Source organism: Rhamphochromis longiceps, linkage group LG23 (genome assembly GCF_057381845.1).
Source record: "Rhamphochromis longiceps isolate RC_006_pf linkage group LG23, R_longiceps_female_GT1.1, whole genome shotgun sequence".
NCBI classification, from domain to species: Eukaryota; Metazoa; Chordata; class Actinopteri; order Cichliformes; family Cichlidae; genus Rhamphochromis; species Rhamphochromis longiceps.
The window spans coordinates 3,057,656-3,169,222 of NC_140578.1; the positions used below are offsets into that span (position 1 = coordinate 3,057,656).

General features: G+C 40.5%; 2 protein-coding genes across 3 annotated transcripts; both read left to right on the top strand.

Moving 5' to 3' along the window:
• Positions 1 to 3,444: 3,444 nt before the first annotated feature.
• lpxn (leupaxin) lies at positions 3,445 to 9,942 on the top strand. The gene is made up of 9 exons (XM_085397184.1): positions 3,445 to 3,568; positions 4,564 to 4,649; positions 4,815 to 4,882; positions 5,248 to 5,344; positions 5,666 to 5,908; positions 6,038 to 6,211; positions 6,756 to 6,837; positions 6,919 to 7,067; positions 8,634 to 9,942. The coding sequence occupies exons 1-9, from the start codon at positions 3,535 to 3,537 to the stop codon at positions 8,898 to 8,900; spliced, it is 1,200 nt and encodes a 399-aa protein (XP_085253310.1). The 5' UTR covers positions 3,445 to 3,534; the 3' UTR covers positions 8,901 to 9,942.
• A 14,648-nt stretch (positions 9,943 to 24,590) lies between these two features.
• Positions 24,591 to 102,064, top strand: trabd2b (TraB domain containing 2B). Of its 2 annotated transcripts, XM_085398778.1 has the most exons (7): positions 24,592 to 25,061; positions 27,631 to 28,200; positions 74,013 to 74,159; positions 79,713 to 79,887; positions 98,416 to 98,512; positions 100,624 to 100,908; positions 101,193 to 102,064. In XM_085398778.1, the coding sequence occupies exons 1-7, from the start codon at positions 24,948 to 24,950 to the stop codon at positions 101,416 to 101,418; spliced, it is 1,614 nt and encodes a 537-aa protein (XP_085254904.1). In that variant the 5' UTR covers positions 24,592 to 24,947; the 3' UTR covers positions 101,419 to 102,064. The 2 variants fall into 2 exon arrangements, with proteins under 2 accessions (XP_085254905.1, XP_085254904.1); XM_085398779.1 differs by lacking the exon at positions 74,013 to 74,159 and having other exon boundaries at positions 24,591 to 25,061.
• The last annotated feature ends 9,503 nt before the right edge of the window (positions 102,065 to 111,567 follow it).

The window sequence follows — 111,567 nt, forward strand, 5'->3', positions numbered from 1 at the left end:
CTTATTCCTTAGTTATATATATATTTGTTAGGTTTTTTGCACTGATGTAACCGGAGCTTCGTCACTGGACATAGCGGAGATGACAATAAAGTTTACTTTGACTAAAAAGCTGTCAAAGCATAGTTTCATAGTTCATTCCGGTTTCATTCCGGCAGCTGTGGCTACAACTGTAGCTGCCTCCACCAGTGTGTGAATGTAAGAGTGAATGAATAGTGGAATTGTAAAAGCGCTTTGAGGGTTTCGAAAAGCGCTATATAAATGCAATCCATTATTATTATTATTATTATTATTATTATTATTATTATTATTATTATTATTATTATTATTATTATATGCATAATATACAAGACTCCCAAACACAGCAAGGTTAAATAAAATAAACCATATAAACACTACCAGTTCACGTAAAGCCATCATGGGATGGTAAATATAAAAATTTGCATCCCAAACTTTATTTCTATGTTAGTGGGGTTCTTAAAAATATATATATTTCTGATATGCTTTACATTGCTTGTTAATTAAAACTGCTTCCATCTTTACCACCACCACCACTACTGGATTTTTGGAATTAATACTAAAGGCTGCAGGGTTGTGTTGTGGTTACCAATGTCACCTTACAGCAAGAAAGTGTTGGTTTCAAATGTTCTCCCTGGGTCCTCTGGCTCCCCTAAGCAATCCGAAAACATGTATGCATATGAGAGAGTGAACTGTTGTCTGTCCCTCTGACAGACTGGTGACCTGTCCAGGCTGTATCCTGTCTCTCATCCTATGTCAGCTGGCATATGATCTAGCCTCACCATGACAGCAAATTGCACAAGTCAAAGTGGAGGTGTGAAGTAACAAAGTACAAATATTTTGTTACTGTAAGTATGTAGCCTTTGCAGATATATGTACTTTACATAAGTATTATTTTTTTTCTAACAACTTCTTACTTTTATTACCTATATTTTTAACCAAATGTCTGTACTTTCTACTCCTTACACTTTCAAAACAGACTCGGTACTTTTGGTTTAAGACATTTGAGGGGAGTTCTTTTTTTTCTTCATGTCAGTGCGCATCTTCAAACATCAAACTTTCAAAATTTGAGCCTCAACAGCAACACATGAAAGGCAATCTTACTCGTGTATTATTCACAACGATATGTCACATAAAAAGAGACGAAAGAGACCATAATCAGGGGTTAAAATGCCAAAAGGTGATTGCCTGCCAAAAACTGATTTCCGGTATTTGCTAAAAAAGTGATTGCCTGTATTTAAATTGCCATAAATAACTTGTTGGCTTATAATATCTAAAACATATGTCAAATGTATCCCTCATGAACGATATCAAGTCATCTTGAGCCACAAACAACATTCCTATCTCAACGTAGAAGCCGCAATCAATTTTTGGCAAAGTGACTTTTATATATCCTTTATTTATCCAGTTAAAAAGTCTAATTCACATTAACAAATGCCTTTTTAGGAGTAATCTGGCCAAGAAGGCAGCAGGAATTGCAACAAATATAACAATAATTCTATAAAGATACTTCCAAAATGGACTGGATTGGTTACAATGTAGATACAGTAACCCAGAGTCATAAAGATACTTGAAAAACATGTATTTTTTTAATTCTATAAATAACCCCTTTGTAGATCCTTTGTAAATCCTGTTCACTAAAGTCTATTGACCAATATTTACTTATAAAGACATGACACATAAAAAAATACCACATCGAAACATTGGAAATCAATTTTTGGCAGATAACCACTTTTCGGCACAACACAGGAATGGGTGCACATGTCCGTAAGTTGCAGTTGCTGTACTTCAGCATCTAGTTAGCACTACAGAAGAGGACCAAGAGAAGCATAAAAGGAGTGATATTTTTTTAAGTAGCAGGTAATTTCAAATGCAACGTTTTTGTCACCTCAAGAAATGTCAGTAAACACACAAACTGTTTGTGTGTGCAGTTTGTCACACTGTGTGTCTGCTAGCTAAAGAAAGGTAGAGCTGCTGTGAAGATGTTAATTTTACTCAGAGATGGAGAGCGATAAAGACAGGGCAGGAGAGGAAGAAGAGAGGTTATATTTAACCTCTGCTCGGTGGTGTTTGATAAACTGGAAATTTGAATATCAGGTTTGTACATATTATGTTATTTTTTTCATGTTGTAAAATGTGCTGGGAAAAAAACCTGACACAGACTAACCGTGTTATTTAAAGGTTGCATGAAAATATGGAGTTTAGTGCAGGATAAGCTGGTTCGCTTGCAGTAATGTGATGGAATTTAAATAAAGCGTTGTGTTAGATTGGTGCAAAGTGGCTGTGGTCTTCAGAGTTAGGTTACATTAAGTATTGCAAAGATGAATTTGAAGGTAAGCTGATTATACTTGGATTCATTCACTGAATTCCACCTTCATACTGTTTAGTATAACGACAGCATAAACTGTGTCAGTGTAGAGGATGGAACAGGACAACTCATGAAACACCTGCTCACATCTTGTTAAATTCAGTTGTGTTAATCCACAAAGTGCAGTAAACCTCAGAGCAGCAGCAGCCCAGATCATCTGATCACAGCCTGTACACAAAAGAAGATCTACAAGAGCTCAGAATAGAAATTGCGATTCTTTTCCCCACGCTGAGCCACTATAACTGATTTTAGGGTTCCACCACGTGCTGAATCCCGCTTTAACCCTGGGCTATACTCATCTTCTGTTTAGAGGCAAAATCGCCCTCTACAATGTAGGCGACAGAAAATAGATCTCTTTTTAAAAAAAATGTTCCTTCTTTTGCGCATTTTAAAAATCACACATATTCTTTATGAGTATAAATACAGAGTGCAAAGTTACATTAAAAAGTTTATTTAGGAACTTTCCAGCAATGTGTTTCACAAGTTTAAAGTGAGGTTAACTTAAGGTGAAGACCTCACTTGACTCTCCCCTGCTACATGTGATGCTTGCACTGCTGAGAGAACTGTGAACAGTGGAGTCAGAGCAAACTCTGCTGGGCAAACACTGTCATGACACAGCTTCAAAATGATCTTTTCTGTCCTATTTTCTGTATCTGTGAACCAAAATGTCAGTCTGACTCTGTGTTAGTAACACGAGGATGTTGAGTTTTATCAGCGCCATGTTAATCAGTAATTAAGAGAAGCTGATTTTTTCTACCACTTGCAGTGGAGGTAGTGTTACAACATAACACACACTTTGTTTGAAGAAATATGCAATAAATATTTAACAAAAGCACAACTCTGTTGGTATCACACTTGCACTGCTTTAAAACTCTCACTGTTTTCATCTTCAGGAAATAGTCAAACCTCCTCCTAGCTACTGACAATTCTTCACACAGCAGCAACCGAAAACACACCTTCCTCACAGGAAGCGACGGTTTTGATCAGATCAGAAATGAGTTCAGTTGCCTTAGCAACTAACCAGCAGAGACACACACACACACACACACACACACACACACACACACACACACACACACACACACACACACACACACACACACACACACAAAGAAAAGGAAAAAAAAGCCACCCACTCACATTCAAGTTTTATGCTGTCAGAAGGAACCAAAATGGATGAGCTCGGTAAGAACTTTCTGTCATGTTTTACCTTCATGAATGTCCTCAAACTAATCGATGGTACAATTTAAACTGAGGTCGAAACTGTTAGCAAAATCAGGAGTTGGTGTGTTGACACCATGACATCAAGCACAGCCAGTGCTTATGGAGTATTACCACAGTCTTGTGTGTTCTCAGACTGATTTATACAGCAGACTCTAAGTACAATATGTAATGTACTCAATGATCCAGCTCATTAGAAGGAATTTTTATACCACTGTTCTTGTGTTTTACCTCTGATTCTAGGGCTCTACATGTAGCGATTCACTACAAATCAAATACAATGTAACATTTAGAATACAGTAGAATTTTACAAGTCTTAACGAAGTCGTTTAATTCGCATACTGGAAATGAAATAAGGGTGACGGTCAAAAGGTAAGACAAAAAAGAAAAATTCTTTTAATTTCACAATGTCAAAAAATATTTTTCTGAGGTGCGATGATGTTTGAAGATGATGATCTTTACTGACTTACTGACATTGAAAGTTAAAGTCATGTCTTTAACTTTTTAAAATGAACCTTTGTCTTTTTTGCTACTTCTGCTACTTCTATGTAAAATACTTACTCATACAAAGCTTCCCATTTCCCTAGATGTGTGGTTTGCCCTGTGTGAAGGAGTGTTGTATTTGTTGTAACAAATGTCACCAGATTCTTGCAACATTATCACAAGTTTCACTTCTGCAATGTGGTATGCCCTCACTTCCTGAGGAACGCAAGTTGCATGAGCAACCTTAGTCTGCTAGCATCTTGATCTGTGTATTGAAATCCACTGTAACTTACTTCATAGAAAATATTTCACTATACATAAATTATATGCATACAGTCTAACAGTTAACACCCACAAAGGACAATAAGTGTGAAAGAGCAATGTGTGCCGTACAAACGTTATGTAATATGAATATTTGGTTGCATGAGTATTTTTTCTGAGGTTTAAAGATTTATTGTGTGTGTTTCCTGCCGCAGATTTGCTGTTAGAGGAGCTGGCCCTGAATCCAGCGGGTTCAGACAGCGTCCCTGAGAAAAAGAGCAATGATGCAACAAAAAGAGAAGTAAAAAGACAAAACTCATTAATCATGAGCTTATCCTGTTTCTGCTTTATCCCCCATTTCATTTGTAGATGAACCTGGAATTCTAAAGAAAACAACTTAAAACCTAACATGTAATTTAATTTCTTTAAGTACAGAAACTTCAGTATATGTTGGTTGTGTTCGCAGGTGCCAAGTGAAGTTTGTGTTGGAACTACCAAAAATGGAAAAGTCTCAAACTCCTCAAATGTGTACAGGTGAAGTTCAAAGTTGAACCCGATTCATAGTGGTGCTGCATGAAGATCATTAGCTTAATAATTTAAATAATACATTTTAATTAATTTATGTATTTCTTTTTAACATTTTAATGCTAAGGTTTTTCTTTCATTCAGACCACACCCAAAAAGAGGAGAGCAAATACAATGAAAATGAAAGCATTGTTCTTCAGCATATTCTGGCCTTTATGTAGATGTGCTTTATTTTCTTAAGGTCTAAAAGGTTAAGAATTTCCAGTTATATTTTTGCTATGGTTCAGAAATGCAACCATTTCAATTATTAATGATGTTACAGGATGTCAGTTTTGCATTTTAAAACATTCGTGTTTTTCCTCTCTGGGATTTAGTGATGTTCCAACTCCTGTGCCAGCTTTTGTGGAACCTGACTCACCGACTCAGGAGCTGGACTCAATCTTGCAAGACCTGATGGGTCTAGCTGAAGGGGTTAGTACTACCCCAGTGCGGAAATACATATTTTATAAATATTGAAAGTAATCTGTGTTGCCCCTTTGAGCTTATTTATTTAAGTGTGAAGCCTGAAAAACTATGTCTATCTATTTTCAAACATTAGTAAAATGACATGGTTAACAACAGAGGGCAGCATTGTACTTATATCAGACTCAAGCTCTTGGACCAATAAGCATTTTGTTCTTAAACATTAAAAATACTCTGATTAAATATAAAATAAATATAATAGACAGCTAATATATTTTGAGGAAATATGTACATAAAACTGTTATTCCTACATTTTGTACCATAATTTAGGATCTAGAACCTCCAACTGACCCACCATCACTTACACAAAAAAAGCTAACAGAAGGTGGAAAACAGGCGAGCAGCAGCAGCAACACTCCAGCGGCTTCAGATGGAAAAGCCACAACGCAAAGAAAGAAAACGGATATGATAGATGACCTGCTGGGAGGGTTGAGCACTGACTTGGAGAAGATCGGTGTACGGACCACAGCCAAGGGCCACTGTGCTTCCTGCAACAAATGCATTGTAGGAAAGGTACAATCTGGACCTACAGGACACAAAGAAGAGAATTTGTCACACTGGTACCAAATTGTGGAAATTCAAACAAGATGAAAGAGATCAAAACCTCTTGTTCCCTCTTTCACTGACATTTCCTTTCTCCAGATGATCACAGCACTGGGTGAAGTGTGGCACCCCGAACACTTTGTGTGTACGGTGTGTAAGATGGAGCTGAGCACCACAGGCTTCTTTGAGAGAGACGGACGGCCGTACTGTGACAAAGACTACCATCAGCTCTTCTCACCACGCTGTGCCTATTGCAAGGGGCCTATTATGCAGGTGAGGACAACTGTATTCATATATAACCCTGCCTCTGCATAGAAAGTAAGATTAAAATAAAAATAGGTGTTAATATGATCTCCACTAAAGGATGAAATTTCATGTTTTAATGAATTCACTTTGGTGGAAAATGCACATAGAAAATGACCAAAATACCAATCTGGAACTCTCTGGTATCTAAATGTCACTCAAATTCAGCTGCGCTGTTGTTTGATTTAAGCTATAATTTGTTCTGTCATATAGTACATCAATTTATTTACACAATAATCTTTTGAAGATTGGATGATGACATACAGTAGTATGTAATCAATTTTTCTCAACATATCCCACATGTCATTCTAATAGAGAAAACACAAAACCATACTGGGATTCTGCTGCAGACCAAAGTCATTAATCAGAAACTAATGCAGCTTCTTCTATGTTCCACTTTGTGTGTTTCACAATTCACATTTTTGTGTTCCCTGACATTTGAACATGTGAGATGAGACAAACCTTACTAATCCTCAAAGGAAGTAAATTTATGATATATTTTGGGCTGCTTTAGAACATCGTGACAGCTCTGGACCAGACCTGGCACCCAGAGCACTTCTTCTGCGCACACTGCGGAGGCTTGTTTGGAACGGAAGGTGAGAGATTTGTGGATTATTTCTCTCCAATTGAAACCACAACTTTAGCAAATAACTCACTGCATCTTATGCCTATCCTAGGTTTCCTAGAGAAGGATGGGAAGCCATATTGTTGTAAGGACTTCTACTACCTCTTTGCTCCAAAGTGCTCAGGCTGTGGGGAGTCGGTGCGGGAGAATTACCTGACTGCAGCCAATGGCACCTGGCATCCAGAGTGCTTCGTCTGCGCAGTGAGCCTCTTACCTCAGACCACACACACAGCTCTGGCTTGCATACGAGCCTGAGAATAAATGAGAAAAGATACCCGCACGTTAGCTTTATTTGCAACATTTTGACCTCAACGCTGATGAAAACCATATGCCTGATGAATACTCCGCTGTTAGAAATGATGCAGATAAATCAAGGAAGTGTATTCCTCAGTGTGGGTATCTTTTACATTCTCTTCAAATCTATTTCTGTATGTAGCATCTGGTCAAAAATGGTTCAATGTGCAGCTCTGCTTTACTTAACATGTGCAAGTGTAAAACATAAAATGCCATCAGTAGTAAGAGACAAGCAGGAGCAACTGTAATATTAAGAATGTATTCATTGTTTTTCTGGCAGGTACTGAAATATGAGGTCCATAAACCTGACCATAAAACATATAAAGGGCATTTTATTTCTTAATACCTATCACTTAAAATTATAATTAACATATCTTAGTTAATCATTAATCACAAACACCAACTACAACTACTTATTTTATACAAACCAGTCATTATCAATAAGGTCAGTTGTACCTGCTACCTAATAACCTAAAACTAATTCCAGCAGGCTGAAGGTCAGACACTCCATAAAAAAGGATGACGTGGACACTCAAAGGTGGAGACTTTTTAATCAGCCTACTGATAAAAATAAATAAAACAGGTCATACAATTTAGGACCCTTGAACTTCCCCGCCACTTTTTCTGTTTCACAGCAACAGTAGAAACGTTTCCATACCATGAGTCATTTGCGTCCTGTAAGCCCCAGATGAAATTCCCCTGAAAGAGCAGTCATTAACACGGCTGTCACAGTGTTATTCTCATCACACATTTGCTAGTCATTAATTGCTTTATTTTGACTGTAATCTGTATGAAATCAGGCTAAAACTGTGACGCAACATCTATTGTTTTAGTCTGTTTTGTCACCAACACTGAGCAAACCAGCCCTTTGATGGACACAGATAACTCAGGTGTTCCAAGGCTTTGGAGCTGCTCATGCTGGTGCATAATAAATGGAACAGTGCCACTGGTGATGTTAAGAGTTACACCTGTGCTTTTACTGCTACGGTATGACAAGTCAAAGTGTCGGCCAAGAGAAACGACCATAATCAAATTCAGTGCTGTACATGTAGGTTCCAATTATGCTTTAGCGGTTATTAACAGATTGTTAAAAGAAACACAGTTGTAACACTCCTTTAGTTTTCATATTAAAGGTGCATGCCATGTGATTTTGTGGCGCCGTCACTTCATTATCTGGCTGTAACAGTCAACCATTTTCCAGGCGCTTGGTTTCCCTTCACATCGTAGACATTTAAAATGAATGATGGATTTAAAGTCTTTTACTTTCTCTCTAAAAGTTATCACTCTGCTGTATGTTAAGCAGTGTTGGGTATGACGTGTGGGTTGGGTTTGGCATCACTGTGTCTAATTGAAACTGTTATAGAAAAATCAAGAAAGTTTAACTGTTGGAAGTTTAAACTTCTTCCTCCATAACACCATGCCTAATTTTACATAACGTTCTATCCTCCCTACTGCCCCTCTTCCTCTACGCAGGACTGCCTGAAGCCCTTCACTGATGGAATTTTCATGGAGCTCAATGGTCGTCCCCTCTGCTCGCTTCACTTTCACTCCAGGCAAGGCACTGTGTGCGGTGGCTGCGGAAAGCCCATCATCGGCCGCTGCATCTCTGCGATGGATCGCAAGTTTCACCCCGAGCACTTTGTGTGTGCCTTTTGTCTGCGGCAGCTCAGCCAGGGCATCTTCAAGGAGCAGAAAGGGAAACCATACTGCTCAGCTTGCTTTGACAAACTCTTTGTCTGAGATTTGCACATGAGTAAGATGTAAATAATACAAAACAACAACAAAAACAACAAAACATTCAAATGCTACATTACTATCTTTGTTGAGTTTAGACTGTCTCGTCTGTGTATGAATGACAAAATAAAATGAAGCAATTGTACAGTCTCTACATTACAATTCATTGTTCTATTTGTATATACAAATTCTCAGTAGATCATATTTAAAAACCATTACGGTGAATTACATGATAAATAGCATGTAACCGTAAGAAAAACATACATTGATCATGGATTAAATGAAGGGAACATGCTAACATTGTTACATAATTAATTAGATGGTTATGAAAAATACAAATTTTCCCCATTATAACAATAAATGTGAGGACTGAATGGTTCTAAAAGGTGTATTGCTTGATGTAAAATTTATGGGATTTCATATATCATGATGACAAAATTTATAGGTGGAGTAAGAATAACACATGTGTGCTGTTTTAGTCCACGCTTTCCATTAAGCTACCCTTAGTTTGCCGTAAGACTTGGCAGTCCAGATATGCTCTCTCGCAGTATGGAACCATTTGTCAAGGTGTTTGTCTATGTGGCCTGATAGCTTGTATTGGCAGTAACTGGCACTGAATCGGCATGCCAGCCCGAGTTTCCCCTTACCCTGACTGACCACTTGGCCTCTGGCGTGCACTGAATTCAGACAACCTCTTCATTTTCCACACAGGCTCTTTTATAGCTGTGCACGGAAGATTAATAGAGGTGGTGAGGTTAACAAAGGTGGTTTGAGAAAGAGCTCCTTCACATCACTGCATCTCTTTAGAAACTCATTTTGACTGCTGAGGGATGACAAAACCACAAAGTGTTTTAATGCTTTTTAGGCTGTCGATGTATTTGAGCTCATTTTGTTATTGGCAGATGGTGCGGATGATACGTGACAGCGAAGCATTTGCAGCCCAGTTGGGATGTACTGTTGTTCTAATAGAAGACAGATTTCTTTCGTGTGAATATTGTAATCAGTTCTGCAGAATCACATCATGAGAAAGTTTGGACTAAGCTTTTGAATTCTCTATCACAACTTATGTATTTAAATATATTCACTTCTTCTTTGTCTGATTATTTTTTAGCCAAATTGCTTTTATCTGATATCAAAATTTTGCTGAATTTTTGACTGACGAATCAGTTAGCTAAATAAATTGAAGACTAGTTTCTTCTAGTATGATGTATTACCAAACTTGCCAAAAATGTTTTCACTGTTATTATCCCTAAAATAATGAGTTCAGTGTTATTGTCAGTGCCAAACTGTGTCTTATCTTATCAGTGATCTTCAGATGAACACTGGCTACTTTTCTAAGCTTTCTTAAGTTTTGCTTAAGCAAGCCACTTGTGCTTGCATGTGATGTTAGTGTGTGAGCGGGAATGGAGGTGTGCATTAATCATGCTGTCATCACTTTCAGACCAGGTCCCTTATGGCCTCTACAGAATATAGACCTTGCATCATGGAAGAACTGTGACTGTGTTATGTTCAGTCAAAATCCACAATTGTAAGTGTTTAGTAGTCCAACATTCCTCTGCCCAGATTGCTACCAAGGACTTACTATAATGATTTTTAGAAATGCAAGAAGATGCCTGACACATTTGCTGCTGTGTTTCCAGCATGAGTCATGCACAGAACATCATCTTGGGATATGATCTGATTGAAGACCTTGGCATGTAAACTGTAAAATTTCACCCTGTCATATGATAGTATTACACATATCTCTTTCTGGATGAAGCACTTTTACAAATGATTGCTATTATTTGTGGACCTAACACTCACAAAACTGTGTTATGAATGGAAAAAACCCATAATTTAATGCTATATTTCCACTAATGGCTTCAAAGAACTAAATGTAAACTAACAGTTTAAATTAAGATTTGCAAAAAACACGTGAGCATTACTCACAGCTATCCAGTCTCAAAGCAGTGACTAAATAAAATCTGACATTCACAGAAATATATAGGCGTTATCGTATGCCTTCTACAATATTTTATGGAGGATAGGGAGGAAAAGTGCCCTTTGGCACGTTTTAAAAAAAAGAGAAAACATGAAATGCAAGCAGGGGTCTTTTTTAAATGGTGGCTGAATAAAGCACACTCTGTGAAAAGAAGAGAGAGTGTAAGGCAGGTGACATTTACAGCAGTGAAACAGAGTACGGACGGTCTGGGAGCGCACTGGGCCATGAGATGGCAGCTAGAGCTCAATGGGGGACGGAAAAGGAGTGGGGAGTATATCGGGACATAATGGATACTGGTGCTGAGGGACACAGGGTGAGGAGGGCAGGGGTTGAGGAGTGTAGTTGTAAGAGTTTCCCTTGTGTGACACTGAAACTCAACACTCGCCTCCTCTCCTGTAAAATGACTGTGTCCGCTTGGCCACCCCTGATGGGGATGGAGGGGAGTCTTGTCCAGATCCATACAGCCCCACTGCAGGTCACACTTGGCTTGTCCTGCCATACCTAGTAAACCGAGAAACTTTGAACTCATAACTGTCAAACAGGACTTTGGCTCAGACCAGCACATTAATCAAGACATTTGCTTCTAGACACATCCATGAAAAACACCATCTTGAAACACCTCCGTTGCAGCTTTGTCCTGACATGGTGAAATTACAGCTTCAGTCCGAGCAGTAAAACGCAGACGGTTCAGGTTACTGCAACATCATTACCGGTACTGTCAATGCACAGCATATTTCTAATAAATGTAAACAAGTGATTGGATGTGTTAGGTATCTAGTTAATGAAGATAACACAAAGCAAATGACATCTAATTTAAAGTAACAAAACTTAAACTGAATGAATTTGTTACATCTTTGTTGGGATAATAGATAATTAGCATCAGTTTTACACTGCTAGCATTCTAGAACATATACAATTTGAGATATACACAGGTGAGATGGCAAAATTCAGTCAGGCCACAACTTTTCAAAACTTCTCTCTATTGCTGGCCATTCCAAAATATATTCTCTCAGTAAACGAGAGCTTCATGTCTCTTTCTTATCATGCAAGAAATGCTCATTCATACATTATAGAACAGGAAAGCCTCCTGTTATTCTGATATAAAGACGTGTCATTAACCATCTACGTATACTGAGGATAATGCACGTCTCAAAAAACATTAGCGCCTGTTACCCTATGAAATGAAAGGGTTTCTGTGTAAGAGATTTACATGAATCCATTTTCAACAGCAGAGGAAAAGTGACAACTTCAACACCTCGGTAATTACTTCCACACAGAGAGAAGTTTAGCTGGAGTGCGGCTCTACTTTGGGTGTGTTTGTTTTGGCCTTCTGCTAACACAGGGTCACAGGTATCGCACCTGATTCATGACTGCCTCCTCTGTCCAAAGGGAACTTCTTGTTGTCCTTGGCTGAACACTGAGTTCCCCTCACTATCTCACACTCCCTCACACACCAGCAGACGTATAAATGCACACACACAAACCTCACAAACTTGTAAATACTATTTGGGGATTTTCTGTTCGTGCCATCTTGGATTTGGTTTACATAATCACATACACAGACATGCACAAAAACAACACATGAGTGGAAAAGGCTTTGGCCACATATTAGGAATAATTTAAAAAAAAACTAAAAAACAACTTATGCACGCTCCCAAATCAGTTCAAACATGTGCGGACTCTTTGGGTTTGGTCAACGCACAGATGCAAAACACATACACATGCATAAATATATAAATGGCTTTTATTAGTTTGGTGTCTGTCTCTCAGTCTCTCTCTGCACAGCCTTCTTTTTTTTGGTGACACAAAGCGTATCTGTGCGAACATCACTGCCCTCCCTGTGTGCTTGTAGATCCTTAACCAAGATAACTTTAGGTCTCCAGTTTTATGGATTAAATGGAGCCAGCTCCAGAGGTGGACTTAATGGGTGGTTCCCAAGACAACTTCACCTTCTTCTCCTGTTGCTTTGCTACACATCTTTGTCTCATCTCCCTCACATCTTCTGCCAAGTGTCTCAGCTGGACCTCCATGCTCAACAAGGAAGAGCTTGGAGAAAGAGAATGAGAAAGACAGCATGGTGCATTTTATCTGGATCCTAATAACTCCATGGATCAAACTGGCTGGGGTTATGAAAAAGATTTATAAGACAGTCAGTTCCTTCTGTATGCTAGACTTTAGTATCAAGAAGATAGATGGTTTCATTATGCTTGCTCATTGTGTCCATGTGTGGATTTACTGCACAGTGTGCCAGAACTTTACACTCTGTGATATTTTCAGGGAAACCTCTCTTGCAATCGATGGATCACTTAATTAAAGCCTTCTCGTAACTGTTAGAACATGCTTTGAATGGTGGTAAACCTGCAGTGATTTAGTTTAGTCTCACATGTCACTGTTTTTCCAAATATGGTCCAAAGGTAAAAATTAGGTAACACATCTCAGTCTCTGTTGGAGCTCCACAGGTGCCCTCTGTTGTTTGTATGAAAGATGCTTGATAGTTAGGGCCGGAGCTTTGGTTCTTTAAGTTGCAAGGGTAAGGCTTGAACCAGAGGTCAGACATTGAGCATAACAGTGGCTCTGATCCAAATCCGCCGCCTTTGTAGCAGCCACAGCATGGATCATTATAAGATTTGTTTTAAAGAGTGATGGTTAACCGCAATGCAGCCCTGTTGCCTAAGAGTTGAATGGTCTCCTGGGTTTAGACAAACTTGGAAACGTTTGTTTAGGGCTGGGAAGCCCCACCAGTGGAAGATCAGGGTTGGCTTGTTGATAAATCACAGCCGCTGTAGTAAGAGCCCAAAAGGCCAGCTTCTAGTCAAACTTCACACTAGCCCGCTTTGAAAATCAATCTGAAACTTTGTGGGAGCAAATACCATTTTAACCCTGGAAACACCAATAGGAGTTTACCACAAAATCATTAGCAGGTGTCTATTTTACAGCACCTCTGGTAAGTTTGACTGCATGTTAATTTAATTTGCACTGAGAGGATTTCGGTTTGCCCAGGTGACGGATAAATTAGCAGCTCACTCAAAAACTTTGGGCTGGTGGAGACATTTTTGTAACTGCTAATCCCCCAATGCTTTCTGTGACACCTTGTTCCCACTAAACCCATTAAGACGCAATCATAAGCCCTCATCTGAACCCAGGCTTAACCAACAGCTATGTGTTGATGGAGCTGGGGTTACGTTACTCCTTAGCATAAAAATGATTTAGTGCACAGTAATTCTAAACCACTGCATTGCTTTCACCAATAAAGATTTCTTCTCTCTGAGGGTATTCTGCACGTTTTAAAAATGGAATATTTAATTTTCAAAGAGCCGTTCTTTTTAAATGTGTTCATTGTTTAAACAAAATGCTGAAATCACTGAAACTAAAGAAATGCACAAGTGATTCAAATTCTTTTTGAAAAGAAAAACACTCTTCATTAGGTGTAAGTGTATGTTTTTGTGTTTTTTCTGTTTTTGTTTGAAAGTAAGTTATATTGTTAGGGGGAAAAATGTTGTTTACCCCTTTTAACTGTAGTATGTTATGTTTGACATCACAGTATATGAGAAGATGCACTAATGTTTCCTTTTTATTGAAAAAAAGTTTCTTTCTTTCCTTTATCAGATACTTACTCTCTCTCTCCCTCTCAGACTTTTTTTTTCTTTTGCATACTTCATAATCACATAGCAACCAACAAAGCCAAGACAAACAGGAACACACGGATTATTCAGTCATTTTTATCAACATCTTGTTCACTTTCCTTCCCCGAATGATGTCTGGCTTTGTAAATATTTCCACTAAACAGTTGAGTCTCCATCAGGGCTTACAGTGGGATTAGAGCTCAAATTACTGACTCTGTGGCTCATTTACTCTCCGAATCCACGGTTTTCAGAACAAAGTTGCATGTGGACATGTCCAGTGATATGATAATAGCATGAAATGAGAAACACATTTCTCTTTCCAGTGCCGCAGAAAGGCTTTTATGTGTAATGTTTGATGTTACAAGTTGTAACACATAGAGGATGTGAAAGGCAAGCGCAAGGACAAAAGTAAAGGTTTTCTGTGCTACGATATGAAACTGAGAGAAATCTAGGAAAAACAACAATTATTCGAGTCAAAATTTGTAATTAGCGTTCATAGTTTAGCTGTAACAAAATGTGCACAGCAGAAGTAGCAGTAGACCAACTTGGCATACTTTTCTTTAATTATCCTCCTGTTATCGTTACAGTTATGACTGCACTGTTTACCCAGCAATGACTCATCTTGCATCAGGTTCATGTCTTGTCAAAAAAGTGGTTAATTTACTGTGGCGACAACATCAGTTCGAACCACAAACAACACCAGGCTTTTTTTGGTCACTGGTGTTGTAAAATGTTCTTGGCAGTGTTAATGAATAACTTAAACCTGCATCATTCTGTTATTGTTATCTTCCTGTTCTCTCTGCAAAGAGGAATGGATGGCAACAAGCCATGCCTCATTTATCTTCTGCGATATTATCACTGAATGCTGCTGCATACACACTGCTGTCGGACCATTCAAACACAGTGTTCCACAATCTTACTCAGGAAACGAGGGCGAGTAGCAAGATCATTTGTGTGATCATGCGGTTGCAATGTGGCATTACAGCATGAAGTTAAACCAAACCACAAACCATGTCAAACACGATTTCAAAGATGCAGTTATTTGCTCTAGTGGCAAAACCAGTATAAGCATTAATATAATAATGGTTTTATTTTCTACTTTATTTTTTAAAATGGTCTGAAATGTGAATGGGACATTTAGCAGGTAATAATTCATGACGCTTTGCTTGCCTTCACTTTCAGAGACCTCCCACTTCTGTTTCTATTTTCTGTTTCATGTCAGAGCCAGTTTGGCTGCTCTGTGAAGGTAATACAGGAGTCTATGGGAATATTCAAAATTCATTTTCCATCTTTTTTTGAACCAACTTCATCCATGTAATAGCTCTATTTTTGACCAAGAAGTTCTTTTGATTTTTGACCATTTTGAGCCAAATGTTTGACGCCATCGATGACTCAACTAGGTAAATGTAATTGTTCTTTTATTAGCACAGCAATTTTCAGCAAGACACAATTGAATGGGAGGTTCTCTATAGATTAACCAGCCTTTTAACATGATAAAATTACATTAGATAACACAGCTTGCAACTGAAATATGGAAATGATTGGCTAATCCAATTTAGTGTAATAGGAGGATGGAGTCCCTTCGTGTCCCTCCGGTGGGTGAGAGACCGGTTTCACCCTGGACAGGATGCAATCGATTGCGGGGCCAACACAGAACGATCAATTATCAGTTAACCTAACATGAAAATGGACTTGCACATTGAGAACATGAACGACCCCAACCAGCAGATTTGAACCTGCTGTAAGATGAATGTGCTGACCAGTGCACCACCTAATTTATTAAACCATCTGTTTTCAATTTCAAGTTACTTTTTAAGTAAATGCGTGAAATATATCCAAAAACAAAGAAGATTTCTCAGTGACCTCATATTGATCTTGTTGTCTGTTTACTAGTCAGACAAGGCTTCTGTCTTTAGAAGGTCATGCAAGAGGCAATAAAGATAAATACAGGAAGCTAGATTACCTCAATTTTTGTGCATCATTTGATTTGGCTGTAAGAGTTCAGAGCAACAAATTCAATATGACTACCAACATGTGACTGGTGGGCTATGACAGTATAAGGGAGCGACGGAATAAGGGAGCAAGACAGAATAGCAGCAAATATAAAAAAGAAGGAAAAGAAAGGGAGACTTATGAGCAACAGAATCCAAAAGCCTCTTCACCAGACCAGAGGACCACTGTTTCCTGTGTGCTCGAATTACTTTGTAAATGTTACCCTGTCAACCTCATTTTAAGAGCCTCCGATATCAAAACAGAACTCAGCCATCTCTGGGCATGTGCAGTGTGGTGACTGAGAGGGCAGCACATTGGTTTAGATGTGACTTTCAATCATGGTGATGTGCTTCAGCCCAGCAGTCTATGCTAGGCTCAACTCTGGCTCATAAATCAATCTCGCTTCGACTGCACAGCTCAGAGCTCCCCAGAGTGTTACGCACGTTTTTTAACTCTCTGCAGTCAGCTGCTATTGTCAGGCATCTTCATAGTCACTGGTTCATCACTTCAGTCTCCCTTTGTCATGAATCACACAGCTTATGTCTGCACTGTACTGTATATGTACAGTGCAGACATATTATAGATGAATGGCCAGCAAATTTTACTAGAAAGGGATCAAGTTAAATATCAAAGGTAATGAGTGTGAAAATGCTTATAAATTGAACGTTTTATTGTTTTATTGCTCCAGAGATAGCAGCAGACTAGACTGAACAGCTCAATACCCGATCGAATTACTGTGTCCTTTTGGACCAACATTAACGGTGCCCTAAGGATGAATAATACTTACTTTGTTAAACTGGTGAGGTTTTCTGGGGGCATGTGCAGGTCAAAAATGGGCCTGTCGCAGAGACAAAGGCCTTGCATATTACAGTTACTCCTAACTTTTCATAGCAAATTTAATTTGAATGATCTAGTTATGACCATTACAAAACATCGTCTTCACCATCAACTTGTGATACTTTATGTTACAAATTGTTTGTAAATGTTACTAGCTAATATGCTAAGCTGTCGATGATGATAATACTGTCACGATACCAACCAAACATCGGCCTGATTGTACCAGGTCTGGGCTCACTGGCCAATCACAACAATGTTAGCTGATACATTTAACATATGAGATCAACCCCGTTCGGCTTAAAAAAGCAGAATATCGCATTTTTCTCCATACATATCTGCACTTGTCTAGAGAGATTATTTATAAAGTTGGTCCTATTTTTGAAACTAAATACTTCTGTAGAATGAAATACTGCAACAACAGATCCACTGAATTGTGTTCACTTACAGAGAAAGTGCTGGGAAACGCTTACACGTCGACTGATACAGTTTGTATTTCACTTACTGTATTATTGACTTCCCTGTTGGGGCATTAAGGCTCAAACTTTGCCCCCCCTGGGACCTGAGCATTGGGGCTCAGTCAGATTCAGAGTATAATTCATCTTCTGTGAGACCAGGTGGAGACTGGAAGCTGTCATCGCAACGTTATTGATGTGTTGCATTTAAGGCATATTCTTGGCTCAGACTGCTACTAAGGAAGTAAAAATAGTCTTTGCTCAATACAGTGATATTACAAAAAAATATGAAGCTTGCTTAGAGTCCAAATCTAAGACAATGCTTAATAATTATAGGCCCACCGTCATTTCTACCAAGGTAAGTGGTTAATGATATTATTATACACATCACAGCATAACAGACTCACATCCCCTGGAAGCCCAAACAGAGCTCCAGGCAAGACCATAAATAAATCTAGACATGAAAGCAGGGGCGAAGCTGGTGTATTTTCCTTTTTCAGTCTCATACTGTAGATTACAGTATAAACCGTGACACATGTTCAGGATCAGCTGAAGAAGCAGAAAATTACCTCTCTGGATTTTTCCTGAGAGAACTATTTGTGTATTTGTCTGTGCCTGCGTGCCTGTGTGTTTGTGTATTTAGTCATAAGGGTCATGCTGTTTAATGTGTTTCGGTTCTTTGTGTGTGTTCAATTCAGTCATACGCACAGTACTGCTTAATATGTTCCCTCTGACCTAGTGCGTGTGTTTGTGTGTATTTTGTCATAGAAGCCATGCTGTTTGACATATTTCAAAAGCATGTGCATGTATGGATCTGTGTTTATATCGGCGGCTGTGTGGGTGAATGTGTGTGTGTGTAGCTTAGTAGCGCAGTCTGCTTCTCAACAGGCTCTGGGCCTGTTGACAGCTCCACCGCTCCCTGTCAACCACAAGAACAGCTCTATGTGTGAGTGAAGAGTAGCAGTAGGAACATTGCCCAGAAAGAAGTCTGGGGTTTGTGTGTGTGTGCATCTATGTGTGCGTACCTGTATCAGTGTCTATGCATGTCTGAGTCTGTGTGTTTATCTGAGCCAGGTTGTTATTATGGAGACAGATCTTGAAAATGCCCTCCTACTTCTCATCCTCCACTGCTCTCGTTCCACAAACCATTAATTTTAGGCATTTGAAATATGGCCTTTAAGGCAATAAATTATGTCTGTGTTGTATCAATACAGAGCCATCAGTCAGACCTAATCATCTCCCTCTGTAGCATTCCTGTGACTCTTCACTTCAATTGCTTTCCATCAACACCTTTTCTTTTTGTGTTTCTTTTTCCTTTCTTCTTCCACCTTGTGCACTGGTGCACCCTCCTTCTTTCAGTGTCTCATGTTTAGATGAATGGGTATGTATATCTGCACCGATACATGAACTTGAGTTTGGGGGGGTTGAATTTGATGGGCCAAGTGTTACAGAAGCGCACACTGATTTTGAAAATATACAGAGCTGGAAACCAAAGGATATGTCGGGGTGGGAAAAAAGATGCCGAAAAGAACAGATGATAGAAAGAAAGCATGAAATGTCATATTGCGTTACCGCTTTCGCATCATTCAGCCCCTCCCTACCCCCAACCTTGCACTGGTTCTGAACTCATAGCTGAAGTCCAGTTTTATCAGTCACAGGGATCAAAGAGCTTTTTTCTGGAATCACACAGTTCTCAACGTAGCTGAGTCAAGATGTTATCGTTCTGAGCCTGTTTCTTTGTCTCCGACCCAAAGGAACCCAAACTGCAGATCCGGCCACTGAATTGTTTTTATACTTTCAAACACATGTTCAAACCACATGTCTGTCCAAAGCACCCAGGTACACACTATGTAGTATTTTGGACACCTAGCTTCACAGATGTGGGTAAACAAAGCTCAAGACAGTCTATGACTAAGACTACCCCCTCAAACACAGCAGCTGGCGTACAGTACGACCACAGAGAGAGATGTGCAAGAGACCAAATAAACCTTGGATAAATACAGGATAAACACACAGCGTTTCATTGACACCAAACTAAACTCCCTGCCAAAGGCTGACTCAGGCATAAGGCCAGGCTTTGCTTTCTGTAGTCAGTGTAAAATCACAGAAACTAGGGAAAGCTGTGTGTGGAAAAACAACACGATCAGACAGCGGCTGAACCAATGCTTCCTGTTCTCTATTGATCTTAAAGCATAATTTATTTTTTAACCTTTCATGCCACAAATTTACTATACGTGCGGCAATAAAGCATCTTCGGACAATATGATAATCTTCAAAAGACCTTATTAGTGCAGATGACCATCTTCAAAAGACGGTCAAGTTCAAACCCAGATTTCTGTCGACTTAGAGAAGAGCTCATCTGATCCCTGCACACCAGTGCAGACCAGAGGCTTTGATTTAATGATATCATAACACATGCTGTTTGTGCTCCCCAGTCAATGAAAAATTCCTTATATGGCGTTGGTGGCCTTCTTTGAACCCTGCTTGAATAAACCCCAAACAGGACACCGACAATGAACAACAACAGTATAATAGAGATTAACACTGGCAAAATATATATTGTATTACCATAATATTGTGATATTAATGGCATCCATTGTCCAGCTCTGAGATTTGGAGCAGAACCAGTATGTATGCTTAAATGACAAGAAGGGAAACATCATTATTTGTCCATACTTTATTTTTTTTTACCATTCAAATAGCCAAAAGACAGATCTTCTTAACAGCAGGACGAGCCTTTTCACTCCTCCAACTCTTCAGCTTTGGCTTTCAGGGGTAAATGGGGGAGAAGAGGGAAGATAGCAGGGGGTGCTCCAGATATGGGTAATACAATTACTAACAATGCCAGTGATCAGTGGGAGAGAGTGCAGTGCATCATGGGGTGACTTTGCCAGCCAAGCCTTTGATGTAAGAGAATTATAGGCTCTAGAAAACAAACACAAGATATGGCTCTCTGTGAAAGCGTCAGTATGTGTGCACATATACAAAATGACCACAAAAAAAAAATACAAATTATGATCAAAACTGCTGCTTTACCAAAATCTCAGCATAGAAACCATTTCCACAATGACCTTAGAAGGACATTGTTGCTAATAAGATGAGTCTCCTTCATCATTAAATGGAAAGTGATCAACAGCTGGCACGCATATTAAGGGAAATTTCAACATGAAGCATATTAGTAAGGTGTGTGGTCACCGCACGCTGTCAAAACAGCTCTAGTTTGTGGAAATGTACCAAAAGCATCAACTCCATTCATCCAAAAATACTCCCTTATTAGGCGTCTTGATGATGATGGCGGAGAGCGTCCGCCGGTCCCAAAATCACCCATATGATGATTCAAATCATTTTCAGACAATCAAACAATTCAGTGACCCCAAGTAGAAATTGGAATTATTGTACATTTGCTTTGTTTTCCCACTCTTTCAGTCAGGCTTTTTCCTTTGAAGAAGCAGTTCAACATTTTTGGAAATGTACTAATCTGCCTGCTCGTTGAGAGCTTGATGAGGAGACGACTGTAACTCACATGTCTGCACAGTGAATGTGAAGCGAGAGCCAGCAACCACTTAACACAAATAACTGGAAACAGGGTGGCTGTGTGCTTTCATTCATTCATTCAGCATCTCAAGAAACTGTGAAAGTGTGAATTTTCTTTCCATGACTTAATTGTAACTATTATACAGCATGACAAAAGAACCTAAAAGGTATATTTTGAAATATTAATACATCCTAAATGCAAATCTTGATCTCATTTAACTAAACTGAACTATTTCTCTCCGACTCAGACTCATGTCTCTTCTTCTTTACTTCCCCCCAAAATAATGACAGATGTTTAAAAAAAAATCTATATGAGACAATACTCCTGAAAAAACAACCCTTGCCATGACCTCAGTCATTGTATCTCTTCCTCTCATCTTTCCCCTTCTGCTTTTGCTCATTCTGGATGAAGATAGACGTGTGGCCGTCAATTGCATGTGTTGACCTGCAACAAGAGACATCACTGCAACTACTAGGAAAAACTATTTAACCCAAATGTGCTGTCACCAAACAAATCAGTGTCTGCATGACCCAACAATGGCAGCAGAAATTCTTGGAGACTAACCAAAAATAGCCGTTACACGTTAGACTTGGTTGAACTCCTTTCCTCCTTTTTATCTCTGCTTTACTCATCTAGGGTAAACAGATACATTTTGGGCCCACTCCTTGGATTCTTTGATATATTTCACCACATAAAATTGTCCTTCTTCTCTACCACCTCCTAACCTTTACATTTTACCCCCCGTTTTTCCCAGGACATCCGGAAAAGGGAACCACAATAACCTTTCACCAGAGACTCTGTCAATATTATTACTCGACGTCTTCAAAGGAGGACAGAGGATATTAGACCCTGAGCAAGAAATGGGTGGAGGTAGTGAAGGGAATGCGTGTTTAGTCCAGCTGAGACACCAGAAAGAGACAGAAAGAGGGAGTGTCCAGTGGGGCCTTCGAGCTTGACAGTCAGACTCTGAGGTATGGAAGCCTGAAGCTATAAGCCACTCCTTCAGATTTATCATACTCAGTTTCTTTGAAGCGCAATTTTTATGCCCTCATGGTACCCATCCCACCTTGTTCTTCTTACTTTTGTCCACAATGTGCACATGCTTAATTCTTCTTCACACCACTAGGGGTCCCTGTGTACATAATAAACAAAATAGTTTGCATGCATTTCCAGCCTCAGTTACAGTTACACATCTCTGTACAGTTCACTGGATATAAATGGATGTTCTCTTTTCATGTGGTGTAGAGCACCGGTGGTGTTTATGAAGGAAATAATACTTCTTGCATTACATAACAAAAGACAAGTAATGACTCTGAGGCAAAGGTGCAGAGTTAAAATTGGGGTTTTGTGCCAGGACTTCTGCACAATATCAGACATGTGGACGGCCACAAGGACAAGCAGACAGCAGATCTTTTGAACTGAAGGGCTACAGACATTAACAGGGTGCCTTCAATCTCATATTTACTCTTTCCCTATCTGTATGCTTTCTTCTGGATGTAATTGACATATTAAAGAAAAATATGCAAAGCCAGTAAAAGTGTGGACAGGCCTATTGGCAGGATTCAGCTGCAGACTTGTTTAACATGTCAAAAATACTTTTGCAGCCGAGTCAACTCTCTTTCTCTCCCTTTCCTGCCTCCTTCTCTCTCCAACACCTCCCCAGATGTGTGCTCTATAAGTGGACGTTGCCGCGATCTGCTAACAGAACATTAACTTTAAAGTCTTCTTTCGTCCCCAGCTATATACGTGCACCATGCTGTAAGTGCTGGCCCCAGTCCAGGAACATCCTGCAGCCAGCCGCTCATAAGCCCTCTTCTAACCAGCCAAGAATGTGGAAAGCTCCTTCAAAGAGAAGCCTTCTACGAGGCGTGGTTAAAGCATGTACCTGGGTCTACAGGTGGCCACATTAGACTAGATGAAACCGTTAACTGAAGTCCCACACCTGTCTCAGAGCAAGAGCCACAAAAGGGAGAAACCGAGTAGTGAGGATGCAGAGATTAGATCTGTTTAGCATGGTTTTCTTGAGTTGTTCCTTCTGTTTCAAGTATGTGAAAATATGAGGTGGCATTCAAGTGGACCATTGTGCAAATCCATAAAGCAAAAACATGCTAACTTTTCTACCTGTCAGACTCTCAAATCTTGATAAATGACTCCCAGCGAAAGTAGTCAGAGTCAAGAGTCAAAGAGCAGAAGTGTCACAGTTTTACAACGTGAAACTTGGTTAAAAGACAACTTGATCAAAGGCACTCAACACAAACAGCCAATCTGAATGGAAAATACAATAAGGGTGCAGACGGACCGAGCTGCCCAGTAACAGAAGTGAACATGGAGTGGTGAGAAGAGGAGTGGAGAGGAGGGGAGAACATGAAAGAGGACAAAGAGCTGCTTGTCTGAGGTCTGTCTGCCCAGCCTGCCGGGAGGGGCTCGGTGCCACTTGTTTGAGGGGTCCCCATGATAAATTTCCACTACTTGACTCTGTCACGCTGTCTGCCACTTGGACAATAACTGAGGTCACAGTAGAGTAGTGGAGCGTTGACATCGGTGCCTGCACAGAGGGGCCACTATCTCTCAACACATGCGCTGATTTCAGAATGCCTGCTCCTCATCATGACTAATACATCTTAAGAAGAGTGGTGGAATGAAGATAAATAAAAGACTTCTCACAGTTGTCTTTTCTTAGACCTGTTTATTTGCATCCATTAATCATGCATATAAGGTCCAAGATTATCCATACAGTTCAAATGCAGCCTATTGCTGCAGGCATGTCAAACAGAGAAGGACAGAGATGAATGGGATCCTACTGGTGAGGAAGCACATGACAGCATTTGAAATAGTGTTCATTTACATCTTTGAAATGACTCTGCCGAAAACCAAACCAAACAAACCTCTGGACTGCTAGTACTGTGAGCCCTCTGGGCTCTTGGTTAGTGGTGACAGCCCCCCTCATAATAATGAGGTACATATACCCAATCATAGCGCATGGCTGTGGTATATAAACCACTATAGCAAATATTTCATTTAAGATCATTGGGATCAATTTAAAAAAACGAGTTCCTGAGTTCGGGTTATTAGAAAAATATCAGGAACATCGAAATGGAAACTAAATTAACTTAATAAGCAGCTAATGAGAAGATTAATTCCAATCTGCACTGTTTTGGGGGTCTGCGTGGCTAGAGCTGCTTCACTCGCGGAAACCTGTCATTTCTCTATGAACCTGTGCTCCCTCCTCTTAAAAGAACCTGGGCTGTGTGTATTATGGGTGGGGTGGGGTACTCACTCAGACCGTCCCACCTCCCTCTTTCCCAGTCAAGACGCTCCAAGTTCGTGGAGCGCAAACTCTCCAAAGAGTTTATAGCTCCTGCTTCAGGACTGCACCGGGTTGGAAGGAGCCAAGAAAAATTTAGAGCAGAAACAGATACTTTCACAAGTGGAGTGCGTCGGGAATGGCGAAGAGGCGGAATGGTCCTCTCGCCGACCTGCACATGTGAGCCCAGAGGCCACCGGTAACTTTTTTTTTTTTGTACTTCAAAGGAGACGGGAAACCGGGCAATAACAGAGAAGACAGAGTGGGGAGAAAAGAGAGAAAAGTCCGCTTTGAGCTGACTCCTACAAGTGTCCAATAACATCGACGGGATGGTCGTTCTGCCTGGAATCAGCTGGGTCTTCCTGAGCGCGCTGCTGCACGCTGTGGCACCCTGGGGCGCAGACCGACCGGGCAGACCGAGACAGTGCGACGCTCCAAAGTCGGTGAGTCGTGTTGGGAGGGCTTTCTTAAGTCAGTGACTCTCCGTGTGCACCGGGATGGACGCGTATTTGAAAGTTAATAATAATCTAGGCTACTCCAAGCAAAGATTTGGCCCCGACAAGGTCGTTATTTAGCCCACATAACTGAATGGTGCTAATAACAACCCTACGGCTTTGTGACACTTGTTGTCTGTTCATCCTAAACACCCCTTTCTCTCTAATAACTTCTTTTTGAATTATATGGCGAAACTCCACTGAAGCATTGGGTCACTTTGGAGGGAGATTCTACGACGGGGGGCGCAGAGTCTAGTTTGTCATTAGGCTGTTTTTCTGACTTAGACACTTGTCTATAACAAGCGCAAAGGCTGATATGACTTTAAAGAAAACAGCCTACAATTTCTTATTACTTATGCTTAAATTTATAGTAACAATAACTTAAAGTTATAATAATAATAATAATAATAATAATAATAATAATAATAATAATAATAATAATAATAATAATAACTTTTTGTGCGTTATGTTTATGTAAATGTTCAGGTATATATGAAAGACCCTTATACTGCAGTAAAACTGTGGAGTGGGGACTTAACGTGAAGGAGACTGCCAAGAGAAACTGTTACCGTTTGCCAACTTTATGGCTGTTTATGTGACAAACGCAAGTGGGAACACCCACGGGTGACTTACTTCATTTGGGAAAGTTTCATTGACCTTTCAGAAGTGATCGTGTTTCAGTACTGTGGCGGCTTATTAAAACACTTATCGGGCATATTGGTAAAATTATGGACGTGGCTTGAACTCGCAGACCGTGAGGAAGTGCCGGAGTGCAGCCCGGACATATTCCAGCTCGGTTAATGTGCTTGCCCAGCCGGCTGTCTGACTTCCACTTCTTGCATTTTCGACATAAAGAGCGGGGGGAAAGTTAATGGCCATCGTGACTTCAAGAATCATATCCAACACTCTTTTCTGTTGGAAAAAAAATACAGCACATGAAAACTGCCCAAGAGCCCAGAAACAGTCCAAAACAAAAACAAAACGCTTGGCACTTGAGTGTGCAGAAGATATTATTAAGGAGTTGTTTACAGATCACAGACTTTGTTGTATTAGGTTGTCCTATAATAGTACTGTTGTCAGATATGGCTGAAGGCTTGCTCCATGTGATTTCTAATGCATCAGTACAGTGGTCTCTGTTTTCTGTTAAGTGTAATTACCCCCATAAAAAGGAACCCCGTGCGTCAAGGCTCGCCAGAAAAGTCAAAGCTGCCTTAGTAGAGAGGCTCTCGCCTCTTTTCAGGTCTTACACGAACACCGTCTCACTTTCCACGTCAAAACGTCTTCGTTTACGGTTAGGCCCAAGTACACGTCGTTAACGGTGGACGTGCAAAATGCTTTATTAGTTTCCGCCCTTCCAAAATATGATATGAATCCCTTCCAAACCTTTCCCGTTACTCTTCGCAGACGAGTGGCCTTGGCCAGAGTGAAAATGAGGTTAGAAACACAGAAACAAACGCAGTGTGTCTGCAAAAAATTTTGCCCTGAAATCAAATATGGTCATTTTGATTTATTTTGTCTAGCACAAGTTGGTGCCAGTAATTACGGTATGTAAATTGCAATTAATTATGATGATTATAGAAACATACCACAAGAGCACCGCTATTTGAAAAGTTGAAATGACAAAGGCAGCATTGGCAGTATGCAGTGGAGCACAGCTGAAGAAAATCTTGATTAAATTTTAGAAATAAACATTTTCTAAGAAAAACTTTATTTTACAGTAATGGGTTTCATCCCTCAAATGCCTGATTGCACTGTGTCTCAGCGGCCAGAAGTTTGATATTGTTTATAAAAGCTATTTTTTGTCATATTTAAATAATGCCAACATCAAAGTCATAGCACATGCAAAGCACATTTGCAGAGCAGCTAATAAGAAACATGTTTTAAATGCAGTAGAGCCTTATATTCATTTAGAACAACTGTGATTATTTAATTTCAATTTTGACATTTCTTTCTATTAAAGACAACCACAACAGTAAAAAGCTGTAACACAAACTTTGGAGACAAAATCAGTGCTGTACTTGAGACTGTCAGCATTTCGTCCTCATGCCCGATGTCAAAAAAAGAAAGTAAAATCCCAAATATAAGTATCATAGTGAGGTCAGAATTGAGTGCAGGTTTCTTTCATGGTTTTTATGAGCTCCAGTGTAGTATATTTGCACCACAGCCCTGAAAATGCTTCCCAGGCCTAAAGAGGCTTTGGCAACCGAGGTATGCACCTCAACAATACACGGGGGTCTGTTTACAGCCCAGAAGGCCCCTCTATAAACTCCCTGACTGCAAGTGCTCGCAGCACAGCCCCAGGCTGACTAGACTTCATACTTCCTGCGGTGTAATTTTAAAATAGTATTTCAAATTTTTAACTTGTTGACCTGAGCCCATGAGCCAGTAAACCACAACAGAGGAAAAATCTGTCACTTTCAGTTTTAATGCGAGCTCTAACATGATGGTTTTGGTGTTTTTGTTTCTGTTTACTGTTAAAATCGTTTTCCTCTTCTTCTTTTTTGTGTGTTTTTTATAGCAAAGTGACATGAACTCTTTCCTTTGGAGAGTAAAGCGGGCACCTCCTCACCCACCTTCTTACTTATTTGGTACCATCCACGTGCCCTACACCCGAGTCTGGGACTTCATTCCCAACAGCTCCAAGCAGGCTTTCCATGACAGCAATAATGTTTACTTTGAGCTGGACCTGACTGATCCCCTGACCATCTCCAAACTGACCAGCTGCCAGTTACTGCCCCACGGAGAAAACCTGCAGACCCTGCTACCTCGAGATCTGTACCGCCGACTCAAACGCCATCTTGATTACGTCAAACACATGATGCCTTATTGGATGACAGCTGACCAGCGAGGCCGAGGCCTGTATGCTGACTACCTGTTCAATGCTATTGCAGGGAACTGGGAGAGGAAGAGGCCTGTGTGGGTAATGCTGATGGTAAACTCACTCACAGAATGGGACGTCCGGTCCAGGGGGACACCAGTGCTCGACCTGTTTCTAGCTCAAGAGGCAGAGCGAATGGGAAAGACTACAGGGGCAGTTGAGCAAGTGGAGGAGCAGTGTCATCCCCTCAATGGACTCAACTTCTCTCAGGTAAGAGGATGAAATGACTGTCTTTGCCTTTATTTTTCCTGTGTGTACACAGCCAGAATAGCCGAAGAAATGACAAGAACAATTTGGTGAAGTTGGAGCATCGTTTATCCTCCTGAATACATGAAAATATATACACATATACTGCATGCAACTAAGAATGTGGGAGAAGACAACATAAGGAGAAAGAAGTGATTAAAACATGTCTGCTGTAGACAGCTTTATGGTTATGAACGTCCCTCCACCTCACTACACAAACATATTTAACTGCTGAATCTGGAAAAAGGGTGTGAGAGAGTACACAATAACACACTGAAGAAGGTGAGAAGAGAGGAGCGCTCTCTCTCATTTATTAATGCAGACTGTGTGTCAAGCTCTCTGCAGTAATCCTAAACTCATACTGCAATTTGAGAGGAGTGTAATTACCAAATTACTTGATCAGCAAAACACAGGGTGCATATGCATTTTTAATTGATTGTATCATGTAAAAAGCAATGGAAATATGTTTCTATTTAAAGAATTAGTCAGCAGCTTACTTAAAATAGAGGCTGTAAAACATTTTTCAGGGCATGTGAGTTCCCAGACAAAACTCTATTGAGCCTCAAAAGAAGGAGTAAGATGATCTAATAGTTTTTATTCCCTAATGCAGCCTTTTGACAAAATTTGAAATGAGAAATCTGCATGTGTGTTCACAAAGTATTCATAATCAAACACGTTTGCGTGGACTGCCTACACACAAAGGCACGCTCTACATGTAAAAGGTTCATACATCCATGTTGACTGAGTAATGCAAGAGAATCTGTGAGGGCCTGAACCTCCATGCGAGAGGACGGAGGGCTCGGGAGCTAATTTGAGACGCAGCGGGCTTCCTGCCTCTCCTCTTTCATCAGCACCTCCTAACTACGCTGTCAAAGTCGCGTTGCATGCCCTGCACATGCCTGAGAGCTTTACTAACCCTAGAAATAAGCTAGGGCAGGCACACTATGTTTCTCGGGAGAATATTGCCACTGCCTTTGGGAGTTTTTTTCAGTGTTTATGTCTATTATGTGCCGTACAGGTGTCGTTTTCTTATTACCTTAAGGGTAATAATATGTTTCCTGTTTTTAGTGTATTTAATGTTGATCTGCATTTAGTGCGACAGTCACTGCCCCTAAAAACAACACTGCTTAAATTACACCCAAACATGGTTGAGAAGCAGCACACGTCCAGTTTTAGAAAATAGCGTTTATATTTCTAAAGAACCTTGACTTGACTTTAATCTTTGAGATGTGTTTTTGCATGAAAAGGCTTTAAACAAAATCATATGACGATCTTTCAAATTCAGATAAGCACATTAAATAGAACTTTTATCACAAATAATTTGAATTTCACCCAACCTGTACATAGGCACCACCGACTCCAGAGCTTCCAACCCCCTTTGCTTCCAGACATGTATGAGAACAATCCAGAGCTGAACTGAAACTGACATGGAAACCATTATTCTCAATTATAATAATTTGTGATTTAATCTGAACACTATGGTTGATTGGATCCCTCTACGCTTGACTATAACAGCGATGAGGTCAGAAGGATGGATACACCAAAAGTTGAACAGAAAATGCGTGGGTGGGAATCAGGGGAAAGAGAAGTGAAACACCAGAGAGAGAAAGTCAGAGATACATTGACTAAGGAGGAAGAAACAGGGGAAAGACGGCGGAGGAGCTGCATGGAGAGTGACCGGCATCTTGTTGCTGCTAATGCTAATCTGAAACATAAGCAAAGGGAGAGCTAAAATGGGAGTTACTCTAAACCTGGCTGGCTCACAGATAATTTGGTCCCAATAAAAAGTACATTTTTAACACCATCCCATAACTCTGACTTTACAGAGAGGCTCTTAAAAACGTGTTCACTGATCATTTATCACCTATCACACTGTAGGTATCTCAGTGGAGGGCCCGGTCCCACTGTTACAGTACCAGTACAGTGGACTCCTGGGAGATGGGTGGTCTCGAAGCACTGCTTTGTGACTCATGAATTTAGAGGAAGCAGTTTTTGGCTGAAAAGTGGTACGGCAAATATATCATCCTCTCTGGAATAGGAGGAGGAGGCATGTTTAAAGCAGTAATCTTCTGTTTAGTGGTGGTGTTTGTGGTAGCGTGGGAGGGTCAGAGAGATATCAAGTATAGCAGAACCCTCTTTAGACAATTGTGGTCTAACAAGAGTGCAGTTTGTCTGAGACCTCTCTCTGGTCTTTTTAGATGACAGAGAGGTGTGGATGTCTCTGTGAGAGGCAGTTTAAGGCTGTGGAAACAAAGGCAGGCAGGGTGCATGGTTCTTCTCCAGTCCTTTGAAGGCCGATGTAGGTTGACAGCTGGGCGGTACCAAGTGCTTTCAGCGCAGATTGGAAAAGGCTGGAGACAGTGCAGTCAGCAGAGAGAGTGTACACTCCATAACCAACACTCTTTGTATGTCTTTTGTTCCCTCAAGGGTAGATACATATATTACATAATGACTTATCAAGTAAATGCCACTATCACCATAATAATAGCAACTGTACCATGTGTTATTAATGCACAACATCAAACTCCACTGGCTTATTTGCACCTAGAGTCTGTTCATTTTTGGAGTTGGGACATGGAAGAAAAATTGATTTAGTCCAACACTTCTTTTGGGAAATTTGGTGGTGGCGCTGGCCTGTGATAAGCAACAATATTTACTTTGCCTGGGTCACTTGGCAGCTGAGACCACTGGACCACGTCAAAGGGAAATTGCATCGTATCGGTGGCGCCTTTCTCCTGGGCGGGGGTCATGGGTCATGGTGGGAGGTGGTAGCGGAGCCACAAGCAGCAGAGCAGTAAGGAGACTGGCAGTCTGCTGAGGTCAGCCTGGGCACTGCTGAGCAGGCAGACAGAGACCAGTCTGATGGAGTCCCTTGTTCAACCTCTGACCATTAGTTTCCATCAGCTCAAGCTACTTACTTGCGCAAATAGAGAGCGAGAGATAGATGACCGGTGACAGATTCGAGTGCCGTCACCTTAGGCTTGAAAGGAGATTGGGTAATGTTATTACGAGACGGGAGGGTGGTTGGTGAATCCAGTTTCCTCTGAGTAAGAAGGCGTTCTCCTCCCGATTAGGAGGCGCCCTGTTTACAGATGCAGTGACAGTCTGATGTGTCTATTTCAATCAGTGCAGCTCCTGTGGCATTCCTCTGCTAGAGCAGACATCAGCCTGAGGCTTTCTGCTGTGCTGACGCTGCAGCCTCACACATGCTGTGGTCACAGTGGGGCACTTTCAGGCCTGGGGAGATGGCCAAAGTATCACAACAATGTATTTCTTTATGGTAAAATAATGTGCAAAGTGATGACATTAAGATTTTCCAACATGTGCTTGCAAACATATAATAAAAAATACACGATAGCAACCGCTGAGTTTACACACAGCGACCATAAAGTGAAACTTTTGTCTGTCTGGGAAAAAAAGACATTCCTTTTAACAGTGTTTAGACTTTTCCCATAAGTCACTACTACTTTATATGATATTAAATATGATTTGTGTTTGGTTTTCCAATTCAGACTGATACAAATCAGCAATTTTGAAGATGATTTAAAAGCAGTGAAATGGTAAAAATAAAATACAGCCTTTCGACGGCGAATGACTTTTTCTGTGGGGATACTGAGGTTTTTGGCTGTGCGTGGCACTTAGATGATGAGCATTTATAGGCGGTGAATGTAATATTGAGAACCCAGGGTAATGAATGGCTCCAAAAGCTGGGCGAGGTTTACAGAAATGAAATCAAAATAAGATTCTCATGCGTCATATTAAATGATGAATGATACTTTGATTTGTGTTCCTTGGACCGTGTTCACCTAAACAGCACATCTTTAAAGGGTGGAATTAAGCAACCAACCTTAGCCATATCCAAATATTTACATTGTAAGTTTGGGTTTAAAGAAATTGTGTTGGCCACAGAGGATGACTGTCTGCACTATACTCTAACTTCCTCTGACCTCCTCACTCTATTTGGGTCTCTGTTGCCTTCTTCTTCATTCCGTATCCTTTTCTCTGACATGTCCCGAGGCTCTGGTTGTCCCGCTTCTCACCTATTGCTCATCCGCACACACAAATCCAAACGCATAGGCTGAGTGGAAAAAGGAGAGAAGGAGGAGGAGGAAAAGCAGAGATGGAGATTGTCTTTAAAGCATGCTGGTGATGTGCATTCCCTCTTTAAGCGTGACATCTGAGGGTGGTTTACATTGAAGCTATAATTACCTGCGCGAATCTGTTGAAAAACTGCAAGGCAACACATATCAGGCTGATCATCTGGTCCTGTCGGCAGGCAGAAGGCAGTCCCTCTGCTGCACTAATGACTTAATAGGCCCCTAAATGACCAAATCGCCCACTGCCATCTAGAAGCACTTAGACAATTATGTACAGGCCAGAACTCTGTAGGCTGAGGGAGGTACAGAAGCAGGATGTGGACAATGTGAAAACAGGAGCGGCGTGCTTGACAACAGAATAGATCACAGTTCTTGTACGTGGTTCGTATTTTTACAGTCATTTTGCGAGACAAAATGTTTCTTCTGTGGTGTTCAATAGCAGGCTGCAATCAAGAAGTAATGGGAGAATATTGCTACAAAAATCAATCCACTGAACTTAAGTGCCGCAATTTCAGTGTTTCTTTTAAGTTGAGAAAGTTAAGCAAACTCTCGTTACTAAATAAATAAGAATACCCCAAAGCGCATGTGTTTCCAGGTTTGATTTTTTTCCTTGGATCTGTAAAACTTGGACTTATGAACAAGATTCATTAATCAACAGTGTACTGTTAACTTCAGTCTAACCAAAAAAACCTGTAAACCCATGTGCTCGTCTATTAACTCGGTGCAGTATCTCTATTCGTTGCTTCCAACAGAGTTCACGTCCCTTCTCCCTCTGAGTACCTGAGAGACCTGAGGTAATGATTCCACCACATTGTCGCTAAGCCGAGGCAGTGAGTTAAGCACGGCAGGTTGAAGCGCTCTTCCATACTTTTGAATTTATTTTGCCAAAAGCCTTCCCTCCTTCCTTCGCCCACATTCTCCCTTTGGTGGAGAAATGAGGGTTTCTGTCAGGGTAAATTGTAGAGACCTCTTGTCATACTGTGAATTCATCTAAACTCCACACTCTTCTTCACTCAGAACAATGCTGCTGATCACACACACACACACACACACACACACACACACACACACACACACACACACACACACACACACACACACACACACACACACACACACACACACACACACTATAGCCAGCTTCTCTATAATTATTTTGTCATCCTAACTGTGGAAATTGCAGTAAATCTTCAGGTACACTCAAAGAAACATTCTTCACTTCTTCACTCAGAACAATGCTGCTGATCACACACACACACACACACACACACACACACACACACACACACACACACACACACACACACACACACACACACACACACACACACACACACACACACACTATAGCCAGCTTCTCTATAATTATTTTGTCATCCTAACTGTGGAAATTGCAGTAAATCTTCAGGTACACTCAAAGAAACATTCACAAGCACACATATTAAACTTTGATATTTTCTCACCACAATAAGGGAAAATTGATTTTCATAAGGCTGGAGGTTGCTTTCTATGGGGAGGGCAGGTAGTTTCCAGGGTGGCTGAAGTCAATCTCAGGTTGTCTGGGCCAGAGGCTGATTGATCACAGACAGGAATGTGACCGACTGATTTCCTCAGAGACCCACTTGGCCCCTCTGGAATGTTGTTGTCTTTTGGGACATTGTTGTTTTATAACCTTTGTTTAACCAGGTTAACCCTGCTAGATCTAAGGATCAGGGTGTGAGCAGCGCAAAAAGCTACACTTTCGTTGTAGAAATTTCTCTCATAATTCTGTTCTTTCCTGATGCATATCTTTAATCTTCATGCCTAGATGGGATAAAACAGAAAACAAAATAGATTTGCTAGTTGTATAAGGTTCAGACAATATTTTATAATGATTTTTATCATAACTCAAGGATTTTATGGGTGTTGGGCAACCACCTGCTCTAAAGGTACCTTTAGTGTGCCACAAACAATTCTCTTAAAAGAGATTTCCTGGTGTTTTGAACATGGTGGTGCAAATCCCCCATAAATATTTAACTGGGAGGAGATCTGGGAACTGTGAAAGGAATAACATATGACTCTTATCATTTGTTTTTATAGCCATCAGCCTTTTCTTTGACCCTCATATGCCTTCAGCTATGAACAGTGCCATCCTTAAAGAGACCACTTCCTAATTTTAATGCCCATCTAGGAATTGGCATTGCAAATTAGGTTAGGCAAATAATCCTGTGTTCTGCGGCATGGTTCGTGTCACATGTGTGTCTACACAAATAAATTAATGTTTCAGTTTAGTAAAAAAGTTAACAAAAAAACCAAAAAGCAATCTTCAAAACAGAATCCCTCACAGAAGAAAGGGGGGCCACAGAGGGCTTAAATCTAATTAGACATAAAAAATATCTTGCGTACACATGCAAAGCGTAAAACAGTAGTGCCTGACAACTAACTAACCGGACATTGTGGCATGTCAGTATCAGCCTGAAGAGGTGAACATGGAAAAATAGATTGCCAGCGTGCCATGGCATGCAACTTTCCATGTCAGATACTTGGTGGTCCAAGATGAATTCAGCTTCTCAGTCAGCCTGTGACATCAGCCACACATACCTCACACACCTCTCACACACACTGGTGGCCAACAATCATAAATAGGTGCCAGTAGGGAGCAACTGTGTGTATGAGTGTGTGTTGTGTGATGCAGGCTTGTCAGGATTAGGTAGCATTAGCGGAGCCCTCTCACTGAACTCAGTTTTAATGTGATTCCTCCTTTCTACCCCCAACGCCCTGTCCCCATTATACACAACCCAGTGGAGCACTTCAGCTCTGCTTGTACCCTGCCCCTCTAACGCTCACCTCTCTATACCCCCCTTCAGAAAAACATGTTCAAGCTCATTTTCACTCTCACACCCTTTACCTGCATTATCCTGTAAGTCAAATAATATTTTTGTAGTCCCGCTTTTTATGTGTTTTTGCAGTCAGACTTGTGGGGCACATGTACGTCATTTTTTTTGGCAATACTGCGCGTCACACATGGCACATATTCACACTTGGCTCTGTGGAGTGTAAAACAGATTTCCTTCTGCTAGAAGTCTCATATAGAAAGCAGTCATTTGTATGCAGCAAAAATACAATTTTCATACTCCAACTTTCTGGTTCAAGGGGAGTAGGTGACCTGTGAGAGTTAAGATTACCTCCATTCAATAATGTAGATGTAAGATGGCAGGTGAGCGGCTTTCTTTGACAACAGTGGCATTTTTGTAAACTAAGCAGAACAATATAATGCATCAAATGATCCTGTCTGTGAAAAGTCAGCTAGTCAAGCTCTCTGATTAGCATTATGGAGGCAGGGGACATGATTACAGTTCAATTCTGTGAATTCAAAAGACATTTACCTGCACTGTTCTAACATGAGAACATCTCACAGACTTTGTACCACAGAGCTGTCAGAGTAAAGACTGTGTATTTTCTGAGACCCTTGTTACATTCACATCAGTCAGGTTTTGTGTAGAAAAGTTCAGGGTTGTAGTGAATAAAAATTATAAAATTATAATGTATGTAATGTTTTTGTCAGAAAAAACAAAAACAAATAACAGAACAATTTCATTCTAATGCTATTTTTTTTCTGTCTCTGACTGAGAATGTCTCTCAGCCAAGGTGAAACGACCAGTTGGCTCTCTTGAAGCAAGGCTCCACTCATAAACTTTATTAGGGAGCACATAAATCCTATAGTCCTATCATCCCTTGAACAGTTGGATACAGTTACTCCCTTTGCACACCTCTAGAGGAGTACCTGTGAGCTGAAGCAAAACCAGCAGAGAGAAAAGCATGCAAGAAGTAAGTTAGCGGTAAGGACCAGAGGGTAAATAAACAGACAAGACAGAAAGCAGATAATCAGAAAGGCAAGCAGGCAGGAAAGAAAGAAAGACAAGAAGCAGGCGAGCAGGAGAAAGGATCCAGTACCATTAACAACACTGCAGATGCTCTGGTCTGCAGTGTTGTTAACAACATTTTGCAGGGATAGATTACCCCAGAGATAAGCGAAAGCACAAACATTGAGCTCCAAAGGTCAAACTAAGCTTAGCCACTAATTTGAAAAATGCTACCTCCTGCCCAAACTTTCTTCTCGCCATTGCAAATCTGTTCTCAGCCACTCACAGTGCTGTTGCCAGGTTCCTTTCTGTTACACATAACAAAAGTATCTAGACTATATGCGTCTGTCTTTGCTAACCACCTTTTTGAGTTGTATTTTTATAACACACCTGGGTATAGGGTTCTGAAGGTTGATGCACAGCTACTATGTAATTAGACTAAAAACTGTATTGAGTGTAATGTGAACCCATGTATACAGTTAGGTGAAATTTTTGGATGCTGACTCAGATTTCACAGTTTCTTACACCACTGTCAGTTTGAAATGATGCAATTGGAAATTAATCCCTAAAAAAGAGGGAACTGTGTACAAAGTAGCAGCAATACCTGTGAAATAGCTGTAAAACAGCATTTAGAGGGTTTATTTGCACCCATAAATTTAACCAAGAGTCTGCACTTCACCTGCATCATTTCAAATTTATTGTAGTGGTGTACACATGTAAAATTCAGGCACTGTCAGTAGTTTCCAAGCCAGACTGAATCATCGGGATTTATCTGCTTCTGTTTCAAATTCTGCAACTCGTTAGAATAGATTATACCAGTAAAATACAAAAATGAGCTTTTAGCAAAGACCATAAGCATCCGATCAATAAATATATTGTTTTCCTATGAGATTTTGGTCTCTGTTCCATCTTTCCAGTTAGAGTTCACAGAACTTTTCCTGAGTTAGACTGACTGAAGGACTAGGTTGGCCTTGCACTTGCCCTCTGGATGACCCCATTCCTTTGCCTTAGGCCCAGTTTCTTCTCCGTGCCCCTCACACTGCAGTTGAATGTGACATTTTTAGTTCTATATAACGACGCAGGCTGGAGTCAGGTAGCCTTTGCAAGTTTGGGTTTAACAAGCTAAGCTGTTTAAGAAGTACATGAATGGATGAGGATTATTTCTCTTTTCTATCAGGTAAGTACAGCATTTGGACAATGATGAAAGTGAACGTAATCTCCAAATAATTTGCTGAACTCCTTGGCTCTCGTTCTGCAAGCTTATAGAGAAATTCCTGTCCTTTTGGTGTGTTAAAAGGATAATAAATATATATGTATATATATATATGTATACAATAAAAATTGGCTGCCCTGCTGCTGACGTCTGACCCGGTCAATCCTTATCACGGGAGAAAGGGCAAAAAAAGAGAAAAGCATGGAAAAGGCGATTATGAAGAAAGAGAAAATTGAAAGGATAGGGACACCCAGTGAGTCAGGAGACGAAGGAGTCTCCATGTCACTAATTCAAACTAGAGGGAGTGAAGAGGAAAATAAAAATGCTCAATTTGGTGGTACTGGAGAGAGAACGGCAACAGTAACACAGGAATACTTTCTACACTTGATAGCTTCCCCTGTGCCAAAATAAAAGACAACAATAATAAACTGGATGCTGCTGTGAAGTAACTTTCTCTTCTCCATTTTTGCTTTTGATTGTTTTTTCCCCCTGAAATGTTCTTTCACATCACGGTTAATTTCACCTGTCAGTCACTTGCACCGTTTTTCCAGCAAAGTTTTCTACCTTTCCCAAGGCACACACTTTCTTGGCATCCACTGGAACAGTTTAAATATAATATCAAACATATGGCAGAGTTTACAGAACGTAAATGAGATGAGAAATCAAATTTATGTAGCAGGACTGTGGTCTCCGAGGGGTGCCGTTGTTTAGGGAGAGCCTAAATGACGGGCAGCTGTAATTACAGCCACAAAACTGGTGCGAGAGATCAGAAGATGAAGGGGATGGTTTAACTGAGAGAACCAAGAGGACAGTGAGGATGGAGGGAAAAGCCCAGGGGAATATTTGGGGTGAGTGGGAAGGGGAAGAAGCTGACAAAGAGGGTCTCTCTCAGTGGGTGGCTCTTTTTCTCATTTTTCTTCCTTGGGCTCTCTTGTGGGTGTGCATCATGTGACGATGTGTAATTGGCCTGTGGTCACACCAGAGTTGTGCAAACAGATTAGCAGGGAAACATGTCAGCCTGAGGGGCTGCGGAGGTGAATGTGTGTTTTGTGTGAATCACAGATGTGGGATTGTGTGGGAAATGGTTTGATGGAGTAAAACCTATATTAATGGTGAACAGGTGGGGCAGTTGACTTTGTCACAGACAAATTTGTTGTCGTGGGCACTTGGGAAATGTCTAGAGTTCTCGGGCAGTCTTTATGCACAGTTACACGCACATATAATAATACCAACACATGCATCCATACACAAAGACTTGCAATGCTTCATTTTCATTCACTAAATTGAATTATGTCTGCACTGTACTCATATATTCCAGAGGTTCAGTGTGGTTTTAAGCACACTGGAGATTACAAGCCTTGCTCTCACTGCCATAAAGCCCAGCACTGCAGAAACTCAACAGAAGTTCATTGTGTGATCAGCCTGGTATTTTAAAAACTTTCATATTAAGTCTGCAGCTCATTCCCAATACCAGCTTATATCCTTTTTTAGAGTTTTAAATCTAAACCCGATGCATCTTTATACATGGGTGAATTTCGTATGCCTGTCTCATCGCAGCCATTTCACAGCCAAATAAACTGTCGTTCAAATGTGGACATATGAATTTTTCACTTCAGTAATATGATAAACATTTTCTGGTGTGCAAGAGAGGGCCCGGTTGGACCAGTATTTGACACAGAAACAATGTCCTCTCTGGGATAACCACATTGCAGTTTTGGGGCATCTGACCACAGTAATTTTGGTTATGGCTCACTCACACGAGAACAAAAATAGGACGGCAACCTCATTGCGACTAGGAAAAATCGGTGGTAGCCTCGTGACTCCACTGGATTTGTTCGACTGTCAGAGACAGATTACAAGTAATTATACCAACCACCTGGTTGTTGAGTTGAGAGTGCAAGATCCTCGGGGTTGCGGTTTGAGGGTGCCAGACCATCAACTTCTGGAAGACCACTTTCAATTGCATAGTTATTGCACAGGTTGCCAAGTGCGGGCCAACTTCAAACAACTGGGGTCTGACTTGGTGTGACTGCAGTCACGTTCAGATTGGCAAAGGTTTGCAAATAACTATTCTGCACCAATGAGTACAACTCAGTCAACGCAATAGGGGATGTGACATGCCTCAGCTGGTTGCCAAGTAGTTGTATTCTGGTTCTATTCCTATATAAAAGCAAGTTAAGTCCTGCAGCAACTACAGATTTCCAAATTTCTTTTTCAAATCTATGAGGTTCTGGCTGGAATTTCTATTACTATTATTTCTAATTACAATTAATCATGCTAACATCACAAACAAAATGTATGTAATTACCAGCTTGACCACATTCTATAACAAACATATATACAGAGGCTCCCTGTCCTACTGTGATACGTCACTTTTAAGTTAAGATTAGTTGTAGACTGGGAGACTACATTTAATTTCGAGATATTGCCATCATCAGTAGTTAAAGTTAATATTGACACTGAAATAGCAGCTTTTCATTGTAAAAATGTAAAGGAACTGCCCCATTGAGCACTGCTCTCAGCTAAAGTTGAGTGTGGGAACAGAGAGATGATGCACAAGTAAGCATTCCTGGAGCTGAGCTGAGGAGACAGACAATCAAAGACTGTTAGGTAGAATAAGAGCCGCAAAGAAATCTCATGGACACACTGTACGAGCCCATTCAGATACATGAGTTTAACTTGGCTGAAGAAAGTCAATGTGTAAGCACATGCCGTTATTGGTTTCTGATGCCCCTGTCAACTCAGTGCCAAACCACCTGCCTTCAGGTAGTAACAACATCACATAATATACCACCAAGTGTGGGTGGCCATAGTATTTTACCCTTAAAAAAACAAACCCTTTACATGTATATTCCCTTTCATAGCTAGAAGTGTCTAGTTTGTGTAAATCCACATTTGTCTTATAGTGTAGGATTGTGTTATTTTTTTCTGAGACTTCTTTCTAATAAGCCATTACTTACAGGAGTTTAAAAAAAGGCGTTTTAACTTGTTCAGAAATTATTTACACATGTTTTAAATGTCTAGTGTATTAACGGCTACTAGAATGGAAAACGTTCTACTCGTTTCTTTTTAGGACAGCTCGTCATATTCCTTATAATGCTTTATATCAATATAAAACATATTATTTTTGCTATTATAGTGAACTGAAAAGCGTCTGCAAATGATGTATTTAATGTCATTAAAACCTGCTAAACTGGTAGTTTAGTCCAGACTGTGAATTCACTGTTGTTAGACAGAGTTAGTTGCTATTTCTGTCATTTATTACTTTTTTATTTCATATTTTTAGATTAGCACATATATTATAAATCATTAGAATTATAAATTGCTTTAGAAATACTGTATTTACAGACCCCCTATCCTCTGATAGAGATGACTGACGCAGAGTCTCCAGCTCTCCACGAAAGAGTTCACTCACAATCTCCAAAACAGAAATGTGATATTTCAGTACTGTACAACACAGGGCACCGTTTTCAGATTTCTTTCTGAATCCTCCTGAAAGCCGTATCAGTGTTAAAAAAACATCAGTCAGTGATGAACAAATGAACACACCATCACAATAAACAGTTTCTAATGGATGAGGCCTCCATCGTCATGTTGCTATGAAACATAACACAATCTGATAATACAGAAAATATGGTCTGCTCTCCGTGTGAGCCAATTCTGGATTGACATGAACAAATCCAGTGTTTTTGATTGGTTTTTCTGCTGTTGATTCTCACAGGTAATAGTGTCAGTGCCCGGGGCAGCCGACAGGAGCCTGACAGACATGCGGTGCAGGCATGCACGCCATTGTTGACAGTCGAAAGCTAGATCTTTGTGAAAAGCTCATGGAGAGCGAGTGAGTGTTGGAATGGAAACACAAGGCTATTTTATCAGATGCCAAAATGCAAAGGGGAGAACGCATGAGAGACATAGAGGAAGAGAGTTAGAGAAAGACAGAGAGCGAGAGAGAGGCCAGAGCCCGTCAAAGCCTCTGTAGTGAGTCGTGGTGACGGCCAACCTATGCACTTGAGAGCAGTGCGAATGGCTTTTTAATGCCTGCTAACAGCCAGGGTATTTAGTGGGATGCGGGAATGGATGAAGGGATATGCTGAAGGATGGGAGGGATGGAGAAAGGATGAGTGACGACAATGTTTGGACAAGAGGTCCCAGCTGACCACTGCTGCAGCGCTGCTGCCCAGTCACTGTACAGCTGCAGGACTCAAGTTCATCCTGTGCTTTGTGCTATTAGTGATCACAGATTTAACATTGTGGTCTTTTCTCTGACTCCAACCTCATTTATCTTGGTCATGCCTCATATTTTTCTTGAGGTCTTGGTATTTTGCTTGAGACTGACACAAATGACGTTTCAATTATGTGGAAATCACAGACATAATTGCCAGTGATGCTCTTCTATCTATAGATGTCTGTTCAGCCGGCTGGTTATGCACTCAGTCAGACTAAACTTGAGTGAATATGCTGTTGACAAGTGCTGTCCAATGCAAATACAAGAGAAAGTCTGATGGCCAAAAGGAGTGCCACTGTCTTGCCTTTTTCTGCAGTTAGACTAAACTTTTGTTTGATCGAATCTTTTCCTTCATGATAGTGAGTTCACCATTTCCTATAGCAAGACAAAACTCATGTCATATCTGTCAAAGAGAACCTATTACAATAACCTCCAGCTCCATATTATTATTGAAGTAAAGTAATTTCATGATTCACGGTTCGAAAGACTACTTGTTTATCTTATACTAGGCCTTGGCGCAGCATTTCAACTTCTAAAACAAGTTGTTTTAGCTAAACACTTTCTAAAATTGAGCACTTACAGCAGAATGAAGTCCGAGCTTTTGGCAAACATTGATCCCTTGCACATACTGACATCATCTGGATCTTGATACCAGCCCTAATCGGTTTTCACTTATTCCAACTGCCTCTCATGTGGTGATAGGAACCTCTGTAAACATTATAAATTACCACATTGGGAGCTCGTCCTTTTATGACAAGAACCAACAATGTTTGATCCTTTGAACTTCTCACAGTTTACAATTGCTAATACATCATTTTATAATGTTCCCAAACATCTTTATCATAATAAGATAATAATTAACAACAGACCAGACACTAACAACAAGCCAGTAAGCAACGACCTGCTGCTCTTGTACACATTACATTCACCTTGTCTCAGTCCACCAATGCCATTGTCACTCCATATTACATCTAGCACTTTCATTATTAATGATATCATTATTAGCAGCAAACTGGATTGCATGCTTCTAACAGGTGATTGAAACATCGCCCACTAATTATAGTTCTGGATACAAACAGGAGCAGTGATGGAATTGCTGTTGTTTATGAGAACATTGTTAATTGTGAATCTGCGTCATGCATCTCTGCAAGAAACATTTAAAAAGTCATGAAATTGGAACATGATCAATAGATTTTTATAATGAGCTATTGAGTCCAAATGCTACAAATGATATAAGACAGAAGAAGGAACAACAAATGAATCTGGAAACTATTTAATTGACCTTTGTGTCATAAAACGGCATATTTGAGGAAAAGCGTACTGCTTCATTCCAAATGTTTAAAAACTGAAAGACAGCCAGAATCCATTTTTTATGTTTATCAGAAGAGGATTTCTGAAGAAAGGAACTGGTCGGGTCATATATACAGTACTACACAAACTACACTATCTTACCTCATCCCTGCTGGTGTTTACATAAAATGGCCCCTGACTCAAACAAAAGCGGGAATGCTCCTTGGAAACCGTGTGAAGAGAAGATTAGAGTGATGAAGATGGGAAAGAGGATGGGAAAAAATCAAACTACATAAATTTACAGGAAGAAGTCAAAATGCTAAAGAAAGAAAACTAAAAGTGAAAAAGTTGTCTTTGTTTTTTCTTGGTTTCTGATTTTTCAGATTCTTAAACAGAAACTTTGTTAAGTTTTCTGAACTGTTGTTCTTTGCTTTTCATGTAATTCTACCTTTATATTTAGTTTCCAAAGATTTTTATGCAACCATTTCTAAATTTCTTACTCTCCATATTACTTGTGTTGTGCATAGTAAGGAGTGTTATCTGGTGTTTACTAAATCACTTATTGTAGAAATTGATAGGTTTAGGGCTTTAAAGGAAATTAACTTAATTCTTTTTGGGGGGGTTCGACATCACAACACAAAATTGAATCCATCAGTTTGTGGAATTTTGTCAGTATCCTATTATTTCAATTTATGTGTGAAAAAATAAAGAATCCTGAATCCTCAAAGCCCTCAAATCTCTTCACGCCTCACCTTACCCACAGAGAGATTCGGAACGCGAGGTCTGATTTTAGTCTGCAAGTTGATTCAGGAATTCCATTTGTCTTCACTTGGGCTCAGCTTTGACTGTGGAGATGGGATTTTGTTGTTTTTTTTTTGTTTGGGAGCGTGCCAAGTTTTGGAAAGATTTTTGGGCACGTCTGTGGGATGGTAGATGTTCCCTTCAATTGAATCACATTTCTCACAAATCAGATGCTTATCTTGGATCGCTCGCAGTCATCAGTGCACGAGGAACTGTGGATGAAATCATTTTGAAGGACGTCTGGTTTGGATTCAGGTTTTTTAGGGTACCACTGCCCACCCAGGTGGACTTGCTGATCTGGCTCTTGTAAAAAGGAACTCTAGTCCACTTTGTCTCCCAGAGAAACACAAATAAATTCTTTTTAATCAGCAGTGGATTCTTCAGGGGCTCATTTGGAAAGAATGTAATTGAAACTTAAGGTAACATTATTCATAAGGTAAATGTGCTTTGGTAAGCTTCATTTCTTTCTCTGGCCTTTGATATACTCAAGGGTGAACTTGCAGCAATTTGGGTGAAGACACAATTAGTTGAGCAGAAAATGGAAGTGGGCTCTGAGACTGTGACTGAACACCAGGAATTGTAAAACTCACGCAGAATGGAAGCTATTTCAACAAATGATTAAATACAAACTCTCCGATATCATGAGAGCTCGTTGGCTCTCACTTCCTGTCTGTCCTCTTTCCTTCATGTTCGCTGCTTTTCTGCCAGCACTGGCGTCTAACGCTCTTTGGAAGTGCTGAGGGGGAAAGGTCCTGAGTTCAGCTCCTCTGAAAGGGGATCTAAACCGCGTGCTAACAAGAATGCCAAGCCTAACAGGGACTGACAGCTCATCGCACTGAGAACTGCTGTGTGCATGTGTGTGTGCGAGGGTTGGGGGTTGGTGTTGGAGCGTGCCAAATATCTGTGTGCATTTATTATGAGAAGGCAAACATCCCTGGTGAAGCTTAATAACTCACTTATTTCTTCACACACATGCATGCAGGAATGCACCTACATAAACACACTCCAAGATGATGGGTAAATTGCACACACACAATCACACAGGCGTATTGTCTACAGGCATCAATCAGTCAGGGATAATAATATTTAGGAATCTGATTGGAAATGTAAGGGATAACACCCCCTCCCTCACACACACACACACACACACACACACACACACACACACACACACACACACACACACACACACACACACACACACACACACCTCCCACTTAACTGCATCATTGCCTTAACCACAAGCTTCTCTCTCTTCTCATCTATCTGGCCTCAGATGAAAAGCAGATGGATTAGACTCGAGTGGAAGAGACACAAAATGAAATACATGAAGACGAATAAAACAGGCGTAAAGTCAGATTCAGGTTAAAGGGTCAGAATTAGACACTGGAGAGGAAAAAAAACCTCAAAAAATAAGACAGAGATAAAGTGAGAGGGTACTAAAGAGAATGTAAGAGACAGAAAGCAGGAGAGCGCTCAAGAGAAAGTGGGAGAGACCGACAGACAGCAAGAGGAAGATAAAGGCAGCTGAGAGGTCAGGTCTGGAGCGAGGGAACAGGCAGCCATTTTCAGATGAAAGGAATCCAACCGATCCCCTCAATGATAAACATGTGTCCGTATCACCCATCGCGAGATTCCGCTCTATTTATGTATGTGTGTATTTGCGAGACAAAGTGAATTCTAACACTGACACTGATAATTATGATATACACTTGTAGCAGTCACACTCGTGATGTATGCGTGTTAATGGACACGGGCTATTTTACCCTCAGCACCAGAGAGTTAAGTGTTACATGTTTTTTTCTTCTCCCTACTCCTACTTAATCATTTGGTCTTGTCCTCACCTACATTTTCAGTTGATGTCCATGTGATGAGATGTCCCTCCCATGGGATATGTAAACTTCAATAACAACCAGAGATATAAAGTTCAGCCACGTTAGGTTACCATGTTAGCATGAAATCATGGGTATTGTTTTACTGAAGACTGATTTCTTTTCATCTACAGTATAGCCATGAGCTGTATTCAATCTAAGAATGCCGTTGCAGAAACGAGCAGGGAGAATTTTCAGTGAGAGCAGTCAGCCCTGTGAAAGTGACAGAAAGTGTGAGGAGATCTGACAGTGGGCTGAGGTGCTTTGCATTGAAAGCATCCAGCTGATGTAGCTTGATGATCTGGATGCCTTCTTCGTGACATCTGCCTAGTGGCTTACTAGTCTGCTCCATGTGAGACAAGACCCTGAGCTTGAACTGGGAGCATCTTGGGATCCTGCAAAACGAACTGGAAAACATTGCCGAGGAGAAAGACGTCTGAAATAACCTACTTAGCCTGATCCAATTACAACTAAGCAGATGGATGGATGGATATAATGGAGTGTGTGTCACTTTAAAATTGTGCTTATTTTCATTTCCTGCAAATATACAAAATACAGAAAAAGTGTATTTTTACAATCAATTTCCACAGAGATACTAAACTTAATGTAGGTCATACAAAGTCTCTTTGCGGGAAATGACAAATTGTGAAAAGGGAAACAACTCAGTCTTGAGGTGAGCACTGACATACACCATAAGCCACATTCTCTAATACGGAAATCCTACGTTTTTGCCAAGAGCTTTAACCCTGATGATTTGGCGTTTTTGAGGTCGTTCAAATCACTTTAAAAGTAACATGAGCCAGCATTGCAAAAACAAAACATTTAGTTTTCCATAATTCTTTAAAATCTAACAAACACTTTCTCTGCTCTCACCCTTTCCTCTTCGTTCATTCAGGGAGTTGAGGTTGCCTCACTCCACCATCTCACCCCCCAAAGACTAAGGTTGAGAGAAGGGCCTCTGTGGCTCTCTGTTGACTCGGCCACCTTCTTGGAACGTTTCCATAGCCACTGCCAGCCCGGCCTGAAATGAACCAGGTGGGGGTGCTGATGAGAGTGGGGGAGGTTATGTGGGCAGAGAGGATAGAGAGCCCAGGGGTGAGTAGAGAAAATGTTAGTGACCTAAAGTGATTAGGAAAAAAGAAGGGCGGATATTATTTTGAAATGGTACACGTTCTTTAACTTGTCCCTTTTGTTCTAAATGTAAACTTCAGTCTCTCTCAATGGGCTTTTTAAACAGTCGTTGAGGTGCAGCATCTGTTTGAATGTGCATGTATGTTTATACCAGTGTGTGTTGAATTGCCTGTTATGGTATTTTCACAACAATGGTGGCGGTGAACAGGGTACAGTCATTCTTTTCTATTCTTCTGTTGTAACCCTGAACTGTGTAAAGCATCTGTCAGCAACCCCCTTGTGTGTATGTGTCTGTGTGGAGCCATTGAAACCACGGCTACTCACCCATAACCACACTAACGATTGGGTCACTGGCCCAGACCCAGGCATGCAGGAGAACATATAAACACACACAGACTGTGCCACTGCTTGATTTGGCTCAATTTCTACTCAACTGACCGTGACAGATATCGTTTTCAGTTAACCCTGAGTCGATAACATCATCTTTTTCTGACACGTTCTCGTTTTAGTTAACGCGCCGGGGCCCCAGCCTCAACTTCAACACTTAATTACTGTCAAAACCAGCGTGTAGGTCCTACTAAACCAACAATTATCTAGTAAAATCCCAGTGTTAATTAAGATAGGCTTTGGCCCAGCAGGGTGTGTGGTGAGATGAGAGCTGAGAGCTTGATGTGGAAAAAGAGACTCTTGTATGTTTAGACAATGCCAGTAATGCATATATACATATAAATAAATGATAATACGCAAAGATTAGGTTCAGACAAAAATATGGGGAAAACACAGGGAGGGCAAATGATGTCTTAAGATAAAATAAGGCAAATAAACAGCTCCAGAAAATCACAGCAGCTTTGATAGGAAATTCTTTTCTGTGCCCTGAAATTTAGCCCATTACCTGTGATGTGTCTGTGGGAATGTTTCCCTGTTTTTTTAACCAATTACTATTCTGTTGTTGTGTTTGTCATAATGCCTTTATTATTTTGTAATACACAAGCTTCAGTTTTGCGACCAAATTGGGGACTTTACCTGTCCTCCTTTAGAGCAAAGGCATACATAGAGCACTATTTGGCAAAAAATGTGTTTTCCTAGTTCTATTAGTTGCTTTACTTGTGAGAACTAACTTCAGCTCTCCCTCCCCCGAAAGAACAAAAGATTTCCCAATCCCTCCCAGTTTACTAAAGAAAAACATATTTTGTAATTTGAAATAGCAAATGATACACCACAAAGCTAACCCATAAGAGCCCATGGTGACACAAATGTCACAAATGATCTGGAAAATATTCCTTATACAGTTTAGTCTTTCACTTACTTCATTACTCATTAAGTCCCCAAGGGTCATCTAAGGAACACGATGCAGTCATGTAACACTGGATGAATTTCCATCACTTCCAGTGCAGGGCTGTGCAATTTGAAGCATATATAAACAAATGCAAGAAAAATTTATGAAATGTTGTCAAAAGTACTTAATTTTTTCATAATATACTTTATAAAATACTTTATACTTCAGCTTTGGTAGTTAAAACGAATACGAGTGTCCTAATTTGCTGTAATTTTATTTATTTATGCATTTGTTTATCTCAAATAGATTTAGTGATTTAAGTACCACAGATGAAAATAAACCCTGGCTAACAAACTGTAACCTCCCAAGGAAAGTTTCTTGAAAAAGTAAATATTGAGTGCCCATTTAGTGGACCGGGTGTCACACCTCCACATGGTCTTCATACCCCCCTGGAGTATTTTAAAAAGGTCATAGCAGCAAAGGTGCTTGAAGGGAACAGACAGATTTATACACTGTGCAAAAATCTGAATGTCACAGTAACAAATCTGGGAAAAAGCATAAATTTAACATGGAAATACAAATAAAAAGGCAAAACTGTGCTCCCATGAAACTAAATAAATAAATAAATAAAAATCCAACAATATGTCAATTAACTATAAATACCTAATGTAACATATGTGCAACATTACTATTTGCCACTTGGGCAGAGTATTCAAAGAAAATAAGGTCTGATTTTTATTTCTCATGGTGTTCTTTTAAAGAGAAATAGTTCCATGTTTCTATGAGTTAAGGATATTTGCCTATACTCTAAATATTGCGTGTGGATTTCTTATGGCTAATTGCGTTAGCCTCATAACCTAGACTTTCAGCTGTAGCCACACAATGAAACCAAACCAGGTTGAGATTCCTTTTTTGCAGGATGATCTCATTAATGCATCCTAGAAAAGGGACAACACTTCTTTTCTCTCTACAAAATGAAAACTAGCAGCTCTAGGATATAAGTGTAGACAATTCGTGACACCCATCTATGGTCATTGTCAGTGTTTTTGCCCATGTCAAGTCTATCTGGACTGTGCTCTGGTCACAGATAAGCAGCAGTGAGGAGTCCAGAATTAACTTGGGCTCAATGCAATCTCCTCTGCTTAGCTGATGGTATGACTGAGTGTGTTTGAGAAGTGTATGAGACATGGTGCTATCAGAAAAGCTGTCTCAGTAGAAAACATGTTTCAGTGGAATGACATTTTAGGGGAAAAGAGATGAGCGAAGCTTTCGATGCTTGTTACATGACTACAACAGTCCATTTTCAATATTTTTAATGAATGTGCATGCACAGGTAAAGAGAATCTCTGTTTTGATGCATGCTCAATCATCCAGGTAAGGAAATCCCAAAAAGTTGATTAGCTTCATCTGGAAGTAGCGTTTTCAGGAAAACGCATCATTCATCTGGACTAGAATCAACATTTTGGGAGAATCTCTGTTTGCTCTTGTGACTGACTAGGGTCAAACTGACTACTTGGTTCAGTGATTTTAGCAGCTCAGCTTCCTGGTGTGAACAGGCCTTAAGATTGATATTAAACTTAAGAACACTGATAAATGGCAGAAAATTAACTGAAATTGTTTCCTAAGCTGAACAAATATGATGTATTTAGTTGATTTTCACTCATTTTTACCCCCCAAAAAGCAGAAAACCAAACTGGTGACTTTGACTCCTACTCAAAGGTGTAACACTATACGTTGTACTAATCTCTGCTATGAGCCATTTCATCCAAGGGTGTTTTTTTTTGACACTGTAATTTTTATTGATAGTTTTGTCACAGTTTAAACATAGACATGTTTTGCATTACAGGAGAAATAACCATGCAAGCACACAGTCAAAACAAAACAGAACTAAAGCGAACAAAAGGTGTGGGTGCCAATTCTAATCAACTACCGTATGCATGCCTGCCTTTGCTCAGCAGCATACATACTCCAGCTTATATATGTACTTTTATACAGGCATGCATCAATAGATATACAGAGTCATAGACCTTAAATGTTTTGTTCGTTCATTAATTTTCCTTGGTGCCATACAATGTCCACTTCTCCCACTTAGCAACGAAAATATCTTCCTTTAATCTGAGAATGTAAGTCATTTTTTCCATTGCATAGATTTCTCCAACAATATTTAACCAGTCTTTTGATGAAGGCGGATCCAGTTTGCACCAGTTTCTTGTTATAGCTTTCTTTGCAGCTATCAATAGGATTTTTGTCAAATACAAGTCGTCGTACAGAACATACTCTCTAATATTCCCAAGATATACAGTTTTAAAATTGTGTGGTAATTGGTAGCCCAAGATATTGCCTATTACAAGACTCACGTTCTTCCAAAAATTATGCAGTTTCAGGCACTCCCAAAACACGTGCGTATGATGTGCTTCCATGTTACCACATCTTCTCCAGCATGGCAAACTGTCTTGAGTCTGTTTACTTTTGATTTTTGGTGTAATAAAGAATCGAGTAAGGTGTTTCCACCCAAATTCTCTCCAGCATCTTGAGTTAGTCGTTGTGTTCTGGGTTTCACACATATCTAACCATTCCTCAGTTGAGATATCAGTTTTTATTTCCTGCTCCCATTTCTTTTTTATGTATTCAGTTGATGTTGCCGTGTTCTCTCTTAGATTTTTATATAGTACAGAAATCTCCTTGAATTGGAGGCCCCTGTATGATTTAATTATACAATTCAGGATGCCATAAGACGTACGCGAACTTCGTATTTCCTTTGAAAAGTAGTCTCTGAGTTGCAGGTACCGGTAAAAATCGGTTTTCTCTAGACTATACCGATCTTTTAAATCTTGGAAACTCATCAAATGGCCATCTTTCATTACTGTACAAATCGCTGTTATTCCTTTTTGTTCCCACTTCCTGAATCCTGGGTCGTGAGCACTTAGTATATCACCAACAACATAGGCAGCCCAGTTTAACATCTTAACCTCCCTTTCCAACTTACTTTGTTTAACTAGGCCAAACCATATCTCTAGAGTGTGGGATGTTATAGGATCAAGGAAATGCTGTAAGGTTTTCTTAAGTTGCTCATTTCCAAGAAAAGTCTGGACTGGGACATCCCGTACTTTTATTTCAATATCTTTCCATTTAGCATTAAAGTTCTGATCACACCACTTTATCGCCGGTCTGGTTTGGGCCGCATGATAGTAATCTTTTAGATTAGGGAGTCCCACACCACCTTGCTTCCTAGATAGTTGTAATGTTGTGTATTTTATTCTAGGCCTTTTACCATTCCATACAAATCTAGAGATGAGCCTATCCCAGTCCTTGAATTTTTCCACTGGGATCTTAACTGGCAGAGATTGGAAAAGGTACAATAACCGTGGGAGGACACTCATTTTTATTGTTGTGATTCTTGCACTAAAGTCTAGTGTAAGAGTTGACCATCGGTTTAGATCGTGTTTAATCTGAGTGGTCAGCCTATCATAATTTGTTTTAAAAAGGTCACTCAATTGTTTAGTCACGGTTACACCCAAGTATTTCATTTGTTTTGCAGTCCAGTTCAGTCTAAACTTATTTTTAACCTCTTCAGATGGCAAATAGTTGAAAGCCAGTATCTGAGTTTTGGTCACATTAATTTTGTACCCCGAATGTTCAGCAAAGATATTAATTACATTAAACATTGGAATTAAAGTTTGGTTTGGATTTTCTAGGTAGAGTATGATATCATCTGCAAATAAGCTGATGATGTGGTCTTCCCCTTTAATACTTATTCCTCTCACCTCCTCACTTTGTCGGATGGCCTGTGCCAGGGGTTCAATATATAGAGTGAAGAGAAGAGGTGAGAGGCAACAACCCTGACGGGTACCCCTCTCGAGAGAGATTTGCTCCGTTAGGCTGCCATTGATTCTAATTCGAGCTGTAGGAGATTGGTAAATAGATTTGATACACATCACAGCACCGTCATTAAAACCAAACCTTTCAAGCACGGCATATAGGAAGTTCCAATCTACACTGTCGAAAGCCTTCTCTGCATCCAGGCTTACTAGGGCCGCACTGCCCTTTTTTGTTTGTATCGAGTTAACTATTTGGAGGGTCCTTCTTATACTATCTTGAGTTCTACGTCCTGAGATAAAGCCAGTTTGGTCTTCATTAATTAAGTCTGTCATAATTGCTCCATATCGCTTAGCGATTATAGATGTGTATATTTTGTAGTCCACATTAAGAACCGATATAGGTCTGTAGTTGTTACAATATTCGGTGTCTTTTCCCTCTTTAGGGATTACTGAGATAATCGCCTCTCTCCATGAGGGAGGTGTTACACCCTCCGCAAGGGTATGATTGAATGATGATTGAAGCATTGGTATCAACTCCTCCTTAAAGTTCTTGTACCACTCTGAGGGGAACCCATCGGCCCCCGGTGATTTATTAGCTTTCAGACTGGAAATTGCTCTAGATATTTCTTCATGACTGATGGGGGCAGTCAGTTTGCTGTTTTGCTGTGTACCAATACGTGGTAAGTCTAGGAAGTTAAGAAAAGCAGTTTTCTTATCTTTATTTGAGGAACATGGTTGTTTATACAAGTTTTCGTAATATTTCTTAAATGTTTCTTCTATTGCTTCCTGGGTATACTGCAAGTTATTTGTAGATGGGTCTCTAATCTTGTGAATCGTATTAACAGCTTGCTGCTGTCTAAGACGCCGTGCTATCAGTCTAGCTTCCTTTGGGCCATTCTCATAATAATCCTGTTTCAAAAATCTAAGTTTTTTTTCCACTTCTTCAGTCAATATATTGTCAATTTCCTTTTTTAGTGTTTTAATTCTGTCTTGGAGCTGAACATTCCGAGTTGTTCGGTATAATATTTCTGTGTTTTTCAATTCCTCCACCTGGCTTAGGTACAGGGCCTTCCTCATTTGGTGTTGTTTTGAAGTTATAGCAATAAGCTTCCCTCTGAGCACAGCTTTGAATGCATCCCAAAACACCGTTGGGCTAATTTCTTCAGTGGAGTTTTCCTCTATGTATTGCTTTATATCTTTCTTGATTTGGTCTTTCGTTTCTTTATTATTCAGACAGCTCAGATTTAACCTCCAACAGGTATTTCTACGCCTACTATTTAGATTTAGCTTTAAATGAATGGCACAGTGATCAGCAATATCTGCCACTCCAATTGTGCATTCAGTTACTCTGTGTAGATCCCATCTGTTCATTAAGACATAGTCAATTCTTGAGTAAGTGTTGTGAGTCTTTGAGTAGTGTGTATACTCCTTATCCAGTGGGTGGTGTTCCCTCCATACATCTACCATTCCATGCTCCTTCATAAATGTATTAACCATTCTCGCCAGGCTGTTTTTGCTTCTATTTGTGCTTGTTGTATCAATTCTATGGTCGAATACCACATTAAAGTCTCCTGCACACAGCACAGTCCCTTCAGATTCTGACATGACTGTAGTAAGTAGAGTCTTCACATTTTGTTGGTTGCTCTCAGGGGGAATATAGAGATTGATTAGTGTCACCGCCTCCCCTTCTAGTTTACCTCTTACAATAATGTATCTCCCCTCACTGTCCCGAATTTCTTTAGAACATTCAAAATTAACTGAATTTTTAATAAGTATTGCTACCCCCCTTTTACGACTTTTCTTGCAAGTACTATAGTAAGAATTTCTGTACCCAAATTTCTTCAATTTATCATGCTCTTCCTGCGACAAATGTGTTTCCTGTAGATATATTACATTGGCATTAAGCTTTCTCATTTTGAGTATCACTTTGCTTCTTTTAATTGGGTTATTCATCCCATTGACATTCATTGACACCAGCGTTATATTCCTCATCTTTTCACTGTTAAGTTTTGCTTTATTTTTGGCTTATCACTATCATAGCATCCCACACTAACTCTAAGAACTTGGAACAAGATAACAAGAAACTTAAGAGAAACTGAAAATATGTATTTCTTACCCACAGCGTCCCTGTGGTTCGTGGGGTATATCCCTTTCAGATTAGGGGCCCCCGTGAGATCCAACATAGGTTCCTTAAGAAAAAAGAAAAAAAAAGAAAAGAAAACCTACCACTTTCCGGTCTACCTTGCCTTGAAAAGTAACAGAGTAATGAACCTTTAGTTTCAGAGTTCTACTGTTCAGTCATTTCCACCGGATTCAAATGTTTGTATCCTCACTTATAAGTTCTCGGTGTTAGATCGCTGCCATCCCAATGCATTTTGCAGTCGCTCCTCCAGCATCGTGCTTTCCCCGCTCCGCTGCGGCACCTCCACCTGTATTCCTCTCCTCCTTAGCTCCTCCGCCGCCGCCCGGCCACTGTCATATGTCCTGGCGCCGCTCTCCCAGTGGATCCTGATTCTGGTCAGAGGCGTCTGGAAGCGAATTCCTCTCTCTTTTAAGGCTTTCTTAATTCCAGCGTATTCCTTCCTCTTTTGAACCACGTCGGCAGCGTAGTCATGATCAAAGAAAAGCTGCTTATCCTGATGTACAACCTTTTTCTTCCACGCTGCCTTCAGCACCATCTCCTTGGTTGAGAACTGAAGAAAATTAACCACCACCGATCGCGGAGGTTTTTCTGGTCCGGGTTTTGGCACCAGAGCTCTGTGCGCCCGCTGAATATTTAGAGCAGAATCCGGCGGGAGCGAAAGCTCAGCTCTCAACAAGTCCTCCACACACTGCAGCACAGAGTTTCCTTCAGAGCCCTCTTTTAGGCCAAAAATGTGAATGTTGTTCCGTCGGCTACGGCCTTCCAAGTCAGCCAGTTTCGTCTGAATATTCCGTTGTTGCTGAAGCGACTGGATTAGAGCGTCTTTTGCGGCCAAATTCCACCTTTCCATCTCTTCCAGTCTTTTCTCAGCTTCTTCGAGTCTGGTCTCATGGCTAGCTAGCTCGTTCGCAGTTTCTGCCAGCTTTGTATTAATGTCTTTCTTGAAGCTGTCGAATTCGTCCTTCATTTCTTGTGTGATGTCTTTCTTAAACGTGGCAAACTCGGTTTTAAACTCTGCTTTAAGTGAGTGAATTTCCTTAATGATGTCCTGGAAGTCTGCGTGAGGGTGGCTAGCTACATCTCCTTCCATCTGCTCGCCTTGCACGCTGTTCTCGGACATGTCTGCGTTGCCCCCTCTTACCAGCTCCACTTGTTTCACAAAATCCTTAATGTTTCCTTGTCTTTTTGACCTTCTTCCACCTTCCATGGCATTTATTACACGGTTTAGCGGTGGAAATATTCGAATTCTGGTTCTCTTTCGAGTTTTGACCGGGAGCTGCAGGTTTATGCTGCCATCTTCCTTACGTCCCCCTAGTGGTCTCCGACCATCCAAGGGTTTTATTATTTGCCTTCCAGTGAAGACAAAGTGCAGAAGTTGTAATCTTGTTTATCCAGTACTCCTCCCGTCTGCTTCAACATTCCTCTCTATCGGTGTGGCCTCTTTGATGATTTGTGGCCCATTTAAAGCCACATACATGTGATCTCTTGGTTAAAGTGACCACAAAACCTCAGCACGGCTGACCAAGTCTGCTTTTAAGCCACTGAGGGCTTTGCAGATGCGTACACCAACACGCGCTCGCTGTTTCGAATACATCCAGATAGATGTAGGGGGAACACGTGTATATGTGCTTACATATGTAGAACTCATACCTACCGTATACACACATACTCAACTGTGGTTACTTCCCACAGACTGATCCCCTTTGCCAGAAACTTGCGCTGGTCCAAACCCAATGTTTTCCTTAATAGAGGGTATGAGCGCTAAAACTATTAGAGGCAGCAATAATAGTCTTAATCATATTGGATTTCTTCATACCAAGCACTTTCCCTGGGAGGCTGTAGGAATACAGATGAATACAGATGTGAAGTGTAAGCAACTGTCTGTGCCGCACAAGCACGAAAAACAGAAATCAAGACAAAAGAAATAATATATACTGTACATGTATGATGGAATATAGCATCAGGTTTTCACTTGTGAGGATGGATAGCAAAGCAAGCCACAGGTTTGTTTGTTTGTTTTTAATTGTACGTTTTATTACACAGGAAACTGTGCATGAGAAGAGAGCTGAGACATTTACATCTGTTTGTTGATATGCATACTTTAGATTCTGATGATATTTTTATGCAAAAGGGTGGTTTGGTTGTGGAGAGTCAGACATTTAGACATCTAACAAAGACAATTCCAAGATAAAGGACCAGCCAAGAATGTGACAGGGCAAAATAAAACTGGTAGATGAAATATGTGTCTCAGCTACATGAACGATTAATTTCATATGGGCAGCAGATGTGGTCATATTTAATTCCCTGTTGGTCCTGTGCAAGATTTATCATATTATAGCTCCTGTTTGATGGGGTGCACAAATACATACAAGCAAAGCTGGTAAGCTCAATAACTTTCACCTAGGTCTCTCTCCATACGCTCTTAGTCTGTGATTTTCTCTCTCTCTCTCACACACACACACGTGCACACGCATACACACACATACAGAAAAATGAATCAAGGTTGTTAATAAATTAAGGAGATTGTAAAAACATACTCTAAGCCCTGGCTGAGGCTCAAATCAACAGCACCGAGTGCCTAAATGTCAGATTTATGAAATAATTAGAGTCTCATGAGAGTAGTTAAATGCCCGGTCTCTGATGTCACAGCCAGCATCCCTCCAAGTCAAGGCCAACTAGACGAGGAGCTACTGGCCAGCATTACTGCAACCTCCTCCGCCACATGCTATCCAGACTCTGCCTTCCACCTCCAAAACCACTGGCAGCATAGAGGAATTAATTCCCATATCCTATCACTGGGCTTTCTTCCCCTCTCCCCCTTTACTGCCTCCCACTTGGTGCTTCAGTGAGTTTTCCTGTCTGTTTGTTTGTCTGTTTTGCTCTGTCTCCATGTTGGCTTCCCTTTCTGATTCTCTGCCCTCCCTCTTCCACAAACACAAAATACATTTATTTTTCTCTGTCCCACACAAGCACACTTAAACACTCATATAAATGCACGCTTCCCCCAACACTGAATTGCTCTGATGATGCAGGCAGGGGCTTATTTATGGGCTGCTCGTAAACATGATTAATTCCTCTTTGGTACAATTTCCAGCGCAGGCCTTATGTCTGATTTAGCTGTCAGCATGAACAGAAACTGTTAATTAATTGTGGTGTGGAAAAGCGAAAGCTTCTTAAACTCAGTAATTAAGAGTAGCACTAGGGACGACTGGCTAATGTACAAACTACATAAATCTTCCTCCTCAAAATTGCGACTGTTAAACACATTCTGATCACAGGAGAACAAAGAAAATGGATTTTGGACCAAATGCAAAAAGCTGGAAGTCACATTACAGATTTGTTGTTGTCCATTTTTTAATACCAGATAAGGGACCATTACAACAATACAGCTCATCAAATGCAACCGTGTTTTTCAAGTAACAATGGAACAAAATCACACGAGCACAATGATATCCATCACCTTTTTTTTAAATTTTTCTTATCTAGCCCAAAGTTTTTAAAGTGGCAAGGACATGTCCTGAAAGCTTTTGTGGAGGGACATTAAACACTACAATTGAAATTGTGAAATGATTTTTGTAGGAACATCAGGAAATGCTGTTATACCACCTCATTTTCAGTTTGACTCAACGTCTCATGTTGTGTTTCCCCATACTTTTCATTTGATCATCATCACCAGAGTTTTCACTCCTCAGTGGAGGTTGTTGGCTGCCATTTAAAAGACTGTGTGAAGTTGGTTAAGGGTGTGTGTGTGGGTTTATTTGTCTGTGTTTGTGCCATGTCTCTCGTCATGTATTGTGCAAATGGATTTAGTGGATTAGCTGTAACACGATTTTCCCAGTCAATCCAGGACATGAAAACAGACTGTTAGTCTGTTATAATTATATAACTATGAAGTTCCTTGATTCTGCTGCAAGGTGTCTTTTCAAACTGGTGCCTTGATGAAGCCCCCAGGTTCAAATCCCTTTTTCTTTTTGGCACAACTAGAAAACAGTCGTTCAACTCAATTCAATTCAATTCAATTTTATTCATTTAGCGCCAAATCACAACAAAAGTCGCCTCAAGGCGCTTCATAGATACAGAGAAAACCCAACAATCATATGACCCCCTATGAACAAGCACTTTGGCGACAGTGGGAAGGAAAAACTCCCTTTTAACAGGAAGAAACCTCCAAGAGAACCAGGCTCAGGGAGGGGCGGGGCCATCTGCTGTGATTGGTTGGGGTGAGAGAAGGAAAACAGGATAAAGACATGCTGTGGAAGAGAGACAGAGATTAATAACAGATATGATTCGATGCAGAGAGGTCTGTTAACACACAGTGAGTAAGAAAGGTGACTGGAAAGGAAAAACTCAATGCATCATGGGAATCCCCAGCAGCCTACATCTATTGCAGCATAACTAAGGGAGGATTCAGGGTCACCTGGTCCAGCCCTAACTATATGCTTTAGCAAAAAGGAAAGTTTGAAGCCTAATCTTGAAAGTAGAGATAGTGTCTGTCTCCCGAATCCAAACTGGAAGCTGGTTCCACAGAAGAGGGGCCTGAAAACTGAAGGCTCTGCCTCCCATTCTACTTTTAAATACTCTAGGAACAACAAGTAGGCCTGCAGTGTGAGAACGAAGTGCTCTAATAGGGTGATATGGTACTACAAGGTCATTAAGATAAGATGGGGCCTGATTATTTAAGACCTTGTATGTGAGGAGCAGGATTTTGAATTCTGGGTTTAACAGGAAACCAAAACAGGAGAAATCTGCTCTCTTTCTAGTCCCTGTCAGGACTCTTGCTGCAGCATTTTGGATTAACTGAAGACCTTTCAGGGAGTTTTTAGGACATCCTGATAATAATGAATTACAGTCGTCCAGCCTGGAAGTAATAAATGCATGAACTAGTTTTTCAGCGTCACTCTGAGACAGGATATTTCTAACTTTAGAGATGTTGCGCAAATGGAAGAAAGCAGTCTTACATATTTGTTTAATATGTGCGTTGAAGGACATGTCCTGGTCAAAAATGACTCCAAGGTTCCTCACAGTGTTACTGGAGGCCAAGGTAATGCCATCCAGAGTAAGAATCTGCTTAGATACCATATTTCTAAGATTTCCAGGGCCGAGTACAATAACCTCAGTTTGATCTGAATTAAGAAGCAGAAAGTTAGCGGCCATCCAGGTCTTTATGTCTTTAAGACATTCCTACAGTTTAACTAATTGGTGTGTGTTATCTGGCTTCATGGACAGATAGAGCTGGGTGTCATCAGCATAGCAGTGAAAATGTATGTCTTCTAGTGATGCTGCCTAAGGGAAGCATAATAATAATAATAATAATACATTTTATTTGAGGGCGCCTTTCAGAAACCCAAGGTCGACTTACAAAAAACACAATTAATAAAAGGAACAGTAGTCATAAAATACATCAAATAAGTTAAAATTATAAAACAGAGCATGACAACAGATAAAGCGAATAAGCCAGTTTAAACAGATGTGTTTTGAGCTGTGTCTTAAATATGGAGAGGGAGTCAATATTTCTTAGTGCAGGAGGAAAAGAGTTCCAGAGCTGGGGAGCAGAGCAACTGAAAGCTCTGTTCCCCATAGTAATAATAATCCATTTACATGCACAAATTGGAGTCTATTGGATAGATATGATACAAACCACTGCAGTGCAGTACCTGTAATACCTACAGCATGTTCTAATTGCTCTAATAGGATATTATGGTCGACAGTAGGGATGGGTATCGTTTAGGTTTTATCCGATACCGGTGCCAAATCGGTACTTTTGAAACGGTGCCGGTGCTCAAACGGTGCTCAAACTGGTGCTTAAAGAATGGAGAACACAAAATTGGTCCAAAAACCTCTCATGTTCAGCTGGTTTTTGTAAAAAGATAACAATGTTAGCCTTTTCTGCAGCTATAGGGCATATATGGTATCACTCTTGGCTGGAAGCAGTGCTTAAACAATGGAAAAAAACACAAACTTTATCCAAAAACCTCTCATGTTTAGCTGTTTCCCTCTTTTTCTTTGGTCATTTTAGCCTTTTTGGCCAGGGTGAAGGGAGTATCTGCCATCAAACAAGAGGACAGCCGCATGTAGCAATGATGATGTTTGCTAGTTCACCTTACATGCATTAATGTAATAACGTGGTTAGCCTACTCAACGTAAATTACACACGAACAACATTAAGCTACTCACGCAGAGAAGAACGGCTGCTGCTGCCATCATCATCCTTATCATTTCTGCTACACTGGCAGGGCTAGGGGCCAGGACTCTCCTCTTCGTGTTTTTGGGGGATGTTGCTCCGGGTCTGATAACTGGCAACCCACCCGCAGTAGATGCGCTCGGTGTGAGGTCTCGCAGCAAGCTATCAAATACAGCGCATTGCGTCGCCAGGTGTTTCATCGGATTCGAGGTGTTACCTCCTTTGACAGTATCACAGTATCAGCTTAAAGCACTTGTTGCTGCTGAGTTTGCATATTTTGCTGTGAAGTACAGCCAGACTTTGACCGCTTCGCCTTGGGCATTTTTAATCTGTAGCTCTGCTCTAAAAGAACGTACGTACCTGGACCCGCCTACTATCCTCGGAAACGTAAAATGATTGGCTAGAAGTGTATCACAGCTCCGGAAAAAAAAGCACCGAAATAAAGCACCGAAGTGTGCGCTGCTTTTCGGTCTGGTTACTACTGTTTATGATGGCACCGGACACCGGTACCCATCCCTAGTCGACAATATCGAACGCTGCACTGAGGTCTAGCAGGACAAGCACAGAGATGAGTCCACTGTCAGAGGCCATAAGAAGATCATTTGTAACCTTCACTAAAGCTGTTTCTGTGCTGTGATGAGCTCTGAAACCTGACTGAAACTCTTCAAATAAGCCATTCCTCTGCAGATGATCTGTTAGCTGTTTGACAACTACTCTTTCAAGGATGTTTGATATGAAAGGAAGGTTGGAGATTGGCCTATAATTAGCTAAGACTGCTGGGTCTAGAGATGCTTTTTGAGTAAAGGTTTAATACAGCCAGCTTGAAGGCCTGTGGTACATAGCTGATTATTAGAGATAGGTTGATCATATTTAAGATCAAAGAATAAATTAATGGCAGGACTTCTTTGAGCAGTTTTGTAGGAATGGGGTCTAAAAGACACGTTGATGGTTTGGAGGAAGAAATTATTGAAGTTAACTCAGAAAGATCAATTGGAGAAAAAGAGTCTAACTTAACATCAATGGTACTAAGAGTAGCTGTAGATAATATTACATCTGTGGGATCATTATTGGTAATTTTTTCTCTAATGATTAAAATGTTATTTGTGAAGTTCATGAAGTCATTACTAGCTAACGTTAAAGGGATGGTTGGCTCAAAAGAGCTCTGACTTTTTGTCAGCCTGGCTACAGTGCTGAAGAGAAACCTGGGGTTGTTCTTATTTTCTTCAATCAGTGATAATAGTAAGATGTTCTGATTCAGGTCTGAGTCAGGTACTTCTGATTTGAGACCTTAGTTTTCACAGGAGCTACAGTATCCAGAGTCGTACGTAGTGAGGAGGTAAAATTATTAACAAGATGATCGACCTCTGTTGGAGCAGCGTTCAGATAGCTGCTCGCTCTATGTTGGTACAGGGCATTGAAGATGATAACAGTGGGTGGATTATATTCTTAAACTTAGTTACAGCGCTTTCAGAAAGACATCTACTGTGATAAAGTCTACTCTCCACCGCTGTGTAATCAATTATTGTAAATGTAAATGTTATCAGGAAATGATCGGACAGGAGAGGGTTTTCAGGAAACACTGTTAAATGTTCAGTTTCTATGCCATATGTTAAAACAAGATCTAGAGTGTGATTAAAGTGGTGGGTGGGTTCTTTTACATTTTGAGAGAAGCCAATTGAGTCTAATAACAGATTAAATGCCGTGTTGAGGCTGTCATTCTTAGCATCTACATGGATGTTAAAATCACCCACAACAATTATTTTATCTGAGCTGAGAACTAAATCAGATAAAAAGTCTGAGAAATCAGAGAGAAACTCTGTGTAAGGCCCAGGTGGATGATAGATGATAACAAGTAAGAGTTTCTGAGTTTTACAGCTGGGGTGGACGAGGTCATTGTCTCCTCACTGAAGAATTACACGTTGGGAGAGACAGCACTGTCAGTGATGTTATGCTATAACCACGTGCATCATGCACCACTGCCAAAGGACACCTTCAGAATAACTAAGGCACCAATGACACACACACACACACACACACACACACACACACACACACACACACACACACACACACACACACACACACACACACACACACCAAACACATAAAATTACAATGGACAGAATGTGATGGATAAGATGCAGCTAATACATTTTCCAACACTTTAAACACATGTTCTGTCTGTCAGACACATCAGAAATCCCTTTGGTGGTCTCACAGTTTTTAAGCACTGGCAGTATTTGGGAGGGTTGTAAATATTTGCGTTCATTCATGTTCTGTGTAAGTTAGCTTTTTCTCACTGAATTATCATTTGAACTTCCTCATGGATGCGCTGACAGATGTTTTGGAAGCGATCAAGCAGCTTGACCTTCCCTTACAGTGTTATTTCCATCCCTGTATTCAACACAAACTGATGCACACACAACAGTTGTTCACAGTCTGTGTCTGCACGGTTTGCATTACAGTCTCCCTCTGTTTTTCCTGCAGAGTGAATTGCTTGCATGAAATCGAACATTTCTCCTGCTGATTTACCATGAAATGGTGTGCTTGTGTGGGATTATGCTGCGTTAGCTTCAGTAAGTCTAATGGAGGCGTGACCGAAAGGGAGAAAGCGGGGGAGAGTCTGGTCCACTTACAGCTACTTCTGCTGCTCCAGTCTATTACACAGTCAGAGCACTGTGCAATTTGGACAAACTCTTTAGTGAAGACAGACATTTATGGAAACACAAATACACAGCATCCACACACAAGCATTGAATTACAAGTGCATGGTCCTTAACCGAGAGCAAGTGTGTACGATGTGGAAGCACAGGAAGGAAGAAGGACTTGAAAGCTAAATAAACATAGATCAGTGACAGTGGTGGAAGGAGAGCCGGCATCAAATGAAAGAAAAGAGTGAAAGAGTGTGAGAGGGATGTGTGGGAGAGAGATGAAGGATAGAACTATATAATCTAGAGATTTGTGGCCACAAGCACATAACCTGGTTTGGGAAAGAGAGCAAGGCTGGTGATTGAGGGTTTGAGAATTGATCCAAGATGAAGGTACACATGGAGGGATGGAGGGACAGATCTGAGGATGGAGGTGCAGTGGGAAGATAAAAAGAAGGTGACAGCAGAAGACTTAACCAGCCAGCCGTACTTCGGATAAGTTAGAAAAAGAAGAGGAGGTGAGGGGCAGTAAGTTTGCTCCTTCCTTTCTTCTTTCTACCTCTCCTGGTTAACTGTAAACATCTGGCCTTTTGTCCTGTTTTTCATCTTTTTAACATTATGCCTCCTGCCCTTTCCCACCCTTTCTTACTGTTTTCTTCTCACATTAAGTCATCTCTCCACCTTATTTTCCTCGACTTACCTTCATTCTTTACTGCATTAAACTCTAAAGTGTCCACCATTCTGCAAGTACAATTTGCCTGTTCACTAATGCAAATATGAACAAGTCAGTGTAGGACGCCTGTGTACATACACACAAAAACTGAAGTAGTAGTTTATTTCTCAAACAGGGGGAAAAAATCAAATAGACAAACCTGGCATGACAGTATTTGAATATCAGAAATGATTTGTGATGGTTGAGGGCTACACTTGAGCACGCAACCACAGAAACGTCTGCAAGGATTCTTTTCTTGAAATGAATTCGGTTACATGCACCAGCTCTTGCGAGCTGTACAGATACTTGACGTTTCTCAGTCTGGACGCATTGTTTCGCCCAATACACAATTTATGTTCATGCAGCAGATTATTTGCTGCTCTCGTGTTTCAGCCGGCTCTCTGATGTGGACTTTGCAAGGAACAAATCACTCTTAGAGAATTATACTGTCTAAAGCTATTAGTCCAGCCAAAGCAGAGTGGAGAAGATAAGAGAGAGTAGTCGGGTCCTGGTTTGAGGCCGGCGAGGCATGTTTTAAACATACACGGCTGTTTCTGTCGGCTCTTTTCTCATGCTGTGGAGAAGACCCAGCTCATCTGGTTTGTATAGCATCACACATCATAATGGAGCCGGATAAATCCAATGGAATTCAATGAGAGTTTTTCCCCTTGGAAAAAATGTGAATACAAAATGTGTTAGGATTAGAGGAGGCTGTGAAGTTTGAAGTGGACTGAGTTTGAGATGAGATATGGTTACAATGACTTCATCTAGTCTACATCTTAAGTAGGGTAAAACTTTTCATTTTATTTCTTTATAACAAATTAAGAAACCCGATGTTAAGTGGATGATTTCATTTATTTGATCAATCAATCAATTTTCATAATCAACTTATCCAATTCAGGGTCACAGGGATAGGTTGCCCTAAGACAGCCTATTCCATCTGCCACAACCATTCATGCTCACATTTAAACAAGACTAATTACAGAAGCAAGACATTTTTACATGAAAACAAGTCTTAGAAATGAGTTAATTACCAGACCTGTTCAGCTCTTTGGTTTTCTCTGATTGTACTAATAGTCCTGGGCAAAGATTAGGCACTATTAGCATGACCCTACATTCATGAAGATCCAATATCCTGAGTTGGAAAGTTGTTCATCTGACTTCTAGGTCACTATATGGTCGGAGTTAACCAATCAAAAGTACTTATTGTCATCTAAATAACTCTGATGCCAACCTGACTTCCAGTGTTGTTTTTCCCATTTCAGTTTGTGTTCATATGAAATTTACCAGTCAGATAAGACATTATTATATTACACCCAAATCTGATGGTTGTTGCTTCTTTTAATCCGCTTCAGATATAGTTCATTTCCAACATTAGGGAAATTATGTGACTTATGAAATTAGAAATTTCACTTGTTGCCTAATAAAGTTGTATTTAAAACCTTTTTTAAGGCCTTTTGTGGGCTTCATTAAAGGAACAGCTGTCAACACCTGTTTCTCCAGCACCTCATAAACATACAGAAGGCGTTTTTCTCCAGATCTGAATGAAGATCATTTATGGACCCTAACAGTTACAGAACAGCCCTCATGTTAGCAGGTTATGTAAGTTGCAATAAATATAACATCATTTTGAACACTTTCAATACACAAAAATATCAATTTTAATTTGTTATTTTATTTACATAAAAACAGCATGAACGGACTTTCAGCCACTTTGGTCCTAAGTGCTTGTGAAGCACTACCATTTAACCACCTTATAAAATTGTTTCACAAACAGGTGTTAACATTCAGTAGAGACAGAACAGTGTGTTGTTTTTCTGACTCCCTGTAAATGGGTGTCTGCCAAGGCTTGAAAACTTACTATAATACACAAAAAAACTCTGTTAACACAGGTACATCTTAGGTCTGCGAATGTTCTGATCCATATCAGATGTTATGACGTCATCGGGTTGCCTTGCGACTACCTGTTAACAGGCTAAAATAGCTCATGTGTAACTTTTGAGCATCAACAAAAAAACATAGTGACATTTTTATTTCACAAAAATAGCATGTGATTTCTATCCACAGAACCTGAATTATGTATGACATATTACGGCATCATCGTGTTGCCTAGTAAGTGCCTACCGCCAGGCTAAAAAGATTCATTTGGAGCGTTGTGCACCTGTGACACCTTAGACCGCCAATGTTTCATTTTTTGTTTTACAACAATAACATCTAATTTAAATCCACAGTATGCACGACACATTATAACAAGATTATTATGTTAATTAACAACTACGTAACAAGTTTTCATAGCGGTGAGCACTAAAAATACTGGAGTGGCTCACCAAAAACAGGATTTCCAGTTTTATTATGCTGTTGTCAAATATGGGTTCCTTAAAAAAAAAACACAAGGCAAAAAAGAGGGAACGAAAAGAAATATATGTGCAGTTAATTTCCTGCTATTAAACTTGATATGACTGATAAAGATGCGTATGAAAACCAAGTAAGATTTTTGAAATTGTAGGGTGTCTACCTCTTTCTCTTTCACATTTCTTAATATTATTACCAACATAAGGCGGTCTTGCCAGGTGGGGCAGCTGGGGGGGCAAACAAATTTTGAATGGGTGGCCAGTGTCCTCAACAGACTAAATTCACAGATCAAACAAAATGGTAGCATAGACATGTACTATACAAACGAGAGCAGTGAGAGTGAATCATTTCAGAGTTGGAGCTGCAAAACAAAACTTGAACTAAAGGTTGGTAAGATGCTATAAAGCTGAAACTGAGCCTCTTATTCATCTGATCTGTTGTTAACATGTTGCATTATGCAATAATGCAGCTTTAAATTTATAAGCATATTTGAACATGTATTAATTTCCGACATAAATCAGATGGGTGCAGTTTTCCCCCTTCTCCACCTGTCTTTAATTATTCCTGTAATCTTGTTGTGTGCTGTGCTCATATTTTTGCACGCAAACGTCTTCCTGTTCAACAGCACCTTGATGTTGATAGAAAACAAAAATCAACACAATTTCACTCTGTAATTTTCCAACAGTCTTTACAACCCCGCATTACTTACCAGTGGGCATTCACAGTGAGGGAACCAGCTGTCTGCTTTTTCAGTTAGGATCAAGTGATACTTTATTATTTTCTCTGTGTTCTGGGGAGGCAGGAAAGCTGGGATGACTGGCGCAGCTGCAGTGCTGCCAAGTCAAACAGCATGGTTTATTTGTGGACAAGTGTAGGGGCGACACCCACCCCCCCATTCGCTGGAGACGCTTATTAAGAGTAGAGACAGGAGCCGCTGGAGACTGTAGGGGTGTATATAGAATAAGTGTGTATGTGGGTGCCTATAGGAAAAGATAAACAAGAGAAGAAGAGCAAGAGAAGGAAGGACAACAATTGAGCTAGTCTTTGGAGGAAGGAGAAGAAAAAGTCGAGTTGTTAGTGGATGTCAAAGACTATTTTCTTTTTTTTACCTTACCAAACTTAAAAGAGAGATGTCTCTCATGATTAAATGCCCACCCTCTGCCTCAGAAAGGAAATCAGATGGGATGGAATGAAGAAGGAGGGGAAAGCTGGGAAGCAGCAGGCCTCTGCCACTTGGATTGTCCCTCTGGTAATCCCTGGATTTCCTGGGTTGAGACAGGAGGTAGAACAGGCACGGTGAGAGACTTAGTGAGACAGAAGGAGAATGAGAGCAAAAGGAAGTGGGACTAGAAGCAGAGACAAAGGAGAGGCAATATTCCTAACACTGGTGCTGTGTTGTGATTTCTGCAATGTGTGGTTTTGTATACAGGTATTGCTCAAAGAGTGGTGTGTGTAATCATTAGCATCTGTGCTTATGGGTGGTTGTATATTTTTTTGGAGTGTTCATGCATGTGTTTCTGTTGTGGGTATTAACTGCAATAAAGATTTGGAAGAAAGCCGTGATCTGGATTGCTGTAGCTCATGCCAGATGTCACGAGTTGAAAGTGCTGCTTACCTTCAAGTACGCAAAAGATACATTCAACAAAAAAAGGGCGCCAAAGGGTATTAAAACTATTTTGGCAATGCTCTGACATTGGAGATTACATATAAGAGTTTTATGCTTGAATGTTGCCTTTACAGCCCCTGACAGGTTACATGATTCTCTAGGAATGAAACAGAGGGGATCAGGTCTTGAGGGCCTCCTTGATAAAACTGTGCGAAACAACAGTGAAGCTAACACACAAGAACATCCGCACAACTTTGATGTGGTCTTGTGTTGTGTATGTTTCCACACTAATGTATTCAAGGTGCTTTTGGATTTTGGATGGGGGGTAAAATTTTAAACAACTGGAGGCTTTTGAAATAGCTCCGCCACTACTGCATGCACATGCAAACATACAGTGCAGTTTAAAAGAAAAGGGTTGTTTTTTTTTTAATCTTTTTGGGAGCTTCTCTTTGGGGAACAGGGAAGAGACAGTGCACTTATCCTTGTAGGGATGTTATTTCAACTTGCTTACTTTTATCGTTCAGTCACCCTAGGGTGCTGTGAACCCAAATCTCCTTTTGTATTCAGTAGCTGAAACCCACAGGAGGAAGCCAGCTTGGCCCAGAGAAACCCAGCAGTGTTGTCCTGGGTCAGAGGTCTAGCTCTTCTCTTTCAGATAATGAAACACAAGCAGCTCTCAGGGAGAAGAGATTGGTTGAGGGGAACACACCACTCTGAACTGTTTTCTTTATAAGGAACTGTTTAAACAGGCAGTAATAAAAGCAGTGTGAAATAACTGAATTTCCATTCTCTTCTGATGGCTTGAGTTTATACCAAAGGTACAACAAAGCTCTTAGTTATTTACTAATAAAATAAATCAATTACAAGGGAACTCCTTGGACAGATCTGATGGGCTAAATTAGGGCTGTTTGATATAACGATATATATCGGATGACGATATAAAAACGTCTATGTTTCATTTTATGCTATCGTTTGTTTCATGGTGTCGCAAAATAAACTGTTTACTGCAATATTTTTTCATTGTTTTGGTCACTGTAGTGTTTATATTAATTTAAAGTTAAAGTTCTCTCTTTCTCTTATATTTTATATAACCACACTACAGACGGACAAGCGCCTGTTTTTATGCGTTGTGGTTAGCAACAACAAAGATAACACCATTGCGTGCCCGCTTGTTTATGTTCCACTTAAACCTTTCACAATAAAGCTCAAGACCCTGTTGAGACTTTTCAAAATAAACTGAATCACGTGAAAGATGCAGAGTATTTACAGATGAGAATTAAAAAAGAGCCGCCAGGTGCTCAAAAATAAACCTTAGACTCAAACGTTAGAACAGGCTTTTCCCCGCAGCACGCCGTGTAATAAATACTCACAAAGAAAACAGCGGCCGTTACAACTTATGTCTAAAAATGTATCGTTTCATGCATCGGTTAAAACCCTCGACTCCAGCTACACAACGCGCAGCTGGAAACACTTCACGCAAGTCGAGCTGCCCGAGATTCACAGAATTTACAGAAAATGTTACATTTTTGTGATTTATATGGTTATCGGACGATAGATGTCTTATATCGGGATATGAGATTTTGGTCATATCGCACAGCCCTAGGCTAAATGTGACTTGCATCTCTATTAGCCTATTACCCTTCTGATAGTCCAATTTCAAGAGCCGGGAAGTCGTTCATTCAACTTCTAGATCACTTTACACTTGCACAACACAGAAGAGCCACCTCCACAGGACAAGACTCAGCAGTCCATCTGCATCTTAAGGATAAAGGTCACTCTTTCGAGGATGCCAATGTTCACATTTTGGACAGAGAGGACAGATGGTTTGAAAGAGGAGTGAAAGAAGCCATCTATGTCCACTGTGAGCGACCATCTTTGAACAGAGGCGGGGGTTTACGACACCAACTCTCTGCCATCTATAATCCAGTTTTGAGATCCCTTCCCAGACGCCTTAACGCCCACTCACATCCTGGGCCATCTGACCTCAGGAATTCGCATGATAAGGTGGGGCCAGGTTTCACAATGAACACACCCGAAACTCTGGCTGATTGGGACCCACGCCCAGTTTCCCACTTTGGCTCAGGCGATTAGAGGATCATCAGGGGGTCCTTTTGTCCCTCTGTGGGGGGTCACTCCCACTAGGTTTATATCTGGGACTCTCCACCATTTGACCTTAGAACTGAAGAAGCTTCTCGGATGAGAGGTGAAACGTCTTCAAGCAACTTAAAGAAGTCCAGACGCTTTTCTTTGCAAGCTCCTTTGACTACGATGACCTGGACGACTGAGAACCTTCACAGACATCACTTTACACTGATATCGCGAGCTAATCGCAATCCTCTTGCTATCAGCCACAATATCTAATTTGATTGGTCATATTTTTGATACGATGCCAACAACCAAGCAACTCTTGTGGCAGAATTTTCTGGCTTCTGGGGCTGTTTTTTTTCCCAACTTCAGCTGGTTTTCATGGAAACTCATTTTTCATATTATACTGACATCACATCAATGCACAGAAATGTAGACAAACCTCAGACCAAACTGCAGGTGGTCAAGTTGCATTGTGGGCAACATAGACATTTGATTTTGACAAGGAAGAATGTGTGACATAATAACCATTGCAGTATGCTGCCAGTTTGCTATTTTTCTATTTTAATTACCACACAAAACCAATAGACCAGCAACAACATGTGTTTTTAGTCATTTTATTTATGTAATCTTTTACTCTTGTTAGCTGCTGGTTTCACTCACAAAGATAATGTCGCAGGATAATATTAAATCACATCATTTAACTACAAGAAACTACAAAAACTGCCTTATTAAAATAAGCAGTCATGTGCAGGAAACTAAGACTAAATAGGAAAAAAGGAAATGACTTTCTGCTATTTCCCTTGCTCTTTGCCTTTCTTCTTGGAATTGGTATGTTTTCAGTGCCATTTGCCTGTCTTACTATTTGTCAACAAGATTAAAGAAAACCAACAAGCAAGACTTCATAAAATTGAGTGGAGAGGTAAAGGAGAGGAACCGTTGAAATTCTGATGTGGGTCCAGAATAAGGAGTGAATCAACATATTAAGAAATGGGGCAGTTTTTGCACAGAATTACTTCACATAATTTCCTTGGGGATTATTAAAGTATTCTGATCATCTATCAGAGGAAAAATGACAACTCATTACATTTTGGTGGTGATCTGGTAAACTGTAGGGTATATACTGTTTAGATGTTTTTACCTGCTCAGAGAGTTGTTTTCCTTGTTCACGAGGCCAAAAACATAACTATACATAGATATCCAATCAGAGACAAACATAAGAGAAAAAGGGGAAACACTGTGAAGGAACACACTATCTCAGCTCTCTGTCCTGGTGCTGGCAAGCCTTTGCTAAGCTTTAATACACCTGACTGCTGCCTGGTTACAGCCAACACCCATGCCAGGCCTTACCCATACATTTCATGCTCACTTTCCCAAACTCTCCACTACACAACTGGAGAAGAATCACCTCCATATGTGCAACACATGCTCATGACAGAGAACAAGGCTTTGTTCGTCTTTCACACTTTCAGCTCTATTTGGCCTTTGTACTCAGACCTCTTTCTTTTCGCCCTTTGTTTGTTGTCTCGCTCTGAGTTTGCAGGAACATGGAACAATGTGTCATTGCTTTACTGAGACAAAATGCAAGGAGTTGAGGAGATTGGACAAGAAGGTGGAGAAAATATGGAAGCAGACAGAATGAATATGTGACCATGTTTCCTTTTTTAGCTTTATAAAACGACTGCTCTGTGTGTCTTTTGTTTTTAGTGACTCCTGTGTACTTACTTCTAAAGTAAATCATATTTTGCTTCTTTGCCAGATTTCAGAGTTTGGCCTCCACACTCTGACACTTCCTTCTGCAGTTCTTTAGCTATAAGCACTTCTCACATTCTTCAACATTCTCAGTTCCAGTACCTTGTCATCGGCACCTACTCATTATATGCTTCAGACCCATAAAACCCTCAGACAAGCTAACACTACTGCTAGCTAACAGCCAGGATTTAATGCACTTCAAGGTCAATTGTTGTAATGTACACACAAGTTGATAAACGACATTTTCTTAAACTTAAAAAGATCTCTGGGATTTTTTTAATGCTCATTATCCTTCCCAACCCCTGCTCTCTGTTTTCCCTCCAAAGCTTGCTAATGAATTTTTGGAGTGCTGAACTCAGATTGCAGGTTCCAAGACTATCCATGTGCACTTCTCCTTCCAGCTTTGTTCTTATAAAGCTTTTATTTAATTACAATTGGAGTTTCGCACGCATGTATTAGAAGAGATTAGGAAAAAAAGAGAACTTAGACCTGCAGTAGTAAACTATGTGGTGAAAACGGTCAGTATTTGTTATTTTGAAAAGGTCTGGCTATAAAAAAGTTGGTCTGTCAGAGTGAGTCGATCACTTCAGTGTGAGAACAACCACTCTGTTAGTCAACGTGTGCATGCGCGCGCACACACACACACACACACACACACACACACACACACACACACACACACACACACACACACACACACACACAGGGAATGTTTGCGTTTTTCCTCTCACTGCCTCTTTCTCCGTCTTTGCGTCCCCTGTGGTGACTGACGTGCTCTTTCATTCAGTCCAGCACATAACTTGAGCACCATGGTTACAGCTGCAGAGATGTTCCTTTCCCTTCCCAGGGGACAATATTGAAATAACATCTCCCCTACCAACACAACCAACCATGGTCTTGACATCTCGCCAGTTGTGTCCAGATCTGTCTGGTCCAATGTAAAGAAAAGTATTGAAGTTGGCTGCATAGCAAAAATCCTTGCAGGTGTGCAAGGTTTACCAGCTTCTGACCCTGAGTCTGGCCAGGACCTACTGGCCAAAAGCCCTGTGGGTCAAGGACCTGGAGCCGTGGCAACTTACCGGCACAAAATCAGCTTCAACAGCAGCAAAATTAGCTTGTCTGGCGATGGACCAGATAGCATTCGCTCCTCTGGGTCTGGCATCACACCTCAACATTACCTGGAGTTTAGAACAATGAACTTCATTTCTGATGCAAACAAAAATTGAGTCATACAGAGTCATTACTACAGCAGCAGTGGGGCTCCTGGATTTGAGAAGTCTTGTGTTAAAATATAAGCTAAAGAAAGCCTCGAAGTCATATGTTTACAGAACTGAAATGGTCACAGGTTTGATCAAGGCACTCTTATGTGCCTCTGGCAGGGTGACAGCACGGTGTTGGATACAGCTGAAGAATATGCTGGATGAAACATGTCAAAACAAATATATAAGATCTGACTCCTGCTATACAACAGGAAGAAAGGCACAGAGATCAGGCCCTGGCAGAGAGATAAGAGGAGGATGCAGTAGACAAAAAACAGGATGATGACAGAGTTTTGTGTGCCGTTAGCTCATCAGTTGTCTCCTTGCATTATGAAACAAAAGCGGATTAAAGTGAAAAGGAGCCCACAAGACTTGTTAGCAAACACAATAACCTCAGAGAGAAGGAAAGAGAGTCACAAGGTTGAGCTTAGAGCTTGGTTGTGATTATCCCAACGTAAAGGTTACATGGAGTTTAAACATGCAATGTGCCCAATATGGGCATATATGATTGCGAAAACACTGCTTAATTGCAGGAATTACGACTTAAAAATTTTTGACATGGGGCTCAATCAGTTGTGCAGCTGTATCGGTCTTAAGCTGCTCTACAAATCATCTGGGGCTGGATGCTGACGTTCTCCCTGCAGTATTTTCCAAAGCACTAGTCAGGTTTCTTGGCAATTAGGATCACAGGCATGGATCAGTCTGGTTTAGTTTGAAGATATGTTGATGTTGTAATCACATCAGCTGAAACCTCTGTCTTATTGGGTGCAATGTAGAACTATGTGAATTGCAATACAATACAGGAAGAAAAAAACGTTTTCTTTCAAATGCACCTCTGGTTCCTGTAAGAGAGCTTAGCACTGACTGACAGGTCGGTCTTGATTGCCAGGCCAGTCAGAAGTGGCGTGAGATTGTAGAGGGTGGGAGCAGGGAGATTAACCCCTGGTGTCTAGGACAGCTGTGGAGGTTTTGGGCTGGCTAGCGGCTGCACGCTATAAATTCTCTCTAAAGAGGGTTTACTTTCGATTTTAATGGGTGCTATAAATTTTCTGCAACCTGGTCCTGGTGAAAGAGAAAGGAGGCTTATTTTTAAAGGGCCTCTTTCTCTTTCAATCTCTTCAGCTCTACCTTTCTTCCCTGTTCTTTCTTTCCTTCAGGAAAAAGTCAATGGCTCCTTGCCATGCATTTTGTGGTCTGCTTTTACCTGCAGTCAGCTTGTATGAAAAGCGTATGAAAATTTCCTGAAAGAAATGAAAACCCTGCAAAAGAATAAGTATTCTGCAGCAGACACTGAGTATAATAGCTTCATTGTATATTAAGGTCAATATATTTTTTAAAGAGGAACACTGGCTACGCCTGCACAATTTCTACACCTTTGTGGCAAATTCCTCTTGGGTGCACAGCAGAGGAAACTGAGTTTGTGGATGCAGAAAGTAACAGCGCCCTTCGTATGTTTCCATGTCTCTACCTGTAGGTGCTGTTTGCCTTGAACCAGACGCTGCTGCAGCACGAGGGTGTTCGAGCGGGCAGCCTCCAAGGTTCCTACACCACAGAGGACCTCATTACACACTACAACTGTGGTGACCTCAGCGCTATCATCTTAAACCATGACACCTCACAGGTTGATTCATTTAAGGACTGCTCACCCCATTGTAAAAAATATCATCACTTGTGGTTCACTTTTTAGGACTGATTTCAATAGCTTTGTGTCAAAATTCTTCAAAACCAGTTAAAACAAGTTTTTTGTGGCAAAAAGAAACAACATAAAGACTCTAAAATAAATTGCCTGCCTAATATAATACAAAGGATCTAATACCGTTAATCCACTTTGTCAAACCTTACAAAGTTTTACAACATTTCTCACATATTTCCAAATTCCAAAGTTTTGCATGGTCAGACAGCAACATACTGGTAAAGTTGGAATGTTTGGCTACAGTGAAAAGGTTGGACAAGTTACTTTCATGCTGGTATCACATTACCAATGTTAGGATTGTTACTGAAAAAAGTAAGATATTACACATTACAAGTTACTTTTCTACATTACATAATCACTTATTGGACAAAGTAACTAATTTGATTACTTTTGCATTACTAAGTAAAATGACCTAAAATGTACTGTCACATAATCCGTCGTTTTTTAATTTCTCTCAGCCAGTTTTAGGCAAACTAAGAGCTAGCTGTTTTGAAGATTCTGCACTGATCTCAACTCACTTGCATACTCAGTGCAGTACAGTTTACCAGATTAATCACACCTGTGCATGTAACATCATCCTCTGCACACTATATTTAAGCTGCAGACCTACACATTCATTCTTTTTCTACCGAGAGAACTGAAAAGAATGGGAACCTGCATTCGCTGCCAAACAATGATGAATGGTTCCAGGTTTGCTTCCAGGCATAAAAACATGTTAAACTATATGAATATGTGTTTTAGGTCATGTCACTGATTTTTTCTTTCTTTCTTTTTTAATAGTGACCTAAGGTATCATGCAAGTGAGACTTGCTTTGATACCCTGCTGTAAACTTTTAACCATCAAAGACAACTTTCTTAAATTCATTTGCAGAAACTACCAAAATATTTATTTATTAACTTTGCAATTTTTTAAAGCAGAAAAAAGGCGAACCTTTGAACTTCTAAGTTAGCTATGTTTTGCTGGAAAAGGGAATCGTCTACTTATCGTTCCTGATTCACTAAAAATCCTCACAGAAAATACTAGCTAGTGGTAGCAAAACATCTGTAACAGTGCTCAGAACTTGAATCTGTCAGATCCTCGATTTGAGTTGGCAAACTTCTCATACCCACTTCTGTGCCATTACACTATCGTCACCTCGAACTTTTGGGCTTACACGTCAATTCCACAAATCTGCACATTGCCATATTAATCCTTCTCAGCCTCAAGTTACTTGATAGTCTGACACTTTAATAGCTCTGGACTCCACTGTAAATACACCATCTAACCTCCTCCAACTTATTTCCTAACATAGCCTTTGCTCCTTTGGTGATGGTCTCTTAATCAGTCTTCATACCCAGCTGTCAAGAGGCCATTCGGCATTAAGTACACGCACACACACACACACGCACACATACCTACAAATACATGTGGTAGACACAACATGTAGTGGCTCTCAATCCATCTCTGCCTTTTAAATGCAGATTTGCTCAAACGCTCTCCTCATAAGTCAATTATGCTGTGTCAACCTTCCTCACTGATCCTTAAGTCCCATTAAACCCAAAAGACCATGTAACCTCAACTCACTGCTCGAGTTCCACATCATATCCACTAGAGACACACACTATATGAAAAAACTTACTGTACACACAAACTCACAATGCCTTTACAATTCAGCGCTGACAAATGACATGCGATTGCTTTTTTTTCTCCGTGTTTCTATGCCTGTCTCTCTCATTGTCTGCTTTTATACACCTTTTTCTTCCTGTGAGCCATGAAGGGCTGTTAGCCACTATTTCACCTGCAGTTTAACTCATACCAGTTTGCCCCTGCTCCTCATGTCATAATAACATGTATTAACATTCCCCAACATATGCTACAGCAATCAGATGCCTGACTTCAGAGCTCACTTCTGTAGCCTAATGATCTATTGCAGGTTTGTGTGTCTGTGTGAATGTGAGCTTCCAGAGCTGTAAAAGGACAGGTGTTTTTTGATAGATAGGACTTAATCCAGTGGCCCCCGCTCCGACACCCCTGATGCTCTTTCAGTTCAATCTTCTTCAAATAAGAAAGAGGCCGATGGCAGGCCAGAGACCACAAGTGAGTGGAACGGTGTAAGAGAGGTTAATGTGTTTCAGCATTCAACCGGTCCCAAATTCATCAGAAAAACAGAGTGCAAGTGAGACAGAAGAAAAACTGAAATGCAAAAGAAGTAAGATGAATGCATTCATTTAAGTAAACACATAAAAAAAAATGAAGAAAACAAAAGACATAGGCAAAAGTTACCTGGAGATGTAAACCATCAAAATGTAGACTGATGTGCCAAGATGAAAAATTATGTCTCAAAGGTTTAGTTTTCCACATCTGTTATGTTTCTGCATAATTTATATGGTAATATATGACTGAAAATGTTCTTAAATGCTGTATTACTCTGGGTTGTCCCTACAAGTTGTTATCACTTCAGTGCCACGATATCATCAGAGCTACAAAAAAAAGAAAGAAAGAGCAGAAGAGAAGAGAAAGGGGATTTCAAACAGCTGAATCCGAAGGGAAAGGAAAAAATAGAAGTAAACGGCTGGCAGGATATGTACGAGAACATGAGTGCAGAGCAGTACCAGTGGTGGGGAAGGGAGAAAATATCTTGCTGTCTCTATGTGTTTCCTGTGGACGTTGGGATGGAGAGCAGCTAATGGCTTTTCATGTGATAACTTATCTGCGTTTACCGTTACACTCCTACCTTGACCCCTCTTTGACCGAACCCTTTTTTTCCTTGTCTTGAAACACTCACACGATCCTCTCTCATCAGCCATGAAGTCTTTCTGCACCTTTTTCTTCAGCTCTCTCTTTAAACTTTTCCATAACTTTCTTCCAAGTTTGCATTATTTTATTTATGAATCGTATAGAGCTGTCAATCTGGGTAAACCTGCGTCATTCACCCTGACAAAACACAGATAAAAAAGGCCTTGGGCTACAGATAATTGTGTAAATGCGCTTTTGTTTCTTTCTGCCTTTTTTGTTCTACTGCTGGGTTATAACAAAAAGCATGTATTTTAATTCAGTGGCATACAAACCGTTCAAATTTAATCAGACCCTGAATTTGAGGGAAAGGTTCTTTTCTTGATCTTTTATTCTAAAACTGTTTTCACACATAAACCTTTCATAGTTTCTGAAGAATGAGGCAAAGATATTTTCCAAAGCTGTCCTTTGTCACATGTAGCAAACACGAAGGAATAGTCCACTGCGCTGCGGCATATATACTGTGTGATTTAGCTAAGGTAGCTGGCTGGATAGATGTATTCATGTATGAGGCAGTGCATATGACACCAATTAACCAGCAGTAAATGAAGTATTGATATGATCTGCTTGGTTTATACATCAGTTCAGGCCAACATTGTACAAACTCTGTAAAAGTGTTCTGGCAGGTTGAAAACAACACATGTATGACTTGACTGCGTGAGACATTTGAGTTCTCACATGTGGCTCCGTCTTGCGAGACCTAGAAAAGATCAGGGCTTCAGTACATGTGTGGAAATGGCTCAGGTTTATGGACAGCGCTTAAATAAAACTTCCTTTAAGCACCTGGCCTTTATTTTTTACTAATATTACAATATAACAGTACATAAAGAGATATCGCCACTGGAAGTGGTAGCACATGATGAAGTTTATCACATTTGTAAAATATATTTACAAAAATCTCCATAACTTCCAGAAGGTTAATGAAGCAGTGAAGATTTGTTTGTGGATATAATAATAGTATGAGACATTTATAGAAAAGCAGAGTAATATATATTCCAACTGTAGACTATGGAAAAAATGACAAACCTCTAAATCCTGGAATGAGAAAATGTTTACTAATGGAAATGTATATTTGTGTAACAAACAAATGAAATTTATCCAGTGTTCTGTTGTAAATTAAGATAACTGAAGTATGAATCAAAACAGACTGAGACGGTGTGACTGAAAGGAAACATCGTATAGATTTTGGATGGATTCTGAAGTGCACCTCGTTCACATGTGGTACAATAAATCCCCTCATGTTTTCAGGCCTGACACACACACATACACATGCTAATTTACGCACCATTTGCAGCTGTTCTACTGTTGTGTAAACTTGTAGCTCAGTTCTAGACAGCAATAGCATGCTTGCACGAGTGTTCCTTGTCACAGTTAAATACAAATCCAGATTAAACACATCTGCATATGTGTAGAGTATGAAAACCAACCTCTTTGTTTCTACATTCCCACCATTATTTAAATCTGTCCTACTTTAAAGTAAGATTGGGCTATATACAATGACTTTGTACAGAACAGACTGGAAGATATAATAACAAACTGTTAGGTAATGATTAGTTTATATTAGTGTGACTGCATAGTAATCACTTTCTTAAGTAATTAAATCAGCCGCTGAGTGGAACAAACTGCTAACAACTTTACTAACTAAATAAGATCTTCATCACTTGATGTTTCTCTGTTGCTTACACTGCGTCCTCTGTAAGTAAAGAAGAGCTTTGAATGAATGCCTTATAATTAGACCCTTAGTAAATAATCAGCCAAGGAGAAAAGCCTTTCCATGAAATTCCAATTTTCTTGTTATGGCAGATTTTTATTTACTTTGGAATGTAATGAGAGATATTGGGAAAAAATCTAGCTCAATAAGAAAATAGTGCTTACATTTACAAAAATATCTTTATTACTGTCAGTGTGTGTGATAGATCTGTAGAGGGAATCAATCTAAAAGTATGTATTCAAGTCATATAAGGAGGGCGAGATACAGAGAGATACATTTTCTATCCTAGGGCTTAAGGAACTGGACATCTCAAATCCTGAGTCCACCGCCAACCCCCCCACTCATCTTCACAGATTAACGACTGATGGAGGAAAAAGTGGAACAGAGCCAGGTCTCTCTGTCTGTCTGGCTGCTAATGTATCAAACAGTAATTAACACATTTACACTTCACAATATATTGAACTGAGGCATACACACTTGTAGTGTCTTTCATGTAGCGCACATACCACACCTATAAACACATTTGTGTAAACAGTTTTCGTCATACATGCACACACACACACACACACACACACACACACACACACACACACACACACACACACACACACACACACACACACACACACACACACACAGAAATGTTAAACCTATATACACACACAGATGGCGCTGACACTTCTCCTTCCAACTCCTTCATTTGTTAATGCTTTCTCATGTAAAGATCAGTCTACAGCGCAGGGCGTTGCGCTGGTCAGTTTCTGTCAAGCTGTCACATCAGAAACACTTCTGGCTGCCAGGTGTCACACTCACATGGGCACCAACACCACCATTCAGCCCTCTTCTTTCTTTCCATCCCACTTTTCTTTAACGCTCTTTCTTTCTTTTTATGTTTTATTTAAAATTTGAGTGATTCATTTACTATTAATTCTGCCATGGATTTTTACCACAAAGGCTTTGAAAGTCCTTTTTCTCACGGTCTTTTTCTTTCTTTCAGCTGCCTCACTTCATCAACAGCTCTTTGCCAGCTCATGACCGCATGACGGCTCAGCAGATTGACAGCTACTTCCGCCAGGAGCTGATCTACAAACGCAACGAGCGAATGGCACAACGAGTTTCTGCCCTGCTGCAGAGAAATCCCAACCAGACTTACTTTTTTGCTTTCGGTGCAGGTAAGACTCTTAGACAGATTGGATTTGTAGGATAGTATCGGTTTAACGCTGCAGAAATAACTTTAATGTTATAGGAACTCACGCAATGACCTTTGACCTGCTGGTTACGAGATTCTTCTCTATTCTACATGTTGAGAGCAACTCCAGGGAGTATGCATTTGCATGTAACTGAAAAATGGAATAGATCAGGTTTACTTTGGTCTGGAACAGAGAATCTGTCAGTTTTAAAGTGTGCTTACAGTGAACAAATTTGCTCTCTTTTCTGCTTGAAAGCAAAACTGGAGAAAAAAAAGCAGGACAATAATAGTGTACAATAGTTCCCAGATCTCTGGCATTCAAAAACTGTGAATCTGTCCAAGTGTACACACACGTGCACACACATACACAGAAGTCTCAATTACAGCCAACTCCCATCTCAGAAATGAAGAAACTGTGAGTTGTTTGTTTCAATTAGCATTCCTGGCTAATGCTGGTAATGTTTCCTGAATAGTGTAGTGTGTCCTAAGGAAAATGTGTGTGTGTGTGTACGTTTGAGAATATACAAACACATGTGTTTGCCCACAAAAACAGGTGGTGGGTGGGTATCTTTGTTTACTGTATGGCTGTGTGCCTGCGTGCATTTGAAAAAGGGTGGCGCTACCTCTAGGATGTGTGTATGTGCATGCATGCGAGTGTGTGTGCGCCACAGTGAATGATTAATACTGAATGCCTAGCTCCTTTTTTTTGTTACTCCCTCTGCTCTTTGTGCAGTTTGGACAGGGCCACTGTTGCACCATCCAGCTGCTATTTGTGTGTCCGTGCAGATGTGGCTGAACACTGTTAGTATTTGTGCTCAGACTCTGTGGAGAAACGGATTTCTGTAATATTACTAAATAATAAATGGTGTACATACATGAAGAAAAAATATATATCAGTGGCATGTGGTGACTTTTACAAAAAGACAAGCAAAGATACTGCATTTTATTCTCCCATCAGTCATCCATTAAAGAAAACATGTTTATCCACAATGTGAGTGTACAAATAACCAGAAGAAGCTGCTGATCTCTCGCCCAATTCAAGCTACTGTTAATGGGGAGCACCCATAAAATCGAGATGCCCAACAGATTCTAGTGGAATTGGAGGCAAGCGGAGGAAAGATGAGACAAATTGCTACCACAAGATGGCAGTAATTTAAAGGGTGGATGCAAAAGAGCAATGACAGACACTTATGGTGTCTATATTTAATTGTAGATTTCACTGGGCAAGCAATGCCCACCTGCCTTGCCCTGACAGAACACGACTGGTATATAGAGCAGTCTGTCATATCATTAAAAGCCATCTGCCTAACATTGTGCAGATCCCTTTGTGGTGCTAAAACAGCTTTGAAGCCTCAGGGCATGGACCAGGGAATTCTGAAGGCTGTCCTGTGGTGTCTGGCACAGGATGTTGGCAATGCATCTTTTTGGTTGTGGATTGGGGTTTTCATGGAAATGTAGGGGTCCATCTCTGGGCTCTTCTTCTTGTTTCTTTAGCTATTTCTGAGCCGTTTGGGAGGTGTTACATGTTAAAGTAGATCTAAGTTTCTCAGCAGATCATTGCGTTATAAAGAGATGTCATTCACTTTACCTGTCACAGTTTGTAGTGTTGTGTATAGAAAACATTGAAAAAGAGTGAGAGAATGTGAAAACTATTTTCCAACGTTTGAATGAACTTCTGCCAAGGCACATATTTCTCAATTCACCGTCTAAAATGAGTGTTTTTCACAAAGGAATTCCTTGACGTGAGTTTGTATACAGTAACTAAATGAGCAGAGGGGCAGTGCTGAGAAAATGATGGTGCTCAGTAAAGAAGCCATCTGTAACTAAATATGTCAGCATGTGTGGCTGAGTGTCAGACTAAGCCAGCTTACATTAAACAGACTACCAGCAGTTCATAGCAACAATTCTGAATAAGAGTAAAACACTGGTTTGCAGCACATAAAACTGAAATTATTCATCCCTCACTGCTTTAATGCTATATAATAATGCTATTTATTACATATATATATCTTTTCCAGGATGTTGAGGAAAATCTGGGTCTTAAATTATCTCGGACAGGTAAAGCCACGATTGTGAATTTGCATTTTTTTTTCTATTAAGTCAATTAAAATATTTTTTTAATGCAGCTTTATGTTCAAGATTAGTCTCTATTAAACATTTTGTGTTAACTTTCCAGTGTGTTCCACGTGGCCTGGATAGATATGAGGTGAACATGTGTTTCAGGTCACCTGCACGCTTTAGCCTTGTGTGTAACAAAGTGACAGCAGGTGTGAAGTGATAGGAACCATTACAGTTAGACTGCAGGGTCCACACACACACACACACACACACACACACACACACACACACACACACACACACACACACACACACACACACACACACACACACACACACAGATACAGACACACTTGATTTATTATAGCAGCAGCTAATTATGTGCTCGTACTAGAGATCCTTTCTTCAAAAACAGTCACACTAAATTGGAAATACTGAGTAATTACAGCATGGAATTTTACAGGACTGTTCTATTACACACTATTACAGAATACTTTTGATCAATTATTACTAACTTTTAGAGAAATTTGTCAAACCTAGCACAGTGGAAGCCATAAAACATAGATGCTATTTGAAACTTAGATAAATATAGTATGTGTAAATGAAGGGGAGTTCAAAAGGCCACAAAGTTATACAATACTGTTCAATAGTCTGAAGCCACCCCCACTTTTATGATATTTTGTTTCCAAGGGACCAGACTTTTTGGATTTTCTCCAGGTAATAGCTCTCCAGGCTTTATAAAGGTACTTAAAGGATTTTCTTTGCTTTTTCACTGATTTCCAGTTCAGTCCTTATACCTGACCTTTTCAGATCAGTGTTTCTTGGTTTGTTTGTTTTTTTTATGTTGGGCCTTAAAATTATCTACAGCAGATGGACAACTACAGTAATGATACAGTAGAAGAAAAAATCCAGCAGATGCATCTCTGAGGACCTGACAGATGAATCTGACCCTTCAGATGATGCATCTACTGGTCACTGAGGTCTCAGTGGAAGAGTCACTGTCAACAAGCCATCATCAACATGTACCAGGGAGATCAGGAGAAAGGAACTACACTCTATAAAACACAGCGGAGGCTCTGTCATTGTTTGGGGCTGAATTTCAGCCAATGGTTTTTGAGATCTTGTCAAAATTGGTGGAATTATGAATGCAGAAGAGTATCGTCAAATTTGGATTCACTGTGCATTAACATTTGGAAAGTGCCGGACTGGCAGTAGCTTTATTTTCCAGTATGACAATGATCCCACACACACTGCCAGTGCAGTAAAAGCATACTTGGGCAGAAAAACACACAATGGAAGACTATCAGTTATGAACTGGCCTCCCCAGAGCCTGGACCTTAACATTATTGAAGCAGGGTGGGATCATCTTGACAGAGAACAGAACAAAAGGCAGCCAATATCAAAAGAAGAGCTTTGAATGTCCTTTAAGAATCCCAGTGAACTATTCCTGAAGACTACTACAGAAATCCTATAGTTAAAGAATGAAGGTGGTCATACTAAATGTTGACTTTAAAGCTCATTAAAACTGTACAAACTTTGTACATGGGCAAACATACGTGTTGGCATATGTTTCCTTTTTTTTTTTCTTTTTTTTTTTTAAATGACATCAGAAACAGCAGTATGCGACATTACGTGATGGCAGAGCTTCAGTTCATCCTTTGTCATTTTTTTTTTTTTTTTAATAAATTGGACAGGGGGAATGAATGAGAGAAAGAGGGGGAGAGAAAGAAAGAAAACCAAAGGGGAGAAGAGACGGTGAGAAGGGGGGGGAAGAGAGAGAGAAAAAAAAAAAGAACTCCTGGGTCACCTGTATGGAGAAAAACAAACAAACAAACAAAAAAAACAAACAGAGGAGACAGCAAACAACAAAGAGCAACAAAATAATAGAGAAAACAAAGCACCATCACAATAAACTAGCTAGTCATAGATATCAATATTTACTAAATAATAAACGATATTGTGCAGCACGCAAGATAGACAGCGCACAGTGTGCTTTGAGGCAGCAGCCAAGAAAGCTTTAGTCCGCGTCGGTGAATACCCATGTGTGCATACCTGTGTGGATCAGCATGCTTGCATTCCAAAGGTTTCTCCATGTAATGATCTGCTAGGGAGTGTGGGGGGGCCACAGCCCCGTCCTCCAGGGTGTGAAGCGGGTATGGAGGAGATCAAAACTCCAGACATCCAGAGGCCCCCAGAACACAAGAGACCATGGAAGACCAACAGAGGGGCAGCCGCGCCACTGTTCCAGTAAGAGCTGAGGAGAGTCCCAGATGAGGGCTCGCCCAGCAGCCGCGGAGCAGAAGTCAGGGGGAGTTGCAGTGTTGGCATATGTTTCCATAAACTGTTAGACCTATTTCCAATTTTCCTAGAAAAATATAAAGAAACAAGGGATGGCTCAAAACTTTTACGCAGTATTGAGTTTCAAAGAATGTTATGAAGATGAAATATTTTCCACCGAAATATTTCAATAATATCACCACACAAATCTTCACTCTTAGAGTGACAGGCCATAAATACTGCAACTAGTGACCACAACTAATAGGACTTAAGTTCTGTTTTCAGGCAACAAACCACCTTTCTCATGCTCTAAGCAGAAGGCTTCCACATCCTCATGTCTTATATCTGTGTTCAGGATATCTTTACAGTCCTGTAACTGTCCCTTTTAGTCCCAGTTGTAACCAAACATGAAATTTTATCACTCAGTGATGCCAGAATGTATTAAGTGACGACACTGGCTCCCAGAAATTTGGCCCTGCCCACATTTCCTTTGAAGATTTTCAAAACCTCTTGAGGTGAGCAGGCCTGCTTTGTGAATGGTGTTCTGCTTATGGTCTAAATATAATCTAACCACAGACCATAGTTTGAGTAATAAAGGGAAATTAAGAAGACGGGGGGTGTGAGGGTTAAGATTATCCAGACATATAAAATAAAGACAGCCCAGGGAGATGAATTACAGCTACTTTCAGGCCAAACGTGGGCGTGCAATAATGTGATCACATAAAATCCAATCTTTATGGTTAGATCTCAAAACTCACATTAACATGACGTGTTTCAAACCGAAAAAACTAAAGGCAGTGGACTATATACCTTACTTCACAGCATTTTTTTTTGTGGATGACAAAACGGAATAATCTTAACATGGAACTGTTTCTGACAGAGCCATGATGTGTGCTCATGTCTGTTCATGTCGAGTGGGTGTTTTCGTATTTATGCTTTACAGCAGATACATATTAGGAGCCGTTTTCAGCAGCATTTGCCTTGGATCACTTACTTCTAGCATTAACTATGTCTAGAATGTAGTGGACAAACAGAACTTGTGTGAGAACGAGCAGGAGCACCTCTCAGGTCAAGCCCCTCTAAAGTTACAGATGTCATAGTTATTTTTTTCTTTTCACAGGGTAATTAAAGTGTACGATGTGTGTATTAAGTGGTTCAGTCAGGAAATCCATCTCTCCTCAGCTCAGCACCTTACCTCTCAGCCTCCCCCATGCCCTTGCTTTCACTGCACACATACACCTTCCTGTAGCACAAGTGCCTTTTTGGATAAAATGTACGCTTTTTTAACTGCAAAAAGATTTTTTTCCTCTATTGCTCTGCTCTCAGTTTTGAATTCTGCACACACATCTGCAAGTGCATGTTATAACATTTCATTTTCTTCACTTTCAGAAACAGGTTATTTATATAAATTCCAGCAGGCATAACTGAATTATCCCAGGCAATATAAAAGAAACTGACTGAGAGGATTTACTGTCTCACTGTTGGGCCAAGACTTTATGATATCGGTGGTTGATAATGACACCTCCAAATAAATCATTCACAAAATACTCATATATTGTTTGATTCTTAACCAATGACTGTACTGTAGACATTTAATACACTAATAACACTCATTAGTAGCCTGTTTTCAATGGCAATACAGATTGATTATGATTAAAGCAGTGTCCTTTTGATTAAATTTGCCATTTACTGTAACTATAGTATGTATATATTTCCCCCAATGAAAACAAATCCACAAAGTTTTGCAAAGTTATCTTAAGATTTGGGGTAATTATATAAGAATTTCACATTAGCTATCTCAAAATTTTGATTTACTAACTCAAAATTTCGAGATAAGAACCCAAAACTGAGCAAATATCTCGACATTTTGAGTTATTAAGTCAAAATTTCGAGATAAGAACCCAAAATGTTTATTTTGACTGATGGATAGCAATATTCTGTTTTGTTTTGTTTTCCAGTAGCCAAAACAAGCTTCCAAACTGAAACAGCTCTAAACTAGGCTGGTTCTAGCTGTGTGCAGGGGGTAGTTCAGCATAGCTAAACAGTACATCTTACCAGTCTAAAGAAAAATCATTTTGGGTTTTGGTTAGCTAGTGAAGAAAGTATTGATTCTAACATCTGAATTGGTTTGATAGCCTACAGTCCACAGTCTCCCACTCACATACACATAAATGTTCTAGAGCAGTTCCATTTTACCTGTTGTAGATACTTCTGAGACGTTAGATATGTGTACTAACTTCCTTCATTTTGTAGCCAAAGTGGACCTGAAGTTATTTCCACTTTTCCTTCCCTTTGTCTCCTCACCGTCTCCCATCCTGCTCCTAAGCACCACTATGGTCACTGCTGTTCACTATTACTATCAGTATTATGTAATAGGGACCAGTCACGGGCACCCACTATAACATGACGTAGAGTTCTTTGTAAGGATCAGTAAAAGCATCAGAGTTTCCCCCATGGACAAAATGACACAGCAGCCCCAGATGAAAGCAATAAAGGAAAGGCATACCCACAGACAAGTCATACACACAGAATACTTGGTCTGTTGCTATTGCAAACAGATACAAACCTTAACTATTTTCCATCACTCACTCGGCAAAATGCACTCTCTGTCGCCTTCCTCTCAGTCACACACAAACTAAAAACATACACTTATGCAGACTACATGCAGAGTTATCATTTGTGCTGAGGAGTGCTGTGAGAGCATGGCCGTGTGTTGTTCGAGCTCTGTGGTGTGCTTCAGCAGGTTTTCATTTGCCAGTTCCCTGGCAGCCGCTGCCCACTCTTATTAAAAACATCCCATGGAATTTCCTGACGCTGCCACGGCCTAGACACCACTTCGCACACATACACACACTTACACGTATGTTTATGTTTGTGACACAAAGTCCCATGATCTGCAGATATTTATCACCCAAACGAGCAGTTACTGTCAAAAGTCCACATGTAGTACTGTTTGTTTTGGAGTCTAAGCCACTTTGGATCTGTTTGCTGAAGTTGATTTTTATGCATATGTTCTGATGTGCAGACCTATAATAGCCCATTGTGCAGGCAGACTGGACCCATGTGTTTTGCAGTCACTTGTGGTGTTGTGGTGTCGAAGTGATGACTGAGGGAGAGAGCCTGCCTGGCGTGCATGTCATTTTGTCTCCGTGGCTCTTCCCATCTTAGTCCGTATCTGTTTTTCTCAGCCTCTTCCCCTCATCTGACTGTCTCTGCCTGCACACCAGTCTGTCTGCATAGCTCTCATTTCATCTTTCTCCCCAGCTCTCTGTTCTGCTTCTGTCGTTCTGGTCTGCACTGTCAGTCCTTTCCATCTGTTGCTCTTTTTCCTTTATTAAACCAACACCATTCCTTGATGCTGTCTATCTCCATCTTGCTTCATACTGTCTTTCCTTCCACATAGTGCGGATCTATTTTATGAAGTGACAGACGTGCAATGCTTTGGATGTTGGGTGTGTATTTTCTCTTCTGTGGAGAAGACAGAGACAGAAAGATATTAGAAGTGCTTCCTTGATGACAGTTTGGGCCTAGCACACATTTAAATTTATTTTTAACGTCCGCGTGGTTTGTCCTTGAAGCCAACGTTGTGTTTTTTACAGGGGCATCTGGTGGATGAGCACAAGGATACTTATGCCTTTCCTCCTCAAAGCCAGATAACTTTAATCCCTAATATGATTCAAAACTAAACAAGGATCATTTCCCATTTGGATCTCTTAACTGTGACCAGTTACAATAGCATTCAACTGCTGTAGGAACAGCGTAGGCTCTGTTGTTGTATCCATGTAAGGTTATGCCGTCTTGTAAATTTTCAGGAATGTAACTCTGTGAGTTTGCGTGAAAACATCTTATGGTAACTCTTAACTGCACTGGCTGCATTTCTCATCGTAATTAAATCAGTATAGCTCATTAGCTTGTTCAAAGATTACACACTTCATTAGCAGCTGGAAGAACATCCCACTGCCTATTAAGAGCCAATGACTTTAATGCTACGTTTCATAAACACGTGAATGCTTCTTTCTTTGATCTTTTGAGTGTTAAAATTGACCTAAATGCACACAACAGAAACTATGTAGCCCCAGGAATGCAAGAATATTAACGTCCCCGTTTAGAGACTCATAATGCTGCAGGTTTTTCTACTTGGTGAATGACTATATTCACTGTTATCCTAGCTAAATAACAGATCTGATTAAAACATTACTGCAGAAAATTTTTTTTTTTTATGGTCACCAGATCTCGATCCCGATTAAAGACATGGAAGATTTTGGGCCACAAGACAGAAACATAGTGCCAGGCCTGTAATATCTATGCCAAATGAAATATAGGAATCATTAATAATGAGATGGGGATATAGTTAGAGACGCAAGATTGGGAGGGTTTGGACATGTGCAGATGAGGGATATAGGCTATGCTGAATATGGGGCTGCTATGCAGGAGTTACACTGGTGTGACAGAAGAGGATGGGGTGAGATGGAGGCAGATGATCTGCTCTGGTGACTCCTAAAGGGACCAACTGAAAGATGAAGAAGATTTTCTGCTACTGACATTAAAACACTAAATTAAAATGTACTTTTTGGCAGAATTGTGTTCTTGTCTGGGAGTTTTAGACACCTGTAGAAACATAGGTTTACACACCAGTGTTGGCGCATCTCAAATGCCATTTGCCTGTTTGCCACAGTGAATAACTTTGGGATTAGTGTCTTGCCTGAGCCAAGAACCAATCAGCTAAGTAAAGAAAAACGACAGCCTATCATTACTTTAAGAACTGAAAGTCAGTCAGTCTAGAAAATTGCTCACACTTCGAATGTGTCCCCAAGTGCAGCTGCAAAAACCCACAAACGCTACGATGAAACTGGCTCACATGAGGACCGCCACAGTAAAGCAAGACCAAGAGTCACCTCTGCTGCAGAGGATTAATTCATCTGAGTCACACAGCACCTCAAATTAGAGCCCAGATAAATGTCACGCAGAGTTCCAGTAACAGACACGTGGCTACATCAACTGTTCAGAGAAGACAAATCAGGTCAAATAGCTGCTAAGAAACCACTACTGAGGAAAAGCAACAAGCCGAAGAGATTTGTTTGGGCCAAGAAACACAAGTAGTGGACCAGTGGGAATCTGTGCTTTGATGAGTCCAAATTTGAGATCTTTGGTTCCACCCACCGTGTCTGTGTGACACAGAAAAGGTGGTCTCTACATGCATGGGTCCTACCGTGAACGAATGGACGAGGAGGAGTGATGTTGTGGGGGTGCTTTGCTGGTGACACTGTTGGGAATTTGTTCAAAATTAAAGGCACACTGAACCAGCATGGCTACCACATCGCATCCTGCGGCGACATGCCATCCCATCCGATTTTCATTTAGTTGGATCATCATTTATTTTTCAACAGGACCCCAAACACACCTCCAGGCTGTGCAAGGTCTATTTGACCAAGAAGGAGAGTGATGGAGTGCTGCACCAGACAGCCTGATGTGATGTGATGCTTTGGTTTCTGCAAACACAAACAGATCCAACTCAGAAAGATACACTCACATTTACTCACATGCACTTTCTTTTATCTCTAAGCTTATGTGTCTGTGTGGTGTTTGCCAGCAGCACACACATATGCACTCCTTTAGATCATAATTTATAGATTATCATTCCTTCTCTCTGTAACTTTAACTGATGGATGAAGAAAAACAAACCAGTGTGAAAGGTGAAAGACGAACATCATAGAGACGTTTTTAGAGCAGAGAATGCCACATCTTCCATTACATGTATGTACGATGAGATATCAGAGACTACAGCTTACAGAAACAAAAACAGTCAATAGCAGGGGGATTTTTACTTTCTTTGTGCTTTTGTTTTCTACATTTTCCACTACTTCCTTTTTTTTTTTTAACTCTCTGTGCTTTTCTACTTTTTCCTCACCACACCCAGCTTCTCACTTTCTGCCCACCAGGAGAGCTTTACAAACTTAAGCAGCAAGCATAGGCAGTCTAAATATTTGAAAGCAAGGAATGGCTTTTAAACACTCAACCACTGAGCTGAGTGAAGCTTCCAGTCTCTCTAACATGGATGTGTGTCAAGCCCGCCACATGCAGCGGTCAGCCTCTGGATTTGATCCCTGAAACTTTCTTGATCTCCGTATTTGACCAGAATTTCAACCTTTAACAGTCCTGTCAACAGCTGTCACTCACAACACCTCGGAGGGTGTGTGTAGTGCAATAAGACAGACAGACGTCTTACTGCATGCATAGGAAATGAAGTCATTATGGAGATGAGGAATGGGTGAGAGCGGTGAGCTCCAGATTGCCTTTACTTCTCCTTCTAGAAACTCAGAGCTCCCTGAGAAGAGAGGTGGAATTTACACATCATGTAAAAGCCGTGGTCTGTTTTCAAGGAAATTATTCCTGAACACTGTGGGTAGCTGTTTTTGTAGCTCTGTTAATTCAAATTCTGCTGTGTGATTTATAGAGAGATCCCGTTCCTGTTAAACAGTAGATGGGAATGCACAGTGAGGCCCAGGGATGCCGACCTTATTAAAATCTTTGTTGCATTACTCATATTTTGCTCAAGGAAATAGTCTTAGTACAAAAAGTGGAAAAAGGGACTTTCCCCTAAAACACAAACAGGTGCACACATATACATTATATGAGCACAACTTGCAGGGAGAATGCGAACACACACAGGTTCACGCACAAGCAGATCGCAGAAAGAAAAGCACTGAAGCATGAGCTGCATTCTCCTGGGAAAAATGTCAGCATCCTCATAACATCTAAACGAACTTGACAGATTTAGAGTTCCTTAAAATCAAATCCTCCACCAATGAAAAACAAAAGCAAAGCAAGCTTTCTGTTTAGTCTATCTCCTCTTTAAGATCATATTCTTATGTACCTGTGGAGCACTTCCAGCACAGTATTTGCTCAGAGCCACCCAGCTCCACCACCCCCAGAGTTGGCTCTGCGTAATTTTGTTTCCTAAGTCAACAAAACAACTATGAGAGATGTTGTAATGTTTAGACATTGCTTTTCACCAGCATCATCAAAACACTGGGGGATACTGGGTGGGGGGAGGTAGTGTCCTTCAGTCCAGTAGACTTCACATACTTTATTGCAATATTGAAGTTATTCCTTAGAGTCATGGTGGCCCAGCACCTTACATATTTTCCTTTAATTTGTCACCTATTTAACACCTACACACATTTACAAACATGTGAAGATGAGAGTAACATTTTCCACATTATCTCTGTCTGCGCTTGCCCTCGTCCTGGAACATATTTCCAAACAAACCAAAAGTGGAACACACCCTTGTCAGCTAATATGCTTTTTCTTTCTCATCCATTCACTGGCTATGTCTCCTGGATGTTCGCTTTTCTTCTCTTTTTAACTCATCTTCCAATTTCTTGATCACCCACTTGTTTAAATTGCTCTGAGGGAACTGCTTGTGTTTGTTTGGACCATAATGTAGCAACTATGCCCAGCAGGCATTCTGCTTGGGTTGAGGGCGTACGTCAATCCCTCTCTCCCTCTGATCGTCCTCTCTATCCTCCACCCTTTCCTCCTTCTTTTCCATCTCCTCTCAAACCACTTGCCAATTATCTATTTCTATTCTCTCTTCCTTTGTGCTCCTTTTGTGCAATTTTCATATGAGGTGGTCTGCTTGTAAGCCATGTGGGATTTTTTTTAACCACTAGTGCATATCAGTTGATGCATTGTTTACACAAAGTAATTGCAAACACATTTGTTTGTGCAAAAACTGAAAAATAACATAATTCTCTTCCTGTGCGTTTTCTGCATTCTTGAAGCAATGTCAAATTCCTAACTGCTCAGTGTTTCCATTTTCCTTGCTTTTCCTGCTTTGCTACTAGTGTCTCTTTCCTCTGACTGATGTGCAAAAGCATATAGAAAGAAAGGATGGAGAATCACGCATAAAGCGAGGCTCGGTGAGGTTTAACTTGGAAGGAAAAATAGGGAAAGGTCTGAAAGAGAGAGAAGGATGTGTGCAGACCAAGCGTTGACATGGTTTAAATTGAGCGTGAATGCCTAGACATGCTGCAATACCTCTTTTTTCTTTTCAAAACACACTAATACATCCCTCCCGGAAAAAACTTGCATGGAGGGAAAAAAGAGAAAAACTGACTGTAAAACAAATGCAAAATGGAAGCTAAGAAGCTTAAGAAGCCTGGATATGGAAGATAAAGAGACAGGCAGATGTGGCAAACATAGAAAGGTGAATGTGCAAGTGGAGTAAATTAAGTCATTGCTACTGTAAGTGGAAATCAGGATGGGATGGTTATTAAATAAAGGAGTTGCTGGTTTATTAACTCTGCGCTCTGGAGCCACGGGAGGGGAAACACCCTGTGAGAGGGTGTATACACAGCAAAAACTTGCTCCTACTTAAAACAAAATATTTATTAAGTAAATAAAATATTTGAAAAACACATATCTGCAGTTGGAGAAATGACAGCAGGTGGTTGGCTGATATATGGTAGTGGTTGCAGTTGGGCTGAAGCCACATTCCCACAAGCTATTCTTTTTATGTCGCAGGCAGAGCAACTTGTCTACTGGAAGATTAAATACGACCCATATGGAAAAGAATTTCAAAGAATATTTAGTAAATGTTTATTTTGTGTATTTTTAAATCTTTAAACAAAATTCCTGCCACGACTTATGTATGAAACTGGCATTTTGTTCATGCATAAGAAAAGTCATAAGAAACAAGTATTCATTATTTTTCCAAGTAAACATTATGTCGTATGAGTACAATGAGAAGGGTAAATAATATGGATATTTTCCTTTGAGTGCAATGAAGCCAATGATGAAAACAGAAGCTGTGTTCCACTTCTATGTTAATATTAATGATAAACATTTTTAAAGTATGACTTTACACTGAGACCGTACACTGAGAGAAATCTACAAAGTCATGAAGATGTAAGCAGCTTGGCTGGGTGAACTACAGCAGCACAAAGCCATAATAGATGCCACCTATCAGCTAAGAAACTGAGATGCCACAAACTGATAATATTATGTGTGTATGTGTATGTAGACAGCTCACCAGTAGTGAGACAGTAGAAAACTGTAAAAACATGTCCTGTTCTGATGAATCTGCTGCAACGTTCACATGGTAGGGTCACTGTTTACTGCTTCCAGCATGATAACATGTCACAAAGTTCAAATCATCTCAAACTGGTTTCTTACATTTTACTGTAGTTTAATGTACATAAAATAACTTTCACAGTCCATCGTGTGCATGTGTGGCAACAGGAGATTCACGTCACAGATCTGCTGACGACAAATCTGCAGCAACTTTGCGTCATAATGGACCAAAAATCTTTGAGGAATGTTTCGGTTCCACATTGATTTTATACCACGAATGAATGCAAAACGTTGTTAGGCATCGTGTTTAGGCATCAAATATCCTTTGATTAAGGAGAATATTTTCATCTTCTGTCATGAGGACATGTTAACTTGCCATTACCAATTTTCTAACCAAAGCCACAATCTTTTCTCAATATTATCCAAGAGTTCTGATTGCTTGAACAAAACCATAAAAATTTTAATTTACGGAAAAGAAGGAAATGTTATTGGATGTGTATCTTCAAACAATGTGCAGATGGGGGCGAGACAGCTAAAGACACTGGGAAAAAGAAAAACATTGCTTTCTCTTTTTTACATTTCTTTTAAGGTCTTTCCGTAAAAACTTGAAAAGTAAACATTAATAGCGAGCATTACACTGCAATGATTAGGGTGTCACTAAGTACTGTAACTTTAAAACAGAGTGGCATGTTTACAGTGAGCTACCTGTGCGGTCAGCCCACGAGCACTACAAGCAGCAGGGGAGCAATTAGGAGTCAGCTGACCTCTTATTACATTTAAGCTAATTGAGCTGTTTGTTAAGACTGCTCTGTGCTTCAGAAGCACCACACTGTTTACTGTCTGAATACTCCACAAACAAACACACTAGCTCAGCCTCCCACACGCACCTTCATCTGCTTGGAAAGAGCTATTATTTCTCTACCCAGTCACTCACCCACACACAGGCACGAACCACAAACCTACAATGAAACAAACAATGCACATGCCACTGTTGTCAGATGAAAAGCTTGTGAATTAACTTTTTCCAAAAGAATGGATTTGTAAGAACTTGGAAAAACGTTTTGTTTGTTCAACAAACGGAGCCAATTCATGAAGAAATGTGCAGTCCCTCACTTGAGAGTTACCAACATTTCATAAGTGTTGGTTCTCGTTGTGAGAAATATTGCTTGCTTGTTGTGTGTGTGTGTGTGTGTGTGTGTGTGTGTGTGTGTGTGTGTGTGTGTGTGTGTGTGTGTGTGTGCATTCAGTGGGCTGTTTAAGCAGCAGATGCAAGTTTAGCATCCAAACCAATTCTCCCTCCACAGAAAACTGAATGGCAGTTTTACAGCAAGTGTAAAAATTGAACCCATATGGTTGTTTGTTATGTCATCTTCCAAACAAAGTTACGCATAAATATACACGACTTTGTCGAGGTGTGTTATGAATGATGGCAGAGTAGAGGAAATCAAGCCAACACACGAAACAGTCAGCTTGACCTCACACCCAGCAAACACGCGGCACATGCTCTTCTTTGCCCCGAGCCCACTGAATTTAATGAAATAGCTGCTTGACACAGACATGAAGGAGGTTAAATCTGTCAGCATGCAGTCACTGAACGAGCTGACTTTGGCCCCAAGATCTTGTTTGAAGGAAAGGGTGAAAAGAGAAAGAAGAATGCTGTTCTTTTCAATTCAGTTCAGTTTTATTTATATAGCGCCAAATCACAACAGCAGTTGCCTCAAGGCACTTTATACTGTGAGGTAAATACCCTACAATAATACAGAGAAAACCCCAACAATAAAATGGCAACAGTGGGAAAGAAAAACTCCCTTTTAACAGGAAGAAACCTCCAGCAGAACAAAGCTCAGGGAGCAGTGGCCATCTGCCGGTTTTATCTGTTTATCTCTGCGGTTTTAAAGAAGGCCCAACAGCGTCTCCACTTTCTGAGAATCCTCAGAAAAATGGACCTGAAGAAGGAGCTGCTGACCGTCTTCTCCATTGAAAGTGTGCTGACATATTGCATCGGTGTGTGGTTCTCCAGCTGCACCACAGCACAGAGAAAGGTCATCAATATGGCCCAAAAAATCATTGGACATCCTCTTCCCTCCCTGTACAGCACTCGCTGTCTCAAGAGGGCACGCAGCATTCTATGGGACGGTACACACCCAGGACACGGGGTGTTTAAGCTGCTGCCATCTGGCAGGAGGTTCAGGCTGCTGAGGTCCCGAACAAATAGACTCAAGGACAGCTTTTACAACAGGGCAACAGCCCTGATCAATGCAAATAGCTGACCTGACTGGCTTTTTTTATTACTAAGTTATTATACTGTGTTGTGTTGTTTGTGTTGTTTGTGTTGCGTTGTGATGCGTCGTATCGTGTCGTGTTGTGTTACATGTAGTGCCGACGTAGGACAGTTTTCCAATTTCATTGTACTATTGTACTATGTATGACTGTGCAATGACAATAAAGAGTTATCTTATCTTACATAACCAAATAACAATACAGTTGGCCTTTGTAAGTGTAGAAATATTCCCAATTGTCAGTCTAATTATCCTTTGACCTAATGGTGGTGCAAAAGTACTGTGCAAAAGTCATGTGCCATCCCTCATTTCTTTATACCGGTATGTTGCTGACAAAAGAGGAAACGTGTGTAGTTTATTGAAACATGTGTAGATAAATGGTAAATGGCCTGTATTTGTATAGCGCTTTACTAGTCCCTAAGGACCGCAAAGCGCTTTACACTACATCCAGTCATCCACCCATTCACACACACATTCACACACTGGTGATGGCAAGCTACATTGTAGCCACAGCCACCCTGGGGCGCACTGACAGAGGCGTGATAGATGGTATTATATGGTTGATCAAAATCCGACAGTTTTTTTCTCCGTTGGTTTTTCCATCCATTTGGCGAGATCCCAAACACACTTGATGAAATCCAGCCCATTGACAGAGTCTCCACTATGTGTTACAGATTACTGTGAACACTCACTGTTGTGCCACTTTCCTGACCTCCTCTGTACATATTCACAACGGTTTGAACCAAAAATTTCAAATCAAGATTCAACACTCGTTAAGATCCATTGCCACTAATTTATGTAACCGGTTTCTGCTTCTGTTTCCCCATTACACTGACATTTGTGGCAAGTGGAATAATGCTACATAAACACTGTTACATTTACAGTCCAGTTTTTGTATAATTTCACACACTTCATCCATTTGTCCCTGCTTCCTGTCAGAGCTTTGCTGGATTTTTTCCCCCGTATTTCTTAAGGACATGACTTTCACTGTTTATTTGCTGTAGATCCTTTGCAGTCCTGCCACTTCTTCTTTTGGCTCCCACGTGTCTAGCCTTGCCAGTTTTTGAATTGCTTGTGCAAAAATAAGATTCTAGGTTTGTCAAACTGTGTGATCTTTTGTATTTTTTATAGACAAAATTGAAAAATTTACATGTAGACGCCATCTCTTGGCCCATCTCTTAATTCAGTTGCCTTTTTTATGCTTGAATGATTCACAGGTCACTGTTAAATTACTAACCAAATATGAAAATATTCCCTTAAAAATGGTTGGGCACAATGACTTGACTGAAAAAAAGAACGAAAAAGAAACAATGTCCAAAGAAAAACTCTGAAATATCTTCAGAAAGCCTGGATATGTATTGCTCAAGAATACTTGGAAAAAACCCCAATGAAGTTTGGCTCCTTGGAAGGAAAATATAAATGAATGAGGGGTGGCGCAAGACTTTTTCACAGTAGTAGTTGTCAAAGGACGTGAACTGACTCAACAAATACTTAAATAGTACTGTACTGTACCTTTGACTTCACAACAAAATCATACGTTTTCTCCCATAAAAACTTTAAGCCTATGAACATGAGAAAATGTCATCACTTCTTATGGCAATATGTAAGTATAATAAAAGAAGAACACAAGTACACACAAGCACACACACACACTCACTGTCACCCAGACAAAAAACTCACACTCGGCCCTCTGTGTAATCCCATCTGATCTCACCGACGCTCTGTTGTTAGAAGCCTCCTCTCACTCCACGGCCTATCCCAGCACTGCCTTTGAACTCAGCTGCCAAGAAAGTGTAACACCGCGTGCCTCTTTCTTTGACTTTCAGGAATGATCAGGAACATTATAATGATAAAATTGGCAGGGGGTGAGGAGCTGAGTGGGAGCAGAAGGCCTCGACGGAAAGCAAGAAAGAGGCTCGAATATTGTCAGCGTGTTGTTAATAAGCGAGCTGAGGTGTGCGAGTGTGTAAAATTCCTGCGCGTGTTTGAGTATGTGTATACGTCTGCGCACAAATATGAATTCCTCTCTTAGGGAGTACGTGTTGGTGAGGGTGATGTCAGGCTACATTATGGCTTATTGCTGGGTTGACTGACATGCAGGATTATCGGCTGATGGGATAAATTAAAAGAAAAAAAAAGCTTTCATCAGCATGCGGCTGGGGCCTGAATGTTTGATGTTAGACTGAAGGAGTCATATGCAAGGTGATGGAAAGTGAGAGAGGGCTGGAAGGGAGGCAAGAGGTTGAGTGCCCGATAGACAGACCAAGTTTTCATTTGAACAATCCCTGTTATCTTGCAGATTCTTCACTTCACTCCATGTCTGAGTTGTCACTGTCACCAAAATCCATTAGTGTCTCTAAAACTTGGCTGAGAAAAGATCATATTTAATGAGGCAGTCCACAAGAAAATGCAAGAAATTTAGACTGGCACGGTTTCTCTGGTATTTGTCGGACAAATATGGACATTAAAATGTATAGAAGCACTTTTAAGTTTGCTTACATTTCTTGACCAAAGCTATAGTTGCCTGTGTTAGGAAGATATAGTCTGTTACAGTTGTTAGAAAATAAGAGTTCAGATAGTGGGCCACACAAACATGTTATTGGTATGTTCAGCACCACAATGAAAACAAAGCTAAAATTTATGGAAGTTTTGTTCACTATATAATAATTGAGTGCTTTCAACGTAAGTAAATATCCATGAAACATAATCCAGGCTAGATTTACTCTTGAAGATAAATGCATGCGCCGCAAGAAGCTGAGTTTGAGTCTTTTGTGACCTCTGTTTTTTTGTTTTGTTTTGGTTTGCTTTTTGTTCACTGCTAGGCCACTTTCTGGGGAACCACAGCGTGCTGGACATCCTGAGGCAGGAGGGCTATGAGATTGTCCACATGCCCTCTGATCATCAAGAGCCAGCCACAGAGTGAGTAAGCAGACAAGAGTGCGCAGTAACAGATGACGGAGCATGTCATTTGATTAAATGACTGTGGTTACAAAGACAAAAACAAAAATAAGTTGCTGAAAAATAGAAAAAATAAGTGGTTGCTTGGATTACTCTTTAGAAAAGCAGTTGTTTGACATTATGGAGTCTAAGTTCTTGATGACGACACATAAATTGCGCTAATTAAATTTGAGTTTTGGATGATTCCGGTTTTGACTGAGTAATCGGGCACTTTAGAGCTATTTAAAACTCTTTACATGTTAAAATTATGACTTTTTCTAACCAGACAAGATATTTAATGGAAAAAGAAAAAGAGAATGTGATTTTCTATGTGCATGAGATTGATAATGTTATGGCAGTGCAGACTGTGAAGCAGAACATTTGTGCACTCTTACTGTAGATTTTGGCAGGGATACAGATGCACATCCACATGTATCTGTATCGACCCCCCCCCCCCCCCCCCCCCAACTTAGTCTGTTCACATCTGTCTAATTCTCTTGAGAGTTGAGGCATTTAACCTCAGCAGATTTATTGGAGTGCAGATACGGTCCAAATTGTGCTATGCAAGAATCCTTTGATACCTCATCACCTCCCTCACACCTGCCTGCTTCTGCCCCCCCTTTCTGGTGGCTGCCAAAGGCCACTTGCCAGAGTGGTGGTTCTGTCTGCTTTCACTGCAACATACAAACACATGCATGCATGTATGCAGGATAAATGTAGAGATGCTCAAATTTACAACTATGCAACACATACATGACTCAGAAAGAGTCTTGGCTTCGCTCCTGTGGCCTTCTACAACTCTTCTTCATGTCTGTTAGTGTTCAGGCCCAATCACTGGCACACAGCACCTCCACTCTCACCTAAGGGTTTGATCCATGGGCCTATAAAATAATAAGAGCAGTCGCTGGAATCGGAGTGAAAATGGAAAAACAAGGCATAACAAGAACAGTCTTTTTTCTAACAGTAAAAACAACTCATCCCTCCAGCTGGAGCTTTTCACAAACTTCTCACTGCAAATTACAGCTGTAAATGTAGCCTCCCTATCTCTCTCCATCCTGTTTCCAGGCTTGTGGGCTTCAGCCAGTGGTTCATGGTTTAAAAGCTGACAAGTGGACTGACTTACTGTGGTCACGAAAAACTTGTGTCTACTGCGTGCACGCACGCACACACACACACACACACACACACACACACACACATGACCACACACTTGCCTGCAAGCTGACACTTCTAGCTCTCCGATACAAGGTGATCTGACAGGCGAGGAAACACACCACAGGATGGCTGGATGAGAGGTGTTTATGAAAGCTGTTAGCCTCAGACCTGGAGTGTTTTGAACCCACTGGCACAATTATATGACTGACAGAGCAGCCCAGAGCTGGGTTTGGCTGTGCAGTAGCTTGACCGCAGGCCTGGAGCTATCATCGCACTGACCAAGCCATCAGGGCCTGGGTGAGACAAGGTTGTTGAAACTTGTAAAAACAGAAAGGCAAACCGACAAATTGATCATGACCGGTGAGACAAAACTGATTATAAGTATTTCAAAAGAAATCGTGACTAAAGCATGCGATTTCTACTGCTGTTTATTTCATTTGAAAGGTCTTGAATGATGTGTAAAACATATTTTTGATGCTCTACTGAAACACAAAGTCACATGCGAGCCATATTGACAGGAAAAGAACAAGAGAGAAGAAAGTATGAGTAATGGCTGGAAGAAAGAGCAGCATGGCAAAAATATTTGAAGACAGGAGATTCTGGGTGGTCTTCTTGGTCAAATGTCAGCTCTGATGCACAATATATTGCCATGAGAGTTCCAACTTCCTCTTACGTTGTCTGCTGGGTCTTTCAACTTTTAAAGGACGCCCTTCTGGTGTTCATGTCCTTGACTGAAGTTATGGGGTGTAAGTGGAAAGCCATGGGGTGGTCAGAAACCACAAACAACACCACTGTCTGGTAGCACATTGGAAATCTTGCGAAACAGTACAGAAATACTAAAATAAACTATTTTGATCTAATATTTGGGTAAAAGTCTTTCTGTGAGTATTAATAGAACTGAGTCCATCCCCTGTCTGTCCTGTCCTCCCTTGCTCCAGGGCAGCAGGTCCAGACCTCCTTGCAGCACCAGAGTTCAGCAAGGAGAATACAGACACTAGCACAGGATCTCCCATTAGCTGGCCAACCAGTCCAGAGATGGAGCTGGAGCTCGAGGATCCAGAACCTATGCCTGGCCTTGGAGGGGAGGAGCTGCCTCACATGCTGCTCCCTGACAGCTTGAGCCAGCTAGAGGAGTTTGGACGCCATAAACGGCCACGCAAAGCTCACCGTGGCCACGGGAGACCCCGTCTCTTCAGTGACCTGTGGGTTCGCATTGGGGATGGGTGAGATATTTATTATGATTAGTTTGACTGTAGCTGAGTTGTACCTCTTTAAACAAAACATAATAATCTTTTAACAATTGAATGTCTGTAAGGACTGTACTGGCTTGATGACGATTATTAATAAACTCTGGATGTCCCTAAATAAAAGACCACAATGAGATTGGCTGCTGAATATGTACTGGAAATGTTATGCATGTGATTGTTCGGAGATCATGTAAGACTCAGTTCTTTTCCAGTCTAGCTAAATTCCTCATAACCTAATTTTCCCCCCCTCCTTTCTTCAGCACCACCCCACCACCAAACGTGAGGATAATCAATGGCTATGTGACAGTGGAGCCTCCGCTGACCTACCAAAAGCATCGCAGGCGGATGGAGATCTACGAGATAGATCGAGATAGTTCGCCTTCCTCCACTTCACCAAGCCCCAGCTCAGCCCAGCTAGCTCACAGCAAAGTCACGCTGTCTTGTGCTTTAGCGTGGCTTTTATCACACATATTGTTTACCTCCTGACCAAAAGAAAGTGTTACCTCATGAGAAACATTGGACAATACTTCATCCACACCAGAGCAGTGGAGCGTACCTGATAAAGCCAAACAAGGAGTGATTGTCAGGGAGAAACATCTCAGTCAGGATAAGACGTCTTAACGTGGGACGATCCGTTCTCCACCATAGAGCGAGATCGGCTTCAGGCTGCTGAAATGCCAATGTCTTTAAAAACTTGCCAAGTCTCATAATGTGTGGAATAAGCTCTGTGCTGCGTAAGAAGCAAAACGTGGACTATGTTGAACTGCAGTGGGGTCAAGTCCAAACCTCCTGAAAGTATTGAGATAGAATAACAAACACACAGCACAATGAAGAATTGTAAATTTAAAGAGCTGGAGTCTTTTACCTATAAAAACTGTAATATTATGTAGAAAAATAAGACTGACTTTAATAATGAGAATAGGTCATACTAACAGTTATAACTCTGTGAAAAGAAATGAGTTGAATAAACAAGGTACTGTGTGAGGCATTTACCTTCACACAGAGAAGCACTCAGATGCCACTTTGTAAATTGTGCATTTTGTTCATAAAGAAATATTGTATATTTATTATTTCTGGAAGAAAGAGTATATTTTCTTGCTTTTTGAAATAAAACGTAAATAAATACAGTCTGTAAACTAATCGAGTGCATCAAGCGGTCTTTCTTTCAGCAGACATAAACTGTGTGTTTAAGAATACGTTTATAACACCACCATCTGTTCTTTATTTAAAGCGTGAAATTATGGATATTTTTTGTCATAATCTAATGAAGCATATACTTCGGAATTGTCAAAAACATTCAAATATGACTATTATCTGGAAAAATGAATAGAAACTATAGTGGAACTACACGTTTTTAACTAGGGAAACAAGCAACATGTGAGTTGAGTCTGCCACCTGCTGGCTAATACAAGGAAAACATGGGGAAAGCAAACCTCATAATGAGTCATCTGTCAGTTGTGTCTCCATTATAAAGCTCACAGACAGGACTGTGCAACTGTGAAAATGCAACTTTGAGAAATGTGAAAAGTATATATTATCACACAGCAACGGACAAAACAAAAATAAGGATATTAGCCATTAATCAAAGGTCATACTACATTTAAACATTTTAACAAAAGGAGGAATACGGAGGCCGTTGAGCTCTGAGTGTTAACAATTAACCACAAATATCGAACTCCATCACTTCCCTTTTTGAAGCTGCTTGAATGATGAAGCTTCACTTTAAATATTTTAAGATTGGATGCTTCCTCTAAGCTCCATAAAACATAAGAATCCTTTCAGTCGTCACATACTGCGATTAACTAGGTTACAACTTCTCTTAAGGGAACCGTTGGCAACAGACAAAGTGACTATTCATTTCAATAAACTTGTTGTTGTTGTTGATGATGATGATGATGATGATGATGATGATGATGATGATGATGATGATACTGTAGTGTATTATATTGCAGTGCTCACAATATCAGTAAAGTTCATCATGTTTGCTGTGATCTTGTTGCGAGGGAACAAAATAATTCTGTGCAAACTGTGTTGATTCCTGATCGGCTTCCTCCTCTGCTATCTCATAGCAAATGTAAATGCAGTAAGACTGTGTGAATTACCAGGACATTTACAAGTGCAATAAAAGTTGGAAAACAGAAGAACATTTTAAAAATTATTATATAAAACAAAGACAACTTTCAGCAGAAACTGCGACACTCTGAATTCTCACAGCAGCAACTGAGACAAGTTTCATTAATGATGCCCCAGTTCAATTATGTATGATGACCAGAATGCACGAATAATGTTGAATGAGCTCATCTACATGGAATTCAGTTTTATTCCAACATAACATTTCCCAGAGTTCGCAACAAGATTGTCTACTTCGAAACAAGGCGGCACTTTGAGAGTAAACACGGTGAAAGTAGTTAAAGAAAAGATGAGACATAATAATAATAATAAATGCAAAAAGCATTTCAAAAATAGAACAGAGTTCATCATTTTAGTATCAGCAGGAAAATACAGCATTGACAGGGAATGTGAAGCTCTCCAGTGTTTTTGTAACTATCTTCTCATTGATAGTTAGTGCTCAATTTGTGGTTGAAAGAACCTATCAGGTGTCAGAGAATATGTATACTCTGTCTCATACCAGTCTTATAATTTAAATCTAGTCTTCTAGAGACACTAAGCGGCTGCGCTGCACTGCTGCAGTTAGCACTTCTACCACTAAATGGCGCTAGAGTCGCATAAAAACTTGAGCAACAACAAAGCACATAAAGCTGAAAACCTGGTTGGAGGCCGCAGAGCCTGAGCACAGAGACAGGCACAGAGGCGGCCAGGCACTGGGTTACAATGGCTTAAGAATGTCCATACAGGTACGTAATAAATAATTTAAAACAAACTGTCAAGTTGTAAATTTTAAGTCAGTGGTAATAAAATGTTTTATTTTAATTCAAGGTTAATGATACCACGCAGGTACAATATACCCAAATTTATTCTTAGAAATATTATAATATTTATTTATTTATTTATTTTAAAAAAAAATAGAGAGAGATTTAAACGAAACTTTTTTGCTCTACTGACCACATGAACCTGTTATTGCCAGACATTATTCTATAATTGTTGCACCATTAACTTTACAAAACATAAATAAATAAACTAAATTATGTAAAACATGAATTTAAAAGTTTTTTTCTAATTCAGTTTACTTTTCTGAGCAGTTTTAACATAAAAACATGTAAATTCAATATTTGTATAAAAACACAATAAAATTTGGAAGATTTTGAGTGTTCGCATAAGTTATTGTCAGTCGTCTGAAAAAGTGACCAACACTTATGACCTATTTTATACATAAAACAAATTTTTTTGGGATATTTATTCACACAAAAAATCACTAAGAAATGAAAATATGATCATTCAAATATATCTGTACATTTATCAGCTTAAATCTTGCTTAAAAACCTTTAATTAAAAGATTAAAATAATATTAATATATAAATTGTAACTTCACGCTTACCTTTCAGGTTAGCCTACACCTTCTCTTGGTCTTCTCATAAGCAATTTTTTTTTTAAGAAAAAAGAGCAAGTTTTTTAGAACAAACAGCTTTTTCGCCCCGTAAGCCAAGGCAGGACAATATTTGCCTTAGCTAGAATACCATTTTCCCTGGGCTTTGGGGTGTTGTTTGAGGGAGTGGGGGCCTTGACAGGGTGCTCTGAGGGCTGACCCTCACTCTGCTGGGCACACGCCGCCAGCCGCATATAAATAAAAGATTACAGTGGAAAATCAATTTCTGAGCAAACTCATTAAAAATGCCCCTCACCTTAAATGATTCCCATTTCCTTCCATTCAACCTGTTAACGCCTTGCTGTCCCTGAAACCGACCAGCCTACCCCCACACCCCACCACCACCACCACCACCGCTGCCTCACCCCACTCCTCCCTCCCACCCTTCTTCCATCCTTCGCCCTGTTGCTCTCCCCCGGTGGTAATTACTTGCACAAGTCGTTTTTTGCCCTTTGATTTGCACCGTTTCACAAATGAAGGTTAAGTTTGTTTAACCGTGGTGGATTTGCCAGTCATGTTAAAGCATATAATGTGGCAGGTCCTTGGTTTCTCCGCACACCTCAGGCACCCCCTGGCCTGCCTGCCGCCCCCCTCCCCATCTTCTTCCCTGTTAGCCTAGGCCTCTTAGGGAGGTGGGAGGGTGGGTGGGGGCTCCAAGGTTAAGGCTTAGTGCGCCTTAGGAAGCCTGTAGTGTATCAGACTTCAGACCCATTGACTTGACTCAAAGGCAACCAGGAAGTTGTTAAAAATCACCTCTGGTAAAAGGATTAAGAATCAAACTGCCGCGTTTGTCCTGAGAGGACGTTAAGACGGTCACCGCTAAGTTGCAACTCACTGACAGATAGGGAGAAAAAAAAAGGAGCATAATAAAGGACCACTAGTTAACTTCTGTTCAAGGTCTTGGACATCGATGCTGTAGGTGATGTACATATTGTCTTTTGCAGTGTAAATTACTCATGTGGTGAAGATAACTGCTGAAAGCATAAAATGCACAATGGCAGAAAGTGTCACAAGCCTCCTCTTCGATCGATACCTAATAAAGAGTGAAGTCACAGGAGCCAAGGAGAACATTGATCTGAGCTAGCTGGAGCTTCAAAGAGCATTTAAAGTCCTCGCTGCTTTGACTGTCGAGCTGCAGATTGCACACTGATCACAGCAATAGCTCATGGAGGACTTTGTTATCACACAGTCAGGACAACAGATGCCTTTCGCATTCAGCTTTCTGTCTCTCTCTCAGTCAATCGAGTACATTGCAGTGACACACAGCAGGTCTGTGTGGTCGTTGCTGAAGGATGTTTTTTAATTTTTAACACTAGATCTGTAATTATGAGTCGCAGGAAACGTCTGTCTACCACAACCATGTCCTGTGTGGTGAGTGTGACCTCATATTTCACAGAGAGCTTTGATTCTCTGTCTAGCAGAGGGCAGCCATAAAGCTTTGGGAAAACAAAAGCGTGCTTAGCCCGAGGGCAGATAGCTCTTCTCCCTTTAGATAATCCTGTTGATAGTGGAGGCAAAGCAGCGCTGTTTGGACAGCTCAGCTAACTCGCAGCTCATCTGTGTTTGTGCTGGTTGAGACATTATTTTCTCTCATTGTCCAAGTCCCCTTGAAGATGCGTAACTTTGAGCCGCAGGATTGAACCCATGGCCTTGTATTCCATTAACAAGGGTCAGGTGCAAGTCTTAAAGGCCAGACAGCATCTGGTGATGTTTATTAAAAAGAAAAAATATATATATATACTACACAGCTAGGGTTTGACTTTATATTTTCATTTTAATCAGTCACCCAAAGAGATCTAAAGCCTGCTGAAATTTTATTCACAACTATAGTGACAAGAAATGTTGACGTATCAGATAAAACTGTTCAAATCTTGCTTGGATGAGGTTATTCTTCTTTCCTTTGTTGAACCCAACCAAAGTTTCTTATTCTTGAACACACTCGGTGATTTCATTTGCAGTCTCTGGCAGATATCACTTGGTTGATACAAGTTATTCATGCTTAAATGTTTCTAAACAAATCAAGCTATTTCATTGGTCACTGTCTCTGTGATGAAGGAGGATAATCATCGCCACACTAGAGCTTTTTATTTGTTTTGGTGTCCAGCACAAAGGTTCACCTAAATCAAACTCTTTTTTTTAATTTAAAATAATTATAAAGGCAACACAACTTTCTCTTAAAAGTCTCTTCTCTTGTATTCCAATATAAAATTCAATACAATGTAAGAAAAATGTATACATTTTAAAAAAAGAAGAAAAATGGGGAATTGTTAATTGTGCTGCATAGAAATAAAAATAACAAAGTAGTTTGTTTTTAAGTGCTGAGGTAGAAGGAGTGAATGCGTACCAAGGAGAGCAAAGTAGTTACAAAGGAAAGAGGAATACCATGTGTGCTCGTATGTCCGTGTGTATATGTACATGTGTGTCCTTGCGTGTGCATTGAAGGATGGTGGTGAGAGTGTTGTGTTTCACAGTTTTTTGCCATGATGCACTGCTTTATTATTCTGCACAAGGGGCACTTCACATGCGGAATGGGTTCTCTTTGATATCGACAGCAGCTTGAGGGAGAGAGTGCACTCAAAAACAGGCGAGGGCGAATTTATTCTGGGGAAAAAAACAGATAGTTGTGTACTTCCCTGGCAGTGGTTGCCGCACATAGGAAGAGCCAACCGCTTTGATGCTCCAGCGGTGACACTCCACACGCTAATGAAATATGGTAATTACAGCCACATGAAAGCCCTTCTAAACAGAGCTGGAGAAAGGGTATAAAAAACAAATATGACTTTATCCAAAGATACCCACTGTGATTAATTCTCCTTTTCATAAACATATATTTTATGCCGTTCAATTGTTACAAAGCAGCGTGGGCCATCAGTTGACCCAGGAGCAGGCGAGGGGGAAAGGTCCGCTGATTAAGAACCCTATTGTTCGCTTTCAATAGAAGACAGTCTGCTGGAGAACACGGGACGGCGAGGTGTCAAAAAGAAAAGTCCCTGCAAACGAGTGCTCTCTGTGCTGTTCTAACTTTTGTATTTTTTAAATTAATTTCTTTTTTTATTTGAAATTCACCTAATCTGGACTGTAAAACTTGGCACAATCAAACACAACTTAGGAGACTTATTGGTGGAAAAACTGGTAATGTGATTGACATGTAAAGGAAAGTATTGTGTTTAAAGTTTACACAATGGAAATTTGAGCAAAATGCTTGCATTTTTCACTCATTCTCTAAGAGAAACTGATTTCCAAAGAGACCCCAGAGCTCGATACAATGTCAGTTACTTGTTTTGACAGCACACATAGCTTTATGATTGTGCTGAAGGCAGCTGACTGTGGCAGATTCTGGGTGAACTGTAAGTTTGGCAGCAGGTCCGCTGGAGATGAATGAGGAACAACTTGCTTTTGGTTTCTCTGCACATAAAGACAGATTGCATGAGAGTAATTTGACGATATATATAGGGAACAAACTTAAACAGCTTGTTCATTCATCTAGGTGTTAACTTTTAACAAATGTGACTAATGGATAGCAAGTGTAGGTAGAAAAACAATAAATACCACACTTGTACACATAAAGTTTTAAAGCCAGGCAGCAAAACTACTTTCCTACTCCAATATTTTAAGGTCGTATTAGAGTGGAAATTAGTGACGTGACCTGATGCAATGCATGTCACTGAAGAGGGGAGCAGGGAGACACTAGTGGATAAGAGAATTCAAGGGGTGGGGGAGGCTGTGTGTTTGACCATCAGTGTTTGCTCACAGTCAGACGGTGTAGCAGCCCCTCATCCCACGACCACTTTCGCCTTGCTGACTGGCTCTCCCAAGGGATGGCGCTAGAGGTCAGGGAGAAGGTGGGGGTCAAATGGGCTCTGATAAGTCCTGCTAATAGGACGGTGCGCGTTTTTGCGTGCACACGCCTGTCTGAATGGGGTTGTGTGGGTGTGACTAGCTAACTGGGGCTAAAAGCTAAGGGAACAAACACACAGCCATCAACACACGAGAGCACACGTACACACAAAGTCATGCACGCTGTATGCATGAATCCACAGTCTTTAAGGTCAGACCGTGGGGTGAGAATGTTAAATGGCCAGGCTTGGGACATCAAATATTTTCCTTCCCATCACTATCAGCAAACCATCTGCCTGAAATCTTTAAGTGCATGTGCGTGTGTGTGCGTGTGTGTGCATTTGTGTGCATTTGTGTGCATGCAGCAACCTATACAGGTTTAGCTGATCAAACTATTGAGCCAAGTTGGCTTTATTAGAGCATACAGAGTCAGAAGGACATACAGACAGGCAGGCAGACAGACAGATAGGCAGGGTAAGCGTGTGGGCGCCAGCAGTCGCAGCGCAGCAGACAGACAGATGGAGTTTTGGGTGCATGCTGCTCAGATAGGAGCTCATCCCACCCTGTGTTTTTAATACCCCCAGCTCCTTTTATCGCCCTCCTCCAGGTGTATCCAGGTAACTCCAAGGCCAGGCCGCTCTTAAAACCCCAACAGTCAAGGTAACAGGTAATTGCAGAATGGTACTCGTAAAACAGCCTGTTTGTCTACAGCTCAACTCCGCCCTGCTTGTTTTAGATGCCAAACTTGGAGATACAGGAAGCAAAAGTGTATAAGGCTATAGTGTGGTAATGCTGCTCGTTCTATACTTAATGTTTTAGCCCACTGCAGTTTTTCCCAGCTAATACTAATCCAAGTCCTCTGTCTGCTTCCCTTACTCCTTTTCACTTTTCAGACTTTGATTATAGTTACTCTAGTTTTTTTTAGTCTTTCTTACTGTCTTTATCTATCCCGCTCCCCCTCCAGTGCCCATATTTCTCTGACTTTATGAGTAACACTGGCTCCCTCCCTCTTTTAATGTTTGATTCCAGGTGATAAGAGAAGACGGAGAGATGAGTCTGACTGCACCGGTTAATGTGGTCAAAGGTCATAGGCTGTGCTGGGGAGTGGGGAGACTCTCTGCAGATAGTCCAATCTAAAACTGGACCATGATCAGTTTTTGGACCATGAATTGTAGATGCTGGCTCTCAGCCAAGCTGTCTGCACACAAGCCAAGAAAACATACACATTGAAGCAATTGTCCATATCTGCGTGAAGAGTCATTATCTGACAATCTGTCAAGATACTGATCAAGAGTTTGTGTAAATCTACTGTCACATGTGCTTACCCTCTAAACAGCGATAAGGTTACTGCTTCTCTTTGCACACAGGCCAATAGATACACAAGTGTGCACACCTGTACATGCATATGTTCTACCATATATGTATGGTTAAAAAGAAACACTGTGTGCAAACAAATACGTGCACATTTACTGTAGAGCATGAATGGCTGTAACCTCACGCAGACTGTACAATCTACTGTCAAACAAAGTCACAGTTCATCTCCTCACCCTTCAACAATCACTTGTTTGTTCCAGACCACATACAAACAGCACACTCCCCCACATAGTGGTCATTGACACAGACCAAAACTGAACCCTCCTCTGGCTCTTTGCTTTACACTCCCATGCTCTCCATCTTTTCACAAACCTCTCTTTGTCCCCGTCTTTCTTTCTCTCTCTCTCTCCCCCTGTGCTCATCTGATTTCATTCCTCGTCCTGATCCGGCCATTATAAATTCATTGTATGCTGTCGTGGCTGATTGAAGTGATGGGCTGATTCCTCAGAGCTTCCTGCCTGATGGAGGGTGCTATAGCAAATAGCCCAATGGGTCTGTTTAGATAACACTGACCTCTCACAAACCATTGCCACATCTGCTGTGAGTGAGCTTTGTGGGACTCGCTGTCATCGCTGAGTGAAAGGATGGACAAAAAAATTGAAATGGCAGAATGAAAAATACAAACAATAAACAGGAACAGACTGAGTGAAAGAAAGACAGAAGATGTTGGGAAAAAATTAAAAGGAAGAAAGACAGAAGATGAGGGCAGAGGGGGTTAGAGAGTAAGAGCTAAGGGGAGATCTCGGGTGGGCAATGATTTGAAGCGTATTGTCACTCCCACCTGCCCTCTCCATGAACAAAAGTGTTAGTCATCATCAGGGTGAATTGTGAGGGGAGACAAGGGGCCGCTTCGTTGGTCCCCCTGATCTGCATTCGGCCCATGGGGTTACCAGGGTAACGAGTACAGTAGACAGAGGGAGGAGGAGTGAGAGGGGGGCATGGAGAGGGCACTCACCCTTTTCCTTGGAAATGGATATTCATGCCTTTGTTCTGCTGGGGTTATGATCGTGTTGATTAGGGAAAAAAAATTGTTTAAACAGCCCGCCCTCTCTCCTGGCCTCAGATATCGTGTAGCCGACCAGACTTCACCTGGTGAACAGATCATCATTCAAACACCAGTACTCATTAAAAACGGGGAGATAATGGAATGCAGACTATTAAACAGCAAATCGTACATTTTATTTGGCTACATGAAAGAGGAAGTGACCAGCGGTGGGTCCATTTTCTTAATTTCTTTTCTCCAACAGACCTTTGACTGCTAATTCTCTGCAAATGTACCTGTTACTTGAGCTTACGTCGGTCCAGAAGGAATACACTGCGTTGCTCAGAGATAGCCTAAATATTTCTTTAAGTATTTGGGGCAAACAAATGTTCTTTTGAAAGATCTTGAAAAACAAAACTTTGCAACTCTAATGTAGGGAGTGAACACCAAAAGATACCTCATGTGGTATTTGGATAACGGTAGTGGAGAGTGGTGTATTACACACTGGTCCAAATTCCCCCAGAAGCGCTCGACTGGCCAGAGGTCTAGAAACTGCAACGGCCACAGCACATTCATACTCTAACCATTCAGTGCCCCCTCGTGCTCCTGTGAATGGAGGCATCCTGGAAAATGGAAGATATCAATCTCATAAGGACTATGATTGCATCATAATTTAAAGGTTTTCAGTCAGAACTATTTTGCACTAATTTGCTAATTTGTGTCTCCTCCTCATAAGTTCACGGGTCGACCTAAACCATGCCATCAGAATTCACCCCAGTTAATGACGCAGTGTCCTAAGGGAGATCATGGGGTGGTAACGACTCCTCTGAAATATGAACGGAATAGAACTGAAATAAAGTTTAAAGTTTACTTTCTATTCTTTTAATAATGGATGGAA

What these genes read in the sequence shown, in the direction of transcription:
- lpxn (XM_085397184.1), top strand. Translation starts at nt 3,535, where the DNA reads ATGCTGTCAGAAGGAACCAAAATGGATGAGCTCG. An exon ending in AACCAAAATGGATGAGCTCG is followed by an intron (nt 3,569 to 4,563) that starts GTAAGAACTTTC and finishes TTCCTGCCGCAG; the next exon opens with ATTTGCTGTTAGAGGAGCTG. An exon ending in ATGATGCAACAAAAAGAGAA is followed by an intron (nt 4,650 to 4,814) that starts GTAAAAAGACAA and finishes TTGTGTTCGCAG; the next exon opens with GTGCCAAGTGAAGTTTGTGT.
- trabd2b (XM_085398778.1), top strand. Translation starts at nt 24,948, where the DNA reads ATGGTCGTTCTGCCTGGAATCAGCTGGGTCTTCCTGAGCGCGCTGCTG. An exon ending in AGTGCGACGCTCCAAAGTCG is followed by an intron (nt 25,062 to 27,630) that starts GTGAGTCGTGTT and finishes TGTTTTTTATAG; the next exon opens with CAAAGTGACATGAACTCTTT. An exon ending in TGGGTTCGCATTGGGGATGG is followed by an intron (nt 100,909 to 101,192) that starts GTGAGATATTTA and finishes TCCTTTCTTCAG; the next exon opens with CACCACCCCACCACCAAACG.